The sequence below is a fragment of the Scyliorhinus canicula genome, chromosome 7, assembly GCF_902713615.1.
Source record: "Scyliorhinus canicula chromosome 7, sScyCan1.1, whole genome shotgun sequence".
Taxonomy (NCBI): domain Eukaryota; kingdom Metazoa; phylum Chordata; class Chondrichthyes; order Carcharhiniformes; family Scyliorhinidae; genus Scyliorhinus; species Scyliorhinus canicula.
The window spans coordinates 171,571,676-171,685,210 of record NC_052152.1 but is presented as its reverse complement, the minus strand read 5'-3'; the positions used below and the strand labels follow the sequence as shown (position 1 = coordinate 171,685,210).

The following is a 113,535-nucleotide window of genomic DNA, read 5'->3' as shown; positions in this document are numbered from 1 at the left end:
CCTAACTCCACATCTAAGTGAATCAAGAGTGGAGGCTGCCTGCTGTGATTCCCGCACTGTGACATGGGTTCCCTTTGGCGGACATCCTCTGGAGCGACCGGGCCTGGGTGGGCCCGACAGTCGCTTGAGCGTCCTTGGTGGTACGATGCTACCCTGTTCTGCCTGCTGCCCATCGGCTGCAAGTCCTGGAGGCCCGCTCTTGTCTCGATCAGGGTCTCCATGTTTGCGGCCATGCAGCACCGAGAGCAGGTCACCTTCATCTGGGACTGTTTCACATCCCTCAGTGACTGTGTCACCTTCATCTGGGTCTGTGTCACACACCGCAGTGACTGGGCCACCTCCCTCTGGAACTGCGTCACATCCGTCAGTGACTGCGCCACCTCCCTCAGTGACTGTGTCACCTCCCTCTGGGACTGGCTCAGGACAGCTAGCACCCAGGCAATGACGTCAATGCCCTCAGCCATAACCCATTGTGACTTGGCAAAGGTCTGGAGTACAGCTGCAATATCCAAGTGGCCCTGGTACATGGCAGCCTGTGAGAGGGCAACACTGACCTGTGCCCCGATCAATGCTTGCACAGAATGCCCCAGTCCTTGGACATCCTGACCTTTAGCTAATATCTGGGAAATATTTGCACCTGATGTGGATGACAAGGGGTTTACTGTAACAAGTTACTATTAGGAAAATCCAATTCATTTCTTCTTCCTTAGACTTGGAAGAATTACTTGCTGTTCAAGATCAGTTAGTGACAGATCTATTCAGTAGCAGTTGTTTGTCATTTCTTCACAATCAGAATCCAAGTCGGATTCAGAACCCTTGTCCGAATCTTCATCACTGTTATTACTATTAGATTCAGATCATCTTTCTTAGGATCACCTTCGTTCTTGGGAGTTCTCAGAATCTGGTTTTCTGCTAGATTTTATCTTTGACAAACTTCTGTGAGGAATTATTCTCATAGAGATTAATATGATCAGTATCAGCAGAATCAGATTCACTGCCATTGTCATTTTGTGTGAAATTAATGTCTTTCAATATCCGTTTCTTTGAGTCATTTAATGCCCAATAGGTTTTCCTAATTCCCACCTGTCCTGCCATTGGTATCTCATGTGCTATCCGCAGTACATCCCTCAGACTTTCTGTAATCATGGGTGAAGCTACAACCTTCACTCTTGCCGATCCATTTTCCAAAAGTAAGGCTACTCCATCCACTGGTAACTCCTGAACCACTCCAACAACTACTGGACTTGGAAATAAATCACACTCCAATTGTACTTTATACAATAGAACTGGATCTAATCTCCACTCATTCACTTCACTAATACTAAAGCTTTCATTAAACTCTCTGGAGGGAAAACCAAATCTTTCTCCAGTAAGAGAGTTTTCGTAGCACCTGTGTCCCTTAAAATAGTTATGGGTTTGGCTACATCAGTTGATGCATATCGAGTGATCTTCCCCTTAAACAAAAGCCCTGTATATCTCTCATCTACCTCATCATCATACCTGCTCCCATAGCAGTGTTTACCTTGATCAAACTATTCAGAAGGACAGAGTGGATGGTGAGGGAGGTGGTATAGCTCTGTTATTTAAGGATGACATCCGGGCAATAGCAAGAGATGACATCGGTGCTATGGAGGATAAGGTTGAATCCATTTGGGTGGAAATCAGCATGTAGAAATGGTACAGCAGTTATCATGGGGGATTTTAATCTACATGTCGATGGGTTTAACCAGATCAGTCAAGGCAGCCTTGAGGAGGAGTTTATAGAATGTATCCGCGATAGTTTCCTAGAACAGTATGTAATGGAACCTACGAGAGACAGGATTGATTAATAATCTCATAGTTAGGGATCATCTCAGAAGGAGCGATCACAATATGGTGGAATTTAAAATACAGATGGAGGGTGAGAAGGTAAAATCAAACACTAGTGTTTTGTGCTTAAACAAAGGAGATTACAATGGGATGAGAGAAGAGCTAGCTAAGGTAGACTGGAAGCAAAGACTTTATGGTGAAAGAGTTGAGAAACAGTGGAGAACCTTCCAAGCGATTTTTCACAGTGCTCAGTAAAGGTTCATACCTACAAAAATGAAGGACAGTAGAAAGAGGGAAAATCGACTGTGGATATCTAAGGAAATAAGGGAGAGTATCAAATTGAAGGAAAAAGCATACAAAGTGGCAAAGATTAGTGGGAGACTAGAGGACTGGGAAATCTTTAGGGGGCAACAGAAAGCTACTAAAAAAGCTACAAAGAAGAGTAAGATAGATTATGAGAGTAAACTTGTTCAGAATATAAAAACAGATAGTAAAGGTTTCTACAAATACATAAAACAAAAAAGAGTGGCTAAGGTAAATATTGGTCCTTTAGAGGATGAGAAGGGAGATTTAATAATGCGAGATGAGGAAATGGCTGAGGAACTTAACAGGTTTTTTGGGTCGGTCTTCACAGAGGAAGACACAAATAACATGCCAGTGACTGAGATAAATGAGACTATGACAGGTGAGGACCTAGAGATGATTGCTATCACTAAGGAGGTAGTGATGGGCAAGCTAATTGGGCTAAAGGTAGACAAGTCCCTGGCCTTGATGGAATGCATCCCAGAGTGCTAAAAGAGATGGCTAGGGAAATTGCAAATGCACTAGTGATAATTTAGCAAAATTCACTAGACTTTGGGATGGTCCCGATGGATTGGAAATTGGCAAATGTGACACCACTGTTTAAAAAAGGAGGTAGGCAGAAAGGGGGTAATTATAGGCCAGTGAGCTTAACTTCGGTAGTAGGGAAGATGCTGGAATCTATCATCAAGGAAGAAATAGAGAGGCATCTGGATGGAAATTGTCCCATTGGGCAGATGCAGCATGGGTTCATAAAGGGCAGGTGGTACCTAACTAATTTAATGGAATTTTTTGAGGACATTACCAGTGGGGTAGATAACGGGGAGCCAATGGATGTGTATATCTGGATTTCCAGAAAGCCTTTGACAAGGTGCCACACAAAAGGTTGCTGCATAAGATAAAGATGCATGGCATTAAAGGTAAAATAGTAGCATGGATAGAGGATTGGTTAATTAATAGAAAGCACAGAGTGGGGATTAATGGGTGTTTCTCTGGTTGGCAATCAGTAGCTAGTGGTGTCCCTCAGGGATCAGTGTTAGGCCCAAAATTGTTCACAATTTACATAGATGATTTGGAGTTGGTGACCAAGTGCAATGTGTGCAAGTTTGCAGATGACACTAAGATGAGTGGTAAAGCAAGAAGTGCAGAGGATACCGGAAGTCTGCAGAGGGATTTGGATAGGTTAAGTGAATGGGCTAGGGTCTGGCAGATGGAATACAATGTTGACAAATGTGAGGTTATCCATTTTGGTAGGAATAACAGCAAAAGGGATTATTATTTAAATGACAAAATAATAAAACATGCTGCTGTGCAGAGAGACCTGGGTGTGCGAGTGCATGAGTTGCAAAAAGTTGGGGCGCAATTCTCCGCACTCACGACGGTGTGGAGAATAGCAGGGTTCGTACATTTTTACGGCCACGCTAGTCTGACGCCCTCCCGCTATTCTCCCCCCCCCCCCCACGCTCGACTCCCGATACGAATCGCTGCCACCGTTTTTTTACGGCCAGCAGCGATTCTCAGCTGGCCGATGGGCCGAAGTCCAAGCCCTTTACGGCTGTTTTATGAACAGCAAACACACCTGGTCTGGCCGTTCGTAAAAACGGCCGTAAAGTCCCGATTTTGAAAACCATGGCACCGATTGGCACGGCAGTACCACGGCCGTGCCAAGGGTGCCATGGGCCCGCGATCGGTGCCCACCGATCGCGGGCAGCGGGTCCGATTCCCGCGCACTCTTTGTCCTTCCACCGCCCCGCTGTATCACTTCGCGGGGCGGCTGAGGGGCATCCCGGCCCGCGCATGCGCGGGTTTCGCACAAATGCGCAATGACGTCATCCGCGCATGCGCGGGTTGGAGTCTTCCAATCTGCGCATGCGTGGTTGACATCATGTGACTCGTCAGCCGGCGCAAACTCTGGCAAGCGGGCTTAACGAAATTCGTTAAGCCCGCGATGCCGGAGTTCACGGCCACGGCATACTAGCCCCGACCGGGGACCAGAATCAGTTCCCGGTCGGGGAGGGGGAGGCTGGCGTCAAACCCGCCCGGATTTGACGCCAGCCTTACGATTTCTCCCTGTCTGGGAGAATCGCGCCCTAGGTTTGCGGGTGCAACAGGTGATTAAGAAGGTGAATGGAATTTTGTCCTTCATTGCTAGAGGGATGGAGTTTAAGACTAGGGAGGCTATGCTGCAATTGTATAAGGTGTTAGTGAGGCCACACCTGGAGTATTGTGTTCAGTTTTGGTCTCCTTACCTGAGAAAGGATGTACTAGTGCTGGAGGGTGTGCAGAGGAGATTCACTAGATTAATCCCAGAGCTGAAGGGGTTGGATTACGAGGAGATGTTGAGTAGACTGGGACTTTACTCGTTGGAATTTAGAAGGATGAGGGGGGATCTTATGGAAACATATAAAATTATGAAGGGAATAGATAGGATAGATGCGGGCAGGTTGTTTCCACTGGTGGGTGAAAGCAGAACTAGGGGGCATAGCCTCAAAATAAGGGGAAGTAGATTTAGGACTGAGTTTAGGAGGAACTTCTGCACCTAAAGGGTTGTGAATCTATGGAATTTGTTGCCCAATAAAGCAGTTGAGGCTCCGTCATTAAATGTTTTTAAGATAGAGATAGATAGTTTTTTGAAGAATAAAGGCGATTAAGGGCTTTGGTGTTCGGGCCGGAAAGTGGAGCTGAGTCCACAAAAGATCAGCCATGATCTCATTGAATGGTGGAGTAGGCTCGAGGGGCCAGATGGCCTATTCCTGCTCCTAGTTCTTATGTTCTTATGTTTTTTCTTATCTCTTAAGTATAATTAAAGCTGCAGTCTGCCCTGCAGTATTCTCCACTTTTGTTCCCTTTTCAGAAACCTTCTTATAAACTCCAACAAGTTCCATTGGCTTTCTTTGCAACTACCAACATGCTGAACAAATAAAAAAGAAAAGTGGGTGTTACACATGCCGCATAAATTGATAGGACGGGCAATTCCCTGTTAATGCACAAAAACAAAAGTTTCTGTATTTAAGAAGACAGCCAGGCAGACATATGCTATATTTGAAAGGTTAAGCAGAACAACTTTAATAGATCTGTACGAGCATTGGGAGTTGCAACTTCCTATGAGGCTCTGAGGTGGTCATTCTCTTAGAGGAATTTAAGAATTCCCTACCATCTATGATAAGAATGCCTTGTTACAATGGTAGCACCTAGGCTTTCGAACCTCACCTACACCCTCAGTACCTTCCTTACTGTTCTGAGGAGGGCATCTCAGAGCATTTCCAGCTATCCATTCCTTACCTTGGCTCCTTATCTTGCTCGCACTTTCCCACTTCCTATCCTTTTCAAAATTATGGGAGTGATGGAACAAAGGTTTAAGTTATGGATCAGCTCATAATTGTCAGCTGTTATTGCTGCTTGTCATCAATCTTTGGTCCTCAACATGAATTCTTATTATAGACGGTAGGGAATTCTTAAATTCCTCTAAGAGAATGGCCACTCTCAGAGTCTCATAGGGAGTTGCAACTCCCAATGCTCATACAGATCTATTAAAATTGTTCTGCTTAACCTTTCAAATTTAGCATATGTCTGTCCTGGCTTTCTCCTTAAATACTGAAACTTTTGTTTTTGTGCATAAACAGGGAATTGCCTGCCCTATCAATTTACTTGGCATGGGTAACACCCACTTTTCTTTTGGCCACTCCATTTGGGTTGGCCTTTAGCTGCCCAATAATTAGTCATAGGTTTGTAAATATAAACGCAATTATGCTTACTAGTAACAATAACTATAATTAAAGATGCAGCAAATACAGCGGGTTAACTATTATCTATTCCTAATCCCCCCACATTAACTTGCCCTCCACCATCTATATGCATACACACACAAGAGGGGAAGAGAGAGGTGAAAAGTAATAAGTAAAAGGATAAAGAGTCTTGTTTTCAGATGGTTGTCATTAAGCACACTTTTCTTCAAACCAGGCTTTCAGGTCGAGTTTTCTGCTTCCCAGTCTGTAATGGTTTTCACTGTAGATTCATTCAGGACACTGCAGTTTCAGAAATACAGCAGTTCTCAGGAGAAAAAACAAGGGAGAGAGAGAGCAGGTCCTTTGCCCTCAGTGTCTAGGTCTCCAACAGGTCTCCTCGCTCTCTGAAAATCATCCCACTCAGGCAGGACCCAATCGCCGCCTGTTACCAGGCAGAATACAGCCTTTTGACCAATGTGTGGACCATCAGCCAACCAATCAAACCAAGTCCCACCGATCACTTGGGTGCCAAAATATTTGGGTTCTGCTGTCCAAAGCCACCACAGTGTCCTATGTTGTAACTTTTAAGTTCCTAATTTCCCCTGCGCTACTTAAAAATATGTGTTCATTAAGCATCCATGGATCAAAATTATAACAGCAAAAATAAAGAAAGGGGGGAAAAATCAATAGGAAGGGCCCTGATAAGAAGTATTAATAATTAGCACTTAGAAAATCATTGTAAGTCAACATGATTGAGAGGAAAATCATGTTTGACAAAGTTATTTGAGTTTGAGGATATACTTAGTAGAGTGGATGAAGGGAATCCAGTATATCTAATATACTTGGACTTCCAAAACGCATTCAATAAGGTGCCACACAAGATTAATGCACGATGCAAGGACATGTGATGCGGGGGCTAATATATTAGCATAGATGGAGAAGTGGTTGCTGGGCAGGAATAAAGAGCAGGAATAAACAGGGAATTTTCAAATTGTCAGCTTGTGACTTGCAGATTATCGCAAGGATCAATTCTGGAGCCTCAGCTATTTACGATCTATATTAATGGCTTAGACAAATAGACAGAAAGCAATGTATCTTAAGTTTGCTGATGATACAAAGCTACATGAGAGCACAAAGAGGCTGAAAAAAGATGTTGTCAGGTTAAGTGATTGGGCAATGAGGTGGCAGATGGAGTATAATTATGGGAATGTGTAAGGTTATTCACTATGGAAGTAAGAACAGAAAAACAATTTTAAAAGGCAGGAAACTTGTAAATTTTGATATTCAAAGAGACTTGAGTGCACTCGTACAAGGAACACAAAGTTAGTGTGCAGATATAGCAAGCAATTAGGAAGGTAAATGGCACTTAGGCCTTTATTAAAAGGGAATTGGAGTACAAGAATAAAGATGCCGTGCTACAGTTGTGGGGATCAAGTTGTTTGGTGTCTCATTAAGAGGCCTGGAGGCTTGTGTTTTTTAAGACTTATAACTATATACAGATCCAAGGTAGTGCCATTAATGGGTGCTAGCTTTATGATGGCCCCTTGGAGATTCTACACACAGTCTACCATTATGTGACTCACTTCGTTTTGATCAGCCATGATCTGAATGAATGGCGGAGCAGGTCCGAAGGGCTGAATTGCCTACTTCTGCTCCTAATTCCTACGTTGTTCATTTACCGTGGGCAATACTGTTCTCCAATCCCACATTAACCTTTACTCTGACCGAACACCCATGTAACTACAAATTTACAGGACCAGGTAAGACCACATTTGGAATACTGTGCACAATTTGGGTCTGCATATTTAAGGAAGGGTATACCTGCATTGGAAGCAGTACAGCGAAGATTCATCAGATTGGTTCATGGCATGAGGGTTGTCCTTTAATGAGAGGCTGAGTAAATTGTGTTTGTATTCTCTGGAGTTTAAAAGAATGAGAGGTGAGCTTGTAGAAATGTACAAGATTCTGAAGGTACTTGACAGAGTGGACTAAGTGGTTGTTTCCCCCATACCACCACCACCCTCCCCCACCCTCGCCAACCCCCCATTGGGTATTCTAGAACACAAGGACACCATCTCAGGATAAGGGACCAATGATTTCAGACTGAGATGAGAAATATTTGCACAAGGGTTGTGGGTTTGGTTCTGTACCCCAAATGGTTGTGCAAGCTCCATCATTGATTATATTCAAGACTTGAGATAGGCAGATGTTTGGTGTATCAGGGAATCAAAGGATATGGGGAGTGGACAGGAAAGTGGAGTTGAAGCTCAGATCAGTCACGATCGTATTGAATGGCAGAGCAAACTCAATTGACCTCACAGTCTACTCCTGTTTGTTTAATGTTCCACCTTTTTCTGGTTTATCCTCCAATTGCCACCTTTTGCAGTTTGTGTGTAAGCATGAATTTTGTTACCACTAGATGGCATTTCAATCAATGTGAGCAGTATGTTCCAAGAAATGCAAATAGGAAGTACACTTTCACCTGTCATTTAGTTGTGACACAGATGTTGAAAGAGCATTGCTTTTATTTTCTTAACCAAGCTAGGCTGTACCAGGGACACTATCAATGGGATAAATATTTGTAGAGATAGAATCTAGAAAGAGTTGTGTTGGTCTCCTGCATTAATCCATATTATGCATTAATTTACGTTGAGTAGCAATAATGGTTCTTCGTTAGTTGTATAGTATATGTATTAAAAGTGCTGGTTAGAGGGGAATGGAGGGTATATGCCAGACATGAATCTAATAATACTCTGATAATATCTCATGGTTTCATTTTTATTATCAGTTCTACTTCTTCAAAATCTGGAGCTACTTTATGTCTGAATCGTTAAACCGGAATTGGAGTTCGTTTTTTAAGACTGATTTCTCAAATCTGGACACACAAGCAAAATTGCCCTATCTCATTTTCTTTGTATTTTTGAAGTGCCCAATTCTTTTTTCCCAATTAAGGTGCAATTTAGCGTGGCCAATCCACCTACCATGCACATCTTTGGGTTGTGGGGATGAGACCCATGCAGACTTGGGGTGAATGTGCAAACTCCACATGGACAGTGACCCGGGGCCGGGATCGAACCCGGGTCCTTGGCACCGTGAAGCAGCAGTGATAACCACTGCACCACTGTGCTGCCCTATATCTCGTTTCTAAATCCAGAAAAATATTATGGCCATGTTGTTTTATATTTCAACTGTTTGACAAAACTTCCAAAACAATTTTTGCACAGTTGAACTTGCATTGTACTATAAATGACCTGACACGTGTCATGACGCCAATTAACCTAATTAGAACCAGGAATTGCTCCAACTTCTTATCACATTCTGTTTTTCTGTGAATGCTGCAGTTGTAACTGCTAGGAAGACGGCTGTCATAGAGTCATAGATGTTTGCAGCATGGAAACATAACCTTCAGTCCAGCTTGTCCATGCTGCCCAATTTCTATCACTAAGCCGCGCCCACTTGCCCGCATTTGCCCCTTTTTACCTACCCTGCCCATGTAACTGTCTAACTGTTTTTTAAAGGAAAAAATTGTACCTGCTTCTACCACTGCCTCTGGCAGCTCGCTTCAGATGCTCACCACCCTCTGCATGAAGGGATTTCCCCACTGATCTCTTTTGTATCTCTCCCCTCTCACCTTAAACCTATACCCTCCAGTTCTAGACTCCTCTACCTTTGTGAAAATATGTTGACCATCTACCTTATCTATGCTCCTCATTATTTTATAGACCTCTATAAGATCACCCCTAAGCCTTCTAAGCTCTAGGGAAAAAAGTCCCAGACTATCCAGCCTCTCCTTATAACTAAAACTATCAAGTACTGGAAGCATCCTCCTAAATCTCTTCTGCACTCTTTCTAGTTTAACAATATCCTTCCTATAATAGGGTGACTAGAACTGAACATAGTATTCCATGTGTTGTCTTACCAATATCTTGTACAACTTCAACAAGACGTCCCAACTCCTGTATTCCATACTCTGACCAATTAAACATAGCATGCTGAATGCCTTCTTCACCACATTGTCAGGGCCGGCTCAAGGTACCGGCAACTCGGGCAGTCGCCCGGAGCGCCATGTGCTAGGGGGCGCCATCAACGAGTGCGTGACCGGCGTCAGAGACCTGTCGACAGAGAGACCGGCCCGGCGATCGGTGAGTCCCGATCATATACCAGGTCACTCCGCCCCCCCCCCCCGCCCCCCTGCCCCCGACCCCCCCCGCCCCCGACCCGACCCCCCCACCCCCGACCCGACCCCCCCCCCGCCCCCGACCCGACCCCCCCCCCGACCCGACCCCCCCCGACCCGATCCGACCCCCCCCCGACCCGATCCGACCCCCCCCCACGACCCGACCCGACCCCCCCCCCGACCCGATCCGACACCCCCCCCTCCCCCCCCGAAGGGCGCCGAAGTTCAGCTTGCCCGGGGCGCCAGCAACCCTAGGGCCGGCGCTGCACATTGTCCACCTGGGACCCCATCTTAAAGGAGCTATGAACTGGTACCCTTCGATCTCTTTGTTTTGTAACTCTCCCCAACTCCGTACCATTAACTGTAGGGCTATCAATGTTTCTTCTTTGAGATCCTTGCAGAGTGGACTTTTTCCCCTTTCTAAAGGTACAAAATGTCCATTTCAAATAATGGCAGAGTTTTTTCAGGTCCATTGATACTGGACAGCATGGTAGCACAGTGGTTAGCACAGTTGCTTCACAGCTCCAGGGTCCTAGGTTCGATTCCCGGCTGGGTCACTGTCTGTGAGGATTCTGCACATCCTCCCCGTGTCTGCGTGGATTTCCTCCGGGTGCTCCGGTTTCCTTCCACAGTCCAAAGATGCGCAGGTTAGGTGGATTGGCCATGCTAAATTGGCCTTAGTGTCCAAAAAAGGATACCATTCTATTTACAGTGCAAAAGGAGGCCATTCGGCCCATCAAGTCTGCACAGGCTCTTACGAAGAGCACCCTACTCAAGCCCACGTATCTACCCTATCCCCGTAACCCCCACTTAACCTTTCTGGACACTAAGCGCAGTTTAGCATTGCCAATCCACCTAACCTGCACATCTTTGGACTGTGGGAGGAAACCGGAGCACCCAGGGGAAACCCACGCAGACACGGGGAGAACGTGCAGACTCCGCACAGACAGTGACCCAGCTGGGAATCGAACCTGGGAACTTGGAGCTGTGAAGCAACTGTGGTAGCCACTATGCTACCATGCTGCCAGTTAGGTGGGGTTACTGGGTTGCAGGGTGGAAGGGTGGGGTTAAGTAGGTTGCTCTTTCCAAGTGCTGGTGCAGACTCGATGGGCTGTATGGCCTCCTTCTGCACTATAAATTCTATGATCTGTAAATTCTAGTATTGCTAGAGCTACAGATCAGTGTTTCCTAATATGTTAACACTAATTTAGAATCTAGAAGTAGATAATTACACTTTTGGTTAGTAAGCAAAGAAATGCCATTGGGCATGTGATCTAAATACGCATTCACATAGTGCTTTCAGGTGTACTTTAACCTCGTTCTGCATTTATTGATAGAATGGTAAATCAAAAAGCAGCGTAGGTGAGTATTTATGGAACCTTAGAAGTATTTTACTTCCTTGGTTACTGAAAGGTGGTAGACATCTATTAAGCCAATATACATATCAAGCACATCTATTTGTAAATGTAGATATATTTATGTAAATATATAAAAACATTTGTAAATATACATATGAAGTGCATTTATTTGTATGGTGTGTTTGTATTTTCTTCTAAAAGGGCGTGGAGCTAAAACTAAAACTATGTTGCCATGGCTGTATCTGTGGGTAGTCAGCAATTTCTATTGGACAACACTGCTGTAGGTGAAACTGGATGAATATGTTTAATTATTTAATATTTCATAAAAACAGCAGTTCATTGCTGTCAGTATTGGGACTTTAGTTTGAGTAGGATGAAAGTTTTCACTTTGCTGGCTGAGAGGGATGTGTAAAATGAGTTTGCTCGATCCCAACCCAGTTCCTATCGGATTCACAACACAAAACCGCCCACTATTTGGCACGTTCACTGAGATAATAGAGATTGCTGCTGTTCAAAGTGAAAAGGAGACAGTGGAAGGGAGTGTTCTGAAGGCGAGATCAGAGCATCTTGTGTAAACTGGAGGATATTTTAGTCTGCATTTGCCCACACTGTACTTGTCTGGTCACAGCCATGAGCACTATCATATTTTTTAAATAGTCACAGTGTTCTGCTTGTTAATTTTGTTTAACGTTGAAGGCTTCAACTAACAATATTAATTTCTGAAAGAAGAAATATGCTGTTGAAGCTTTGTGTATTCCATCCTCGTAAGAATTGCAAATCTCAAACTGAACATGAGAACAGGGTGTTGATTGGTTGGCGAGTGGATTCTGGTAGCGGCGTTGCCATGGAAAATGCATCACGCTCCTTCCATGATTGGCCATCTGGTTTGATGGTTTTTGTGAAGTAAGGGATTTACCAGACCATGAGGTTACACATTGCGATGGCATAAAATTCTGCGACTGCTGATGACCCAATGCACCAATGGAGGCCATGCTTTGAACTGGAAGATGTGTTCTTAGTCTATTCTACACAGCATTGTAGAAGTGTGGCTTGGCATGATGGTGCATGTCATGATGGTGAGGAAAAGGGCAGCACTGTGGTGCAGTGGTTAGCACAGCTGCCTCACGGCGCCGTGGTCCCAGGTTCGATCCCGGCTCTGGGTCACTGTCCGTGTGGAGTTTCCACATTCTCCCCGTGTTTGTGTGGGTTTCACCCCCACAACCCAAAGATGGGAAAAAGTGAATTGGCTACTCTAAATTCATAAAAAGAAAAAAAAAATGATGGTGAGGAAAATGCATCTTGGTCTGTACGTCTGTGTTAGGTAGATGGGTGAGGACAAGCCCAAGTATGTTATTCCCTCATGATGGCCTTCTGAAGTCCTCCTGTAACCCCAGTCTGGTGTCCAGGTCCTTCAGGAATTTGCCAAATTTGCCAATGAGGATACTACTGATAAACTCTCTTTTTCTGGACTTCTGGAGTACATCTTTAGCTCTTATTACCCTCTGTGCTTATTCCAAGTGGAACCCAGTACTAATTCAACAGCTGAAGGAGGGGACTTGGTGTAAACCAGTAGCAGATTTTGTTGTCCATGTTTGACCAAAACCATAAGACATTATGAGATCCAAAGTCGTCCTGTGGACTCCAGGGACACCTTCCTTCCTGCCCACCATCTCCACCCATGCCTTATTTCTGCTTGCTCTGTCATTTCTAAGTTTTGCCATCAGTCTCCACTTAAGGAAAGCCAATCAAAGTATCTGTACAGTGCAGAAGATGGCTATTCAGCCCATCGAGTCTGCACCGGCCCTTGCTCCGATAGAACACCCTACCTAGGCCCAATCCCCCGCCCCTATCCCTGTAACCCACCTAACTGTTTGCCCAATATTAGCACGGCCAATCCACTTAACCAGCATATCTTTGGACTGTGGGAGGAAACCCCAGCACCCAGAGGAAACCCACGCAGATACAGGGAGAAAGTGAAAACTCCACACACACAGTCACCCGACGTAGGATTGAACCCGGGTCCTCGGCGTTGTGTTCTTATGGTTTGTATGGTCACTATTGTATTGTTGACTATTTGTAGTCTCTTATTTATATGGATAATTTATTTAGAGGTGCAAATGATGAGAACCCTTTGTTCTATACAATCTCAGAACTAACATATAATAATTTAAAAAGCCTAGGCTGGATTTCTATCCTTGTGGCTCCATACGCTGCCATCACAGGTTTTACTGTCAAGATCTGAGAAAGAATTGGAAGCGGAGGAGTATCTTCATATTACTGCTGATTAGCAGGAAACGTTTGAGCCAGTACTGATAAATTATTTATATATTAATTAATATTTAGAGCACTGAAGATCTCAGTGATAAGTCTTTTAAATTGGACCAGTAACATGGGTCAAACATATGGGACGGGATTTTCCGTTGGCCCATGCTGAGTTGGCGGAGAAGCGGTTCCGACGCCAAAATCGTGGCGATTTGACGCTAATTCATGATTCTCCATTACTTCGATAGCGGCGTCAATGCACACTGGAACGCACGTGCATATCATTAGCGGGACTGACCCTGTATTCTCTGGGGGCCCCTCTATTCTCCTCTTCCGATGGGCCGAGTTCGTGACGGCGCGGTTTACTCGTGCTTTTAAAAATCGTGAAGCCGGAGTCATGGCTGATGAAGGATAGAGAGGAGGTAGGGCACAGAGAGGAACAACCATGGGCTGCTGGGCCGGACACTGGCCGGTCTGGTTGGGGTGGGGACCCTGCCAGGGCCAGGTGAGGGCCGGGTGATGGAGGAACAGGCCAAGTGGCCGGGATTACCCCCACAGGACTATGGTGAGCTGCCACAGGACGGTGTCCAGACATGAATCTCCATTACCGCGGCCAAATTGCTGTGTACCCACTGACCACCCACCCTGGCCCCTGGTTCTGCAGAGTGACACCGGCTATATGGACGCCCCCACCCCTGCACCCCACCATCTGCCATACCCCCCCAACCCACCTGGCCACCACCCGCCAGTGGCCCACTCAGAGCAACGCTTCCAGTAGCCCCTACGGGGCTGCGGAGCATACCGCTGATGTGGGGAGTGCCAGCCAATGGTACCCCTAGCATCAGGGATGGACGCCAGAGCCGGTGGTCCACACACTGCCGGGCATTGACGGGGCCAGGGGTACAGGGATGGGGGACACATGGGGGCAGAGCCCGTGGTGCCAACCGGAGCCACCATGTAACTCGGTGAACGTGGTTGAGCATGGGGTTATGCACCATGCCAACATGTCGGCCTTTTACCCCCTGCAGACAATGGATATTGGAATTCAACCAGCAATGGTGGCCTTCCTGCTAGTTGCCGCGGCCCTGCGGTTATACAGGCAGGAGCTGCTCGATGAGGAGGAAGCTGCAGCAGTGGAGGGTGCAGAAGTGGAACATGCCGCAAAGGGACAGGACAGCCGCCCAGGTTAGAGAATGAGCCATCCAACAGGCCGAGGAGGCAGATGTGCCAAGGAGGCACCGCATGAGGCCTAGTATGTACCGGCACCGCCTGTCATTCGAGGACCTGCCGGACCGGGCATGTCGTCGAAGTTTCCGGCTGAGCAGAGAGACAGTGCGACATATCTGCCAGTTAATGGCACACCTGGCACCGTGGAGGAATGGGGGAAGGACACCCGCTCCCAGTGGCCGTCAAGGTGACGGTCGCCTTGAACGTTTACGTGACGGGGTCCTTCCAGGCACCAAGTGGGGCCCTGTCCGGGATCTCACAAATCTCAGTGCACAGGTGGAGATGGGGGGCAACTGGTCAGGGGCACGGGCACTGCATCCCTACTCTACACCCCCTCACTCCCCAGCTGACCATCCCCAGCCTGCAACTACCTCCGTGATACATAGCTGCCACACTATGGGGTGTGGGTCCTGGGTTGGCAGTAACAGCGAGTCTGGCCCATGGGATGGAAGATGATGACAACCCACTCTGTGATGTGCTCTGGTGCTCCGCATTGTATGCCAATGTCTGACTCCTGCCCACGGTAGCACTTTCCAACCATTCACCTGCGTGATTCCTGCATGCAAGCTGGCCATTCCATCACACGGCCCCATTGGATCCCTCGGGGGACCCAAACCTCCAACGATGTCTGACTATTCCCCCCCCACCTGCACCATCTCTCCAGCCCAGACCAGCCTATCCCTCACACCCATCAGATAGAGCACCGAGAAAGGTCGTAACAGTGATAGCAGGCGTTTAATGTGAACAAATATTTACAGATAGGTGCCCTATAACTAAACTGTGCCCTGCATCACTACCAACTTAACTGGTGTCTAACTTCCTGGCCTTATGGGCCCTAATGCTATCCCTAGGTAGTTCCCCAGATGGTCCAGCAGGAGTAGAGGCTGCCTGCTGTGATTCCTGCCCTGCGACCTGGGTTGGCGGGTGTTTTCTGGGTCAAACGGGCCTGGACGACCCCGGCTGCTGCTCAGGTGTCCCAGGCGGTGTGATGCCACCCCTTTCTGCCCACTGCTCACCAGATGAACCAGGGACAGGAGAGGGGGGGGGGGGGGAGTCGGAGGTGATGTGGTGTTCCGACACCTCCCCGGAGTCACCAGCATGGACCCCATCACCTCTTCCTCCGTTATGGTGCCCGATGGCCCCCGGGCTACTCCATCGGACAGTGGTGCTAGCGGAGCTATCTCCTGAGGCTTCCCCACCACCAGGCGCTGCCAGTCCCGGAGGCCCACTCTGATCTTGAGCAGGGTCCATACACTCACGGCCATGGAGCACAGGGAGTGGACAATCTCCATCTGGGTCTGCGCCACATAATGCAGCGACTGTGCCACCACATTCTAGGTTTGTGTCACATCAGCCAGTGACTGCACCATCTCGCTCTGGGTCTGGGTCACCTCCCTCTGTGTCTGCGCCATGTCAGCCAGTGCCTGGGCTATGCCGCTAACGTTTCCAGCCATTGCCTACTACGACTGGGTCACGCTCAGAAGCGCCGTTGCAATGTCCATGTGGCTGTGGCACATGGTTGTCTGTGAGCCGGCATCCACACTGTAATTTAAGAAGGTACATGACACAGAAATAGTGTCAGTATGGTATTGAGTAGAGATCCATTAAGATCTAGAAAAGGAGATAGCTCTTTGGCACTGCCAAGGTGCCAGGGTGGCAATACTAGGCTGGCAGGAGCACTGCCAGGGTGTCAAGGCGGCAGTGTATAGGTGTCCGGGTTCCAGGGTGGTACTCCCATGGGTGTGCCTGAAGGGAATGATTCCTGTGAAAGATGGGATGAGGGTGGTATGAAGGGTGGGGGGGTGATGGGTTGGTATGAGGGGGGCCTCTGAAAGGTTGGGGGAGGTGAAAGGTGGGCGTCCTGGAAAGGGATGGGGCCCAAAAGCAACTGTGGGACAGCCTGAAAAGGGAGGCCTCAGTGACCAGATAAGGGGATGTCCATATTTGGGTGGTGTGCCCACGTGTGTTGGGGTGACATTGTCCATGGGTGGGTGGTGTGGAGCACCCACAAACTTACCTAGAGATTGGGCACACTTTCAAAATGGCAGTCCGATCTCTGAGGATGGCCAGCGACCATTAATGAAAATAATGGGTTAGCCCGGCGAGGAACTCCCAAGCACCCAGAAAAATGACTATGTGCTGTTTGATCGTGGTCAGGAGCTCGCCAATGTGTCCATCGAGGAGTTCATGGGAAACCTCACTCTTTACAACACTTGGAAGAAAGAGAATGAGTTTGTGTGAGCAAGTGAGTGAGCATGTGAGCAAGAGTTCAAGTGATCGTGTGAGTGAGCGAGAGTGCAAGCACGTGAGTGAGCGTGCAAGCGAGAGTGCGAGCACACGGGTGAGCGTGCAAGCAAGAGTGCGAGCCTGCAAGCAAGCATGTGAGCAAGAGAGTAAGCATGTCAGCAAGCGTGTGAGTGAGAGTGAGCAAACGTAACAGTGGGAGCGAGCGAGAGAGAGAGCATGCAAGAGAGCAAGAGTGAGTGAGCAAGTGTGCATGAGAGCAAGCGAGTGAGTAAGCATGTGAATGAATAAGCGTGCGAGCGTGAGTGAATGTGAGGGAGCAAGTGAGAGAAAGAGAGTGAGCATGCGAGTGGGAGTGTGTGTGAGTGTGCGAGCGAGAATGAATGAGAGAGAGCAAGTGAGAGAGAGTGAGCTTGCGAGTACATGTCTGGCTCACTCCCAGTATTAGAATTCTCACCCACTCTCACACCAACAGATATTCACAGACACTCACACAGTGGGTGAGGTTGGGCAAGTGAGCGAGGATCCGGAGATTGGGAGTCAGCCGGACATAAACACTCTGACACTCACATACTCTAAAAGGCATTTTTATTAATTACTCTTTTTTTGAATGATCAATTTATTTCTTTGACATCGCTTTATTTTGGTCAGCAAGTCATTTCTTTTTATAATCAACTATTTGTTTTGAAATTCATGTAACATCCCAAAATTTGCTCATCGACCCCTTGAGTGAGATAAAATAGAATTATGGTCTGCCCAAATACAAAGATTAGACAAGCCAGCTATAAGTTATTAAAACTGTATCCAGACTTCAACATCAATCACAATTCCACAGTCTCAACTCTACTGGGACCCACTCAAGGCCCAGATCCATCACAAAATTGGAATCTTTGAATGAAAAGATTTTTTAAGATACAGCCTTGTTTCAGGTTTAAATAAAAAAAATCAGAAGAGGAATAAGTAAACACTCCTGTACTCAATAGGACTAGTTGCAGATGGCAGCACTACACGATAGGATATCAATGAGTCATCCATCAGATTTGAAGAGGTTTTAAAATACTTTGCCATTTATTTCAGTTTGAAATCCGACCAAATATTGGAAAGAGCAAAATTCAATAAGAGAGTCCAACTGCCCGGGGAACGTGTCAATTCCTTCATAAAATGATCGCGACAAGATGGCAAAAGGGTGTGAAAATGGAGATTTAAAATCCCAGCTCATCCGAGACAGAATGAAGGTGGGTGTTGCAGTTGATTCACTCTGTGACCTCCTACAATTGGAGACATTCTTACCCAAGCCAAGGCAATCCAGCTAGTTAGACTGTCTGAGTTATGTGAGCGGCACAGGACAATCTGAAGGGGGACAGAATCCAACATGGGGCCGAAGCCAACCCTCAGTTCAGCTTATCAGGTTACAAGGTCGCAGGGACAATCCAAGTCAGGAAAAACAATTCCTGAGCTACCCAGCAGAGTCACTTCGTCAGCATTACGGTGCAAAGCACCCTCACAGGAGAGATTGGTGCCCTGCAAGTACAGCCCAATGCTTCCACTGCAAGAAAATGGGACACTTTGGCAAAGTGTACAACTCAAAACGCCAGCACTGCACAGATAGCCCTAAGGTGCACCACGAGGCTGAGACCGAAACCCAGAAGACACACAGCTATGTTTCTTGGTGAGATCACAGATTGTGGTTTTTCGTTTGGAATGCTGACATCCTGGTATATGGTCATCTAATAAATGTTAAATTGGATTCAGCTGCCAGCTTGGCAGTCCTGTCAGACAAGGAACCATGGATCAAAGACCTCTGGCTTCAAACAAAATGAACACTGCGCTCCTGGGGAGTCCGACTCCTGGTCATTGGCATGGTCCAATTTTGGGCTCATGTACACCATCCTGAGCAACACCAAGGAGACAGATACCATATTTGTCCACCCAGCAAGAAACGACCAAGAGTAACAGCAACCACGGATCATCACAACAGCCAACCGGCAAGGCCCAGATCAACAAAAAGCAATGGAAGAAAAAGTAATAAGAATAAAGCACACTGAAATGCCAGTCCAACGTCCGAGCCAACAGCAAGAACCAGAACCAACAGAGCTTTCCATTCCAATGACAGAAAGGCAAACAAGATGTGGGGAGGGGTAAGGTCTCCAGACTGCCTCAACCCTAACTTCAAAAGACTAGAAGTGGCGAGATGGTGTTGGGAGAATATTATTAATGCTGATGCTGTACCAATAATAATGGTGGAATAGCATTGAGGTTATAACAATATGGTAAATGCATAAGACATATTACAATGTAAGACTTAAAGTAAACTAATATAACTATATCCATGGGATAAAGATTTGGGGTGAGGTGTAGAATAAGGGTTAATGTAGGACTGGGTACAATACCATCCACACAATGATGTAAAAAGGCACATGACCCAGACCTCAGGTCAGTGTGGTGTCTAATAGAGACGTATTAAGATCTAGTCATGGAGAAGTCTCCTTTCCTGTACCATTTATTGTATGTGGGTATATAGTTACAAGTAGTTAATAAAGACTTGCTGTTAACATACAGAAGACTACAAAGACTCCCTTAATAGACACATTTTGTAACCAACAGCACTACAACACTCATTGACCACATGCACTTCCAGCAAACATCGCTAATGATAAATCAGTTTGGGACACTACTGATACTTTGTTTTGCTTCTTCCCCAAACTTTGGATGATAGAAGACAATTGAATCCCCCCACAGTAGTCAGTAACTTCAGGTGTTGTTGCATTTAAAAGAAATGCCCATAGTTTATTGGAAAACAGCTGTTTGCGGAAGTGTCAACGGCATAATTCCTATTAAATGTGGCCCATGCTGCTTATTCCAAATCGTTAAACTGCTCCTATTTTCAGTATGTTGTGCAGCATTCTTATTGAAATAGAATTTAGGTTTGTACCAGAAATGTGGATTGTATTCCAAATGGTGGACCTTTTAACCTTGTCCTTCTATTCAGTCAAATGGCAATATAGACTTTCCTGAAATGGTTACCAAAATTTGGTAAATTCCTTTTGTTTATTTTAGTATTTGTGGTGACTCAAGACAACACTCTGGAGGCTTGCAGCAGTTCAAACGGGTTTATTAACAAGAAACAAAGGCTGTTCCTAGGGCCCCGTGCTAACTCACTATTGGCCGGGGTTCAAGTGTTCTCGTGGCCTGCCCACTTAAAGGGGCAGCGCTACCACAGTATGAAAGTTTGTTTTCCTCACTCTTTACCCACAGGTTTGGGTAAGATGGGCAGCACGGTAGCACAGTGGTTAGCACAGTTATTTCACAGCTCCAGGGGCCCAGGTTTGATTCCCGGCTTGGGTCACTGTCTGTGCGGAGTCTGCACATTCTCCCCATGTCTGCGTGGGTTCCTCCGGGTGCTCTGGCTTCCTCCCACAGCCCAAAGATGTGAAGGTTAGGTGGATTGGCCATGATAAATTGCCCTTGGTGTCCAAAAATAAGGCTAGGTGGGTTATGGAGATGGAGTGGAGACGTGGGCTTAAGTGGGGTGCTCTTTCCAAGGGCTGGTGCAGATTTGAATGGGCCAAATGGCCTCCTTTTGCACTGTAAATTCTATGATTCTATGATTCAAGAAATTGCAATGTTGGAACCTTTCTTGTAAAAGTGACCCAGTGTAAAATGTTTGGCTTCTTCTATCAGTCTGGCCAAGCTGCTTTTGTACTAAGCATAACAGTCAAGGTTATACCTGTTTTGGGTTCCTGCTACTGTCACACAAGAGGGAGACTTTGGGAACTTATCTCAATACTGTGACCATTGGGTGTTGTAGCATTCTCTACAATGCTGACATTTTTACACAGTGCAGTGATTAAACAAATATTTGTGTATGTGTATGTGTGTGTGTGTATATATACATACATGTGTGAATCCCTTTAGTTTGACAAGCCCAAATGGAATCTGAAACCATCTCGTCAAGAGAGATTTGTCAGTAACCCTTCCATCCTCAGTTATTCTCTGTGTTTTACAGAAAATACATGCCTGTATATTAACCCTATTTTAAAAATCAGAACAGTGACAAAGAGCGATTGCCTACTTTCGCCAAACACAATTACTCCAGTAGCCGCTGTTCATAAAATTATTTTGAACAGGTGTTCATAGTTACTTATTAGAGGTGTACATATTCTTGCATACTCTTGGTTGCATTGAATATTGAAGAGCTTTATGGCAACCAGTGATAACAGAGAGGTGATTCATTAATAATTTACATTTATTTAGCGCCTTAATATAGTAAAATACTCCAAGGTGCTTTAGAGGCTGAATCTAAAACAAAGGGTAAAAGTAATAAGTAACAGCTTGGCTTCTTTACTATTTTCTGCGAAGTACTGAATATATTTTATACAGATAAGTTCACAATTAAATGAATTAAAATTAACTTTCAAGCTAAATTCTAACCTTTTACATTTACAGATTAGATTGTTGACCTTCATATTCTTATCACAAATTGCTATAGCAGCACAGAAAGTGTGATTAATAGCTAAAAAGTAAATAGATCACAAATAGAAACAATTGACTGTAATAGATGGGGTTGTTCACTGGTGGAGAATTGACAAACCTATATGTTTGCATCAGGGTTCTTTGAACTTAAAATCTGTTATTAGATACAGCACTCACATCTGTAACCTGAGAGATGTGTTGTTGCCAGTGGTTGGCAGCAGATCAATATCAGCACAAATGTAGGTTGAAAACTCTAATGAGCCAAGTAGCAAACCACATTAATCTTTAGTTCTTATTGGTGGATGAAAGTGATCTTTACAGACAGTATATGAGTTTCTGATCCCAACACAATCCAAACATCTCCTCACTCGAGTGGAGACAGCACAGTTTCTATAGTCATCCCTCTTCTGAAAAATAACTAAGCTTTGCCCACACTCTCCCATCATCCTTGCAAACAAGTGACCCATCTCCAACCCCTTGTTCCTTACTAAACCCCTGAATATGTTTCCAAAATCTGTGTCCGTCTTTCCCTGAACTCCATGTTTCATTCTCTCCATTCAGGTGTCCACCCCTGTCGTAGTATCGAAATGGCTGCAATCAAAGTTGCAAATGATAGCTTATGAGACTCTGACAGAGGCTGACTGTCTCTCCTCGTCCTTCTCCATCTGCCTACAGCTCTGATCACAGCATTATCTTCCAATACCTTTCCACTGTCTTCCAGATGGGTGGAATTGTTCTCACCTAGTTCCATTCTTATCTGTCTACTCGTAGTCAAAGAATCATCATCAATGGCTTCTATTCACATTCCTGCACAGTTACCTCTGGTGTTCTCCAAGGTTCTGTGGTTGGCTTCCACCATTTTTCACATCATCCAAAGACACAACATCAGCATCCACATATACTCTGTCAACTTTACCTTACCACCAGCTCTCTTGGACTCCTTTCACTATCTCTAAATTGCCTGTTTGCTTGACATTCAGTATGAGATTATCAGACATTTCCTGTATTTAAATATCGGAAGGAGGACTGAAGCCATTGTCTTCAATCCCCACCATAACTCCGCATCCTTACCACTGATTCCAACCCTCTCCATGGCAACCACCTGAAGCTGAATTAGAATTTGGAATCTCGGTGTCAGTTTTGACCCCAAAATGAAATTCCAACCATATATCCACACTGCCACTAAGGTGCCTAATTCACTGCCGTAACATTATCTAACTGTATCCCTCAACTCCTCTGCTGCTGAATGGTTCATCCATGTCCCTGTTTACCCCCAGCTTTTGTGATCTCAACACCTTCATTGTTGGCCTCCCACACTCTACCCTCCATCATGGGAGGCTTTCCAAACCTCTGCTGCTTGTATCCCATTTACCGAATAACCTTTGTGCTGGCTGACCTGCAGTGGCTCTTGGTCAAGCAATACCTTGATTCTAGTATTCTCATATTATTTTTAAATCCCTCCATAGCCTGAACTGTCCCTATATCTAATCTCCTCCAGTCCGACAACACACCAAGATATCTGTTCTAATTCTGTCCACTTGAGCATTCCTGATTAGAATGTTCATAAAATCCTTACAGTGCAGAAGAAGACCATTTGGCCCATTGAGTTTGCACCAATACTCTGAAAGATGACCCTACCTAGGCCCAATCCCCCACCCTATCCCCATAACCCACTCATTGGACATTAAGGGGCAATTTAGCTTGGCCAATCCATCTAACCTGCATATCTTTGGACAGTGGGAGGAAACCAGAGCACCCCACCCAGAAATGTGGAGAAAGTGCAAACTCCACACAGACAGTCACCCAAGGCCAGAATTGAACCCGGGTCTCTGACGCTGTGAAGCACAAGTGCTAACCACTGCGTCACCGTGCCACCCAGTTTTCTCCACCGTGCCTTCAGCTGAAGCTCTGTTACTTCCTCCCTTAACCTCGCCACCTCTCAACCTTTATTTCCCCTTATAAGACAGTCCTTCAACCAAGCTCTTGGTCATCTCCCCTAATATCTCATTACATGGCCCAGCATCATATTTTATTTAAATATCTCTGCGAAGTACGTTGGCATGTTTTATTATGACAAAAGACACTATATAAATGCAGATTGCTGCTGTAACTTGCCTTCACAGCCCACTGCATGTCTGAACATTTTCAGCTTCAAGCAACAGGAAGATAGTAATCAGTGTGTAAATAATAAAGGTGGTTTCAACATGTGGGCTACAATGGGGATTTTCACAGTAACATCATTGCAGTGTTAATGTAAGCATACTTGTGACACTAATAAAGATTATGATTATTATTCCATTTCTAGATGTCTTTCAAAATTGCCTGAAGATTATAATCACCTCTGTTCCCATTTACATTTCCATGCACTGTGTCTTAATTTAGATGATCAGGAAGCAGCTTGACCCCAAGCCTTTGCAATTTCACATATAGTATGTTAGAAGAATTGCCTTCGGTTGACCCTAGCTTTTGGCTTGTCTCTTAGCTAATTGAAAGCTCCTTCTACATTTAGTACAGTGGAACCTATAGCAAATGTGTATGTACCTTTGTTAACTTTAGTGCAAGACTGTTTTAACCAACTTTTATCTAGGTGGTCATTACCTGCAGCACAGCCCCACCATATTTCCCCCATCTGAACCACAGCCCACCGCACAACTCCAACCCGGTCCCCATGCATATTCCCCCTTCATGTCTCCTTGCACCCTCCAGGAAAAGATTGTCAGGAGCCTCGAAATGCCAGCAACTTGCCCTTTTACTGGGTGAGTGGTGATGATGGATCCTACTACAATCTACCACAGCAGCGCACTCACAAGAAAAGCTTATTATGCATGGAATTTAAGCCGAGGATGAGAAGGTGAGCCAAACTCTTTCACAGATCACGATCATCCAGAAATTAAACAAGTTTCATTTAATTGCTCAATTGATTTTGCTGTTTCCAAGAAGAAATTATGAATCTGAAACACCAACTGCAAACTGACCCCTTTGGAACTGACTTCATCCCAAGTTGACACACCAGTGTGCCACATTTACACTGGATGCTGTCAAATGATAATTGAATGAAAACTATGAGTGACTCTCATGTCTTCTTCATCAATAGGATAAAAGGAGGTCAATCTGACATCACAAGCTGCAGCTGTACAAACTCCTTTCCTTCCAGATTGCTGGATTCTGCTGGGGCCGTGACTACCAGTCGGTCAACCAACATAGATTTTGGACATAGCCCACCCACATTTGTCTGTTCCAGTCAGCAATTCTGAAGGTCAAAATTGCTATGACTTTCCTTCATATTTTATGGTCCAGCTGAATGTTCAACAATAAATGCAGCAAATGTGCAGCTCCCTGTTGTGTCAAAACACAGCTGTTTCCACAGAAAGAGTGTGGCATGCAAATTACTCTGAACAAGTGAAATCTACCCAGAGCCAGGAGGAGGATCAAGTGATTCAGACTCCCTTCCCAGTTTTTAAACTCACCCACTCATACCATGCACACATTGGTTGTTTTGATAAATAAAGGTAGACTGCACAACTGACAGTGTGGACATAGCAATACCTAACTTGCCAGTCTTTTACAATACTGAAAGTGGATAGAAGTACCAGGTAAAATACACCTATACCTTTCTTCCCTTTAATTATACATTTAATAGGTGGAGATCTGTATCCGTTATTAGCCATTTACCGCAAGGGACCATAGGCATCTCTCTATATTTTGACGGACAGAGACAACCAAAGGTGACAATCAGGCATAACCATAAGAATCCTGAGCTCCAACTGGGACGATGAAAAAGTGAATGAAGATTTATTGTGACTGAATAAGTCAAATTCTATTCTTATTTGGGATTACAGACTTTGACCAATATCTTGGGGATTGTAATCTCTAATTTTATTCTCAAACAATGCACTCCTTTAGTTCAGTCAATTCTTTCTCTTGCATCATCTCTGGGCCAGTGGGAATGGGAGACCTGCTGTGATCTGTCACTATGGGGCATGATGCTCAGGGAATTGGATCAAGTTGTAAGTGGATCAACAACTGAGCCAGCTCAGTACATTTATCTGGCTAGTGCACCCAGGAATGCTGCTTTCCATCTTTAATTTCCACGATGGGCGACCCAGGGGAAAGTTGCTCCCAAAAATTGGACAATTTTCTGTTTTCCTCAACTTTCCCCTCAAACCCATTTGCATATAGTGAATACAAGATCTGTCATGGGCCAGTGCAATAGAAATTTCTTCGAATTTTAATTTTTTTTTAAATTGCAGGGAAAATATTCCTTCAAAACTCTTCAACCAAGAGTGGTAACTTGGTTCAGTTTGATGACATGGAGCTGAAAATGAATTTACCACAAAATGTAAGTTTTAATCAATGTCTAAATCACCAACTGTGAGTAACTGGATTTAAAATACCAGAAAATGGCAAGAAAACTGTACAAAACCTTAATAAGGACACGGGGAGTCCACACTAAGTAAAATAAAGAAATAACGTTTTATTTACAACACAATATATACACGGCCCGGTAGATCCCTACCAGGTTCCTCACTGGTCGGTACTTTATTGGCCGACCTTTTATACAGAGGTTAATAGAGATCCCCATCTGTAGCAGGGGAGCTTGTACTCTGTAAAGACCACGGGGAAGATAATCATTCCCACCCTGTAGGCCCCATGTGGGCTATTACAAAAACCATTAGTGAGTTATATTGGTATACGGTGATCAACTGCTCAAATTTAAATAATGTTTATATTCAGAAGCTTTTAAAACAGGCCTATTAGTGTCCCAGCATGCAACAGAGCCACTTTGAAGCCCTTAAAATGGGCCATAATTGAGCAGAAATTCCCTGTAATTAATCCAATCTGGGGCATGGCTGTTTTTTTGGGAAGGGATGACTACTAGTATAATGTTTCAAAGTGCAAGGGACCATGGAAACTTGATTTTCACTGGTCGTAATTTGTGCTTGACGTTCCGTGACCTTTTGTGCTGATTTGACCGATTTTGGGTAGGTTACGCTGAGAAAACAGCACAACCAGCGGAAACCCTAGTTCAATATTTTTATTTCTTAAATCTAGAATCACCACAGAGTATCGACAATCTTGAAATAATATATACAGAACCTTGAGCTATCAATGTTGAAGTCAATCCTATTCCAACTAAACTGTTGGCCAGTCAACTTCCCTTACTTGGTCACGTCAGCTGATATGCTTAATGGTTTCCCTTTGTCAGGTACTGTCCTACGGCTTTCAAATCCACGGTCATGATCCTTCTTGTTAAAAAAGGCTTCCTGTGACCCTCTGTAATTTCTCAAATGCCACACTATTTCCAGCTTCCCTTTCTCTTTCAGTGCACATGAATGTGTTGAAAGCAAATTACTGCGGATCACAGAATTTACAGTGCAGAAGGAGCCATTCAGCCCATCGAATCTGCACCGGCCCTTGGAAATAGCACTTTACTTAAGCCCATGCCTCCACGCTTTCCCCGTAACCCCACCTAACCCTTTTGACACCAAGGGGCAATTTAGCATGGCCAATCTCCTAAAATGCGCATATTTGGACTGTGGGAGGAAACCGGAGCACCCGGAGGAAACTCACGCAGACACGGGGAGAATGTGCAGACTCCACACAGACAGTCACCCAGGCAGGAATTGAATCTGGGCCCTTGGGGCTGTGAGGCAGCAGTGCTAACCACTGTGCCACCTTGCTGCCCATGCTTGAATCTGAAACAAAAACAGAAAATACTGGATAATCTCAGCAGGTCTGACAGCACATGTGGAGAGAGAAGGGAGCTAACGTTTCGAGTCTGGATGGCTCTTTGGCAAAGCTGGCGAGAACTGGAAATAGCGTCAGATTTATACTGTTGTTGGGGGTGGGGAGGTGGGGGACGTGGAGCAGTGGGACTGGATAGAGGGCCAGCGATACTGACAGTACCAAAATTTTAAAATTTACATCCTCGTTTTTAAATCTCTCCATAGTCTCACCTCACAATATATTCTGTTCTCTTCTGCATCCTTGATTTTAATGGTTCCATTACTGGACCATGCCTTTGCCCAAGCTCTGGAATTCCTCGCTAAACTTCTGTCTCTCTGTCCACTTTTAAGATTCTCCTAACGAGTTACCTTCAGTCGTCTTTCCTGATTTAACCTTCTATGGCTCTTGTTAACATTGTTTTTATTGGTCGTGCTCTTGTTAAGCACCTTGGGAGGCTTTATGACATTAAATGCGTTATAAATGTACGTTGTTATCACTGTAATGCTGATCAGGTGATTACTACCCTCACACTTCCATTCTACTTGCAAGTGTGACCTTGAGACTCCTGTTGTTTGCCATTCTAATTGACTTTAATAACTGCGACCTTAAATGTAGCTTTGCTTTATTTGTGATAAACAATTCTGGTAATCCGAGATAATGTGTCTGTGTTGGTGGTTGGTGAAGTGGGTGAGGAAAAATAGCTGGATGCTTGTGGTGAAGATCCTCTGTTGTATTTTCTAGTTTTAAAACATTTGTTACTTTTCTGCCTGTCTGCTTTTCTTCTCTTCAAATGGCTGGGCCCTGCTAGCTTCTCCTGCTTTAATTTCAGACATGATTTGCCCCCCCAATATCTCAACCATTCACATGTACATTTATGTTTCATATGTTTTAGTTAATTTTATTATTCCCATCATTTTATATAAATATAACCCTAGCCATATTATCATAAATCCCATTGCTGCCTTTATGCACAATGTAGCTCATTTTTAAAAGAATTTAGAGTACCCAATTCATTTTTTCCAATTAAGGGGCAATTTAGCGTGGCCAATCCACCTACCCTGCACATCTTTGGGTTGTGGAGGCAAAACCCACACAAACGCGGGGAGAATGTGCAAACTCCACATGGACAGTGACCCAGAGCCGGGATTGAACCTGGGACCTCGGCGCGTGAGGCAGCAGTGCTAACCACTGCCCGTGCTGCCCCAGTATAGCTAATTTGACCAATTTTTCCTCTTGTATGTTTTTAATATCTGACAACCCCCCCCCCCCCCGCCCCCGAATCTCCCCTTCTATTTGTATTGATTGATTTGAACATCGCTAAAATTTTATTTACCACCCCCATTCCTTTCCCTTCTGTTAGTACAGAGGCGAGGGTATCTGGTCTCTCCAGCGTAAAGCTCAGTTCTTGTACCATTTGTTTTTTGTACAACTGTGTTGTGAACTGTTTTAATAATCAAAGGCTCCTAACACCCCCTCCACGTACATTGATACTAAGGGGAGGGTACCCTGTTTCTCCAACACAAAATTAGTGTTTGTACCATTTGGCCTTGTATATATTTTTTACTGTTTTAATAAAAAGACATGGTCTGATTAGCTTGACTGGGCTCTGCACATACACCTGCTGAGTGTTTCAAATACCCAACATTTCAAGGTTTTAGTTTTTCCATTTTACTTCCTGGATTAAGGCAGCTGGGTCTTATGTCTAGTTTTCAGTACAGATTTTCTATAACTTCACTACATATTGAGTGGTATTCCATGCACACTGGTTAAAGCACGGATGAAGAAATGCAAAGACAGGAGGAGAGAATAACAATGAAGCACAGAAAGAAAGAGGGAATGCGAGACTATCCTAGGAGGGGATGCTGAAATTCGGAAGGAAACAATGTTTTATATTCTTGTCTACCTACTTGTTTGCTAAAATGTCTGAAAATTGGAATTTCAACTCCAGGGAGAGAGAAAAAAAATCACATGACAGATAAGGACAGGGTAAAAGAGTGATCTCCCAATTACATTTATGGAAATCATTAAAGGAGATAGGGTAACGAGATGATGAAGTGGGTGACATACCGTACATGGCTTTGACCTCTGGGATGTGGGTTCAAATACAGCAGAGCCTGGTGGAATGAACAATGAGCAGTCTGAATCGGGATGTGGGTTCAAATACAGCAGAGCCTGGTGGAATGAACAATGAGCAGTCTGAATCGGGATGTGGGTTCAAATACAGCAGAGCCTGGTGGAATGAACAATGAGCAGTCTGAATCGGGATGTGGGTTCAAATACAGCACAGCCTGGTGGAATGAACAATAAGCAGTCTGAATCGGGATGTGGGTTCAAATACAGCAGAGCCTGGTGGAATGAACAATGAGCAGTCTGAATCGGGATGTGGGTTCAAATACAGCACAGCCTGGTGGAATGAACAATAAGCAGCCTGAATCCAGTTTCTGAAGGGTATGAGTGTACTGTGCAAAACTGTCCAGAGATTTGGGTACAACTTGTCAATATTACTCAGAGGGATCTAAGGATGATTGGTGTGGCAAAGGGGAGAAGTGCGGAACACTATGAGTAACTTCCTGAGTTGGGGCGAGGGCATGTTGTTGGTGCAGAGTACAGAGAGTGAGCGATTTTTGCTGCATCCCATATCTGACCGGAAAGTGCTGGATGATACTGGATGTCAGAAATGGGAAGTGTTCCAACTCCGAGCACTAACATTCCTCACCGAAAGAGCACTTCAAAATGAAAGACTGGGGTACGATTCCACCCGTCAATGAGACTGACTGTCAGGTATTTGCAATGCCTTGCCTATGATGACCGGTAGGAGTACACCGGGAGCAAGGTGGAAAAGGGCCAAATTGCATCCGTTTATCGGCGAATAGCTGGATTTTTATGGGATGGATGCCCTCACACCAGCGCTTGCCGTGAGGGATAAGTGAGCCCGGGAATTTCCTCACGCTGCTAATATTGGATTCGTTGATTTATTAATTGTGCAGGCAGCATACCAGCCAACACCAAAACACATCCACTCTCCAGGCAAATCTGAAAGTTGGTATAAAACGTGCTGATTAGACATGTGTAAACTTGGACAGAAAGGCTTTGCCTGTTTTACAAGCGTAGGCTACTGTGCTGCTAATCTCTCCCTTTACTGATAACAGATCAGATTGCAGTGTGTATTCTATGAGCGGCAATCCGCCCAACTCCCAGATACAAAACAGACCGAGAGAGGGCAGAATCCGAGAAAGGTAAAGTTGAACGGGGTGGTGGCGGCGGTGGAGCAGGGGGGTGTTGACAGTATCATGATTGAGCAACTCGTTCAGCAGTCTGTGAAATTGACCGCGGGGAGCCGGGATTCCAGGGGGCTCAGGGTTCTGACCATAGTCAGCAGGTGCACACACAGCACAGAGTTTAGGCAGGCGGCCAACTGGGACCACATTTTATTTGTGTGTGTTCGAAAATGGAAAGTCTTCAGAACAGCGTGAAAAAGAAAGCTACTGAGAGGCATCACAAGGCTGAAGTACTAATTACAGGCGAACAATTAAGGTATGGAGGTGGCAGCATGATGTCCATTACAGGAGATCGGGGCATTTGTATTCCGTGCGGGAAAACCCAGTCTATTTCAGCAAAAAGTGTGGAAAATGCGTATCCGTCAAGTTAAACCTGCAAATATTTACGAATCCGGCGGTGGCCGGGCGTTGGACCGCATATGGAGTGTAAAAGTGTTTTCCACAAAAAAAAACGGATACATTCCATGTTGTTCAAAAACGCCTTTTACGCAACAAAAATGTAGCACGCCGTTTAATTATTTTTGTAGCTAGGTGCACAGAAATACAGGTACATAAAATGCTGCTTAGCAGGAAAAGTAGTACACGCTCTGCTGGAGGTAAGACTCCATCCATCGCACGTTACTGTCCATAAGCACAACCGACCTTCCAAATTTATCCCACTAAAACGATTTTTTGACTAATTTCTGTGTTACTCAGGTTGGTTGAGGCAAGAGGTCAATTTTCTAGCTTGAGAATGCTGACAATGTTGACAATGAAAATAATGTAATTAATTTGAAAGGTATAATTTTAATGGGTTCAGGTTCTCTTGAAAAATAAGCAGATGCATCATAAGGCTAAATCCAGATAATTAATACAACTGTGATCATAGCGTGCCCAATACTGATACTATTCAGAAACACCATTATAATTACAATGGACTGGATTTGAAGTTCTCTCATGCTGGATAGCACCGTTTTGGGTTTTGATTACGCTGAGTTGAGCGGGTTTACTGTAGCCCTTATCATCACCCTGTCATCTACAACCAGCTGGACTGATCTCCTGAGACATTGGTTGTGGTAAATCAGGAGTTTCCCAAAAATCTCTTCTTGGTTGCCTCCTATTTCTCATCTTCATGCTGCCCATCACCACCTTTCTCAACCCCTCCACTGTCTCTAATTTGTCATACTGCTTACCTGACATTGGGGCTGGATTCTTCCGCCCCACCCACTGCAAGATCACCAGGGACAGAGCGTGGACCATGTAAAGGTCCATTGATCTCGGGCGGGAATTTCCAGTCACTGGGCGGGCGTGGCCAGAGAATCCCACCTTTGTACCGGATGAGCAGAAATTTCTTCCAACTAAACAATGGGAAGATCAAAGCCATTATTGCCAACCCTCCCACCACAAACCCTGTTGCCGAGCTGTGGACTCCTTCCCTCTCGCTGTCAATGTTTTGAGGCTGAACAAGACCATTTGAAACTTTGGTATCATATTTTTACTCCAGTGAGCTTCCAAACACATTTGCTTCATCACCATGTTTGGCTACTGCCACCTCTGTAACATTGATCAACTTCCCCTTGGCTGCAGATCATCTTTCGAAACACATTCATTCCTTTGTTGCCTCTAGACTTGACAGTTCCAAAGCTCTCCTGGCCACCCTCCCAATTCCCACCCTTCCTAAAGCTGAACTTGTCCAAATCTCTGCTACCTGTGTCTAAGACATGTTTACTCATTGCCCATATACTTGCTGACTTACATTTTACAATTCTCAACTTTTTCAATTTCATCTGTGGTCTCACCCTTCTTTATTTATGTTCCCTTCCCCAGCTCTACAACCTTCTAAGATCTTTGAACTCCTCCAATTCTGGCCTGTTGTGCATCCCTGATTTTAATTGTTCTACCACTCATGCACCTTCAGTTGTTGAGACTCTAAGCTCTGGAATTTCCTTCCTGTACCTCAGTACCTCCTTTTTTAAGACGGTTCTTAAAACCAACTCTTTGACCAAGCTTTTAGTCATCTGTCTTGATGGGTAGTACGGTAGCATAGTGGTTATCATTGTTGCTTCAAAGCACCAGGGTCCCAGGTTCAATTCCCAGCTTGGTTCACTATCTATGGGGAGTCTGTACATTCTCCGCGTGTCTTCGTGGGCTTCCTCTGGGTGTTCCGGTTTCCTCCCACAAGTCCCGAAAGACGTGCTTGTTAGGTGAATTGGACATTCTGAATTCTCCCTCAGTGTACCCAAACAGGCACTAGAGTGTGGCGACTAGTAACTTCAATGCAATGTTAATGTAAGCCTACTTGTGACAATAATAAAGATTATTTCCTTCAATGCCTCAGTGTCAAATTTCATTTGGTAACACACCTATGAAGAGTCCTGTGACATTTAACTACACTAAAGATGCTGTATAAACACAAGTTGTTGTTGTTAATAAACAATTTTATAAAGATAGGAACATTCAACATTCAATTTAGATGCAAAGTGTTCTGTTACCATGATTCAGCTCTATGTAACCATTGGGGAAGACTAAATGCTGCAGCTGGGCATAACTTGAGCTAACCTGAAGGCTAATTGTTTCTACAGCTGTAGATGCTGACTAACTTTGTATTTAAAATATTGTTTTGCATCTATAACAGTTTCTGAATTATACCAGTTTCAAATATACGTATGGTCACTTTGTCTAGTCCTAATGCCAGATAAAGCTTTGCTGACTATGAATGTGGGTGGGAAATTGGGTGCTAATGTTGTCCCTCTTACTCGACTACCGATGCTTGTTGCTGGAAGACACCGCACCGATGAGAAAGCCTTTCAAACTTAACCTCATAATTTTTGGAAGAACTCATGTTGTTTCTGATAGTGACAGCATCTGCTAGTGAAGATCACCAGCCGGGAGGAGAAACTGGCAGTGTGATAGTGGAGTGCTGTAACGCTGCTCTATTGGTTTGCTATTTATTGATACCAAAGTTTTTTATTTAAATGTCATGTTACGTCGATATACAAAGACAAGTAGATCCATAAAATGATTCAAAGATGAAACTATTGTAGGTTAATTTTGATAATTTTCAATCAGTATTTACAAGAGAGAATTGGAAGAATAATACAGAGCCTATAACCAATATTTATGGGACTTCAGCATCTTATGACAACTAACCATTTTACAAATAGTTTGCAACTTGGAGTATTTAAGGTGAATAAGGTACCAAACTCGGACTGTATAAGAATGTGAAAAAATTCAGAGTGAACTTATTATTTATTACTTTTTGGCCGATACAGGCACGATGGGCTGAGTGTCCTTTTTCTGTGCTGTATCATTCCTGTGGTTCAATAATTGTATGCTGAAAGAGCATTCAATCCATAAGCCTACTCTATCTAAAATTCATGTATAACTATTTCACTGTCCCTGCACATCATCTAGTTATCCTCTGCCCTTGGAACACTTATCTCTGGCACAGATCATTCCACATGGAACAACATACCTAGAAAAGGTGAAATGCAATCATGAGCTTTCGAAAATTTGGAATTTTATTTTATTTGTTCTTGGTACGGGGATGATACCAGTAAAACTGCACCTATTGCTCATCCACAGTTACAGTGAGATGGTGGTAATGGGTCTTGTTGACTGAGCAGTTAAACAGAAGCATTATGGACTTAAGTTGTTATTATTCCAGCCTTGGGTGACCATGTGGGGTTTGCACATTGTCTCTGTGCCTGCATGGGTTTCCAATGGGTGCTCTGGTTTCCTCCCACATTCCAAAGATGCGCAGGTTAGGTGGATTGGCTATGATCAATGCGTGGAGTTACAGGGATAGGGTGGGGGAGTGGGCCTAGGTAGAATACCCTTTCAGAGGGTCGGTGCAGTCTCGATGGGCCGAATGGCTTCCTTCTGCACTGCATGGATTCTATCCAAACATTGTTTAAATGAAAGCAACAGGTTCTAATCTGCCTTTTTATCGAGTGAAAATAATAACCATGTGCATGAGTTGATACATTTGAATTTTCTTTGCTATTGAAGTGAAAGGAATGGTGTTGCTTTGGTAAAGTTCATTGAAGATTCTATCTATTCCTAAATCGATACAATGACAAGATCAGTGATACCGTAGAAAGTTTAACACTAAAAGAAGTCATTTGGTGCAATCTATTTGGTGCAAAGTACGACCTTCACATTTTAATTGTATTATCTTAATTTTTTCCCCTCAACTGTTTATCATGTTTATTTACACCCCTTTAAATTTCCATGTTGATTTGACTTTAATACCCACTTGTCTTAATGCATTCTGCACTTTAATAAATGTTTTTGGGGGAGGGAGAATCCTTCATACCCCCCTCCAGGTTTCTAGTACTAATCCTCAATCTATTGTTACTGATTCACTGACCTGTGGAAATAATCATTTACTAATTACCGTCACAACCTTTTTTCAAAATTTTGCACATTTTTCAGATTCCCATTAACCCTCACTGTATACAGTCCCAGTTTTTTTTTCAAACATTTCCTCATAACTATATCCATTATCTCTGGCAATAATCCAGTTAGATCTGAGAGTGCAGGGATAAACAGTATTCCAAACTACTCCTAATAAAAGTAATCTCTTTCCGTTTCTGTGGCTCTCCACACGTGTAATTCTGGTATTAAAGCTCTTTCAGTTTTTCCACTTCATTGAGAATTCATCCATTTACGGTATATTTCCATTCTTTGTTTTTTAAATAAATTTAAAGTACCCAATTCTTTTTTTTCCCAAATAAGGGGCAATTTAGGGTGGCCAATCCACTTACCCTGCATATCTTTGGGTTGTGGGGTGAGACCCACGCAGACATAGGGAGAATGTGAAAACTCCATGCAGCACTGCTAACCACTGCGCCACCATGATGCCCCTTTCTGCCCTTTTCCCTCAACTATTACTTTGCAGTAATCTGTGTTGTACGGCATTTGTCACATCTCTAGCTTTTCCCCCAACCTGTCTATGCCTCCCGTTCTGCCTCGCGTTCCAGCTGGCAGTTTGCCATTATCCACAGTATGAAACTGTCAGCAAATTTTGAAATCCGCAATATCTGTGTCCAGTATCAGTTTGTTATATTTTTCCTCCTTCACCATTCAATTTGTGAATTTGAGATCAGTTGTAGTCCTCAGGTGAAGCAGGGGTTAGTGGACTAAGGTTAATGCAGATGCAACTTTTTTAAGTAATACATCCTACCAATTTGCAAACTTTGGTTTTGTACAATCGTTCTTAGTTACATGGGAACATCTGGGAAGCAGAGAAGTGGTGTTGGTTGCAACATACAAGTTCCTCTGCAGGGCAGGCTCAAGAGGGGAGAAACATTAATTTCACGTGCTACAGCACCACCTTTGACAGGAGGTTATAATTGCAGCATAAAATGTTTGATAAAGTACTTTCCATTATTAATGTAGACAATAGGAATTTATATTGCGGAGGGGGATGCTGAGATCAGGAAATAAAGTTTTGTTGGTAGGAGGTAGCTTCAGATAAAGGATCTTCAATAGTAAAGAGGTAGACAATGTGAAGGCATGATAGCATAGTGGTTAGTGCTGTTGCTTCACAGCGCCATGGTCCCAGATTCGATTCCCGCTTGGGTCACTGTCTGTGTGGAGTCTGCACATTCTCCCCGTGACTGCATGGGCTTCTCCCGGGTGCTCTGGTTTCCTCCCACAAGTCCCGAAGGATGTGCTTGTTAGGTGAATTGGACATTCTGAATTCTCCCTCCGTGTTACCGAACAGGCGCCGTAGTGTGGCGACTAGGGGATTTTCGCAATAACTTTATTGCAGTGTTAATAAAAGCCTACTCATGACACTAATAAAGATTATTATTATTATAAAAAGGTCCCAACATGCATCCTTTGGTCAGATTACAGTCACATCTCACCAATCAGATTTTTGCTGATACTTCTTTCTATTAGCCATTGCTCTGTGCATGCTGACGCTTTGCTTTTAATGCTTCTAATACTTTTAAATAATCTTCTTGTTAAATGGCACTTCATCAAATGTCTGTTGGAAGTTTAGGCATACTGCATCCATTCCATTTTTCAGCTCAATAATTTTCCTGAAAATTATGTTTTATGTTAGGCGGTCATGATTTATGCTTTATAAATCCATGTAACTGTCCATTATGAATCTACACCTTCCTAAGTATTCACCTCTATTTTCCTCACTACGATCACTGACAGATTCCCTACTTACCCAATATGAAGTTAACTGGTCCATAGTTAGAGGCCTAATTCTTTCTCATTTTGTTTTTCAAGTATTTTTATTCCACAAAATTTCAACATTTTACAATTTGCAATGACCCCACAAACCTCCTAACTCACCTGCCACCCCCGCCCCCAGATCCCTCCCCATCCCTCCCTCAGCAATCAACAGCAACCAACTCCCTAAAATGCAAAATAAACAAACCCCAACAATTGTAGAACCCATCACTCGCCCTCCTTGGAGCAAATTTCACTATTTTTCCAGGCCAAAAACTCCAACAAGCTCCCCTGCCACATCGAGGCACAAGATGGAGAGGCTGACCTCCACCCTAACAAGACTCGCCTGCAAAAAATCAGTGAGGCGAAGGCTGAACATCTGCCCCGCACCCGCCTACAACTCCGGCCGGTCCGGCACCCCAAATATGGCTTCCAGGGGACTGAGATCCACATCTGCCTGTAGAACCCCTGAATTGGTACTGTACACCATACTCCAAAACCTTTCCAGCTTTGGGCAGGCCCAAAACATATGCACATGGTCATCGGGGCCCGTCCCACATCGCTCACAGACATCCTCCATCCTTCGAACAGCCGGCTTATCCTCAGTTGTATCAGCCCCAAGTGTGCGCAAAAAGTTGAAGCATTTACCCTCTGCAGCACCTCACATCACAATCTTCCTCCAGCACCGCCTCCCAACTCTTCCACTTCGCATTAATCCCTCCATGGACACCCCGTCCTCCTCCCAAATCATCTCATACATCGGCAAGATGACCCCTGCCACCCACTGACAGCGCCGCCTCCACCAACAAGGAGGCAGGCGCTATTGGAAAGGCCAGGAAGATCTTCCTCATTAAGTCCCGCACCTGCATATACCTGAAATGTTCGCCCAGCTCCAGCCCAAACTTCTCACCCAGCTCCTCCAGACTCGCAAATCGCCCCCAAAGGAATAGATCCTTCATTTCCTTGATCACCCTCTCTTCCCATCCCTGGAACATTGCATCCATTCTCCCTGGCCAGAACCCATGATTCCCCATAATCGGCATCCCTCCGACTCAGCTCCCAACCTAAAATGCTGCCTAAACTGCCTTCTGATCTTCAGCGTGGCCACCACCACTGGACTCACCGAGTATGTCCCTGGTCCATCGGGAGTGGCGGCGTTGCCAGAGCCGCAACCTCACTTTCCCCTTATTTTAACAGGAAAATAACTTTTTGCTGCCGTCTCCAGTCCTTTGGTACTGTTATTGTTTCTAAATAACTTGAGATAATAATTGTTAGCGCTCTGGTTACATTTAGTAACTAATCGTCAGTATTTTGGAATAGACTATCCATGCTGTGTGACGTATCAACTTTTAAGCCCCATTGACCCTTTTAATATCACTTTGTTAATATTTTGATTTATTATTTATTCCCGTGTCCTTCTTTATTGCTGCCATCTTTCCTTTACCCTCTTTGTAAGTATAGAAATAAAATGCTGGTTTAATGGTTCTGCTGTTCTTTTATTCTGTACAATCAGGGTGCCTTCTTTCCTTCAGTGGTCTTACCTATTCTTTGACAAATTTCTTGCCTTTGTCCGTAATCCAAACAACTATTTATTTATCATACTGTCTTTTTAATATTTCCAATTTCCTTATTTGCTTTTTTCTCATCCTTTAATATTGCTTCCTATCTTCTTTACTTTGAGTCTTTCTTTTACTGTACGTCACTTTTAAAAACGTCGTAGTTGTCCGAATCCTTTTTGTTTAAGGAATTCTGGCCTTATCCTCAACTTTCTTATTCTTGGTCAGAATGTTTTGGGCTGTACTATGTTCTGGCTGTTATTTTATCTATCAGCTTTTCTGCCCAATTAAAATGGACTCTGTCCAAATATAATTAAAAGGGTAAAGGATATTTCAAATCTGGATGAAGTAAAGATTGCACAAGGTATTGCCGGTCTGCAATGGTTATACTTTAATTCCTGTTTCATTACTATTGTGTAAAATAACATTATCGGGTTCAATTCCGGCTAATTCCGGCCTTGGGTGATTGGAGTTTGCACATTCTCTTTGTGTCTATGTGGGTTTCCTCCGGGTGCCCCCCGGTTTCCTCTCACAGTCCAAAGATTTGCTGGTTAGGTGGATGGGCCACGCCAAATTGCCCCAGTGTCCAGGGCTATACAGGTGAGGTTATGGGGATAGGGCGGGGTGGGTGGGGGTGTGGACACGGGTAGAGTGCTCTTTTGGAGGGTTGGTGCAGACCCAATGGGCCGACTGGCCTCCTTCTGCACTGTAGGGATTCTATGATTCTATGATTACCTCTCCACGCTGAGACAAACCTGTTTATACAAGTCTTGTTCTGACCAGTTACTCAAACAGATCTTTCTGTATAGATTCTGTATAGATCTTTCTGCCTACCATTTCCTACATTGTTGATAATAAACATAGAAAATCCTGGAAATATAAAATTAGTGTTGAGAAAGGGAAGGTTACAGATTTGGAGTCTGCACCCGTCATCAGATCTTTGCCATCAATTGGCTAATTAGCTAATTTTCTGGTGTTCCATAACGAGCAGAGGCCCAGTTTGAAGGGATTACGTTTTAAACAATGTGTTTGAAAACCGATGTCATGCTCGGAGGTTGTAATGGTGGAAATCAACATGTGATGATGATCAATGCTTTGGCAGAAACCTGAAGCCGAGAGTTATGTGCCAGGCTGCTTCTTCACCTGCATCTTTTCTCCAATCTTGGCCGATAGATTGCGAAGCCATTTGAGTCTCTTCTGAAGCCGCAAGGATTCTGGCCTCTATTTTGTCAATCCACTTTAATTGCTCACTTTAAATCGTGCCCCCCCCCACCTGCTTGCTTCCTGTGTCCCGTCTCCCCCCCCCCCCCCCCCCCCCCCCCTGCTTGTTTCCTGGGCATAGCTAAGTCCACACTTGGAGCTATGTGCAATTATGGTAAGTGGGCCACAGACATTGTGTGCAATCAGCACACTTCACTTTTGGTGAACTTTGCACCTTCAAACTGCACTGTTTTGGAAAATCTATCCCATTAACTTTTCCAAGCCATTACCCCGTTTGTGTTTACTGTTTAAATAAAGCTTCACAAAAATTGACATTGTAACAAAGTATTGAAGCTTTCAACTGATAGATTTGCATTGGGTTTTTTATAGTTGCATTTGATTATTTGTAAGCTGATTCTAAGATCTCAAATCTGAAAGTATATTTTTATCTGATTTTTTTTTCTTCAAAAATTCAATCGCTGCAGCTTATTTTGTTTCTTTTTGATGAAACTCTAACAATTAATCTAATTACTTATGAAAATTTTGGCCCGCCACATGCAGCAGGACCATGAGTGGTTTGAGTTTGAATTGAAAATTGTTGATCAGACTTTGACTGGCATTCGAAAATGGCGCTGTTGAAATGTTGGTTCTTTAACAAAGGAGTCTTCTGTTGATGAAAATTGTAATTTTAGCTTTGTTTTATTTATCAGGCTTCGACTGCATGATGGAAAATTAATCAAAGACCGCCGCTATAATCTGCGAACCTATCCAAACTGCTTTGTTGCTAAAGAGCTAATTGATTGGTTGAAAGACCATAAAGAGGCACCTGACAGGGAGACAGCCATAAAATTAATGCAAAAGTTAATGGATCATAACATCATTCATCATGGTATGTTACTGTCACAGTCCATTTACACCATATGTCTTTAATGCCATAATGAAAAAGGACTAAATCCCTTCTCAGCTGTATCATTAAGACTGATAAGTCTAATGGAGGGTGAGCGATTTGGGTTGAATGTGATTGGTCAAGTCAGCTCGCACCCAGTGTGCTTCCTAATCGTACTCAGTGGAAGGAATAATGAAAACTTTGGATCAAGCGCCCAAGGACTTCAAGTAAATAAATCTTCAGTATGGTGCAACAGAATTAATAGAGTGATAAAAAACAGAACACTGATCTTGTGGTGCTGTGTGTGTGTGTGTGTGTTTGTGTATGTGCTATTCTAATAAAATGCTGGGAAATATTAACATAGTAAGAAAGTAACAATGGGCAGGAAGGTGGCACAGTGGTTAGCATTGCTCCCTCACGGTGGCGAGAACCCAGGGTCGATCCCGGCTCTGGGTCACTGTCCATCTGGAGTTTGCACATTCTCCCTGTGCCTGTGTGGGTCTCACCCCACAACCCAAAGGTGCGCAGGGTAGGTGGATTGGCCACGCTAAATTGCCCCTTAATTACCGAACAGCACGTCTTTCGGGACTTGTGGGAGGAAACCGGAGTTCGTTGATGCACTGGGACATCAAAGGAGCCTCACCTTTTCCAATAGTTTAGTTTAAATCGTTATCACTGGGGTAGTGCCAAGTTACCTAAAAATTGTCCTCTGAGATACGAAGGTATAAAATGAAAAGATTAACACTTCCTCTAAAAAGCAACAAGAAAAAACAATTTTAACATGTCAAATATTTTTTATAGTGTCCCATGTGTAGCTCAATTACTGTTTAAATGAACGGAATTTCCTTATACTGGTAATGTTAAAACTCTCTTGAGTCAATGATTATCTCTGCTAATGCTAATTCAACTTCCTCACCTGCTTAGTCCTACTTGTTCTCTCAAACTGCCACCTATGTTGATTAATTCATTGTAATGTAATTTTTGAATGAGATCAGTGGAAGACTGCACAATTAAACCAAAAGGCTTTATGTGCAGCTGAGTTTCAAGAGGGGACCAGGTGATGAGATTTCACCCTTTGACATGTGCCATGTTCATTACATTCATGCAGGACACGTCGCTTGTTGCAGTCCTCATTCCATCAATTCGTTAAAAGCTTGATTGCGCAACTATACTTTGAACATTTATTTTGAAGTGTAGAGTATCTATTCAAGGATTGCACCTGAGGATCAGGTTCCTGGTTGGTTCATTTGTTTGTGAAAATTTCCTGAACCCTTCTTTTACTATTGTCGTTTCCAGCTCAACTACATCAAAATAATAAAACTGTGAATTGCACAGCATAATCATATGTACAAGTGCTGAAAACTGTTCTGGTGCAATGTGTATTGGCTTGGAGTTTCTTCTAGGTTGAGATTATTTTCAACACAATTCCCCTGAGATTGACCAAACCGGTGTAAAGAATCATCAAACTTCAAGTGCCGACTTTGACTCGTACAAATTGAGTTTCTATGTGGTTTCTTTTGCAGCAATTGAAAATATGTCACATTAGAATGTGTCTGCCCACAAGACTGGCCATGTTTTCAAGATAAATTAATCCCTTGGTGTCTTGCAAGGTGTATTTGTCTATCCAGTGCTCCAGTTGCAACATGGCAAGTGGAAGGCTACTGACATTCATTGAAGGAGACTGCAGGGCGTCTTGAGCAGCTCTGGACCCTGACGTTCTGACTTTGGACTACACCACCTTGGTATATGGACAACAGCAGTCTGGGAGCATTGGTGGAATGGCAGCAGTGGGCTTACGAATGCGATCATCCTCTGAGAGATTGAGTACCACATAGTCACTGCCTCTTTAGCAATCCAAGTAATATGCTGGAGCACAGATTGCTGGACTGCTGTGAGACAAAAGCCTCTGGTATCTGCAGCCATGACAGAAGCTGCCCAAATTGACATGGATCTCAAGATCCCAATCTAAGCTTCCAGTGTATAACTCGGATGCTAAATGGTTTCTGCCTGTGCTGTAATGGACGATGTTGCCCACTACATACTGCATCAGAGCTGGGTCCACCTTTTCTATTGTGGAGTAAACTACCATTTCCATGCATGAGCAGAATCCAAGCTCTGTGTGAATCCCTGTGTCAAGTCAGAGCTGGACTCCTCCCATCTACATTGACAATAAAGTTGCTGACAGGCCTGGCAGTGCATCAGGTATTGCCGTGTGCATGCCTCTCACCCATTTCCTACATTCTGCCTCCATCAAATCCCTCATCTCATCTGCGACCTTGCACTCTGGTGAGCTGGTCCACGTGTTATCCTTTTCCCCTGGCCTTGCTTCGGCCCACTCATGTCCAAGGACTCACCAGGTGCAGATCCTGCCTCTATACTATCCGCTAAGGTAGCCACCAAATATCAGAGCTAGCTGCTGCAAGTTTCAGAGCAAGGGACGACTGTTTCCTAAATGGTGTGCGAGGCAAAGGCCAAAACATCAGCCCCTCTCGTCCCCTGGACTGCCAGGTCTTCCGACACTCCAAAGATTGCCACTTCTGGACTCAGGACCACCTTTACCCTCCACATCTCAGACATAATGTCCCAAACCCCCGGCGAGAATCCCTTCAGCTTCGGACAGGCCAAAAACATCTGGACATGGTTGGCGGGCTCACCCGTGCACTACCCACACCTGTCTTCCACTACCTCCTACATCCTGGCCACCATCATATGTGCCATGTGGACTACCTTGAATTGGATAAGGCTAAGCCTAGCACACAAAGAGGATGCCTTCACTCTCCGCAAAGCCTCCACCCACAGCCCAGCCTCCAATTCCCTTCCCAGCTTTTCCTCCCATTTGCACTTGACTTCTCCTATTGGGGGCCTTCCCAGTCCATACAGCATGGTAATTATTAAGATTGCAATTGAACATGCCTTACACAAAGGTTAGTGGAGCAAACTTGATGCATGTACTGAAGTTTCCACTGCATTGCTCACAACAAATGTAAGAATATTGGGATAGCTTTTACAATTTGGTGCCCCCAAATATATATTTGCACAACAGGTGTACACATTGAGAATATAAGAGTGGAGGCCACCTTACTATATGATTTTCCACCTATTAAAATTAATGGATGGAAAATCGAGTGAGCTGAGAATCAGCTGTTCTGGCCTCTTGCAGCCATTATTCCCCATCATGTGATCCATTTGCAGGGGTTAAATTGTGAAAGTGACAGAACTATTTTTAATCTCAACCTAATGTCTTCCCAGTTTTCATTATGCTGGGCCGGATTATCCGGTCCCCCAGCTGTGTGTTTCTCGGCAGCACGCCGTTCGCTGCCCGTGGTATTCTCTCCTCCCACTGCATGTCAATGGGATTTGCCATTGAAGCCATCCCAAGCTGCCGGGGAACTCACAGACGGCGGTGCTCTGACACCGGGAAAAGAGAATCCCAAAGCGGGAGAATTACGGCTGCTGTCTTTTGTAAATATTGGGCATGGACTGTTTAGGCTTCACAGCCTGATTCTGTGCTGCATATTCTATGTAATCACTGCAAACTGTAAGATTTTAATTATGATAAGCGGTCAGTACAGAGAAAACAATCTTCTAAATTTTTTTCGACTGAGCAACAATGTTACTGCTATAAATGATAGTGATTAGGAAATCAAAACTGTTTGACTGGAGATCCCAGTAATTAATGTAAAATGTGTCCTGGCTTACGCTTTCCACAACATTTATATAAAACATTAATAATAGGGGTCATGATTTAGTTCATCATTTCATCCTTTGAAGTGAGAATATTGCATGCAAAGAGAATCATAAAATCATAGGGTAGTAGAAGAAAAGTAACCAGAGTATTTTGTCTACATATACAGCTTCAGTGTATTTTCTCAAGTTAAAAATTAACCTTGTGTGCATTCAATTATCCAAATGTAAAGGGTGAGATCATTTGTTGAATAATCTAAGCTACACTGCAGTATCATTAAATCCTGAGGGACAAAAATATTTTCTGAATTAGGAAAATATGTCTTGGCTTGGGTAATGACACAATGCAGCCAAAGCCACAGTGTGTCCAGTCTCAAGTACATGGCTATTTTAAGAACTTGATTGTACTCCATGTTTTATTCTATCTTTTTCTCTCAATGGCTGTCCGGGATTAGCCTTTAACTTCAAGAACGTTCCTGTAATGTTGTCACCTCTCAAGAAGAAGATGACTTGGGTGCAGGACAATTCCACTCGCTGCACCATCCCTCCTATATTTCATTCATGTAGTGCTTCATATATCCAAGATCATGACTATGATAGCACTGTATCTCAACTTGACCCTCTCTACATCTGTACACCTTTCCAGCAATAATCCCTGAACAATGATCGGGAAGTCAAGTACTGATTAACTTTTGATTTTCTCTCCTCAACTTCCCCCAATTTTCTCTGTCTTCCTGTCACTCTTGAGACCAGCTAAATCCTCGCAGATAGGGATTGAACCTAGAACCATCTTGGTCTGTAAATTTCTGTATCCCAATATGTGCCACATTCATCTGCTAAGCCATTACTGGAAAACTTCCTCTACCTATGTACATGTACAGAAGTTCCTAGAGGCCACTTTAGGGTTGTCCAAATGTGAGTGCTTATGATCGCCTCTATAGTTCTGTAACATTTATGTTTTGAAAATTTTGGAAAGAAACAATCTTGATCAAATGTTTGAACAGGACTAATTGTAAGAAATGGCCAAGTGGGATCAATGTGATTGAAACAACAATCGTAACTAGTTTGCAAATGGGGTTTAAAAGAGAATCTTGTCAATTTGGAAATTGGTTTGAATGGTGTATCTATTTCAGAATCCCTATAAAGTGGGAAAGAATTGAATGATAAAACAGCACCGGATCAAAATGAATCAACACCTTCACCTACATGCAGTTTTTTGGACTACCGTAGAATTCTGTAGAATATACAGCACCAAACTAGGATATTTGCTTCAACTAGTCCATGCTGCATTGATCCATAAGAACTAGGCCATTCGGTCCATCAAGTCTGCTCCATCATTCAGTTAGATCATGGCTGATGCACCAATCAAGCTTCCTCCTATCCTTCCTCAGATAATTATCAGCATAACTCTCTCTGTTCCTTTCCCCCTCATGCCATTAGCTAGCTGCCCTTAAATGTATCTTTACTATTTGCCTCAACTACTTCCTGTGGCAATGAGTTCCACGTTTTCATTTCTGCAAGACTACCTGCAGACTTTTCCTTGATGCCAAGTGAAAATTTACTTTGAAAAAAACACCTGGAGTTTCATTCCGTATGGAAATGATGGAAGTGGAATCTATTCTTGGATGTTTGATATTTGGGATCTCGCTCTTCCATTTGTTTCCTCTACAGCAGTGACTGCTATATAAATACAAAACTTTATTTCTAATCACTGCATTATTATAATGTCAAAATCAATCTGTTGCATTGGAAGATTAATAATTGCATTAGAATAGCACTCTTATAAAAGGAAATTAATCGACAGAATTTTTTATTTTCATTTTAGTTTGTGATGGACATTCAGACTTCAAGGATGCAAAACTTCTGTATAGATTCCGAAAAGATGATGGAACATTCCCATTAAATAAGGAAGTGAAGGTGTTTATGAGGGGCCAAAGTTTATATGAAAAGTGAGTCGCTTACAAAGTCCTATACATCTCTCTCTGCAACCTATGATCTGTCTGACTACCTCATTCCGATATCCTTTCATGTCAAATCAATAATTTTTATGATTATGGTAGTTATTTTGCACAGTAGAGGCTGACTGTCAATCCCAGCTAGATGAGACAAACTGATTCTAGTCGGACCAATTCAGTCTAGTATCTCCCTTCATTCTAACTTGGGAGAATGTTCAGTTTTCAAATTCAGGTATTGACAATGCATGAAAAAATATCAACCTTGCCTGAAAACATTGCAAAGTGACTTTGTACTCTTGCCTCTTGATGCGTAATAAATAAAAATGTTTATCAACCTTTCCTTTAAGCATCTTCACTGTATATACTCTATGCACATGAAGCATTTTATATTTAATAGTTTAAAAGAAAAATTTCAAAGGCTGAAGATCTGTAACTGAAATTGAAAGTGGCAGACGTACAAAGTAAGCCCATTAGCACTTGCAAAAAGGACAGACTGACTTTACCTCAGAACCCCATCACAGTTAAGTGATGAAAGAAAGGGCTCCCCTTTAGGTTATCAGCCTTGACTCAACGATAGCACTCTTACTTTTCAATCAGAAGAAAATAGGTTCATGTCCCACCTCAAAACGTGGTACTGAAGTGAGTTCTGCACTCTCAAACATGCTGCCTCAACTAGGAGATTTTGAAATGAGGCGCCATCTTCCTCCTCGTCGCGTGGCATTATTCAGCGAAGAAGGGGTGGGAGGTGGGGGGGGGGGGGGGGTCTCCAGGTGTCTTTGCAACATTTATCCCTCAACCAATATTGCTAAAACGCATTATTATCTATCTGCTGTTTCTCAGGCATTGCTGGATGTAATTTGGCTGTGGCATTATATCAGTGACGACACCTCAAAATCACTACATTGGCTATAAAGTGCATTGGGACATCCAGAGTTTGTGAATGTTGCTATATATCTGTTAAGTTCTTTCTGAATTTGGGGAAAGGCAGGATTTCCAAAGCCAGAGCTTTGTGGGTGACTAAAGATACAGCAGATAAAACAAGACATAGAAATTAGGCTAATGACAATTGCAAGGCTGATAATAAAGTCGGCATTCAAACTGAATATAGAAAGTGCAGAGGAGATCTAAACAAAAGAGAATGAGAAGAACATAGAGAAAGTAGATTAATGGCTAACATAAAAGAAATAGGGTGAGGCTGTGTGTGTCCATCTCACTCTGTCTCAGGGTACTCACTCACTCATCTTCACCCAGTGTGAAAGTGGATGAGACCACATGATCTCTCTCCACTCCTTATCCACCACTCACACCCTTTCATTCCCTCCTCCTCACCCTTTCATTCCCTCCTCCTCACCCTTTCTTCCCCCTCCTCACTCTTTTATTCCCTCCTCCTCCTCACCCTTTCATGCTCCCTCCTCACCCTTTCACTCCCTCCTCCTCACCCTTTCATTCCATCCTCCTCACCCTTTCATTCCATCCTCCTCACCCTTTTATTCCGTCCTCCTCCTCACCCTTTCACTCCCTCCTCCTCACCCTTTCATTCCCTCCTCACCCTTTCACTCCCTCCTCCTCACCCTTTCACTCTCCCTCCTCACCCTTTCACTCCCTCCTCCTCACCCTTTCACTCCCTCCTCATCACCCGTTCATTCCCTCCTCACCCTTTCACTCCCTCCTCCTCACCCTTTCTTCCCCCCTCTTATTCCCTTCCTCATTCTTTTGTTCCCCCTCCTCACCCTTTCACTCCCCCTCCTCACCCTTTCATTCCCCCTCCTCACCCTTTCATTTAATCCTCCTCACTCTTTCATTCCTCCCTCCTCACCCTTTCATTCCCCCCCTCACCCTTTCATTCCCCTCTCCTCACCCTCGTCCTCACACTCTCTCTCTCCACCCTCCTCACATTATCATTCCCCTCCTCACACTCTTCCTCCCCCTCCTCACATTCTCTCCCTCCCCTCTCTACACTCTCTCCCTCCTCCATTGCCACACTCCCTCCCTTTTCCATCCTCACACTTGCTCCCTCCCCTCCTCACACTCTTGCATCCTCCCTCCCTTTTAACAATGTCTTCCTCCCTCCTCACAATTACCCCACTCAGATGTTACAGAGACCGTTAGCTCTTGAGGCAGTTCCGGTACCAACGCCTATTGACAATAATTGATCCGCATGGCATGTCCACATGAGTTTGTCTGTTGTTTGGACTGTGCAGGATATTGGACCAGTCTGAGCCAAGACTATGGCAGGGAACCAGTTTTCACTAGTGGTGTAGTTGCTCACACTTGTTCTCCTTGTTGAAAGGAGCACGCCCTTAAATTACTTTCTCACCTCAAAATCTGTGACTTTCACTCGACTGTGTTAAATGTCTCCTCTGGCAAGAGAAAGTCAAAGGTAATCCTCCGGTTCCTTTCATCAATAGCAAAGCTGGTGAACATTGTGTAATTGTATATGTCATATTTCGGTAGGTTGCTAGAATACAGTGCTGAAATAAACTTTGGTTCTTTGGAGCTCTCCGTGCACACTTCAAGGTTGAAGTACTGGACAAACCTTTTGGCGAAAGTGCTGACTTAATATGTTGGACTCCACACATCTTTAAGTGGTCTTCAAACTCTTGGGCTGTAAACTGTGGACCATTGTCGCTCACGATCTGCTCTGATTTTCCGAATTTCATGACGATCCCATCAAGTCCCATCAAATGGTTTGTTCTGCAGTGGTTGACTTCATTACGACCACACCTGGCCACTTTGATTGTGCATCTACAATGACCATGAGTATGTGCTGCTCGACTGGACCAGCATATGCAGTTGCCATGGCATTTTAGAACAATCCCTTGGATGCAATGCGGAAACGGCGATGCGTTCCTTACCCATGCTCATTACTGGCAAGTCTTCTATTTTTGCATCAATTTCTGGCTAGCAAAAGCAGCTTCATACAAGTTCACTATGCCTGCGTGTCCTTCAGGTAATTGTTCCAAAACATTTTATTGCAAATTTTTAGGAATAATTAGTCTGATCCCCCACAACAGACATCTGCCCTGTGCTGTTAATTTGGTTTTCCTGGAAATGTACAGTTTCAATTCAGGATGTTTTTGTACTAGCCATCCTTTTAATATCATTTCCATAAGGGCAGCATGGTAGCACAGTGGTTAGCACCGTTGCTTCACAGCTCCAGGGTCTCAGGTTCAATTCCCAGCTTGGGTCACTGTCTCCCCGGTCTGCGCGGGTTTCCTCCCACAGTCCAAATATGTGCAGGTTAGGTGGATTTGCCATGATAAATTGCCCTTAATGTCCAAAAAAGATTCAGTTGGGTTACTGGGATACGGGGAATTGATGGGGGCGTGGGCTTGAGTAGGATTCTATTTCTAAGGGCTGGTGCAGACTTGATGGGCCGAATGGCCTCCTTCAGCACTGTCAATTCTGTGCTAAATCTATGATGATTTCCAGTACCTTCCCCATCAGAGAATCATTTCAAGAATGTCTTGAGCTGCAGTCACTGGAACACTCTTAATCTGTGAACAGTAAAAAATATTATTATGTCTACGTGATATCTGACCAGCTGGTAAAGGCAAGTGTGATGACGCATCCACTTGGGCGGCACGGTAGCACAGTGGGTTAGCACTATTGCTTCACAGCGCCAGGGTCCCAGAGACGATTCCCAGCTTTGGTCGTTTTCTGTGCGGAGTCTCCACGTTCTCCCTGTGTCTGCATGGGTTTCCTCCGGGTGCTCCGGTTTCCCCCCACAAGTTCCAAGAGACGTGCTTGTTTGGTGAGTTGAACATTCTGAATTCTCCCTCAGTCTACTCGAACAAGTGCCGGAATATGGTGACTAGGGGATTTGGTCTTTCCTCCCCTGAAGGTGGCATATGTGACTCCACCGATCCAACACCGTGCAGCGAAGCCTCACAGGCAAGTTGTCATGGTAACTCCAGGTTGCCTCTTTTGCAGATTGATTTACTTTTTCTCATTCTGGCATTGTGCCATGCCTGTTTTGCGCACAACAAGGGGGGAATGGTTTCAATAGTGTAGCCAGATTCTGGTTGAATTTTCCATTGTAATTGATTAATCCTTGGAATGATCTAAATTAAATGATGTTCATTGGTCTTGGAGCCGCTATAATGGCTTCCATTTTTTTGTACTTTATGCAGACCCTTACTGTCAATTTATGTCCAAGATATTGCATGGATGTCTGGAAGAAATCACCTTTATCTTTCCTGTCACAAAGCCCGTGCATTTGAAGTTGTTGTGAATGTTCTTGCTTATTTGTGCTAATGATCAATATATGATCCAGATAATACTGTACCCCCTGTAAGCCACTGAGGATCTGGGCCATTCAGCGTCAAAATAAAACTGATGCAGACATTATTCCAAAAGGTAATCTCTTGTATCAGAATAGGCCTTTGTGAATGATGATGGTGATCAGGTGTTAAGATTCAGCTGTCACATTCATTTGTAAGAAAGCCTGTGATAGGTCAATCTTGCTGAACCTCTGTCCTCCTGCTATGCCTGCAGACAAATCTTCAATCAGAGGTAGCTACTATTGATCCAGTCATAGTACCAGATTGATTGTTGTCTTAAAATCTCTGCAGATAAGAATTGTTCCATCCTGTTTCATGACAGATACAATAGGGTTTGCCCAGTCACGAGTAGTGATGGGTTCGAAGACCCCTGTTTCCACCAGTCTCTGTAGTTTGGATGCAACCTTCAGGTGTATTACATAGGGTACAGATCTAGCCTTGAGGCATTTTGGCTGGCTATTAATCTTCAGGGACACTTGTATACCTTTCATGCACCACAGTGTGTCTTCAAAAACACTGATGTATTTTTCCATTCTGATCTGTAAGTCTGACTTTGAATCAACTAAGCTGCTGACAGCACCCCAACTCAATTTAGTCCTTTCCAGCCAAGAGAGCTGGAAAACTTCCTTGCACCACATGGAGCAGTAACTCTGCGGTTTGTCCGCCTTGCTTAACCTTGACTGTGTGTGTAACCTCTCAGAGGTGCTGTCTCTTCACTATCGGTCCTCAAGATCACATCTGCTGGCGTTAAAGGCAGGTTATAAAGTTTCCGTTCATGGATGGTCTCAGCAATTAGGGAGACGGCAGCCCCCGTATTGACTTCCACTTTAATAAGTTGCCCATTCCACTTTGGCAGTACCTAAAAAACGGTGTGATTCACCCTGGGCTGACAGCACGTTCAACTTTAATTCTTTATCAGAATAAATTGTTTTAGTTTCATTGTAGTTGATGTTCTTTTCCATCTTTTGAATTTTCTTCGTTGAATTTGTTTTGTTTCTTCCTTTAATGAGTTATGTGGCTTCCTTTGAGAGTTCTTTGGAGAAATTGTTTTACTCCAGCAAGCTCTTACCGTGTGGCCAGTTCTGCCATAATTTCTACATTGGCTGGTCCTTGCTCCAACAATCAGCCAGACAATTAGTCACTTTTACATAGCAATGATACACTTGTTACTGGGTAGACTTCTTCTGGGCAGCAACCAGTTTATGCATCCTCGTGGTTACCCCGAGCTGAGAAGCCTCCGTAGCCACGAGCTCTATTGGAACAGTAATATCTTATATAGTCTTCTAACTTAGATTACGTTCCATTAATGTATTGTTTAAAAAAAATAAATTTAGAGTACCCAATTATTTTTTCTCCAATTAAGGGGCAATTTAGCGTGGCCAATTCACCTAACCTGCACATATTTGGGTTGTGGGGGTGAAACCCACGCAGACATGGGGAGAATGTGCAAACTCCACACGGACAATGACCCAAGGCTGGGATTCGAACCCGGGTGCTCGGCGCCACAGTCCCAGTGCTAACCACTGCACCGCATGCCGCACTTTACGTTCCGTTAATAACCTCCTTTGAATGGCCTAATTTTTCAAACCACAAACTATACGATCTCCAATTGTGTCACCTAATGAATTGCCAAACTCCTAAAACTCTGCAAGTTGCTTGAGGGTTGCAATGAACTGCGCATATTTTCTCTTTCTAACTGATTCCTTCAATAACATTGAAACCTCTCTGCAATAATGAGTTTTGGAGCATAATGGTCTTCTAATATTTTCACCAGTACAATGTTAAATGAGAGTCAAAAACAAAGTGATCTTAAGGATATATGTACACATTTGTTTGAAGATGACAGGATAAGTTTAAAAAGCTGCTGGAAATAGCATATGGATTCTTGCCTTTGATACACTAGGAACAGAGTATAAAAGCAAGGAAGCTAAATGAAACATATAAAATACTTGTTAGGCTTCTGTTAGAGTTTTGTGTTCAATTCTAGGTACCACACTTTAGGAAGGCTGTCAAGGACCTGCCAAGGGTAAGGGACAAAATGTACGAGAATGCTACCAGCGATGAGGGATTCCAACTATGTGGAGATATTGGAGAAGTTGTGGTTGTTATCCTTAGAGCCAGGAAGGTTAAGAGTTATTCTGAGGTGTTCAAAATCATGAACATTTTTGATCGGACTAAAGAGGGAGAAATGGTTTCCAGTGGCAGGAGTGTCAGTAGTAACCAGAGGACACAAACCAACCATGGGGAAACAGTTCTTCACACAGCGATATGCTGTGACGTGGAATGGGCTGCCTGAAGGTGTGGTGAAAGCCAATTCAACAATGACATTCAAAAGGGAATTTGATAAATACTTGAAGGAAAATATGTTCAGAACAATGGGGAAAGAGCAGGGTTGGTGTTGATTAGAAAGGTCTACCAAAATCTGCCAATGGGCACAATGGAGTTGGATAGCCTCCTGTGTTGTATCGCTCTATAATTCTAATTATCAAATGATAAAGCCAGCACTTTGGAGGCTTGTAAAATCACTGAATATTGCTGATATATCAATTTATTTCTTTATTTGGTGATGTTTATGCTTGCATGAAGGATGATTAATGATGTGCCTTCAACCTTTATGTATTACAGATACACAGAAACTAGCTCAGACTGATATGTGGTTTTTTTTATAGGCACCCACTTTGCAGATTGCAAGAGGTTGCTCAACATGTTTTTGGGCTTGGTGTTGTTATTTGAAGCCCAGCCAGACCAGCAATGAATTCATGCACCTGCTTATTGTGCTTGTTGAATTCATGTTTTCTCTCAGGCTAGCACAAGGCAGATCTATGTTCATAGATCTTTGAAAGTTGCCACTCAAGTGGATAGAGCTGTAAAGAAGGCCTATGGTGTGCTAGCGTTCATTAGCAGAGAGATTGAATTTAAGAGCTGTGAGGTGATAATGCAACTGTACAAAACCTTGGTAAGGCCACATTTGGAGTACTGTGTGCAGTTCTGGTCGCCTCATTGTAGGAAGGATGTGGAAGCTTTGGAAAAGGTGCAAAGGAGATTTACCAGGATGTTGCCTGGAATGGAGAGAAAATCTTACGAGGAAAGGTTGAGGGTGCTAGGCCTTTTCTCATTAGAATGGAAAGGATGAGGGGCGACTTGATAGAGGTTTATAAGATGATTGGGGAAGAGGTTTATAAGATGATCGGGGAATAGATAGAGTAGACAGTCAGAGACTTTTTCGCCGAGTGGAACAAACCATTATAAGGGGACATAAATTTAAGGTGAATGGTGGAAGATATAGGGGGGATGTCAGAGGTAGGTTCTTTACCCAGAGAGTAGTGGGGGCATGGAATGCACTGCCTGTGGAAGTAGTTGAGTCGGAAACATTAGGGACCTTCAAGCGGCTATTGGATAGGTACATGGATTACGGTAGAATAATGGAGTGTAGATTAATTTGTTCTTAAGGGCAGCATGGTAGCATTGTGGATAGCACAATTGCTTCACAGCTCCAGGGTCCCAGGTTCGATTCCGGCTTGGGTCACTGTCTGTACGGAGTCTGCACATCCTCCCCGTGTGTGCGTGGGTTTCCTCTGGGTGCTCCAGTTTCCTCCCACAGTCCAAAGGTGTGCAGGTTAGGTGGATTGGCCATGATAAATTGCCTTTAGTGTCCCAAAATTGCCCTTAGTGTTGGGTGGGGTTACTGGGTTATGGGGATAGGGTGGAGGTGTTGACCTTGGGTAGGGTGCTCTTTCCAAGAGCCGGTGCAGACTTAATGGGCCAAATGGCCTCCTTCTGCACTGTAAATTCTATGAAAGTTGCCCATAAACCGGGCAAAAAAGGTCAAAGTTGAAGTACTATGGCGGGAGTCACTGCGTGTGAGACTGCTCACCACATAGCCGCCACGGGAAGTCCATCATTGGGTAATGTTCTGATGTGATATTAGCTCTTGATCTCTGTGCGGAGTCTGCAAATCCTCCACGTGTGTGCGTGGGTTTCCTCCGGGTGCTCCGCTTTCCTCCCACAGTCCAAAGATGTTAGGTGGATTGGCCATGATAAATTGCCTTTAGTGTCCAAAATTGCCCTTAGTGTTGAGTGGGGTTACTGGGTTATGGGGATAGGATGGAGGTGTTGACCTTGGGTAGGGTGTTCTTTCCAAGAGCCGGTGCAGACTCGATGGACCGAATGGCCTCCTTCTGCACTATAAATTCTATGATAATCTATGATTAATCTAGGACAAAGGTTCAGCACAACATCGTGGGCCGAAGGGCCTGATCTGTGCTGTATTTGCTATGTTCTATGTTATAAGGTGATGTCCATGCCCATTAGGAGAGTTGTCCAGGGGGCAGCACGGTGGCACAGTGGTTAGCATTGTTGCCTAGGGCGCTGAGGACCCGGGTTCGAATCCCGGCCCTGGGTCACTGTCCGTGTGGAGTTTGCACATTCTCCCCGTGTCTATGTGAGTTTCGCCTCCACAACCCAAAAGATGTGCAGGATAGGTGGATTGGCCACACTAAATTGCCCCTTAATTGAAAAAAATAATTGCATACGCTAAATTTTTTTTTTTTTAAAAAGGACAGTTGTCCAGACTGTGCCAGCTCCCAAATGATATTTATTTCAGGATTTTTTACATCTCTACATAATTGACAGGCTTTTAAGTTCTGAGGACGCAATCATGAAATTACAAGAAGAAAATGGAGTGAAGTACCAACGTGCGGTGTTTGGCTGCGAAATCATTGACTGGCTAATAAAAGAAGGGGAAGCCGTATCCAGGGCAGACGCAGTGGAGCTCTGTCGTCGAGAACTTGAACATGGAATCATTCAGCACGGTGAGAAAATCACGGCAACAACAGGCTTTCATTGTACCTGTTTTCTTATGGGACCCTACCCTATGTATTATATTAATAAATGGAGCCACCTATCTCCTGTTCCACACAAAGTCCCACAGTTCCATCATTTCCCATCCTCACACTCTAAGTCCTCCAATATGTTAAGTGGAAACATTGCACCTCTCTCCCATCTGTACAGCCTCGTCCAGCTTTATGTCTACCCTCCCCGAGCGCCCCCCCCCCCCCCCCCCCCCCCCCGCCCCCCATAATTTGCTGATTTAATTTTGACTTTTTGTGTGGGCCCTCCCCTCCTTCACCTTACCCTTAGGGTGGAATTTAGTAGGATCTCTGGCTGTGGGAAACAAGGCAGGCGGGGGGGGGGGGGGGGGGGGGGGGGCACTTCATAGTATCATAGAATCTATGCCATGGAGACAGGCCCTTCAACCCAAACTGGTCCATGCCAACCAAAAAGCCCATATGAGCTAACCATATTTGCCTGCATTTGGCCCATATCCATCTAAACCTTTCCTATCCATGTATCTATGTAAGTGTTGTCAATGTCCCTGCCTCTCTATGTAAAAATAGTTGCCTCTTAGGTTTCCATTAATTCTTTACCCTGTTAACTTAAACCTATGGCCTCTATTTTTCCAACACTGGGAAAAAGACTGAATGCCTTCACCCTATCCATGCCTCTCATGATCTTATACACTTCTGTAAGATCAACCACCAGTCTCTTACGCTCCAAAGAGAAAAGTCCTAGCCAGACAAATCTCTCCCTATAACTCAGTCCCTTGATTCCTGGCAACATTCTTGTAAATCTCTTCTGCACTCTCTCCAATTTAATCTTCATATAGCAAGGTGCCCAAAACTGAACACATTACGTGGGTGCGGCTTCACCAAGTCCTGTACAATTGCAACATAACTTCTCAACTTCTATACTCAGTGCCCTGACTGATGAAGGCCAGCATGCCTAAAGCCTTCTTCGCTGCCCTATCTACCTGTGACTGCACCTTTACAGAACCGTGCACCTGAACTCCAAGATCCCTCTGTTCCACGATACTCCCTCAGGTCCCACCATTCACCATGAAAGTCCTACCTTGTTTTGACTTTCCAAAATGCAACGCTTCACACTTATCTGAATTGAAATCCATTTGCCATTTCTCGGCCCACTTCCCCAGCTGATCAAGATCATGCTGCAATTTTTGATAACCTTTCTCCATGTCTACAATACCACCTATTTTAGTGTCACCTGCAGACCTACTGATCATGTTTTGTATATTCTCATCCAAATTGTTGATATAGGTAACAAACAGCAATGGGCCCAGCACTGACCCCTGACGCACACCGCTAGGCACAGGCCTCCAGTCTGACGAGCATCCTTCCGCCATTATCCTCTGCTTCCGACCATCAAGACTGATGGTCTTGTATATTATATATCCAATTTTCCAGCTCTCCCTGGATTCCATGTGATCTAACCTTCCAGAGCAGCCTACCATGTGGAACTTTATCAAAGGCAATTAATTAGGTGGGAGCCAAAATTTTGGTTCCCTGATGTTGGGTTGAGTTCTTGAAATATGTGCCATGTGAATGGCAGAATGGGCATCACGCCGCTGAACCTTCCAATTCATGCCATAAACACACATTAAATAGGAAATTATTACATCAATGGCGGAAGGGAAATTCGTTCCTCCTGACAACTTAAAGGTGATTTGCACCAGGCGAGGTTGTTCATTCTTTTGATCTGAGGTGAGTTTTTGTTTTTGTTGAACTTAGCAACACAGAAGAGGGGAATAGAAGCTGGCTAGTCTGCTCGAGGCAAGATATCGATGGCGAGGAAAGGGTTGTGGTGGTCAGGGCCTCAGATGGCTGCTAACGCGGGTAGAGCTGGGAGGAATTCTCTTGGGTGGAGGATACTGTGGGATAGGAGATGTCCTGGGTGTGCCCGGGGGAGGGTTATGCATTGGCAATGGCCAAACGCAGCTTCTCAAGTGATAAATGCCGTCCAAACAGAGGTGCTCATATCTTTGCCAGCCTTCTTCACACAGTTCATTTTGTGGATTTGCAATGAATCTCATGGACTCAATTGCTGTGATTTTGTGACCCTATTCGCCTCGAGCGCAAAATGTGACGTGGGCGCAAAATCTCACCAGACTTGGAAAATGGGAATCTTGCTGGTGCAATCTCATTTTCCAATTCTCCTCACACTCTGCCAGTGACATAATGGGTTTCCCGCCCAGAAGGTGGGAACCTCATTTCAATGAAATTTAATATAATTAATAGCCTTCCCTACCATATGGTCCACCCTCACATTTGGAAGGCCCCCCTTGCTGATGTAATGCTGTCATCTCTATTAGGCACTGTCCCACCAGTGTGATGATGTGGGCAGTGCGGGGAGATTTCTTCTGCACAGAGTGCTGTAAAATGTGGCAAGGAAAGCTATCTGTGCAGCCAGCGAGCCGCACACCAGTTGTCCTGCCTCAGTCAGCACTCTGTGCAAATAGCACAAAATTCTGCCCAATCTATTTTGCAAACTTGGGCAATGGAAGAGAGGATTTGCCAGAGGAGAGCCATGGCTGAGCAACATTGCAGGCCACAAAGCCATCAGCTGGCACCAGATGAGTGTGTGGGGGCGGGGGGGTAGAAGGTCAGGATGAAGGCACCGCAGCTGTCATTGTCATCAATGAGCAGTGGTGTGTCAGAGCTCACACAGACCATGCAGCAACTACCTTCTGATGTCTGAGGGGCAATGCCAGAGATGGCTCAGGCTTTCCTGGAAGACAGTCACTGACCTGTGTGCGTTCCTTCAACAAGCCCTGCGGCTCCGTGGATTTGGATGGAGCCTGATGCCAGTTGCCTCAGTGTGTTGCGGCATTGATATTTCAATGCCAGCAGCTCATTCTAGGGATCCATTGGAGGGACAGGTTGTAACACATGGACACATCAGGAAGGTGACCAATGGACTGATCCGTTCACAACCAATGCCAAGCCATAGGAGCAGTGTTGTTCGCCTAGGTGCCGCCAAGTGTTGGTGGGGTGTTGTTGGGGAGGTGACTGAATGCGCTTATGTGACCATTAGAACTCCCTGGGAACAGCCAGCCACATCGGTGAAGCAGGTGAAGTTTCACTACCTTAATTAGTCAGCAACCATAGAAAATAAATTATGAAAATGAAAATCACTTATTGTCACGAGTAGGCTTCAAATGAAGTTACTGTGAAAAGCCCCTAGTCACCACATTCCGGCACCTGTTCGGGGAGGCTGTTATGGGAATCGAACCGTGCTGTTGGTCTGCTTTCAAAGCCAGCGATTTAGCCCGTATCCCAGGGAGACCTCATTTAAGCAACTCCCAGCTCCCAAAGCTACACGAGGCCCCTCCGGGGTGACGAGGACTACCCCTTCAAGATTCCCACAGTCTTGTGATGGACTGTTACAATGTAGCAAATGGACTGACCAGAAAAATTGTCGATCAGACTACTGGCTGGAAATGCGCTTCTGCTGCCTTCACTGGTCTGGCGGAGCTTTGCAATACACACCACAGTGTTAGGGTTTCCAGGGTTGTAATGGTCTGCTGTGTGTTGCACAATGAGGCACTGCAATGAGGGGAGGACATGGAGGAGCTGCCCTCCTCCTCAGATCAGGATGACCGAGGAATATGAGGAAGAGGCTGGAGAAGTCACGGCACCATAGAAAGGTGACAGGGCCATGGAGAGAAGTGCCAGGGCTATCCGAGACAGCCTCTTATTTAATTGGTTTGAGTAGGAACAATGCACTTACCTGATTAGCAGCACATTGACTGCTAATCATTGTATGCTTTGAATGTGTGTCCACCTCTGTCAGCCTCTAACTGGAGCGATCTCATTACCCATATCCTCTCCCACCTAAAAAGTCAAGGGGAATGGACGTTTATTTCACAAAATGAAAAGAAAAGACTGAGCCCAGGATCTAGGTTTTGCACTTGCAAATATGTCACTGAAGCTATTATGGGCAAATTTCCTGCTCCCTGCCCACAGTGACAGGATCATGAGTGCAAGCATAGTACATCACTTGCGGCAGTAGCAGCTAACCTCAGCCAATCTCCTGAGAATACCATATATGGGAGGGCCACCATGTTCTGTCATGTTGCATTGCCTTAAGAGCAAAAATTAAGTCAAACACATGACCATACAATAAAAACTAAATGCAAACACATCGCAACATTGTTGCCTCCATGTGAGATTTCCCTGTTACTTCCATTTATCAATGATAGTAGAATATTCCCTCTGAATACACGATCAAGTGAAACAAATATGATGTGAACCGTATATATGTGCAGAAGTGTACATTGTCTTGACACGTGTTCCGCCATTGTTCTACCAAAATGTCTCAAATTTCCTCTGGCCCCTTGCTGTGACCCAGACATCCACATCTGGATGCAGGCTGTTGAGAACAGTGATCCCTTATGTGCGATGACCTTGGTGGGCCGAGGTCTTGAGGGTTCCGGATACCTGGAGTCTCCTGCACGGGTGTAGGGGCACCCACCATTGCCCTGCCCACTGGAGACACTGGGGTCACCACCAGAGGGGCCAAGTGCCTGTGAGAACAGCCCCGGTACAGCTGGCTGGTGCTCTTCCTCCCCCTCAGTGAGCAATGGCACCTCTGTGTATCATTGAGGAGAGAACGAGCACCTGAAGGGAAGTCCAAATGCCTGATGCCCCTCTCGCCTAGCCACTGATTCATAAAGTCCATGGTTCACCTCCTCTGCAATCTCCATTCAAGATGCTTTGGTCAAGCAGGAGGGTCTTATGTTGCCAACCCTTGGGAAGAGCACCCCCACCATTCCCGGATGACCTGGAGGAGAACCTTCAGGGGGGCCTGGAACTCGACATGGTGCTAATGGGTGGAGGGAGTGGTGGGAATGCTGAAAGATGATTGTTGTAGAGGAGGGGCCGGAGTGAGGTGGGATTAGGAAGCTGCTTGCTATGGAGGAGAGGTTGGGGGGGGGGGGGGGGGCACGGGGGGGGTAGAGTGAAGGAGCTTAATTGAAAAAAGCTGCAAAGGGGGTGGCTGTGGTTCCAGAAACAGTACTTCAGTGGCCCTGCTATAGAATATTGTGCTTTCAGCTGCCTCCTACTTCTCCCTGCCTGCAGACATTGGATGCCTGGTGAAGGGGGCTTTTACTGTCTGCTCCCTCTGTGTGATTTCACATGATACCCGCAACCACCAGCTCCCAACATGTGAGTCGTGTCCACTTCTGCCCCCAATCTTGGGAGTTGTGCTCTTTCCCTTAAATTCCAACCTTAGTGGCAGTGTTCAGCCACCCTTGCTTCACTGCTTGTCACTTCCATCCTGAAACCTTTGAGCTCTACTTTTCGCTCCTTTTAAATTTGGCAACTGTTAATGTTTTCCTGTCTGAGCCAGAATGCTGATTCGGGTTCAGTTCTCTATAACAAGCAAATGCTCTTGTGACAAGTTTAATCAGATATTATTTATTGGTTCAGGGCGAAGCCGATTAAGTATTTGATAAAGGAGTTCAATAGCTTCATTGTAGGATATGGTGCTGTGAACTTTCCTGATTTCTGGTACAAAAAGGTTCTCGGCTGACAGTCAACTAGAGCAAATGTGTCCTCTAAAGTAAAGTGTTGAAGAGACCAACAGATAATACTCTGCAGAATATCATCTTGATATTATCTTGTGAAGGTGAAAAGGGTGCTTCAGGGCACGGGAGGTGCAGAATGTTGTTTTGTGGTCAGGAAATTTGGATGGACAGGTTTCTGGGTGAATGGATATCCCTCTGGTCATACCAAATTTATCAGTTAGTTTCTCAGGCCTCATCACAGAACCATAGAAATTACAGTGCCGAAGGAGGCCATTCAGCCCATCTAACCTGCACTGGTCCTTGGAAACAGCACTAAGCCCACTTTTCTACTCTATCCCCTAACCCAGTAACCCCACCTAACCTTTTTTTTTGAACACTAAGGGCAATTTAACATGGCCAATCCACCTAACCTGCACATCTTTGGACTGTAGGAGGAAGCCCACGCAGACACAGGGAGAACGTGCATACTCCGCACAAACAGTGACCCAAGCCGGGAATCGAACCTGGGACCCTGGAGCTGTGAAGCATTAGTGCTAACCATTATGCTACTGTCCCACCAGTCACCTCCATTCAAACAGAATGGGTGCTTTTGAAATGGGTTGCAGTCAGATTTGAGGTTTCTAATATGTTAGCCTCCCACCCAACCCTAAAGCACCTGTTTTTTTAGAATTCTAGTGGCTCCCTGCATTCAATGTCTGCGAAAAAGCTTGATGTAAATAGAAAATCATTAAATATGATTCTAAAGGGAAATGGGTTTCACATCAATATTTGCCACCGTGAAACATTTCCAAGTCAGGCAATTAGAATGCAAATAGGTACATCATAAGATAGCATCTCTGAATTGGATTGTGCTCAGTTAGGGGCAGTTCTGTGCTCTTGAGTTTATGTCCACTAGGAACTCAAACTTAAATGAATCTCAGATATGACCTTACAAACAATAAAACAATGAGACTTTCACTTCATTAGTCTGGGTTGGATTACCAATCGAGTTTAAGAAGTGAAAGACCAACGTGTGCCTCACTGGGCGAGTCAGTACTCCAGCAACTCCAGTTGTGGAACACTGTTATAATTCTGAAAATGGAACAGCATACAGTAACCAGGCTGCTTTGACGAAGCAAATGATTTGCTGTTTTGCAGTCTCCAGCCATCACCACTTCTTCGATGGCAACTTATTGTACCAGTTCCGCATAAACTTTCGCCGAAGACGACGACTTACTGAGCTCCTTAGTGAAAACTCCGGGACAGCACAGGAATCCCATGACAGCCCATTCTGCCTGCGAAAGCTGAATCCCGAACAAGACGGCACAAGTTTTCTCTCAGGTAGAGGGTTTCCGAGTGGTATATACTTGTTTAAAATGTACTTGGATACCTGTTTGTGCTTGTGTCAAAAATATTGTTGGCTTCATTGCTTGAATGTGAATGGACATGGCACTTTTCGGAGTCAATAATCTTGAAGCCTATTTCAATGTAAAGGTTGTCCTGATGTTGATTAATTAATTTACCATATGATTTTATAATTTCTTCATGCTACAAATTCAAGATTTTCCAATGTTTTCGGTTCACAATTGTTTTTTGGCCTGGTCTGTAGAAATATAGAATTCATGTTGGCAACACATTGGTTAAGTGTTGATCCAATAATGGATATCGCAAGATGGATTCCACTGGTTACTGATTTGGTTATGCAGGAAAATGAGTTTAAGGCCATCAGACCAAAGAATTAGGGGTAAGGATTTTTATTCTTTCATGGGATGTGGGCTCCGCTAGTCAGTCCAGCATTTATGGCCCATCCTTAATTGCCCTTGAGAAGGTGGAGGTGAGCAACCTTCTTGAACCCCTGTAGATCATGTGGTGTAGGTACACCCACAGTGCAGTTAGGGAGGGAGATCGAGGAATTTGACCAAGTGACATTGCAGGAATGGTGATATAGTTCCAAGTCAGGATGGTGCGTGTGGCTTGGAGGGAAACTTGCAGTTGGTGATGTTCCCATGCGTCTGTTGACCTTGTCCTTCTAGCAAGTAGAGGTCGTGGGTTTGGAGGGTGCTGTCAAAAGAGTCTTGGTTAGCTGCTGCAGTGCATCTTGTTGTAGAAGGTACAATCTGCTGCTACTGTGCACCAGTGATGGTGGAAGTGAATGTTTAAAGCGATGGGGTGCCAAGTAAGTGAGCAGCTTTGTCCTAGCAGGGGCGTATTTACAGCTCATGGGGCCCCTCGCTCACCTTCATTTCTGGCCCTCCAACCTCACTACCCTTGCCCCACAGAATGCAGAGGTAGAAGCCACAAAAATGCACAAATTGATCACTATTTTTTAATTTGTGAAAACATGCCTGTATGAATAATTGCTGAATTGAAATCCAAGCATACCTCTTGTCAGAATGACAGTGACGATGATCAATTCTGCGATGCTTCAGTTTTGAGGTGAGTAAACATGGAACCTGCTGATGAGCAATGTGATCAGCTGATGACATCACTGCAGCGCAGTCCAGTGCAGGACAGGATGAGCCAGTCCAGTGCAGGGCAGGATGAACCAGTCTAGTGCAGGACAGGATGAGCCAGTCCAGTGCAGGGCAGGATGAGCCAGTCCAGTGCAGGGCAGGATGAACCAGTCCAGTGCAGTACAGGATGAGCCAGTCTAGTGCAGTACAGGATGAGCCAGTCTAGTGCAGGGCAGAATGAGCCAGTCTAGTGCAGGGCAGAATGAGCCAGTCTAGTGCAGGGCAGAATGAGCCAGTCTAGTGCAGGACAGGATAAGCCAGTCCAGTGCAGAAGCAAATATCCAGTCAACAAGATGTATACGCCGCCATTCAGTATATTTCAGAGTTCAAAATATACAAAATACAACCCAGCCCTCACACACTCTTCCTCCCTGGCTAACCCTATCGCACAATCTCCTCTCCCCACACCCTCACACTCTTTCCCGCCCCACCATCCCTCACAATCTCGCCGCCCTTCACACTCTCCCATTCTCACAATTTCGCTCCCCTCACTTACCTGGGTTCTTCAAGGTAGCCTCCCACCTCACTCATCGTCTCCTCATGGCTAAGGCTTAATTCGCTTTTGCAGGCCTGCCCTGGGTCAAATTGCAAACCTGTTTGCCTCACCTGGAGCTCCCCTCGATGGCTGACCTCACCTCGTGGTGGCATGATTATGGCACCGCATGCCTCGTTGTTGCTGGCGTGCCCTGGTTGAGTCGCAAACCCGCTCACCTCGCTGGCTCTGCTTTGCGGCTGACCTCACCTCATCCAATCAGGCTCTGATTGGCTGTCCAGTGTACCGGCCAGAGTGGGGCCTCCCCATTGTTTGGGGCTCTGTGCCTAGGCATGGTGTGTTTCATTGTAAATCTGCCTCTGGTCCTAGATGGTGTCAAACTTGTGTGTTGTTGGAGTGGCACTCATCCAGGCAAGTGAGTTGTAGTCCATCACACTCCTGACTTGTGTCTTGTAGACAGAGAACAGGCTTTGGGCAGTTAGGTGGTGAGTTACTCGCCATGGAATTCCCAACCCCTGACATGCTCTCATAGCCACAATATTATATGGCTAGTCCAGTTTAGTCAATGCTAACCCCCAGGATGTTGCTAAAGAGGAATTGAACGTTGGTAATGCCATTGAATATCAAGGACTGATGGTTGGATTCTTCGGAGATGATAAGGCGATTTTTTTTTTGTCCAGAGGATTATGGGAAAATACAACATCCTACTTGACACTCTTGTTAATGAATCCATAATATTGTTTAAAAAGTGAAATGGATAAATATTTGTAAAAAGTAAACTGTTAAAGTGTTTGGAAAAAGTGCGCAGGAATTACTAACTGGAAAGCTCTTCAGAAAGCAGGTGTAGGAAAATAAATTGAATAATCTCCTTCTCTAATATAAAATTCCATAATTCTTTGAATGAAGGTTTCCTCGTTCCAGAATGCTAACACTAACCCAGGGCAGGGGCTGGTTTAGCTCAGTGAGCTAAGACAGCTGGCTTGTAATGCAGAACAAGGCCAGCAGCGTAGGTTCAATTCCCATACCAGCCTCCCTGAACAGGTGCCGGAATGTGGCGACTAGGGGCTTTTCACAGTAACTTCATTGAAGCCTACTCGTGACAATAAGCGATTTTCATTTCTGGGCTGGTTTAGCACAGGGCAAAATCGTTGGCTTTGAAAGCAGACCAAGGCAGGCCAGCAGCACGGTTCAATTCCCGTACCAACCTCCCCGAACAGGCGCCGGAATGTGGCGACTTTTCACAGTAACTTCATTTGAGCCTACTTGTGACAATAAGCGATTTTCATTGTCATTTTTTCATTTCATTTCATTTCAAATGCATCAGCATGGACTGAAAACCCAAGAATAATAGGGGTGAGTTATTAAGGAGTACACACATACAGGCATTCTTCAAACTTTGGAAAACACTTCATTTCTCAATAGATCAAACATTCCTAGATTTTATTGCCCAGGTTAAATCAGTTAAGGTGTTGGCTGTATTACTATTGATGGAATAAATATGTGATTCTAAGCAGCCAATGCAAGGAACGCCTAACTTGTTTCCTGTTCCTTATTTCTAGTGCAAACCAATAAAGAGATAAAGGTGGTGTCGGCTGTACGTCGGAGCAGCATTACCCCTGCTGCCACAGGAAGTACAGCCTTTTACAATACATCTCCCTGCCTTGCCAGCTTGCCTTCAGTGGAGTGTAACCCGAAGTCAGGTGAGAGCAACACAGTTCAAATTTACAAGGGCAGTAATGTAATGCTTGGTCACAAAAATTATGTTACAGCACATCACATACATACTGGGAAATCACATTGCAAAATTAGGCACCTCTAGCCTTGGACTGTTTTTGTGTATTAAATTTAATGGATGAAAAATTACAGACTGTGAGTGCATCATTTTACAATGTACTGCCTTCGGCCCAGAAGGCCTTAACAAAGCTGCAATGTAGATTTACCAGAACGAATGTTGAGAATGTGGGCTGGATTCTCTGCCACATTGCGAACTCCGCTGCGGTGGCAGAAAATCCAGCGTCAGGCAGAAAATGGGATCAGTGCCTGGCATTTTTAGCGGGCGGCCCGATAGCGGGATTCCCTCGGGAATATCTCATACTCCTCGGCCATGCATCAATTTGCATGGCTAAGAAGTGGGAATCAGATGTGATTCAGCTCTGGCGAGAGAACATAGGGTGGAATCTCCGTTTTCCTAAACTGTAACCGGCTTACAATACCCCTGGGAGTGCAAACCGGAAAGCAATTCAGTGTTCCTTGCCTTGCAAATTTATGCATGGCGTGAAAGACGAGGGATTCCTGTATTGCCCAGCGTTGATCCCAATCTTGCCCCAACATCCGATTCTCTGCCCCATCATGTAACGCGATCCAGGTATCCCAGGACGGAGAATCCATCCATAGTCTCCCAAATCGGCCCATGCTGCATAAGCTAAGCCTGTATTCACTTGAGTGTCGCAGATTGGGGTTGATCAAATTCAATTGTTTAAAATGATGCAAGGATTCGAAGGGGCAGATGAAGAAAAGCCATTTCCACTGTGGGGGGGTTGGGGGAGACTATTTTCTCCCCCGCACCTCCCTACTCATCACCATCACCACCCAAGAAACTCGAGATGCTGGGCCAGTTGGAATTTACCAGACTGAGCTTGATAGATTCTTGTTGAGTAAAGGCTTTACGAGATGTGGATCAAAAGCAGTAAACTAGGATTGAGGTACAGATTAGCTCTGATTTAGTTGAATGGCAGAACAGAGCTGATGGGCTGAGAGATTTACTCCTATTCCTATATCCAAGGTTTACAACAATGTGTCTGGGCGACGGCCCTGTCAAATCCAATCAAGCCACTAAAATAGTTTTTAATATTTTCCCCAGGGGTAACAAACAACTGGAGCATAGGTTTAGACACAGTATTTAAAAAGATGCTAAATATCTTGTCTTTCTCAATAACTGCTGAACTTGGTTTGTTGAGATCCAAACTATAGAGGTCTGTGGGCTGAATTCTAACCTATCCAAAGGGTGAGTTGGTGTTGGGTGGCTTTAAGTGCTGAAATATATATTGCCGGACACAAACCTTCCTCCAACTCATTTGTTTCTTGCTTCAACGGAGCCTGGAAAGTGAAGAGCAGTGATCCCGACCCAAGGGGACTGATTCTAAGTTAAATGTAATGGGGCTGTGAACCTGATTGAAATTCAGCTTTGCAACTTGTTACCCATGTATCCCTAGTGTGGGGAATGTCTGGCCTCTAGTCAAGTCAGCTGATCAGCGATATCACTGGCACTCTTTGGAGTTAGAAATATCCTTGGCTTTTAAGGAAATCCCAAGTGGAGGTTTTAAAAACAATTCCTACAGTGCAGAAGGAGGCTATTCTGCCCATCGAGTCTGAACCAACCCTTTGAAAATGCACTCAACCTAGGCCCACGCCCCCGCCCTATCTGCATAATCCCACCTAACCTTTCGGTCGTTAAGGAGAAATTTAGCATGGCCAACCCACCTAATCTGCACATCTTTCGTTCCGCAAGACTTTTTTCACCGCCAATTTCCCTGCGGGTTAGAAAAGTAAAAGCTCCTCACTGTGGTCTGAGGTTTCCACGTCGGATCTGAATGGGCCAGCTGCTGGAGCTTGCATAGATGTTTGATCTCCCATCAACACTGTTTATACTGAGGCCAAAAATCTATGGTTCTCTCGATGTCCTCCTGTTGTACATACAAGCGAATAGTACAACAGAATTGCCACAATCTTGACTGGAACTCTGATATGTCAAATTTGACTATGCCCAGGGGCTTCATGTAACCTTTCATGGGGTTGGTCCTCCCAAAAGCCCCAAACAAACCAATTAATGTAGAGGTAGTCAGACTGAGATTGGGTACTCCCAAGCCCTGTGTGTTCTTATATCCTGGTGGATCTTTAGAAGTCTACTCTGTGAAAGAGGGGCTGGATCAGGGCCTGACAAGTCATTTGGTGGGAGATCAAATCATAATCTTTATTATTGGCTCAAATAGGCTTACATTAACACTGCAATGAAGTTACTGTGAAAAGCCCCTAGTCTCCACATTCCGGCGCCTGTTTCGGGTACACAGAGGGAGAATTCAGGATGTCCAAATTACTTAATAGCACGTCTTCGAGACCTGTAGGAGGAAACCGGAGCACCCGGTGGAAACCCACGCAGATTCAGCGAGAAGGTGCAGACTCCGCACAGACAGTGACCCAAGCTGGGAATCGAACCTGGGACCCTGGCGCTGTGAAGCAACAGTGCTAACCACTATCTGTAATCTTTCCTCAGATCTGGCCATATTGTGCACCCAGGATCTGCCCAAATCAGTGTTCGGCTGGCATGGATATTTCTGATAGGGAATTCTGTATGCTCGACCTTCGTTCCATCATAGTGTGTAGAAGACAATGATGTTCTACTAACTTCACTTTGAAGTCAGATCCACTGATCTCGACCTACCATATTCATACTTTTACAACCTGCAACCCCTCATTGTCCTTTCAAACCAGCGTCAGCTAGTGGAAGTTGTACCACCTTCACCAACGTTTCTGTGCTGGGTCTCACAGGTTATGGAGGTTTAGGTTGTTCAGTCTTTGCGCTGGTGACTGCTGCAGTGAGTCACCTGTTGTGATGGACAATGTGGTTTGAAGTGTGGAGGGTGATATTGTTCTGTGAAAATAACATAGACCAAGATTTTTTGGATGGTGGCTTTTCCGTCCTGTCCTCGGAAGAATTGGCGGGGAATGCATCCTTGACGATACTGGCTGTCCTGCAGCCATTTCATGTTCAGCAGATTGTTAATTGGCTAAGGGTGAGACTTCTACCCCCATCTAGGGAGGAGGTCCTGCCTTAGAATGCTGCAGGCTAAATGGATGGCTTGCAGCTCTGTAGTCCCAGCAACGCCAGGCTCGAGTGGTGACCACTGCTGGGATCACAGCCAGTCCCTGATGAAGAGAACCTAATGAATGCCAGACAAGAGATAAAGTATTGCCAGGACTTAGCTGGCAGGCCCAGAAAAGGGGAGTAAGTGGGTTCAGGGCCGGGTTAGTGAGGCCCTGGGAGGGAGGGTAAAATTGCGGAGAGGTATGGCCTTGGGGGAGTTGCCTTCAATGGACACAAAGGACACCTAAAGGAGGTACGACCCCATTTCCTGACACCAACCCACACAGCTAAAGTTGCTGCCTACTTGGGGTGGGCCTTCCCCTGCCATGGATAAAATAGTGGCAGGGGTGGGATGAGGCATTTCAGTTGCCATTAATTGTCCACTTGTAGGCCTTGATAAGCCCGAGGGCAAGTGGGCGCGAGCACCCAACACCTCCACCACTTCCTGTAAAATGGGATAGAGGCCAGAGCTGGCAGGTAGGTGGTGGGCTGACGACAGGTTGCACTTTTACGAGTACATCCTGCCTTCAAACCTGTTGGCAGGAGACCATAACATTTTCTCCATAACGTTAGATTAAATTAGGTTATGATGCAATAGAGTTTGAAAGTATTACTTGGGGAAACCTACTGGACAGCAGATAATGCTCAACATGGTGACAACTCTGCTGTGGGCTATAACATGTTTAATTATTTCCACGAAGGGAGTAGTTAGGTCAGTCGAGCTATTTTGCTCTTCCTTTGCACAGTGGAAGATGAAAGTTGTCAGAGGCAGTCAGGAGCGCAACAGCTTTAACTTCAAGCTCCCTGTTCTCGAAGTACACTTGCTACGTTGAAATTTCCCAGGCTTTGGCACCATTGCTACTCTGCCGAATTGACCATTAATTTTGTGCGAGGACAGTGACAGAAGGCTATTTGAGCGGAGTGGCATCATAGGTAAACTGTTGTTTCACAAATCAACTCAGCATTTCTGCAGGGGGATTAAAGGGTAGCAACAGCGTTCGGAGGCTCATGTTCTTTCCTACCTGAGAATCACTCGAGGCAATCTGTATTACTCAACTTCTGCCTTGGCTGTAATTCTCTGTCTGAGCCCGGTGGTTTGGCATGAGTGCCAATCCCACAAAATGATTAAGGGAGTGTGTGAGAATTAAATTTTAATTGCCACAGATTTTACTTCATGGACTGCTTACCAAAGCATTATTCCCCTAGCCTACAGTCCAGAACAGTGTTTCTCAAACTTTTTTTCATGGGACCCACTTTTACCAACCGGCGGACCTTTGGGACCTATGCCGGCCGATGTTCGCGAGACATGCCGGCTGACGTTAGTGACCCAAGCCGGCCGCCCTTCGCGACATACCATTATTGCTTGCCTTTAATGCGGCAGGTGGGCCTACTTGGTCCTCATGATCTCTCTTGCTTTGTCATTCAATGTTACATTTCAGCTAAGGCCTTCAGCTGACGATTTAAGTTCTTGCTGCATATTTCGAAAAAATTCATGAGGTTTGTCCTCAAACTCGCCATGCTTAGTCTTCAAATGCTTTTGAAGATTTGACTGTTTAAAACTTCATTTGTCAACACTTCCCTGCATGTAACACACATGGGCTTTGCATCTTGATTGGCACAATTAGCGCCATACCTCAAGAAGTCATCTTTATACTGCTTTGTTCCCGATTTCAGTTTCTTCTTAATTGTTTGTTCACCAGAGGCCCTGGAGCTCGGGATACAGCTCACACCAGCACTGCCTTGTGCTACCGTGAACTCTCCTGAGAAACTCTCTCCAGCAGATTTAGTTGTGAGATTCTGTTCTGTTTGTATCTCTGGCCCTCTCTAACTTATTACAAAATGACCCATCTTCAGTTCTTCACACAGTTCTGTTGCTTGCTTATTGGCAGCTACAAAATGGAGGAATCTCACCTCTATGATTTTGCTCACAAAGCATTGACGTGCAGGGCGCATGACCTTCTCTCTGCTGCTGCCTCTGGCGGAAAGACTCATCGTTCATATTTAAAGGACGGTCGCAAACGGCATTATTTGTTTTACTTTGAAACTTTATTTCTAATACCTAATTTTTTCAACTTTATGACTTTTTACTGCTAAAAATTAAACAACTTCAGTTGAACATGTGCATCCTTACATTGACACACAAGCTTTGTTTTAAATACATTCCCATTTCTTGAGAAATTAACCAAATACAGAAAAACGTACAATCTTGTTTTTACATTACAAACTACAACTTGAGGAGATGAAGTAACTTGTCAAACACACGCAATGTCACACTATTTCTTACGTTTCCACTGTATTGCACTATCCAAATATTCAGGTCACCTCTTGCTCCATTCTCACCAATAGCATTTACTTCCTGGTTTCTGGAGCGTGTCGACACAAAGTGATGACTAGATTTCTTCCAGTGTTCACATATGTCAGACCTATTGATTAATCAGTTATCGGTTAATCAGTAGTCCGAGAAACCTGGCCTGGCTTCTTCCCACTGTATCCACCCCAGTCACAGACCACTTCCCGACCAGTACGTACCGTCGTGGGAGTGCAAACGGACGTTGTGCTGGCCGTTGAAGGAATTGACCAAGTAGCCGTAGGTTGTACACTGCTGATTGGCGGCGGGGGACGAGCCGAGCAGTGCACAAACGATGAGCAACAGAGCAGAGTTCTAAGCTGGGGACACCACTGTTACCATCGCGTCCATGTGGATGCTCGTCAGCCCATTTCTCCCCCCCCCCCCCCCCATACCCCACCACTCTGTGCATGCTGACCAGCACACAGCCCAGCCTCGCGCCGCCCCCCCCAAACACCGCAACCAATCGGGTCTGCCCGCGGCCGGCATCCTTAAAAGCCGGTGGCGGCAGTTGGGAACTTCTTCCCGCGATCGGGAACCACAACCGATCGCTCCAGAACCCTCCCGACATCCACCTGCAACACACCTGTGGTCGCGACCCTGAGTTTGAAAAACCCTGGTCTAGAATCATGGGTGGGATTCTCCGAGCCCCCCGCCGGGTCGGAGAATCGCCCGGGGCCAGCATCAATCCCGCCCCCGCCATGTTCCGAATTCTCCGCCACCTGAGATTCGGCGGGGGCGGGAATCGCGCCGCGCCGGTCGGCGGGCCCTCCGCGGCGATTCTCCAGCCCGTGACGGGCCGAAGTCCCGCCGCTGATAAGCCTCTCCGGCCGGTGATTAAACCACCTACCTGACCGGCAGGAGCAGGCAGCGCGGGCAGGCGCCGGGGTCCTGGGGGGGAGCGGGGCGATCTGACCCCAGGGGGTGCCCCCACGGTGGCCTGGCCCGCGATCGGGACCCACCGATTGGCGGACGGGCCTGTGTCGTGGGGGGAATCTTTTGCTTCCGCCTTCACCACGGTCTTCACCATGGCGGAGGCGGAAGAGACCCCTCCCCTGCGCATGTGCCAGTATGACGTCAGCAGCCGCTGACGCTCCGGCGCATGCGCGGTCCTACCCCGGCCGGCGAAGTCCTTCGGCCCCAGCTGGCGTGGCGCCAAAGGCCGTTCACGCCAGCCGGCGGAGTGGGAACCACTCCGGCGTGGGCCTAGCCCCTCAATGTGAGGGCTTGGCCCCTAAAGGTGTGGAGACACCTTTGGGGCGGCCCGACGCCGGAGTGGTTCACGCCACTCCAACACACCGGGACCCCCCGCCCCGCCGGGTAGGGGAGACTCCCGGCTCATGTTTCTGACCAAAATGCCACCCTATCGTTTGTAGTGCATATTTCAGTTGGCCCAATTTTTCCTCATGGAACTCTGGTTCTAGATTCATGTACCTCTTCTCTTTCTTTTCCCTTCCCAAATAAACAGTCTGTTAGATTTGTTTCAGGTCTGTTTTCCTTGTAGAAAGGAAAGCTGAGAGGAGCCTAGAGAGAGATATTTAAGATCCTGAGGGGCAGGGGCAGATTAAACAGTGAGAAAATGTTTCCACACAAGAGAGCATCGAGAACTAGAGGGAACAGGTTCAAAATAAGATGCGGGAGTGACCTGGGTAGAGTGCTCTTTTGGTGGGTTGGTGCAGATTAGATGGGCTGAATGGCCTCCTTCTACACTGTTGCACTATAGGAATTCTATGATTCCAAGAACTAATGTGATTTTTCACCCAGAGGGTGGCTGGACTCTGGAATAAACATCCTGAGAGGGAGACGGAGGCAAGTTCAATCGAGGTATTCTAAAGGGAATTGGATTGCTATCTGAAAAGGAAGAATGTACAGGTTACGGGCAAAAAGGCAGGGCGTGGGAATAGGTAGAATGCTCTCTCAGAGAGTCAGTGCAAACTCAATTGGCCGAATGGTCTCCTTCTGCACAGTAAAGGTTCTGCGAGATTCTGTTCAGGATGGTGGTTAAAACCGTACTGTAAAGCCTTACTTAAAGTGAAAGTCACTATTTAGGACCACAGCACTAAAAGCATTGCTGAACGTTGGGTACAGACTGGGGATGGGACAGTTGACCCGGGAACTTTATCAGAGGCAACCAGAGGAGCTATTTATAAAGGCCCACCTCAGCCAGTCGGGGATGGAGCATTGCGGGAAAGGCCTCAGGCAATGGCCTGAGGTGGTGGATAATCAGAGTGCCCGCGTTTCAGGGGCCGAAGAATTCATAAACCGGTCCCCCTCCCAATGTTTGCACCAAAACGGATTCTCTGTCCCGTCGCTGAATGTGATTGGCATGTTGGAATTACATTCCCCCTATTTCATTTGGTGGGGGGTGGGAAGCATGGGGATTAATGTCGTTCAGATCCAAATTTCAAATGTGAAATTTTTCTTTGGCTGGCATTATAGTTACAGCAAGGCTTTGCACATTCAAAGACTTTTTTCGATTCATTATGAACTTTTGTGGTAATTTCTAATCTCAGGGTCAATGCCGTTTAAGTATTCTAAGTCTTATAGGTTTGTGTTGATTAAGTCTATGCTGTCAAAGTAGTGTTTATTTAGACCATTCAGTGTTTTGTTGGTATTAATTAATTGTAAGGTTTCAAAAACTTTCTGTTTAGTATAAAAATGAAGTTGCAACCAGTTTTGCTTTACTCATTAATGAGGCTCTGTATGCTGTTCTGGAAGCAATGTAGTTGACTATTGCCATGAATAGTTATTTATTAGACAGGCCTGTCCTTGTTCCTGCTCTCCCACCTACAGGCTGTGCTTGGCATGCTGCAGGTTACAATCTGATCACTGGTCTCTGAGATTTACTGTGTGTAATAAAACGGCACCTTTACTGGAGCGTAAAGCCCGTTACATAACAAAGGTTCTGAATTGATTTAAATCAATTTAATACAAAGACAATTAACAAAAGCAATCCATTTAAATATTTGAGATATTGGCCCATTGAGTCTGCATCAACCCTTCGAATGAGCACTCTACCAGTGTCCACTCACCCGTCCACCCCATCATATCCCCATAACCCCATAACCTAACCTGCAAATCATTGGACATTAAGGGGCAATTTATCATGGCCAATTCACCTAACCTGCACATCTTTGGACTGTGGGTGGAATATGGAGCAACCGGAGGAAACCCATGCAGACAGGGAAAATGTGCAAACTCCACACAATCGCCCAAGGCCAGAATTGAACCTGGGTCCTTGGTGCTGTGAGGTAGCAGTGCTAACCACTGTGGTACCGTGCCGCCCCAATAGAACCCGAGGTGCGGAGATTCGGCGCCATTGGCACCGGCACGGCGCTGGCTGCTGGAATTGGCGGGGCCGCTGATTCTCCAGCCCGGATGGGCCGAGCGGCCACGCGGATACGACAGAGTCCCGCCGGCGCTGTCCATCCCGGTCGCTGCCGGCGGGAACTCTGTGCAAACGGTCGGGGGATGGCCTGTTGGGGGGGGGGGGGAACCTCCGATGGGGTCTGGCCCGCGATTGGGGCCCATGGATCGGCGGCCCGGCCTCCCTTCACTCCCGGGTCTACTTTCCTGCGCGGCTGGCTCCTGAACACCGACGCCATGTTGAGTCCCCCGCACATGCGCAGGTTGGCGTGACCCAACTGCGCATGTACGGGTTAGCGCAGCGCCCATTTGGCGCCGGGGAGGCTGGAGCGGCATGAACCGCTCCAGCGCCGTGCTGGCCCCCTATGGGGCCAGAATCGGTCGTCACCATGCCCGTTTTGCGCCATCGTGAAACGTGACGCCGTTCACGACGGCGCGAACGCTTGGGCTCCATTTGGGAGAATCACCCCCAAGATGTGGGAGTTCTTTAGCCCAGAATGGGTACATAGCCAGCATGTGCCTGGGTACCTGATTGAAGCCAACATTTTCATGTTTGGAACCCCTTCGAATCTAGTTGGCAGACTGTAGTTCAATGAGCACTTAATTGCAACTTTCCAGTTTTGGAAAGCTGAAAAAAGGCGAGCTTCAGCATGGACCCAGCTGGCAAGTTGGTCTGTTGGGGAAGTCGGGTGCATGGATAGGCATTGTGGGTGGGAGGCGAGCGGATGCATGGCGTGGTACAATCTTGCTTCTCCAGGTCTCTCAAGAATTCCAGCCAAAAAAGTTATGTAACCGTCTATGGGAAGGTCTTGAATGGCTCCTTTAAGGCTGTTGCTTGGGCTGTTTAATCTCCAGTATGACTGAGTCTAGCCTGGATGGTGTGCTCTCAGCTCGTTTCTACATTATAATGGCCACCAGTACCCTGGAGGCTGGTTTAGCACAGTGGGCTAAACAGCTGGCTTGTAATGCAGAACAATGCCAGCAGCACGGGTTCAATTCCCCAACCAGCCTCCCCGAACAGGTGCTAGAATGTGGTGACTAGGGGCTTTCCACAGTAACTTCATTGAAGCTTACTTCTGACAATATGTGATTATTATTATTATTACAGCTGGCCTAGGCCCCTATCTGCATACGTTTACAAGCACGTATTCAAGCGCACATTGAGTAGCTTGCCTGAAAATTAGGCCTTGTGTGTCAAAGGTGTTTCTCAAATTTTCTTACACCCGTCACCTGCCATTCAGGCAAGAAACAGACAAGTTGAAAATCACGTCCCCTTCTCACCCTGTTGAATTGTGGAATTTGTCCAGGTTATCAGTCACAGCACTCCAAAATAATCCATTGTGTCATGAATTTTGAAATGCCATGAGAGGTATGAAACGGCAACAGGTAAATTCAATTTTCCCCCCCCACTAAATCTACTGACAAAAAAATGACTCCTTCCTGCTAGTTGTTAACAGCCTGCCCGAATATAGGCCTTGGTGAGTTTCTGACGTAGTCATTTTATTAGTCTTAAAATGTTAACATACTCACTGGTGTTTAACGTTGTAGTGTTGAAGAGACCAGTAACTAATGAAGAACTCCTGTCACCTGGAGCACCTTACTTAAAGAAAACATTAACAGTAAGTGTGCATTCCTTGACACTTTAATCAGTTACTACACTGCTAGTGGGGCTATGGTAGAGGTTTTAAACTGATTCAACTGCAATGCTGCCATGGGAGAGTTAAGAACCCTTTATCTCAAATTGCATGGAATTTTGCGTAAGACCCAATGTTATCATTGTGCAGAAACATTTCTGTTAACTGTGGTGTGATTCATGGAGCCTGAAAAATCTCAGGAATCTGCAATCCCAGCATGCCAGCTTGTCTCATGTCCGCTGTTGATCTCTGCTGTTTGAGCATGGGGTCAGGGGGTAACCTAATTTGAATTCACCCCCCCCCCCCCGCCCCCATGTACCTCAGCACAAAGGGCTGGATTTACAGGGTGCAGTAGCCCCGCCTCCCCAGCTAAAGAGTCACGGTGGAACCTGCCCATGGTCCCCGTGACTTCCCCGCATCAATATAACGCTAAGAGCAGTTTTGCTAGCTTCGGGGCGAGACTGGCGTCCATTTCTTGGGAGGAAGTCCCGTCTTGGGGAGCTGCCAACAGCTGTATATGTTCCAGCAGCACCAGTCAGGAGCAGTGACCACTGCTGCAACTACAGGCAGTCCCACCACACTGATGAACCCAAGTAAGTCCAGGGTTGGGGGTCTCAGTAAGGGGGTCAGGTGAGGCTGGGTTGAGGAGGCTGGGAGAGAGTCAAAGCAGGGAGATGATATTGTTGGGGTGGGGGGTGGTTGGCGGGGGTAGTGGTGGGATGGGGGGTGCCTTAATGGGCCCAGGTGTTCTGTAAAGGAGGTCCTCCTTCCTTGCCGATGTCAATCTGTGCATCATGGGTAAAATAAAATAGCATCAAGGGAAGGATGAGACCATTAATGGCCATTAAGTGGCCTACTCAAGGCCTCAATAGGTTTAGATGCCAAATGCTTCACCCACCTCCTGTAAACATATGTGTGCCCCTTCTTCCAAAGGCCAGGAATATTCCCCACCTAATGCCCAGGGTGCAGGAGCCAGGTGCTAGATTCCCTTCCCCAGCCTAGAAAAAAATTAACATCTATTTAAAATGGGGCCATTATAAGATGATTAGGGACACTGTCTTTGGGTTCAGACTTCATCCCAAGTCTGGAGCTATTTGTGTCACTTGAGTAGCTCATTTGCTGGGCACATTGACTGCCGATCCTGGCCGTGCCAACTGAGTGGCTGGGAAAAGGACAATGCTGGAAAATCTCAGCAAGTCTGGCAGCATCTGTAGGAAGAGAAAAGAACTAACGTTTCGAGTCCGATGACTCTTTGTCAAAGCTAATAGACAGAGAGAGTGGGAAATATTTATACTGTGGAGTGAGAATGAAAGATGAGTCATAGCCACAGAAACCCAGGGAAACCGAGTGCTAATGGCGACAGAAACCAAGGGGAAAGAGTGCTAATGGCAGTCCCCAGAGAGGACAAAAGATGTGAAAGGTCAAACAGCAGGGAAACTAACATCAGAAGATGAACTGTAGGTGTGGGGGGAGGGGAAGGGGGAAGAGGAGTGGCTAGGAATATGAGAACTGACGTTGGAACTTGGCTCCTTGAGCCTCTGACACCCGGCAGGACTCAACCTGTTTTCCCGCCCATTGGAGCTGTGGCAAGCTTTCACCACAAGACGTTCTTGGGTAATTGCTGTTCTCCAACTGACTGGGAAATCTTGGGAACAGCCTTTGAAGAAAACATTAAAGTCTTTTGTTAAAACTTTAATTCAATTATATGGCAGTGACTAAGTGTTTTGTGATTCTTGTGCAAATGTTTAGCTTGTCATTGATATTATTTAACAGAAAATAAGATTTAAATTATTCAAGTCTATTGGTAGCACACAGAGAGGAAAATACTTTGGGCGCATTTTGAAGCAAAAGTGTGGTAGTGAGCAGGAAATGCCGTGAGCTCCCCGATGTTCGGTCCGGCGGAGGCCATCACCGAGATAAAATGTTGCGTGATCAGGAGGACGGGAATAAGTGCCACTTGAAGGTCAACTGCTCCGCGACCCCCACCCCTCCATGGCGGGCCAACCAGACCATGGCTGGCCCCCGATTGCTCTCCCACCAGGAAAGCAGCCCCAGTGCCCTCCGGCTCTTTGCCTGTGAGTGAAGATGGCAACTCAACTCCTTTGGTCACGCAGCAGCCCCTCCGCCAGTTTCACATTTTAAAAAAGGAGTCCTAATCGGCGCCCGCGTGATCACTTGCTCAGGGGACCGTTAGATACCGTTAGTACCATTAATTGTATGGAGATTGGGCTTAAGTGATGATTGTTGATTTCCCACTATTTAACGGCCTCATCGCACTCTCATTTAAGCGCAACACGGCCAATAAATCACGCCCTTTGATTTTGTTAATAAAGCACAAAGGCCCAGTAATAGGACATGCAATAATAGTGTACAGATGCTGAATAGATATATTTAAAATTCCCTTCTCTAATTTAGAACAGGCATTAACCTGTCTCAATAAATAAATTAATGGCTATGTTGAGATAATGAAGAAAATCATTTTAGAGTTATGTTCTAGGTGTACGTTAAGCAATATTACAGAGCCAAATTTCACTTTGGACCAGAATGTTAGCCCACAGTAATCTTTTGGGAATAGCTTTATCACTGTAATCATAGTATTATGCAACAAAAATAGAACCCGCAACACAATCTTCCATAAGAATTATTGTTCACCAGTTCTTGTCTAGTGACTCTCTTTTCTTTAAGCTTCCAATTCTTTTATTCTTCCTCACTTACCATTCAGGAAAAACTTTTAACTTTGTAATTTTTTAATACTAAATTGTACACCAGCCTTTTTAGAATTTTCCTAAATTTCAAGGGTGGGATTTAGCAGGCCCATTTGCCACGGGTGCAGATCCAGGTATGGCTGCTAAAATGCGCAATGGAGCTAAAATGGGATTTGCGCCGATGAGATCTCAGTTTGCAATCTTTCCCACTCCCCGCTAGTGATGTGATCAAGTTCATGCCCCTGATTTCCATACAGTATAATATATATTATTATATACTTACCAGCTTGGTGCTGTAATGCCCTCCCACCCTGTCGGCGTGACGTCACGCCAGCATGAATCACTACTAGTTTTCAAAAACAAGAACCAGTTATGATGACCATGCCAGGAGGTGAGCAAACCTCCAGGTGATGAGAGTCATGACACTGCTAACCTAGACTGCCCATTTGGCACTGCGATGGCCAGGCCCTCTGAAGAGCCTCATTTGGGGGTTCACCTTATGTGTGGAGGGGGCTAGATGGCTTTCGGGAAGGGGTTGTGCATGCTTTGGGGTGGGGTGGGGGGGTCAGAGATTGCGGAGGGGTGGCGGTGGGACCAGTAACAAGGATGGGGGGGGGGGGGGCACAGTGCCATTGAGGGGGGGCAGTGCTCCAATGCTGGCGGGGGGTTTCGGGTCAGCCAGATGCATGCATGATGTGGGGGGATACCCCAATATTTGTGTGGTCGGGGGTTTCCCCTTTTGCATATGGGGGTTGGGTGTTCTCCATGTCCTCTGGGTGAGTCCCAATCTCCTTGGGGGAGGGGGCGTCCTGATTTCCTTTGGGGGGAGGGTCTTGATCTCCTTGGAAGGGGTCCCGACCTCCGTGTGGAAAGGGAGTGGCCTTTAATAAAACTTTGAGATCCGGGCACCTTCTAAAAATGGATCCCCCCCTTCTCTGTGGAGCTGGCCTTGCTGGCTCTATCAGGCCCCGCCCTGCCGCAGACCTAGCCTCCAGATTTTCTGTGCAAATCTGATCTGAAAACTCGACTGCGTTTCTGGAGAGAACCGTGCTGGTTTTCAGTCCGATCCTGACACATTGCCATTTTTCAGGAAAATTCCACTTCAAATTTTTTACTCATCTGTATTTTGGTTTGCTTTTCTCCATTCTTGTGGGTTGTAAACTCCAATCTAAAAGCAAAAAGCTAAAGATTGGCAGTAACGTTGCTGTTAGATTTTTCTTCAAGAGTAGGAAGAGCAGCTTTCCGGTGTAAAGTTTAACATTTCCTTGGTCGAGCAAAATATTGCTTGAAGGGTTTGATTTTAAATTAGCTTTCGTATTTCCATATAAAAGGATTCCCTATTCATGGTTAGCAGTGATCAATGAAATAACCAGGAAAGATACCACACCATGAGGAGCAACAGATTTTCTCGAAGAGGCCACCGGTGCTTTCAGCTAGGTTTATTTTTTTTTAAATGTGTTTTTTAATGAAACAAAATTTTCAATATTACAAAAATAACCCAACACAATATCACCAGTCCCAACCCATTTTTATTCAAGACTATGCAACGCCCCCTACCCCAAAATAAAGATCCTAATAGACTGACCAGGCTTCTTCTACCCCCCCACAAACAGCTGATGGTAACCAGCTCCCTGAAAAAATAAATGAACGGTTGCCACCTTGAGTAAAGCCCGTCCACAGACCCCCTCATCACACACTTGATATTCTCTCTCAAGGTACAGAAATTCCATCAGGTCCCCTAACCAAGCCAAAGCCTGAGGTGACAACGGAGACCTCCACCCAAGCAAGACTCGCCTCTGGGCTATTAGCGAGGCGAAGGCCAAAACATCTGCCTTCGACCCTGCCTGCAGCACTAGCAAGCCCGACACTCCAAAAATGGCCACCAATGGGCAAGGCTCCAGCTTAACACCCAGAATCCCTGACATCATTTCAAAAAATGAGAACCAAAAATTAACAAGCTTGGGTCAGGACTAGAACATGTGCATGTAGTTCACCGACACCCTAGAGCACCACTCACACCTTCATCTCCAAGAAGAACTCATTCATACGCGGCTTGGTCAGGTGCACCACCTTGAACTGTATCAGACTTAACTTTGTGCGCAAGGTTAACACTATGAAGTGCCTCACTCCATTCCACCGCCCCAGCACTATGAAGTGCCTCACTACACTCTCCCACCCCCCCTCCCCCGTGACCAACAGCAGCTCGTATCCCATTCCCTCCTTACTTCTTCCAGTCATGCCTGCTCCGTCACCAACAATTGCCCAGAAATGTCTGAGATCCTTCCCTCCCCTAGCTTGTCCAAGGATAGAACCCTATCAATAAACGAGGGCGCCAGTAACAGGGAAAATGAAGGAAGCTCCTTGCGTATAAAATCACGCACCTGAAAGTTTCTGAACACATTCCCTCTTGGGAGCTTGAACCTCTGTAGAATTCCATCTAGCCCGGCAAACCTACCCTCCTGAAATATATCCTTAAACCTCACCAATCCTTCCCTCTCCCACACCTTGAACATTGAATCTAGACCAGACGGCAGAAACCTCTGATTCTTGCAAATCTGTGACATAGAGCCTAATTTAAAATGCTGCCTGAATTGATTCCAAATTCTCAAATGGGTTCGACGAGAGAAAGGGAGTGGAGCAGTATTGGGCTTGTGGTGCAGCAGTAACGCGCCTGACCCCAGATCAGAAGATTGCGAGTTCAAATCACGTCAGGCTCACAGAGTTTTTCTAGGGCAGCACGGTAGTGCAGTGGTTAGCACAGTTGCTTCGCAGTTCCAGGGTCCCAGGTTCCATTCCCAGCTTGGGTCACTATCTGTGCGGAGGTTGCATGTTCTCCCCGTGTATGCGTGGGTTTCCTCCAGCTGCTTCAGTTTCATCCCACAAGTCCCAAAAGACGTGCTGTTGGGTAATTTGGACATTCTGAATTCTCCCTCTGTGTACCCGAACAGGCGCCGGAATGTGGCAATGAGGGGCTTTTCACAGTAACTTCATTGTAGTGTTAATGTAAGCCTACTTCTGACAATTAAAATTATATTAAAAAAAACAAGGGACCTCAGACCATATCCTATGCATGAATCCTCCTCCATCTGTCCCATGTAGAATCCAGATCCTTAACCACCCCTGCGCTGTCTTAATATTTGTCGCCCAGTAATAACATAATCGATTAGGTAGTACCAATCCTCCAAATTGCCTATTCCTTTGCAGAAATGCCCTGTGACCCTGAGGGGTCTTACCCGCCCAAACAAAAGAGGGTATTAACTTATTGATCCTACCAAAGAAAGCATTAGAAAGAAAGGCTGGGAGACAGTGAAACAGAAACAAAAACCTTGGGAGAATATTCATCTTCACCGTTTGTACTCTTCGTGACAAGGTCAGAGGAAGGGCATCCCATCTCTTCAAATCAGCCTTCATCCCATCCACCAGACTGGCCAAGTTACGTTTATGGAGCGAGGCCCAATAATCGGCCACCCGAATTCCCAGATACTGGAAACTAGTCCTGGCTGGACAAAATGGTTGCCTCCTCAGAGGTGCTCTCATCCTCCGGGCGGGGGGAGGGGGGGGGGGATCACTCTTTCCCAGGTCTATCTTGTCCCCCACATTGGAGAGTGGGTTTGTGATGTATATCAGCAAATTATCCGCACATAACCCTATGTTCCCCCGTCTATGCTATATCCCCCTCCCACTGATGAACGACCTCAATGTAATGGCGAGCCGCTCAATCGCTAACACAACCGAAAGCGGGCATAATGGGCAGTCCTGCCTTGTAGCCCTGTTCAATTGAAAGTGCTCTGGGCATTAGTACAGACACTTCAGTGGAGAGCCTATACAAAAACCTAATCCACGACATAAATTTTGGCCCAAAGCCAAACCTTTCTAAAAGGTACCCCCCACTCAACCCTGCTCAATGCTTTTTCCGCATCCATCAAAATAATGATCTCTGGCTCGATCACTGAGGAGGGCGACAACGTCACATTCAACAATCTCCTAAAGTTGGCCATCAACTGCTGGCTCTTAAAAACTTCTGCCTGCTCCTCCGAAATCACCCCGGCAGGCAAGACTCCAAATGAGTTGGCAACAGTTTAGCCGACAACTTACCATCAGCACTTAGCAGAAAAAATAGGTTGGAACGACCCACACTTTGTGGGATCCTTGTTCTTTTTCAGAATCAAGGAATTTGATGCCTATGCCAACGTGGCCAACAACACCCCCTGGACAGAAAATCATTGAACATATTCCAAAGAAGTGGAATCAACAGACCAGCAAACTGTGTTTATAAAATTCAATAGTGAATACATCCGGACCCGGTGCTTTGCCCGGCAGCATCAAACAAATACAATTCATGGTCTCCTCCTGTCCAATCAGAGCCTCTGGCTCCAGCCTTCTCTCCTGTTCCACCTCCAGGAAGGTCAACCTACCCAAAATTGTAACATTATCGAACCCTCCTACGGAGGCTCAGGCTTATATAGCCCATGGTAAAAGGCCTCTAACTCAGTGACCTTCTCCATCCCATCACCCGAGTCCCTAACCTGAACTATCTCCCGAGGGACAGCCTGCCACCTCAGCTGGTGAACTAACAGACGGCTGGCCTTCTCCCCAAACTCGTAGAATGGTCCCTCGAGCGACACAGCCGGCTCACCGCCTTCCTTGTTGACAACAAATTGAAATACGTCTGCAATTTCTTTGTTGCTGCCAGAAGCTCTGGTGTTGGGCACTTCAAGAATGGAATTCCCCAGCCTCTGCCTCTCCACCTCCCATATCAATTCCTGTACGCTTTATAAGAAATGATCTCTCTCCTAGTAACCGCCTTCAGTGCTTCCCAAAGCATGGAAGCCGAAACTGGCTCATCCTTGTTAAAGTCCACATGCTCCCCAATAGCAGAGGTTACCCACTCTCAAAATCCCTGATCAGCCATGTTCAACCTCCACGGGGGTCACTGAGGTCAGCCTGGCTCCAACAACAGGCTCACATAATGTGGGGAATGATCCGATACAACAGTCGCCGAGTACAAGTTATACACCTGCCGCACCCATCCTTTCCACATCCTTATTTGATCTCGGACTCTCAAACGCGTCTCCTGGAAAAAAAACAAATGAGCTTTCAAACTATTCAGGTGGACAAACACCCGGGACCTTTTGACTGGGCCATTTAAGCCCATCACATTCCATGTAACCAGCCGGACAATGGTCTCTGACCCCCTGCCCACTCCCCTCCTAGGTTCAGTCATATCCCACCTATGAGGCAATCCGGCAGGGTCGCAATCTACACCAGATCCAGCCCCGCCCAAGGATGGCCACCATCACCTCCAACAAAGCAGTTCAGAAACAAAAGACCCGTCATGGTCAGCAAATTACCCCTCCCCCCCCACCTCCTCCCGCTCCACCCCCTCAACTCCCTCCCCCAACCCACCACTTTAAATATCGCACAACAATACAGATACTGAAGAACTTAACACAAACAGCAAAGACCATAATCCTCAAGCACCACATGCCTTCTTGCTAGCTCTACCCCGACATCCTGAATATTCTGATGGCATAGCCCTCCCATCTACCATTGCAAGTACTCCGGAACCTGACTGTGACCACACGTGGTGGCTCCCCCGATCTGTGCTTCTGCCTTAACTATTGATGTGCCTGGTCCAACTCAGGAGGGGTTGGAAAGAACCTCTCCCCCACCAACTTTCCAAACATGTTAGAGATGTAATCAGTGGTGTTTCTACCTTTCAGGCCCTCCAGCAGCCCAACAATTCTTACATTCTGCCGTCCAGAGCGATTCATCAGATCTTTGACTTTGGCCTTTGACGTTCCCGCCCCTCTGCCAGCAATGCCAACTCCGCCTCCAAAGAGACAATCCGATCACTATGGTCAGTGACCGCCTCCTCCACCTTCTTGATGGTCGACCCCGCACCGCTAGCTGTTGATCCATCCTGTCTAAGGATGGCTGAATATGTACCACAGCCCCCTCAACCGCCTTCACCAGATCCTCAGCGTGCTTGTTGCTGCGACTTAACCTCACTTGCTAAGAAGTCCACCGACTTCTCGGTCGTCCTGAGGGGGCAACAACGCCACAGAGACCTCCGCCATATTCTCCCCTTCTGAGTCTCAAGGACCTTCTGAATCTGACGAGGATCCCTGACGTTTGACTTTTATTGTATCCGCCAGACATTACTCGCAAGAGGGGATCTTATTCTCTCATATTGCACCAACTTCTTCCCCAAAATCACTCATTAACCAGGCTGAAAGGGCCAAAAAACCAAATCCCCAAGCAGGAGCTACCGTGTGTGTAACTGTTCACCTCATAGCTGCCACCGGAAGATTCAGATATCTTTTACCCAACACAAATTAGCAAACTAGCAGTAATCAAACCTAGACAAGGTTTCGGCAGGCTAGTTTTTAAGTTATGGATACTATGGCACTTTTAATTTCAATTCTCCTCAAGGTCAAACAATTTCTGAAGAATTAAATGTTTGAAGGTCTGGCTTTGTTGCAGTTCAGTCAAGTACCATGGACAAACTAAACATTTGCACATTCGCAAGTTCATTTATCTCTACGTTTTCCTGCAGAAAATACAGCTGGTAATGAAGAATTAATCGTTGTATATTTAAAAAATACTTTTGTAGCAGCAGTGTAGCATTGTTGATTTTTAGGTAACTGAATCGTCAGCAACAAACGCAATACAGACTGTACTTGTTCCAAAGTCTTCCAGTTACATTTTAGGGTGAATCGCCTGATAAAAATGTTAATTATATTTCTTTTAATTTAGAAATCGCCAAAAAGTTGTGATTTACTAAAGAACCATGTGTAATCGTGGGTGGATCTGCTTTGCTCCAACTAAGTGGAGAAAGCTATGAGCATGGTCCCGTGCCAAATACCTTGCGTGAGCCGTGCTAATATTGACAATGTTTTTTTTTTAACATAAGCTGCGTTGATCAAGAAACAAAACAAACTAAAACCATTTTACAGGCACCAACATTTCAATCTGGACTTTGCAATGAAAGTGTTTTGAACTACAACGGGAAAAATGAGGAAATTTTGCTCTTTCCTAAATGTTTTTGTTTCATCTGCATAGTTCTCAGATCTGTCTATCTCATACACGTTTTGAACAAACTGTATTTTTGTGTGTTAAATTTTGTTGTGACATTGATGTGACCTTCAAGCTTTCTCTATTGAAAGCTAAGTCTTCACCAATAACTCTCCAGCTCTTAACTACATTCAGTACCTTATCATTACAATCTTTGGCCAAATCAGTTTTCACATTCTTTCTGCATCCATGGATCGCTGAGATGCCTAATATCGTTCAAATGTGATTTTCCTTTGCTAAACTGTTGTACAGTCATTAACTCGCTCTATTCCTATGATCTTTATATCAGCAAATGGAATTTTCCATTACATGCATTTCTAATTGTTAAACAACATATATGCAAATTGATTTGTCATCAAATCTTATCAATAAATGTCAACAGCTCTCAATGCTTTATGCTGTTGTCAGGAATGTTTCTTATCTGGGCACCCAATCTTTTACATGGACAACAAAAAAGTACTTTTCTACACAACGGCACTATTCGCATCCATGATAATTAGGGCTTACCTCCTCCATGGGTATTTATTTGAGTACATATTTATACACGGGCAGACTTGCGAGATACCACTGATGGGAAAGTTGAAACACGATGGTGTGTCCATTCTTCAGGCGCCAAGTACCCTCTTAATTCTCTAAAATAGCAGGCATGTGCTTCACACACGCATACTTCCAACTTGATCCTCCACCGCACAAGACTACCACTTAACCAAAGGCGGCACAGTAGCACAGTAGTTAGCATAGTTGCTTCACAGCTCCAGGGTCCCAGGTCTGATACCCAGCTTGGATCACTGTCCGTGTGGAGTATGGCAATGAGGTAAGAGAGACAATATCCAAGGCTTCTCAGAGCTCACCACCTGTGCGGAGGGTAAGTTCACTCCATGGAGGGACCATACAAAAATGGGAGCTCCGAAACTTCTAGCTAGCAGCTTCGATAACCATGAGTGTGGAGCAGTCTAGGACCTACAACACTGAAGCACGATCCCTGACCCATGGCCACATTGAGTGAGGCTCTGCCTCAGCAGTAAGGCGTTGTATAATTTGCTTAACATTATGTGCAGAGTTTTGTACAAAATAAATACACCCCATTTAGAAAACAGTTCTGATAAAATCAAATTATTTTTGTATGTTTCTCTTCATCCCAGATTGTAGGTGATGCAGTGGGCTGGGGTTTCGTGGTACGAGGAGGAAGACCGTGTTACATTCAGGCAGTAGACCCAGGTGGTCCAGCGGCAGCAGCTGGAATAAAGGTAATGCTTAAGATCAAAGAAATCTATTATAAAGAAAACACATGACTTATGATTACAAAGGGATAGGGTAATAGGTTAGACATTAAGGATGCGATTCTCTGGCGTGTTTCCCGGCGGTGGGAGTTGGCTTGCCGTTGGCTGGAAGCAGGATCTACTGGTCCCACCGCTTTCAACGGGATTTCCCATTGAATCCAACCCATGCCATACGGAAACCCCGCGGCGAGGATGCGTCGGCGGCAGCATCGGAAGATCCCGCCGGTTTGAACAGCCGGAAGATCTCGCCCTATCCTTTCACCTCTGTGATCAGGATTGAAATCCAACCCAGACTTTCTGTCTGATGGCTATAATGATCTTATATCAAAAGAGTTTGGGTAACCTCAATCCAAGACCCATTGGTCATGGGCCTACTTCATAAGGTTGTCCCGAATTTGGCACTAAAAGGCAGATTTATTTGGAGATCACAGAATTTGAGAAATGGAGAAAATGTCTATCTGGTTCAGTAAAGGGGTATTCTTCTGGGATTGGGACTGAGGCCCATTCTTCGAGCAGAGAAGAGGAAATTTTACCCCGAACCTGTAGCCACAATCTGCAGGCTTCTTCCAAACCTGCTAAGTTTCTGATTTTCATGAGGCTAGATTCCCACCCTCCTAATCATCACTGAAATTACAGTAAACATTGAAATTTCAGCTTGGATCCTCAGAGGAAACCGGATTTTTCAGTCTCTCCTCGCAACCTGTCCACCAAACCTCAACCATTGAGCTTCCTGTAAGAGCTGGCCTAATGCATGCTGTTTGCTGACATTATGCAGGTGTGATCAAAACATCAAAACAACTCAGCCCTCTTGTTGAGGGTATGAGGGTGGATGCTGCCTGCTGGTTGTTCCATGCCTGCCCTAGCTGAAATTAGACCCAGTTGTGTTCTCTGTGGTAAACTGATTATTCCTTAGCCTTACGAGTGAAATTAAATTTCACATTTTGTGTGCTTTGCAACTATATAATTGTAGCGAGAGAGTTGAATTCGTCATGGGTGCAAACTAGTAAAAGGCAAGCTCGGGTCTGATGTTAGGCAATATCTTTTGACACAAAGGAATGAATGCATGGAATAATAATAATCTTTATTAGTGTCACAAGTAGGCTTACATTAACACTGCACTAAAGTTACTGTGAAAATCCCCGAGTCGCCACACTAGGGGGCCTCACGGTAGCATGGTGGTTAGCATCAATGCTTCACAGCTCCAGGGTCCCAGGTTCGATTCCCGGCTGGGTCACTGTCTGTGTGGAGTCTGCACGTCCTCCCCGTGTGCGCGTGGGTTTCCTCCGGGTGCTCCGGTTTCCTCCCACAGTCCAAAGATGTGCGGGTTAGGTGGATTGGCCATGCTAAATTGCCCGTAGTGTAAGGTTAATGGGGGGATTGTTGGGTTACGGGTATACGGGTTACGTGGGTTTAAGTGGGGTGATCATTGTTCGGCACAACATCGAGGGCCGAAGGGCCTGTTCTGTGCTGTACTGTTCTATGTTCTATGTTCTATGGCGCCTGTTCGGGTACACAGAGGGAGAATTCAGAATGTCCAATTCACCTAACAAGCACGTCTTTTGGGGCTCGTGGGAATGAAAGTGGAGGTAAAAACTTATTTAGCTGTTTAAAAATTACTTAAAACCTCGTTAGGTGTTCAGCGGTCTAGGTTTCCAGTGATGTGATGAACTAGATGGCCTGAATGGCCCACCTCATTAGTACTTATCTTTCTAGCATCTTTTGTTGGTTCCTATTCACAGATAGATTTTGCTCAACATGATTTGCTCATCAATGTATTGAAGTGCCTTTAATTTGCCTCTGGTGCCATACCATGCAATTAGTTGTGCTAGTCTTTGTGAATTATTTTATGTTGGGAAAAGAAATATAGCACCTTTCACAGCCTTACGATACCCCAAAATGTTTTACAGCCATGTAAGTACTTTTGAAGCATAGTTAATTCAAATATATTCCAGAATGGAAGAAATATTGTAAGAGGGGGAAATAACACCCATGACTAAGTGAGGAAGTTAGAGATAACATAAAGATAAAAAAACTAGGGCAGATCATATTGCAAAGGCCAGCGGCAGGCTAGAAGATTGGGAAACCTTTAAAGATCAACAAAGGGTTACAAAAAAATGTAACAAGAAGAGCAAAGGTAAATTATGGGCAGGGATGGTGGCACAGTGATTAGCACTGCTGCCTCATAGCGCCAGGGACCCAGGTTCAATTCCTGCCTTGGGTCACTGTCTGTGTGGAGTTTGTACTTTATCCCCGCGTTTGCGTGGGTTTCTTCCGGGTGCCCCAGTTTCCTCCTGCCGTCCAAAGGTGTGCAGGTTAGGTGGATTGGCCATGCTAAATTGCCACTTAGTATCCAAAAGGATAGGTGGGGTTACTGGGTTACAGGGATAGGGTCGGCGCGTGTGTCTAGGTAGGGTACTCTTTCCAATGTTTGGCGTAGACTCGATGGGCCAAATGGCCACCTTCTGCACTGCAGAGATTTTATAAGATAGTTGCAAAAACTATGTTGATGAGAGGGAAAGTATAATGTGTTAGCCAATGGCATGGTAGTTGGTCAAATTTCCTAAGGAGATTTTAATTATGTTACTAACTGTCTGAGACTTCAAAGCAAATGGAAAACTCTTTAATGAGTGCTCTAATGAAGGACATCTCGTCTTAGATATGTTTTTTTTCATCATATGTCCTCCTACACCATTTACTTTCTTGCCAAGGGCTTGGTGGGGAGGAGTAATGGAATGCACCCAAATCAACATCATTGCTCCTCTAGTTGCTAGGAAACACTCAACAGGAGCTCCTCATCTAATCTCCCTCTCCCAACATTCAAATGCCTGGTCTCCATGTGATGCCTCCCTGCATTGTGCAACTCAAAAGGGGGACAGAGCAGAATGTAAGAATTTATAGCTAAGTCCTCTCGCTCTTTGGCACTACCGATCAGTTCTTCAAAATGGAACTAAACATTGCCCCTTTCATTATTGTTTTGAAAACAGTTGGAAGACTTAAGCCTTTTCTGTGTTAATGAGTGCCCACACATGTAGAGCACTGACATATGGCTTCTTACTGTTAGGCTTTGAAATTATAATTCCTTGTCAGATGTTTCCAATTTTAAATCTTAATTTGTGATTGATTTAGCTTGAAGTTTCATTGCACCGCTGATATATTTTAGATTCTGATTACCTTTCAGCGGAGTCCACATGCATAGTTTCAGGGTTTTTAAACAAATTCAGCAAAGTTGTTGACATCAATTAACACTTTTTCACTTTTGATTTCTTAAGTTTTGTGATCGATCTGTTCTCCACCTGAAGATGTCTTGTTCCTCCTGGGCTATGGTTCTGTGGACACCAGACACCTATATTTCCTCTTCCTCCCCTCCTCCATCCCTGCCGACCAAGTAGCTGTTCTTTATGCATAGGTTTCAAGAGTAATTATCTTCAAACTATTGGGCTCCAAGGTAGCAGAGCGTCCAAGCACATGCACTCCCAGCAGGGAGTCACTGGATAGTGATCCGGGATATGAACCTTATGATGCAGACAAACTAGAGCAGTCACCGCTCTCAAGCCTGTGTTGTTAGCTATGTAAAATGTGGCAGTGTGTGAGTCATGCCCAGCAGGCAAAAACTATGCTTATCCCAATACAGTTCCTTGAGTTCACCTAATTTTAATCCTATTGCTGAGCTCCCCATGCTATGAGTGTAACTCATTGGGAGCTCAAGACTTGGGCTGGGAAGCTATTGTGCTGCTATAGAATTCAAAAGGTTAATGCGGACACTTAGACTTAAAATTAGTTTACAAGCTGGGCAAAATATATTTTTCAAATAAGGGGATTTCTGTCAGGGCCGCAGGAGTGCAGGGATCCGAAGGATTTTCCACGTAATCTGTGGAAGCGCATCTACATAAAGTCCAGAATTATGCCGGCCCAAGGAATGCAGAACAGCAGCAGTAATAGGAGGTGACCACTATGATCGCTCATGCATGATAGGTCCTTCCCACAAAATGTTTTAATGACCTTGCAAGTGTAAGCAATTCAGTTGGAATCCTCCACATCTTCCGAGAATGAACTGAGCTAAGCATAACTACGACTTGCAGCATTTCTCGCTGTCTCAGTCACTATTAGTGTGCATCTGGGGAATTGTGCATCTGGGGAATTAATATAGTTATTACTTTAAGTATTTTGAGTGAATTTAACAGCCTGGAGAGATTGTCGACAAGTGTATGGATCTCCAGCCATGACCTTTCAAGTTCCATGAGGTAGATGCGATGAATGGAAGCCTTAGAAGCTGAAGAGAGTGAAGCATGAGGGCAAATACTAATGGTACATTTGGGATGTAATTCTGCTATTTTTAATCTGCTGCACTCCACATTTAAAAAAAAAAATTATAGAGTGCCCAATTTACTTTTTCCAATTAAGGGGCAATTTAGCGTGGCCAATCTACATAGCCTGCACATCTATGGGTTGTGGGGAAAAACCCACGCAAACACGGGGAGAATGTGCAAACTCCACACGGACAGTGACCCAGAGCCGGGATCGAACCTGGGATTTGAGGAAGGTAACTCATCCAACGCCCAAACAAGTGGAGTTGGCTTGCAGTTAAGTACCTCACACAGTTGCATTAATCTCAAGAATATCATTCATATCTGCCATCATTTCAACCATCATTTGTCAAGTAGTTTTATAGCCGGGTGTCCTTCCTGTCGCCAACTCTTTTTATTGTGTCTGGCTTTGGGACTGGTACCAACATACGCTGACTTGCCTGCACCAATGGTTAGGGTATGGAAATGGAAATTAAGCAACGGTTTAACTCTGGTTGGAATACTTGGAATAAGTGCAGTGGAGAGTTATAGACAGAAAAGTATCACTGAAACTGAAAGGAAGAATCTGCAACACCATCCTTGCTATATAGTGAAGAAACCTGCCAAAGATCAAGAAGGCAGGAACAATGACTGGGTGCTAATGTGATACAGATGCTGCGATGAATGTGAGGAGTAATGTGTACTAACCCTCACGACACCGATGGGGGTGACCCGAATTATAACCCCATGGGGCTCGTGGAATACGAGCTTTCCTCACAGATGGGCAGAGACCTGTGGCTTGAGTCACATTGTTTCACAATCTTCTCTCTATCCGCATTAATTCCAGGCTACCACATGGAGCTTCTCGCCCAAATGGGCGCTATGTAGTTCTTCAAGCAGATATTCTATTCCTGGTATGGGAATGACCATTCTCATACCCCAACGGATGACACCCATCCTCGCAACTAAACTCCTCTTTCCTCACCTGATGAAGGCTTCATTTCCTCTGAAGATTACTCATTCCGCCATCCATGGAGTAGCGACGCTTAATCTTCGCTAACAAACATAGAATTATCATAGAATTTACAGTGCAGAAGGAGGCCACTCGGCCCAGCGAGTCTGCACCGGCTCTTGGAAAGCACCCTACCCGAGGTCAACACCTCCACCCTATCCCCATAACCCAGTAACCCCACCCAACACTAAAGGCAACTTTGGACACTAAGAGCAATTTATCACGGCCAATCCACCTAACCCGCAGATCTTTGGACTGTGGGAGGAAACCGGAGCACCCGGAGGAAACCCACGCACACACGGGGAGGATGTGCAGACTCTGCACAGACAGTGACTCAAGCCGGGAATTGAACCTGGGATCCTGGAGCTGTGAAGCAATTGCGCTATCCACAATGCTACCGTGCTGCCCTTGAATTTAAGATTATAAATTGCATCAGGTGTCATGGTGGGATTTGAACCCATGCCCTGATTTGCCTGGCCCACTGGATTACTAGTCCAGTAACATTACCACTGCACCACCATCTCCTCCGGTCGCTATTAGTCCAGTTCTTTACTTGCTGCACTGTCACAGATAAGGGGCTGGATTCTCCGATTTTGAGGCTATGTCCCCACGCCGGTGTGGCAACGGTGGCATTTTATGACAGAAAGAATGGAGTAAAACGGCCACCGATCCTCCGTTTAGCTGGGGGCTAGCATGCCGGCAGGGTAGAGCACCCGGCTCTAGCTGCCGATACGCCGCCGGCTGCTCACGGACCCGGCCTCTGAGATAGTGCCCACCGCCCCCTTTGGGCGAGGCCTGGACTACCCCCCAACAGTGCCACGAGGCCCTGGCAAAGTCCCTCCTGCCTGCGGATCGGCCCTCCCCTGACTGTGGCGGCGCTGGAAAGAGTCCGCAGCCGCCATGCCGAATTCCCGACGGATGAGTCTAGAGACTCGGCTGGTAGGGGGCAGAGGATCAGGGGGCGGATCTCAGACAACGAGCTGAGGCCGTCGATACGTCGTGCATATGCCGCTTTGGAGGGGGCGGAGCATCATGAAAGCGGCGTCTCCTCCGATTTCGTCGGAAATTTTGATTCTCCGGCTGGTCGCCAACGGCAAAATCTTTTTTGTCCCAATTAAGGGACGGTTTAGCATGGTCAATCCACCTACCCTGTACATCTTTTTGGGTTGTGGGGATGCGACCCACGCAGACACGGGAAGAGTGCACAAACTCCATACGGACAGTGACCCGGGGCCGAACCCGGGCCTTCGGCGCCATGAGGCAGCAGTACTAACCATTGCGCCACCGTGCTACCCCACATTAAGAAATTCTGACCTGAACAGCAAGAAAGATAATAGCAAGAAGGATAAGTATAAACACTACGTCAATAAGAACAAGTTGAAGCAAACAACATTTTTAAAATCGGAAAACTTGGGAAGATGCCAGTTCTTGGTGTTGTGCAATAATTGTTGTTCCCTGATTTAGGTAAGCGGGTGAACAACAAAACTGCATTGGAAGGAAAGTTGGATTTGTCTCAGGCCAGGCTACGATAGCACCCTGACAATTTAATTAAGGTAGCTAAATATTACCCGTCACGTTCCATAAGTTGACACAGCTTTGGCTCACCCAAGTGTTTATTAACACTGTACAACTTTATAAGGATGAATCTTGTTAGTGACATTGCTCTGGATATTGAGATCAGCGGTGAAGGTATTTGCAGTTCATTATACTAAAAGCTGTCGACATTTCACACGTTTTGGAGCAGCAACTTGCATTCCTCAGACGCCTGGTCCAGCCTGCTGTCCTCTGTATGTGATCCGTGCTATGTGAGCAGGGCTCTTCAACTAATCAAATTGAGAAATCCTCACTGAGACACAGTTTAATCCAAGTATAAACGAGAATATTTAATTTACTGTAAAAGACAGGTATAGAAAACCAAATAAAGTGAAGGAAAAAACACGAAGGCCCTCTATCCCTCACCCTCCACACATCCCTTGACCTATCCATGGCAACTCATGTCCTCCACCCACCTCCATGGCCCCTCCTACCCTCCATGCCAACCCATACCCCATCCATATCCCCCGGTCCTAAATAGTTCTTTTGCCAATTTATGCCAACCCATGATCACCTCCACCCGTCACACTTTGTCATTACATGGGCTAAACTCAGGAGCCATGCTGAGATTAAATAAATATAAGGTTCTAAGTATCTATTACAAATTCCACAGTATTAAAATCAACACTCTCTCGTTGATAAAAGCCCATTCAATATGTTTACATTTCTTCAAGTATTTTATCACTTAAAATAACAAACATTTATATTTATATTCATAGCCCCACAGACAGTTAATCCCGGATTAAGCACACGAGGCTGTCTTTCAAACTGAATTTACAGGTTTCCCACTGTGACAATGACAGTCTGTGGAAGCAGTCAAGTCTCTCCAAATCTCCAGAATAGATCTTTCTGCCTGTGATCAGTTTAGAAACTCTGAAAAATGAGGGAAGCATATTTAGGCAGTCATTTGAAAATTTCCAACTTGGTGAAGCAGGGAGACGTGACTTATTGGAAATTGGGAGTGATTGTGGGATTGTGTCCTTTAAAGACTGCAATCCTCGGGAAAGTCTAATGTAATGTACATGTATGCTGCGTGGTGTTTTTGATTGCGTTAAGACGATAATAAGGGTTATCTTTTCAGTAGTTCAGATTACTTGTTGCCTACTAAGTAATGTTCAGTTGATGTTGCTTTTAGTATATTACAGTAAAATTCTTAAAACTTAATCTTGATATGCAATTCTTTTAAGTTTGTCACCACAAATTCAAGTTATTTTTTTAGAAGTTATCAGCCTCTGTAACAAGTGTGTCTACAGCCTGGATGAGAGCAGGGGTGGGGGGGGGGGGGGGGGGGGGGGGGACAGAGGCTCCACCTACTCAGACATCCTTTGCCCAAAGGAGAGAGAGTAGGCAGCAAGGGAGAGACGCTTGGGAATCCATATATATGACTGGTCCTGGAACCTGCTACAGTCACTTACATCCTCGGTTTCCAGGGACAATCCTCACCCTCATGCCTGCTGCAGAACTAGCAATGACCACTGTTCCAGGTGCACTGCCATTGCTGGAGAGCTGCTGTACTCTGACCAACAGCTCTCTGAGCAGGAAATCTCCCCCTGCAGGAAATTGCTCTTAGTGAAGCCAGGAACCTTAATGACAGCAAGCGGACTGTATAATTGTGATTTAATCCCGTCACTCTCAAAATTAGACGAGATGGGGTTGTCATTGGTTCTCCAGCCAGTGGACAGGCCCACCACCATGATCATTAAATTCTGCCTGTTGTTTTCAGTGATATAAGACCTAATGCACAGTGAAGAAATCACTTACGTTGAGTACATGAACCTTGCCTTTTCCAGCAAGTTTTGTGCTGTAGCTTCTCACCCTTACAGAGACATGACAGTGAATTCTATTAGTAAGATACTCGTGTGGTGCACTTCCATAGAATCCCTATAATGCAGATGGAGGCCATTCAGCCCATTGAGTCCACACCAAACCTCTGAAAGAGCATCCTACATAGGCTCACTACCTCACCCTAGGTGCGGCACAATGACACTGCTGTCTCACAGCACCAGGAACCCGAGTTCAATTCCAATCTCGGGTGACTGTGTGGAGTTTGTACATTTTCTCCGTGTCTGTGTGGGAATCTTCCGGATGATTTGTACATTCTCCCCATGTCTGCGTGGGTTTCTTCCAGATGATCTGTACATTCTTCCTGTGTCTGTGTGGGAAATTTCCGGATTATTTCTACATTCTCCCGTGACTGTTGTGTTATGCTGCTTCGGATAACACAGGCTGCTACTTGATGCAGTCTTAACTAAAGGATGCTCCAGACTCTGAAATGAGTTCAACGTGTTTATTGAACTATTAACACAGTTCTCAAATGAGTTCAACTCTCTGCTAATCTAACTGTAGTAACTCAGTCAAACTGTACCAGCTTGCTCTAAGCCTCGTGCTGGGATGTGATGCTGCTGATCAACCCTGTCTAATTCTCTAGATGTCTGTGGAAAGAGGCAGGGTGTGAGTGCCTCATCCCTTTTATAGTGTTCATGTCATGCCCCCTTGTGATGATGCCACCTCTCAGTGTCCTGACTACCCATTGGTTGTGTCCTATTCTGAGTGTTCATTGGTTGCATGTTTGCATCTCATGACAGTGACTGCGTGGGTTTCTTCCGGATGACTTGTACATTCTCCCCGTGTCTGCGTGGGTTTCTTTCAGATGATTTGTACATTATCCCTATGTCTGCGTGGGTTTCTTCCCGATGCTCTAATTTTGATTTCCTCCCACAGTGCAAAGATGTGTAGGTTAGGTGGATTGGTCATTCTAAATTGTCCCTTTGTGTCCAAAGGATAGGTGGAGTTATGGGGTTACAGGGATAGGGCAGGGGAGTGGGCCTAGGTAGGGTGCTCTTTCAGAGGGCCGGTGTATACTTGATAGGCCGAATGGCCTCCTTCTGCACTGTAGGGATTGTATGATTCTATTCTATCCCTGTAACCCTATGCATAGATCATGGCCAATCCACCTAACCTGCACATCTTTGGACTGTGGGAGGAAACTGGAGCACCTGGTGGAAACCCACACAGACATGGGGAGAATGTGCAAACCCTACACAGTCACCCAAGGCCAGAATCAAACCTGGATCCCTGGTGCTGTGAGGCAGCAGTGCTAACCAAGTCACCCTTGCTTTGGAGGAGCAGCACCAAGTGGGCACTCATTTTCAAATTTCCACTTTTATCGCACATGTGGAGGCTGGATATTGTCTTTGATTTACTCCATAGTATCATTGAGCACTGTTGCCTCAGCATTATTCTTTATGCAGAATCTGGGCGATTACATCTTTTAACTATAACATTGAAATCAAGATATGAAAGGACTAAGATTTTTTTCAACGAATCTGATTGTACATTTTATTGGAAATAAAATAAAATTATGACCAGCATACAATTTCTAGTAGTGAGTATTTCAGAAACAGTCCTTGCTACTGCTTTATTCACTGACTCTTTGATTATTACATTTACAGAGTAATGCCAGAGGCAATCCTGATTCAGTCTAGCATTAACCGGAGAGAGCTAGATTCACACCTCAAGTAATAACAATGAAATGTAGCCATTATTTTACTGCCAGGCTTCAGGCATTGAGCTTTCAACAAGGCATGTACTCTGGCTTTATCTACTATTAGTCAAATAGGAAATTATATTCTTGTATGTGTTTATTGTACTTCAGTTGAATCAAAATTAACCACATTTTTTAAAGAAGATCCACTTCTGTCTAGTGAATGAGCAGTAATGCTTTCCTTTGCCTGAAATAATAATTAAAATGTCTAATATTCCGAATACTGCTAATCTCTATATGTCCATAAATTGCAACTTTTGACAGTTCCAATTGTGTGACCAAACTATGTGGAACTATTCATAATGACATTGAATACTTTGAGGATAAACAAATGGGTGGCACGGTAGCTTAGTGATTAGCACTGCTGCCTCACAGCACCAAGAACCCAGGTTTGATTCCAACCTTGGGTGACTGTGTGTGTGGAGTTTGCACGTTCTCTCTGTGCCTCAATGGGTTTCCTCCGGGTGCTCTGGTTTCCACCCACAGTCCAAAGATGGACAGGTTAGGTGGATTGGCCATGCCAAATTGCCCCTTGGTGTCCAAAAGGTTGGGTGGGGTTACGGGGATAGGCTGGGGACTTGGGTAGGGTGCTCTTTTGGAGAGTTGGTGCAGACTCGGGCTGAATGGCCTCCTTTTGCACTGTGAGAATTCTATGATCTTAGTGAGGTGGACATACAGAGACTGCAAAGGGATATAGATAGGTTAAGCAAGTGGGGCAGGTAGAGCATCATGTGCGAAAATGTGAACGTGTCCACTTTGGCAGGAAGAGTTGAAAAGCAAAAGGTTATTTAAATAGAGACTGCAGAATGCAGAGGTACAGGGGCATCTGGGAAGCTTTGTACATGAATCACAAAAAGTTAGCTTGTGGGTACAGCAAGTTATCAGGATGGCAAATGTAATTTTTTTTTATTGCTGAGGAGGATGGAACCTAAAAGTAAGAAATGTTTTTATACAATTGTAGAGGAGATTGATGGGGCTGCACCTGGAGTACGGTGTAAGGTTTTGGTCTCCTTATTTAAGGAAGGATAAACTGACATTGGAAGCAGTTCAGAGAAGGTTCACTCGGCTGAGTCCTGGGTTCGAGAGGTTCCCTTATGAGGAAAGGTTGAGCCTATACTCATTGGAGTTTAGAAAATGAGGGGTGATCTTACTGAAAGAACTAAGAATCTGAGGGGGCTTGGCAGGCTAGATGCTGAGAGGATGTTTCCTCTCACAGGGGAATCTAAAACCAGGGGCACAATTTATAAAAATAAGGGGCCTCCCATTTAAGATGAGAACTCCCAGAGTTATTAGTCTTGGGAATTCTCTCCTCCGGAGTGCACAGGATCATTGAATACATCCAAGACCGAGTCAGATAGGTTTTTGATTGACAGGGGAATCAGAGGTGATGGGTACACATAGGAAAGTGGAGTTAATGCCCCATTGGATCAGCCATGATCTTATTGAATGGCAGAGAGGGCTCAATGGGCCGAATTGCTTACTCTTGCTCTTATTTCTTATGATCTTCAGAAAGTCAACAGTAAAATCATGAGGGAAAAATATATTTCTGTAAATTATAAATAAGGGTGGGGATTCTCCGCCCCCCCCCCCCCCCCAGCCCCGTTTTCCGGCACGGCGTGCACCCCCGCTGGCGCAGTCGGCCAATGGGACTTCCCATTGTGGGCCGCTCCACACTGTTGGGAAACACGTGGGCGTGGGTGCACTGCCGACGGAGGATCCCACCGACAGAGAATTCCTCAGGTGGTGTTTATCATTTTGTCAACTCTGAAATGTCAGCATAAAAGGAGACTACTTGGGCATCATGCCACTGCTGGCTGCCCAACATATTTACGCCAATCCAAAGTATTTCTCTCTGCTCTTTTATATTTCTTTCAGCCTTTCATCTAATCCCTTCTTAAATGTTGTGCTTGACTCAGCTTCCACAGTAATTTATAACAATGCATTTCAAATTCATATAATCCACTTTGTGAAAATCCATTAGTGATATCTGTAATATTGAGGATTTTGTGTTTTATTGAAAAGATATATTAATATTCTGTTGCTACTCACAAAACCCCACCCTGATCTTCAGTGAGCTTCCACAGAAAACGTGATTAACAATCGCTTCGGTGCTCATTTCTGCATCCATGGTTCTCTGCTGCCCCACCTGCTGGGCGAAATGTGTTACTGCTGGGTTGCAGTTATTTTTGACGATCCTTTGCATTCGGGTTTCAATTATTTATATTTTCATTTGTTTACAAATTTCAACTTCGAGGTTCTTGAGTATGATGTTAATGCATCAGGCCTCCTGGACAGCAGTTTGTGAGCGGCATCAGAGAGGGGCACCTTTATTATGACTGCTGCATGGTTGTATGGATCCTGTAACACCGACCAGCAGTGAAGCTGGGATCTTTTTAACATAGGTTCACCATTATAACATAGTGTTATAATGGTGCAGAGGTTCCGGGAATGTGGCACGAGTGACTTATACCATGATTTACTCCACTCCACACTTACTTGAGACATCTGTGTTGCTTCACGGAGATGCCACCCTCCCATCAAAAGCAAAGACAATATTGAATTTCCTGAATTAAGGTTGCTTTGATGGCTGCTGCCATACAACTGTCACTGGTGGATGCTGCTGTGTTACAAAAATCTGCTAGTGGATTACAGAATGATGCTGCTGGACTCAGTAAAATATTCAACCATTTAACAGCAGATTGTTCGTATCGAAGATAACTATTAGCATATTGATATCTTGATCATAATCTTGAGCAGGCACAAGTGCACACCAGCTTTATCATTAAACTAAGGAATAGCCTCCATTTAAATAAACTCATTTGTTGTGTCCATTTCAGAGGAAATGTTTTCAAAACCAGACATTTTACCCCAATTGATATTATCTTTACATTAATATTTATTGAGCTTGAGTACTAAGTATGAATTACAACCGGTAATGAAATATGGCTAAGGATTACACAGGAGATAACCCTATATAAGGGACCCAATTTATATATTTCTTAAATGCATTCTCGTGTGTATTCTTCTTCATTTCCGAAGAAGCAATTCAACTTGAAAGTATAGTTCCAACATGATATTTTAAAGTACCATTACATTGGAAAGTTAGTACAAAACAATATACATAAAATGAAGGACCACAAAGTTTCATATACGGCAAAACCTTGAAAACATTCAGCCTTGGACCTGTAAGTGGCAAATAATGTTCACACCATACAAGTGCCAGACAATGACTACCTCCAACAAGAGAGAATCCAATCATCTCCCCTTAACATTGTCACAAAACCAACTTCCGGTGGTGGCCATGGATTTGGATTTGGATTTGTTTATTGTCACGTTAACCGAGGTACAGTGAAAAGTATTTTTCTGCAAGCAGCTCAACAGATCATTCAGTACATGGAAGAAAAGGGAATTAAACAAAATTCAAGAAAATACAAGAAAATACATGAGAATACATAATAGGGCAACACAAGATATACAATGTAACTACATAAGCATTGGCATCGGTTGAAGCATACAGGGTGTAGTGTTAATGAGGTCAGTCAATAAGAGGGTCATTTAGGACAGTGGGGAAGAAGCTGTTTTTGAGTCTGTTTGTGCGTGTTCTCAGACTTCTGTATCTCCTGCCCGATGGAAGAAGTTGGAAAAGTGAGTAAGCCGGGTGGGAGGGATCCTTGATTATGCTGCCCGCTTTCCCCCGGCAGCGGGAGGTGTAGATGGAGTCCATGGATGGGAGGCAGGTTTGTGTGATGGACTGGGCGGTATTCACGACTCTCTGAAGTTCCTTGCGGTCCTGGGCCGAGCAGTTGCCATACCAAGCTGTGATGCAGCCCGATAGGATGCTTTCTGTAGTGCATCTGTAAAAGTTGGTAAGGGTTAATGTGGACATGCCGAATTTCCTTAGTTTCCTGAGGAAGTATAGGCGCTGTTGTGCTTTCTTGGTGATAGCGTCGACGTGAGTGGACCAGGACAGATTTTTGGTGATGTGCACCCCTAGGAATTTGAAACTGCTAACCATCTCCACTTGGTGGCAACCGCTCAAGGTGGATTTTTTTGGTCTTTTCCCAGGTAGAGGAGTGCCTGGGGAAGGTAATACTCCTCTGATGTAGCTGGTGCATGGATCAGCAGACGAGTAGCGTCACAAGAAAGAAGTTGGAGAAGGAAAGCTTTTGTGGTACGCCACAGGGAAAGATGGTGGAGGGCAAGGGAGCTGTGCTGCCTGCCCAGTGGTCGTCGAAGCAGTTGTTGGAGTTCCTAGATAAGTTTCGGCAGCAGAGGAAAGAGATCCTGGAAGACCTAACCAAGGTGGTGGAACCGCTGAGGTTTGGGATCGAGCAAGTGGAGCAGAGGCTGGAGTCCCAGGGTCTGGAGGAGGTAATGGGGGAGCATGAGGATAAGTTGGCCTTGTTGATTGCTGAGATGGGAGCGATGCAGGAGAGCCAGAGGAAGCTGAGTGAGAAGGTGGAAGATTTGGAGAGTCGCTCCAGAAGGCAAAACCTAAGGATTGTCAGGATACCTGAAGGCATTGAAGGTGCGGAGGCCGGGGTGCATGTGGCAAAGATGTTGGAGAAATTGATGGGGGAGGGGGCCTTTGATCAGTCCCTGGAGGTGAACTGGGTGGCTGGAGGCCACAGGCAGGCGAGCCTCCAAGGGCGATGGTTATGCAGTTGCACCGCTTTCTGGACAAGGAGAAGATCATTTGATGGGTGAGGCAGACCGGGAAATGTACCTGGGAAGGGAACGAGCTGCAGGTGTACCATGGACTTAGGTGCAGAGCTGGCGAAGAGGGGGGCTGGGTTTAACCGGATTAAAGCTGCCCTCTTCAAAAAGGAGGTGAAGTTTCGGGTACTGTACCCTGCCTGCCTGTGGGTCACTTTCCAGAAGTGAGAGTTATTTCGACACAACAGAGGAGGCAATGAAATTTATGAGGGACAATGAACTGGGAGGAGAGTGAGGATATTGAACTTTGGAGGAGCTTTTGGGTGTTCTTTAAAGTGTATGGTGGTGGGACTTCTGTGGCAGGTTCTGATGGGGGAGCAGCGATGGTGAGTGTGCCTTCTGTTACTCTTGAGGAATAGATGGTTGGGGAGGGAAATTGGTGGGAGGTAGGATGGTTGAAGGCTTTGGGGGGGGCAACCATGCTAACTGGGCATACTAGTTAACGGGAGTGAAGTGAGGTTTGTCAGGAGGAGGGGAGGGAGTTGCTTGTGGGTGGGAGGGAGGGTTGTTGACAAGGGTATGGTTGGTGTGGCGCAGTTTGGAAGAGATTGATGGCAGTGGATATCTGAGGGCAGTCCTGGAGGGGCATGTGACGCGGGCCGAGGGCTGGCCCAAAAAGGGATATGGCTGATCGGAAGGGGAAGGGGTGGAGGAACCCTCCTCCCACCCCCCGGACCTGGCTTGTCATATGGAATGTGAGAGGGTTGAATGGGCCGGTTAAACGGTTTTGTGTGCTCACGCATTTGGAGTCTGAAGATGGGCATGGGTTTTTTGCAGGTGATGCACCTGAAGATAGAGGACCAGACTAAGCTGAGAGAGGGATGGGTGGGACAGCGCTTTCATTCGGGGCTAGATGTGAAGACAAGGGGGATAGCGATGTTGGTCAAAAAGCGGGTTGCGTTCGAGCTGGGGCGTATTGTGGCCGATCCAGGGGGGAGATATGTAAATGGAAAGTTGGAGGGGATGCCTGTGGTTCTGGTTAACGTCTATGCCCTGGTTTGGATGTGGTCTGGAGTTCAGAGGTGGCAATATTAGGGGTGTCGGAAGACCCAGGAGTCTAGGGATGAGAGAGGCCGATGTTTTGGCATTTGCCTCCTTAATAGCCCAGAGACGGATCTTGCTCGGGTGGCGGGACACAGAGCCACTAAAGATGAGGATGTGGGTGAGTGAATTCCTGAGGCTGGAGAAGGTTAAATTCACCTTGAGGGGACCGGCAGATGGGTTCAGGCGGAGGTGCAAGCCCTTTATTGATTTCTTTAAGGAGGTCAGCAAGGGGGTTAAAATGGAGAAGGCGGGATGTAAGAAGGGGGTGGTGTCGGGAGCAGACGCAGAGTGGATGTTGGTTGTTTATTGAGTTGTTTGGTTTTTCTGATTTTGCTGTATATATGAAAATGCCTTGAATAAAAATATTTTAAAAATAAGACATTGTCACGAATCCCTGTTCTAATGTGTGGTCAATTGCAGCCCCACTTGACCCGAGGGTTTTCAGTTAAAGTCTTCAAAGAGTTCAAGCTATTGCTTTGGTGCTTCTTGCTTCTAAGTTTCAGCGGATTTTCTCTGGCACGACCTGTACTTTGTAGATTCAAGATCATTTCAACAAGGTAGTAAAGATGTGCCAGGCACTCACTAGTTTTAGAGCATTTAAGCAGTCCTTTACTTCAGCAGAGAGAGAGTTCCTTCTTCATTCAAGGTTTTTAAATTTAGAAAACCCAATTATTATTTTTCCAATTGAGGAGCAATTTAGCGCGTCCAATCCACCTAACCTGCACATCTTTGGGTTGTGGGGGTGAAACCCATGCAGATACAGGGAGAATGTGCAAACTCCACACGGACAGTGACCCAGGTAAGGTGTAATCACTTCTGACCAGCTTTCTCAGAAATATCCTGCAGGACCCATCACTGAGCCATCACACAAAGGAGGAAAGTTATGCGTGGAGTCAGAGAAAACGGGTGCGATTCTTAACGAGTACTTTGCATCGGTATTCACCGAGGAGAGGGACATGACAGATGTTGAGGTTAGGGCTAGATTGATTACTCTAGGTCAAGTCGGCAGAAGGAGGGAGGATGTGCTGGGTATTCTAAAAGGCATTAAAGTGGACAAGTCCCCAGGTCCGGATGGGACCTATCCCAGGTTACTGGGGGAAGTGAGAGAGGAAATAGCTGGGGCCTTAACAGATATCTTTGCAGCATCCTTGAACACGGGTGAGGTACCGGAGGACTGGAGAATTGCTAATGTTGTCCCCTTGTTTAAGAAGGGTATCAGGGATAATCCAGGTAATTATAGACCGGTGAGCCTGACGTCAGTGGTAGGGAAGCTGCTGGAGAAGATACTGAGGGGATAGGATCTATTTCCATTTGGAAGAAAATGGGCTTATCAGTGATAGGCAACATGGTTTTGTGCAGGGGAGGTCATGTCTTACCAACTTAATAGAATTCTTTGAGGAAGTGACAAAGTTGATTGATGAAGGAAGGGCTGTAGATGTCATATAAATGGACTTCAGTAAGGCATTTGGTAAGGTTCCCCATGGTAGGCTGTTGGAGAAAGTGAAGTCTAATAGGGTCCAGGGTGTACTAGCTAGATGGATAAAGAACTGGCTGGGCAACAGGAGACAGAGAGTAGTGGTGGAAGGGAGTTTCTCAAAATGGAGAACTGTGACCAGTGGTGTTGCACAGGGATCCGTGCTGGGACCACTGTTGTTTGTGATATACATAAATGATCTGGAGGAAGGTATAGGTGGTCTGATTAGCAAGTTTGCATATGACATTAATATTGGTGGAGCAGCAGGTAGTGAAGGGGACTGTCAGAGAATACAGCAGAATATAGATAGATTGGAGAGTTTGGCGGAGAAATGGCAGATGGAGTTCAATCCGGGCAAATGCGAGGTGATGCATTTTGGAAGATCCAATTGAAGAGCGAACTATATAGTAAATTAAAAAGCCCTGGGGAAAATTGATGTACAGAGAGATCTGGGTGTTCAGGTCCATTGTACCCTGAAGGTGGCTGCACACGTTGATAGAGTGGTCAAGGAGGCATACGGCATGCATTCCTTCATCGGAAGGGGTATTGAGTACAAGAGTTGGCAGGTCATGTTACAGTTGTGTAAGACTTTGGTTCGGCCACATTTGGAATACTGCATACAGTTCTGGTCACCACATTACCAAAAGGATGTGGATGCTTTGGAGAGGGTGCAGAGGAGGCTCACTAGGATGTTGCCTGGTATGGGGGGCGGTGGAGTAGATTTGGATTATTTTCATTAGAAAGACGGAGGTTGAGGGGGGACCTCATTGAGGTCTACAAAATCATGAGCGGTGTAGACAGGGTGGATAGCAAGAAGCTTTTTCCCAGAGTGGGGGACACAATTATTAGGGGTCACGAGTTCAAGGTGAGAGGGGAAAGGTTTCAGGGAGATATATGTGGAAAGTTCTTTACGCAGAGGGTGGTGGGTGCCTGGAACGCATTGCTGGCAGAAGTGGTAGCGGCGGGTACATTAGCGTCATTTAAGATGTATCTAGACAGATACATGAATGGGCAGGGAACAGAGGGATACAGGTCCTTAGAAAATAGGCGACAGTTTTAGATCGAGGATCTGGATCAGCGCAGGCTTGTTGGGCCGAAGGGCCTGTTCCTGTGATGTAATTTTTCTTTGTTCTTCTTTGTTCTTTGACTTGTTGTCAGCCAGACCACTGTCCCTGGCTAACCCACAGTTTGTCAGCCAGCCAATCGGACTGACTTCTTCCAAAGCTGGCCCTTAAATTTTCCTGGCCGCTGATGAGTTTGTATTCTCGTCGCCAAAAACAAATCTTGGAACACACTGTCCTGCATAGCAGGCTGCCTCAGTTTAAGTCCACTGTTTATAGCGCATTCTGATTATGAGTCCATGGACCAAAAATAATAAAACAAAACAAAAGAAATAGGAACTGAGGGAAATCAAAAGGAAGGGTTCTAACATCATTCAATGACATTACCATTGCTGAAACCCCCACTATAATCATCCTAAGGTCAACATGGAACAAAACCTGAATATAAACCAGGGATAGATACTGGGCTGGATTCTCCGATTTTATGGCTATGGCTGGAGTATGTGTCTAGCATTACGACCAAAATGTTGGCAGCACCCCCACACCGATGCTCCGCCCCATGGGGGGCTAGCAGCTGTGCCACATAAGACCCCCAGCTTTACCTGCAGATATGGATGGAGTATTGCCAGGTCCATGGCGGGCAGGGAACTGCAGCGGTCGCGCCATACAACATGGCGCTGGCCGCGTGTGGACCTGACCTGCCAGATAGCGCCCTCCTCGCCACCCCGGACCACCCCCACCAGTCCCCTCAGCCCCCGCCAAATCTACCCCCCCCCCGGCCAGCAGAACGGCTCCCCCTCCTGACTGTGGCGGTGCTGGACAGTCCGTAGCTGCCACACGAAGTTGATGAAACCTCAGACCACAAGTGATCCACGCTGTCGGAAGTCGGCTTATCGGAGGCGGAGCATCGGGGGAGGGCCTTCAGGTGATGTCCTGAAGCTGCCCCAACAGCGTGCAGCTTACTCACCGATGCCGCCATTTTGGAAGGGGCAGAGCATCTGAAAAAGGGCACCGCCCCCGATTTCACCGTCAAAATGGATTCTCCGGCCAATTGCCGAATGCGATTTTGGCGTCGGCAATCTGAGAGTCGAGCCCAGTGTGTCTACAAGAGCAAGTCAGAGGCTAGAAATTCTGCAGAGAGTAACTCACCTCCTCACTCCCCAAAGCCCGTTCACCATCTAGAAGGCACAAATGAGGAGCGTGATTGAATACTCTATTTTCTGGGATGAGTGCAGCTCCAACAACACTCGGCAAGTACAACACCACCCAGGACAAAGCAACCCCATGATTGGTATCCCATCCATCACCTTAAACATTGACTCCTTCCACCACTAACATACAGTGACAGCAGTGTATACCATCTACAAGATGCACTGAACCAACTCACCAAGGCTCTTTCAACAGCACCTTCTAAACCCATGAACTGTGCCATCGAGAAGGACAAGGTGTTTCAACACTCTGGGTGAAAGCACGGTCACTTCCTGCCCCTCTTGACCCAGTGTCACAGCACTATTGAGTTATCCAATAATTCTTAGAAAAATGCTCAAAGTCTTTGGCACTTGGCTACTCAATAATTACAGTCACCAGGTTTGTAAATTTAAACACAATTAAGTTATCAATAACAATAACTATAATTAAATATGCAGCAAATACAACTGGTTAACTATTATCTAATTCCTAATCCCCCAATTCAACTTGCATCCACAATCTATACAACACATGCACACACACAAGACAAACAAACATAGAGGGGAAGAGGGAAGTGAAAGCAATAAGTAAAAATTTGTTTCAGATGGTTATTTCTAGCACACTGTCCTTGAAGCTAGGCTTTCAGTTCGAGATTTCTGCTTCCCAGTCTGTAATGGTTTTCACTGTAGATTCATTCAAGTCTCTGCAGTTTCCGAAATACAGCAGCTTTTCTGGAGAAAACACAAGAGAGAGAGAGAGAAGATCCTTTCCCCTGAGTGTCCAGGGACCCGACTCTGCTTTCCTTAGCTATCTGGAAATCATCCCACTCGGGCAGGATCCAACCACCACCTATTGTTAGGCAAAATATGGCCTTTTGGACAATTTAATGGCCACCAGCCAACCATTTGAACCGAGTCTCACCTCATCTCTTGGGTGCCATAAAGTCTGAGTTGTATTGTCCTGAGCTAGCACCATATACTTTGTCCCAACTTTTGGAATTCCCCATTCTCTCTGCTGCTTTACTTAAAGATACATGTCCATTAAGCATCCATGCATCAAAATAATAACGCTAAAGAATAAAGAAAGGGGAACTAAGGGAATCATCAGGCAGGACGCTTACAAAGGGCAGCATCCATATGGGAACAGCACTAGCTGTAATTTCCCCTCCAAGCTACACACCATCATGGCTTGGGAGTATATCACCATTCATTCACTGTTGCTGGATTAAAATTCTGGATCTCCTTCCCTAACAGCAGAGTAGGTGTACCTACACCACACAGAGAGCAGCTCACCACCATCTTGACGGCAATTATCTATGGACAATAAAAATTGGGCGGCACGGTAGCGCAGTGGTTTTCACAGTAATATCATTGCAGTATTAATGTAAGCCTACTTGTGACACTAATAAAGATTATTATTATAAATGATGGACTAGCCAGTGATGCCTTCGCCCTGTCAAGGAAAAATAAAAATCTAAATCAGCTGAAGATACGTTTCCTGGAATTCCTACCCCAGGTTTAGCAAATAAGAGTCATTAAGTCAAAGCTATCAGTTTATAAAGCTCGTAACAATTGTTGCAGTATAGGGCAGAGTATAAAGCAAGAGGTGTGTACAAAATGCAGTAATCATGGGAACTTTAACCTTTATATTGGCAGGGAAAATAACATTTTCAGTAATAATATGGTGGAAGAGTTTGTGGAATGTATGCAAGAAAATTCTGTAGATCAACAGGCTAAGGAACCAACTAGGGAACAGGCAATGTTGGAATTATTATTGTGCAATGAGAAAGGGTTAATTAATAACATTAGTAATGGAGCCTGTAGGGAAGAGTGACCAATAGATAATATCATTTTATACTGTGTTTGAGCGTGCTTTTGTTTAGACCATAAGACATAGGAATATAAGGAGGCCATTTGGCTCATTGAGTCTGCTCTGCCATTCAATGAGATCATAACTGCTTAGTCTGAAACCACGGCCTTAAATCTAAACAGCAACCGCAGGTATGTAGGGTCAGGTGGTGAAGGTAGATTCAAAACTACATTCAAATATATTATGGTAGGGCAGCACGGTGGCGCAGTTTAAATATTTCTGCCTCATGGCGCTGAGGTCCCAGGATCGATCCCGGCTCTGGGTCACGGTCCGTGTGGAGTTTGCACATTCTCCCCGTGTCTGCGTGGGTTTTGCCCCCACAACCCAAAGATGTGCAAGCTAGGTGGGTTGGCCACTCTAAATTGCCCATTCATTGGAAAAAATGAATTGGGTACTCTAAATTTAAAAAATATATATATTATGGTCGATAAGTAATGGCTAGCATTAAAAGAATTAATACATAATTTGTAACATATATATATTTTTTTAAATGTAAAAATCCCACAAAAAGAGGTCGGACCAGGGTTGTCAGTCAGGAATGTGTGTGTGTGTGTGTGTGTGTGTGTGTGTGTGTGTGTGTGGTGGGGGGGGGGGGGGGGGGGGGGGGGGGGGGTTGGGGGGGGGGCGCTGGTTTGAATCAGGAAGGGGAGGGAACTTGTGTCCGGTGTCGGGCTGGGATCAGACTGGGGTGGGGTTGCATGGTTGGGGTGGGGGCAGGATGAGATCTGGGTGATTGTGTGTGTAGGCTCGGTCTGGATCTATAAAATGGTTACTCTGAATTTTGAAGTGGTTTTTTTTCCTTCTAACTTTGAGTAACTATGAGGGTAAAACTGGCAGAACCAGCCAAAGTTAGTGATTTAAATTGCTTTCTTGGCTGGTTCCCAGCCCATTGCAGTTAGCCAGGGGGAGTTACCCTTTCTGGACAATTGCCTGCAAAACCCTTATGCGGAAACTCCTGTTGAGGTGCAACCCATCCTTTATGAATAGGTGCCTTTTGATCCAGGATTGGTCCTACTGACCCACAGGTAGGATGTAGGGGAGAGGGATGGCGGGGGGGGGGGGGGGGAGGGAGAACAGACAGGTAGATATGGGTGGCAGGTCAGGGAAGCGATGGGCTTGTTGGGAGTAAGGAAATGGGAAGTGAGGGAGGAAGGATGGGAGAGGTGGGGAAGGTTGGGTTAGATGGAATGGGGAAGAGGTGGGATGGGGCAGGAAGAGGTGGTGGGCGGAAGAGAATGGATTTGGCAGCAGGATGGCACACTGGTTAGCACTGCTGCCTCACAGCGCCAAGGTCCCGGATTCAATTCCGGCTTGGGATAACTGTGCGTATGGAGTTTGTACTTTCTCCCCATGCCTGTGTGGGTTTCCTCTGGGTGCTCTGGTTTCTTCCCACAGTCCAGCGATGTGCGAGTGAGGGGGGGGGGGGGGGGGGGGGGGGAGTGGGCCTCGGTAACGTGCTCCTTCAGAGGGTTGATGCACTCAATGGGCCAAATGGCCTCCTTCTGCACTATAGATATTCTATGACTCTATAACTTCCAAGATGGAGTCCCCGGTATATCATTGAGTGACCCCTCCAAATCTTATGCTGGGGAGCCAGGAAGTTATGGTCTTATACATTAGATCAACAGAAGAGGCTTATGATGTTGTCAAAAAGAGTAGTAAGCCTGAGGATTAGGAAGATTTTAGAATCCTGAAAGGCGGACCAAGAAATGGATGAGGACAGAGAAAAGAGAATATGAGTGTAGACTAGCAAGAGATAGAAAAATAAATCATAAACATTTCTATAGGAACGTAAATAGGATGATATTAATAAAAGAAACCTGGCCCCATTAGGAGCAAAGACAGGTGAAGTTACAATGGGGAATTTAGAAATAGCAGAAACATTAAACAAAAACATTGGCATGAATGTTTGTTTGTGCCTCTGTACATGTCAGAATGGGGGAAGGGGAAATTTAAGAATGGTGGGGAGGGGTACAATCCTGAGATTTACATTCCCATTCCAGTATGTGGGATGGTTATCGCACCAGGGTAAGGATGCAGGTAGCGAGTGCACACTTAGGAATCTCACCCCCTGGCTACTCCCATTTTGGGATTGGCATTTTAGACCCACTGCTACTTACATGGAGTTACACTCATTTTGGAAGGACCCATGGTTCACGTCACCTCCGGGGGAATTGTGAACCCAGGTCTGATTTCAGGAACCTTTTGACAGGTAAGTTTCAAAGTGTAACCCATGCTCCCTCAATGCCCACCTGCATCCTCCATGCCCACGGACCCAGGATGCACCATGTACAAAACCAATAATAACAGACCACCAGACATTTCTTCAGATGGCCTCATTATGAATGTCTACTGAGCTCCAGGGTGCACTGAAGGATTGGCTTAGCAGGGGTTTGTTTACCCATAGATGAAGGGAGGGATCCTTTGATTGATTGACATCTTTATGAGGTTATAAGCTATTTATTCTTCAACTGTCTTTTAATGTCTGTATGTTGATTTGGACACGATTAAGAGCTATGAAGTGAGGTAAAGCCTCTGCTATTGGTACTATGAATAGCTCTAACTGATTGACACACCTTTCTTCCACTTTGACAGGATACGAACATATGAATTAGGAGCAAGGAGTAGGTCATTCATCCCCTCAAGCCTGCTCCACCATTTAATAAGTTCATAGCTGATATTCTTGTAACTTCCTGTGGACTTTGGGATTGCGTCCTGAGCCTGCACTTGCTAGGAGCCAGAGCAGCAGAGCTATTTAGGACAGCCTCCTAATTGATGTTCATTGACCAATTAAGAATGGCAGGCGTGTCTCCAGCAATGCTGCTGACACTAACCCCCAGCAGAGACGCCACATCCATGGAACTGGCAGGATCCACACCGGTGGGGGCGCGCGAGGGCGAGGGCGGGGGGGGGGGGGGGGGGGGGCTCACACATCTTCTGGCAAAATATTGGTGGGTCGTCTGTTTATGCCAACCTTAATTAGGGGCTTCATTATTTAAATTAGCTGCTCCCCGCTGTTGTGTGACCATCCAATCTGCATCCCTGCCCGTCCCTGGTAAAGTTCCTCAGCAGTGAGAATGCAGTGTGGAGCTTCCTGACCTGGCATCCCACTATTTTCTTGGCGCTCCACCATGAGGTCAGGGAAATTCGGCCCTCTTTTTTGCTTTCTGTACCTGTTTTGGCATTGAATTTGCCATTTTAACCTACACTTGCTCGTGATGTTCATTGTACCAACCTTCAATCTGATCTTACCCTGTACACTCAGATCCTAGATTCACAGCTATCGTTGGCCCAATGTGTAGATTCAATCACAAGTAGGTTGAGTAAAGAGCGGGGTTGGGAATAGCTCAATGTTGCAGTGTGAACACTATCATGCAGTGTATATTTTAACATTTAGATGTGCACATTTTTCACATGAATTTTCTATTTTCTATCAGGTCAGACAGTTTGTTGTTTCCGTGAACAGCAGGCACGTAATGCATTTGGACTACAAAGCAGTCAGCAACATTATCATGACCGGACACCGCACCCTAGTGATGGAAGTTATGGAAGCAATTGAATGATGAAGATGATGTTTGATGAAGAAGCTGATTGATTTTCACATCTATTCTCAGACAGCAAAATGGTTTCAAATACTGTCGCCGAGAAATCATTATTGACAAATATGCAAGACAAAGGCTGAAGCGTTTGCATGATGTTTCTCATTTATTTTAAATGTCATACAAATGTGTGAAATATTTGTCGAGTTTTAACGCCAACAGTAATTTCTAAACCAACATCCACGTGCTGGGGAAATGTTCGCGCACATTTGATCCGTTTTATTGTATATTTATGATTTTTTTTTTTTCTTTGCTTACTTTTTCTTGCCCTGGAAAGCGTGGTTTATGCTGACATCTTTTGTTCGTTGGGCTTACCAACATTCTTCACCTGGTGTGGAAATAGCTTTGCAGTTCCTAGAGATCCAATTAAATCTCTGAGTAACTTTGTGCTATTTTGAAAGCCCGTCCTGTAATCTTTGTTGGAATGTGACACTTGCATGAAATAAAGTGACCTCCCACTGAAAGAAGCCTGGAGCCAGGCCAGATCGGAAGCACCAAGGTCACACTTCCCTACTAAAATGAAAAGCTGGCTCTGGTCCAAGATTCCATGTGACCATTGAAAACAATCCGTGCTTATCCGAACATGGAATTAGCAGAATTGGGTTTTAACTAGTTTCTTCCAAAACCAGCAGCCCTCTCTCCACTCTTTAAGGGGCACTCGCTCTGTTCTACATCAATGTTTCCATTGCCCATCTCACCTACCCTAAGAAAGGAAAGGTTATAAAGGCACAATATATGTGTGCCTCTCTGTAGTCCTGTTTAATGATGGAAAACTGCCAGTCAAGAGGCACCTTATATGTGTTTTACAAAGTTTTCTCTTCATTGACATAATATTCTGTTCCAGAGCCCTGGGTCACATTCATTAGAAATAAATTCATGCTGTCTCCAAAGACATTACGCACAATACAAGCATTCTCAGGCTACATTTATTCAGCAATTTTGAAATGCAGTTGTAAAAGAAGATTGGCTGGCGGTAAGGTGTCTTCATTTAGAATATTTGAGGTTTAGGCAATGTAGCAGCTAATCATGTCCTCTTTAATGAGTGAGGTAAGTGGCAAATTATGGAAGGTTTTGTGTTGTGGGCTGCAAGAAACTCCCCAAACCCTTGAGACCTGTAATATATGGTGGAAAAGAAATTTTCAAACCATAAATCCAACCATACATTCAAACTAGATTCAAGATCAAGGGAAAATGT

At 45.3% G+C, this 113,535-nt stretch overlaps 1 protein-coding gene across 3 annotated transcripts; it reads left to right on the top strand.

The window, feature by feature from the left end:
- The first annotated feature begins 29,965 nt into the window (after positions 1-29,965).
- Positions 29,966-113,246, top strand: LOC119969538 (DEP domain-containing mTOR-interacting protein-like). Of its 3 annotated transcripts, none has more exons than XM_038803269.1 (10): positions 29,966-30,083; positions 30,452-30,538; positions 40,221-40,399; positions 45,906-46,029; positions 54,951-55,129; positions 61,840-62,022; positions 65,247-65,387; positions 75,810-75,880; positions 86,820-86,924; positions 97,298-97,552. In XM_038803269.1, exons 1-10 carry the CDS (start codon positions 30,067-30,069, stop codon positions 97,328-97,330), a joined length of 1,119 nt encoding a protein of 372 aa, XP_038659197.1. In that variant the 5' UTR covers positions 29,966-30,066; the 3' UTR covers positions 97,331-97,552. The 3 variants fall into 3 exon arrangements, with proteins under 3 accessions (XP_038659197.1, XP_038659194.1, XP_038659196.1); XM_038803266.1 differs by lacking the exon at positions 97,298-97,552 and adding an exon at positions 112,179-113,246 and having other exon boundaries at positions 29,988-30,083; XM_038803268.1 differs by lacking the exons at positions 29,966-30,083; positions 30,452-30,538; positions 97,298-97,552 and adding exons at positions 30,599-30,836; positions 112,179-113,246.
- Positions 113,247-113,535: the final 289 nt, after the last annotated feature.

Excerpts from the sequence above, each read along its gene's own strand:
- LOC119969538 (XM_038803266.1), top strand. Across the intron at positions 62,023-65,246 it reads CGGCACAAGTTTTCTCTCAG|TGCAAACCAATAAAGAGATA; the intron begins GTAGAGGGTTTC and ends CCTTATTTCTAG. Across the intron at positions 75,881-86,819 it reads ACTTAAAGAAAACATTAACA|ATTGTAGGTGATGCAGTGGG; the intron begins GTAAGTGTGCAT and ends TCTTCATCCCAG.